Source organism: Tachysurus vachellii, chromosome 14 (assembly GCF_030014155.1).
Source record: "Tachysurus vachellii isolate PV-2020 chromosome 14, HZAU_Pvac_v1, whole genome shotgun sequence".
In the NCBI taxonomy this organism is placed as follows: domain Eukaryota; kingdom Metazoa; phylum Chordata; class Actinopteri; order Siluriformes; family Bagridae; genus Tachysurus; species Tachysurus vachellii.
In genome coordinates this window covers 18,429,328-18,573,506 of record NC_083473.1, presented here as the reverse complement: position 1 = coordinate 18,573,506, position 144,179 = coordinate 18,429,328, and the positions used below count along the sequence as shown (strand labels likewise).

The 144,179-nt window shown below is 39.0% G+C and overlaps 5 protein-coding genes across 8 annotated transcripts; 1 reads left to right on the top strand and 4 right to left on the bottom strand.

Annotated features, from left to right (window-relative positions):
* Positions 1-7,567: 7,567 nt before the first annotated feature.
* Positions 7,568-16,434, bottom strand: LOC132857440 (F-box only protein 7-like). Its single transcript, XM_060887397.1, has 11 exons — positions 16,331-16,434; positions 15,929-16,054; positions 15,147-15,372; positions 14,313-14,573; positions 13,618-13,762; positions 13,439-13,522; positions 12,323-12,418; positions 12,035-12,211; positions 10,813-10,847; positions 9,211-10,713; positions 7,568-9,028 (listed from the first exon to the last, which is right to left on the bottom strand). The coding sequence occupies exons 1-10, from the start codon at positions 16,381-16,383 to the stop codon at positions 10,396-10,398; spliced, it is 1,521 nt and encodes a 506-aa protein (XP_060743380.1). The 5' UTR covers positions 16,384-16,434; the 3' UTR covers positions 7,568-9,028; positions 9,211-10,395.
* A 10,849-nt stretch (positions 16,435-27,283) lies between these two features.
* On the bottom strand, positions 27,284-35,818 carry fbxo7 (F-box protein 7). 2 transcript variants are annotated; one of them, XM_060887398.1, is made up of 10 exons: positions 35,667-35,818; positions 35,095-35,220; positions 34,219-34,444; positions 33,428-33,688; positions 32,574-32,718; positions 32,390-32,473; positions 29,538-29,633; positions 29,237-29,413; positions 28,443-28,477; positions 27,284-28,333 (listed from the first exon to the last, which is right to left on the bottom strand). In XM_060887398.1, the coding sequence occupies exons 2-10, from the start codon at positions 35,214-35,216 to the stop codon at positions 28,016-28,018; spliced, it is 1,464 nt and encodes a 487-aa protein (XP_060743381.1). In that variant the 5' UTR covers positions 35,217-35,220; positions 35,667-35,818; the 3' UTR covers positions 27,284-28,015. The 2 variants fall into 2 exon arrangements, with proteins under 2 accessions (XP_060743381.1, XP_060743382.1); XM_060887399.1 differs by lacking the exon at positions 35,667-35,818 and having other exon boundaries at positions 35,071-35,215.
* Positions 35,819-37,517: 1,699 nt separating this feature from the next.
* rtcb (RNA 2',3'-cyclic phosphate and 5'-OH ligase) lies at positions 37,518-46,174 on the top strand. Its single transcript, XM_060887519.1, has 12 exons — positions 37,518-37,717; positions 39,832-39,910; positions 39,982-40,049; positions 40,445-40,544; positions 41,075-41,231; positions 42,371-42,527; positions 42,616-42,775; positions 44,283-44,458; positions 44,548-44,736; positions 44,975-45,085; positions 45,214-45,333; positions 45,761-46,174. The coding sequence occupies exons 1-12, from the start codon at positions 37,625-37,627 to the stop codon at positions 45,866-45,868; spliced, it is 1,518 nt and encodes a 505-aa protein (XP_060743502.1). The 5' UTR covers positions 37,518-37,624; the 3' UTR covers positions 45,869-46,174.
* A 1,291-nt stretch (positions 46,175-47,465) lies between these two features.
* xpot (exportin, tRNA (nuclear export receptor for tRNAs)) lies at positions 47,466-63,795 on the bottom strand. Of its 3 annotated transcripts, XM_060887517.1 has the most exons (26): positions 63,637-63,793; positions 62,966-63,094; positions 60,184-60,340; positions 58,921-59,003; positions 57,663-57,719; positions 57,471-57,540; positions 56,574-56,792; positions 56,023-56,231; positions 55,699-55,867; positions 55,351-55,587; positions 54,916-54,954; positions 54,770-54,832; positions 54,552-54,676; positions 54,307-54,451; positions 53,603-53,722; positions 53,424-53,518; positions 52,954-53,023; positions 52,550-52,788; positions 51,784-52,069; positions 50,660-50,849; positions 50,439-50,555; positions 50,030-50,145; positions 49,898-49,945; positions 49,725-49,796; positions 49,561-49,617; positions 47,466-48,475 (listed from the first exon to the last, which is right to left on the bottom strand). In XM_060887517.1, exons 3-26 carry the CDS (start codon positions 60,271-60,273, stop codon positions 48,449-48,451), a joined length of 2,943 nt encoding a protein of 980 aa, XP_060743500.1. In that variant the 5' UTR covers positions 60,274-60,340; positions 62,966-63,094; positions 63,637-63,793; the 3' UTR covers positions 47,466-48,448. The 3 variants fall into 3 exon arrangements, with proteins under 3 accessions (XP_060743500.1, XP_060743499.1, XP_060743501.1); XM_060887516.1 differs by lacking the exon at positions 62,966-63,094 and having other exon boundaries at positions 63,637-63,795; XM_060887518.1 differs by lacking the exon at positions 62,966-63,094 and having other exon boundaries at positions 56,023-56,207; positions 63,637-63,795.
* An 8,805-nt stretch (positions 63,796-72,600) lies between these two features.
* On the bottom strand, positions 72,601-80,220 carry pthlha (parathyroid hormone-like hormone a). Its single transcript, XM_060886995.1, has 4 exons — positions 79,828-80,220; positions 79,275-79,390; positions 74,186-74,716; positions 72,601-73,152 (listed from the first exon to the last, which is right to left on the bottom strand). The coding sequence occupies exons 2-3, from the start codon at positions 79,379-79,381 to the stop codon at positions 74,209-74,211; spliced, it is 615 nt and encodes a 204-aa protein (XP_060742978.1). The 5' UTR covers positions 79,382-79,390; positions 79,828-80,220; the 3' UTR covers positions 72,601-73,152; positions 74,186-74,208.
* Between the last annotated feature and the right edge of the window lie 63,959 nt (positions 80,221-144,179).

Sequence of the window (144,179 nt, the reverse complement as noted above, 5' to 3'; positions counted from 1 at the left end):
ACTTTAAATGCATGGACGATGCCGGACTTCTGTGCTGCGTTTGGATGTTCAAACGAATGAAATATAAAAAACAGACAGCAAGGGATTACATTTCACAAGTGAGAATGTGTTTTATGATATTGAATGTTAGGAAATTATATTTCTGGTTACGTTGGTTTGTTTCAGTCCTTGGTTAACAACCGCAGATAATCCCTGCTAGTTACCCATTCGTTTTTTGACAGTTAGGAAACCCAACAATGTTTGTAGATTTCGAAGCTCTTAATAAGGACATTAAAAATTGACCCATGCTTTTTTGGCTTAAAGGTGAAAAGATCCAACTTTATTATGTAATTAAACTATATTTATTTTCTGTAAGATTCCCTTATCTGTCAAACTTTATTAGATTGTCCTGGACTTAACACAAGCAGAATGCTCTTTTATCAAGTTACTTCACTTAAGGACATATTTAATGACATTATGCCTGAAAAAAAAAGCCTGTTTAGATTTTTTTTTATCTTTGGTTAATTACAAAAAATGTATAATATGACTTGCTGTTTATATTTGTTTTGTTTTTATTGTATTTATATGATATTTGTGTTTTTGTAATTTAATTTTTGCCATGAAAATAGCTTTCACATAGCTTTAACTTTCACAACTATCTAACTTTCACATTATGTTCCTCTCAAATTTGTGATTTGCTTCCACCTGCAAATTGCTTTGTGTATCATATTTAATAAACCAATATAGTCACAGTATAGTAAATACTGTAGTATATACAGTATAGTCACACCATTGTAGCAGTATTGCATGCAGTAGGCTAAGGTAAGTAGCGATTGTTCATTTGAAGTTTACTCAAGTGGAAGAATGTAAGTAATAAACTTAGACCTACTAGCACTATGCATTATATTGTGAAAAAGTAGATTACCTTAATATCAAAACCTTAATTTTTCTCTGGACTTAATGATAAATTTATATCTGACCTTTGGAACGACCAAAAAAAACTAGAAAATTGCATTCATGACGATTTAGGGTGATTTTATTTCTTTGCCTACATTGACGCTGATGCATTAAAAGGAGGGGGTCCCCTGTACCAAGATGGCGGCTCAATTGACGCATTCATTCCAATGTACTGTCGTATACAAGGCGACATCTAGTGTATATATCTATGCATTAAAACAAACCGTCCGAAAGAACTGGTTCACGGAAAACAACCGAACTTCCCATCACTACCCGATTAACATAATAATAAATAACTAGAATGTACATTTCCTGAAGAAAATGTGAATGGTGCTTGCACGTGGCAAGTTCCCTCATTGTGCTGAGTGTTTTGATATATGACATGTCCATGTTGTGTACATGTTTTGAGTTCGCTTATTTTGGGGGCGGGGCTACACGTGACATCATGTGAATACCCGGTGGGGTGCCAATACTTTTGGACAAAAGTTGCTACTGAAATAAAACTTTGTCCGGAGTAAGGTCCTAAAGGAGCTGGTCGAGTTTGGTGTAAATCGCTCGAAAACTTGCCGAGTTATAAACCTCCAAAATTTATAATGTAAGTCTATGGGGAAAAAAAGCCACTTTGAGCTTCCGTACCGGGAATTCCGGAATTCCGATCGCTTATAAAAGTCATAGCACACCTCTCCTCAATGAGCCCGTCAATTTGACACCTCATTCATGGGTCTCTAGGACAAAAGCTGCGGGACAAGTTAGGTGCCAAAGTTTTGTCCAGCATAATATCAAGAATGTTGCTTTGCAAGCACCATTAATGACTGCCGTGGTTGCAGCTACGACCGCCACCAGTAGGGCTCCCCAAGAAAGTCTCTCTTCAGCCGCCCAAACTGCACTCATGAACTTTATTATCTCTCGTAATCAAAGTAACGTCAATAAACACAAAGTTCAACGTTCTTTATCACTATTTACTGTTAGATTTGTTCTACTTCTTTAACTTTAACTCTTTAACTCTCTTCATTTGAATATATTGTCTTCTGGTAAAGACTTTTGTATACTATCTGCTTAACTAACTTTGTTCTAGAGTAGTGTGATTTGAATTGTGTTATATTCTATATCATTGTTAATTTTATAGTGTTGGTCTTTGTTGTTCTCTCAGCTGATTAATGAGGAGTAGTTTCAGTCTACCTTAAGGTGTGAATTGTGGGCAGGGCTTACCTATTTAAATTGAAGGTTCTAGCTAGCGTCTGTAGCAATTTGTAAGTATCTCTCTCTCTCACAAAGTAACATTAGTGTCTAGTACTGTTTTGATATATTCTATCATACCTTAATTCTCACTCTTGTTTGACTGCAAATATGTTCCTTAAACCCATCTCTGTACTCAATTCCTACTCTCGCAGATGCTCTCGTCCACAGAGCAGAGGTCACAATCCCAGTAACCTCATCTACCCTCCTCTGTTGTGTAAGTCTCAAACAGTGGTGGTAGGTGGGCTCTGGAATTGCCAGTCTGCTGTGAAAAAAGCTGATTTTATCTCTGCTTTAACTTCCCATTACTCCTTTGATTTTCTTGCGCTACCAGAGACCTGGATATCCCCACAGAACACTGCTACACCAGCTGCTTTATCCTCTGCCTATGCTTTCTCTCACTCACCACGAGAAACAGGCAGGGGTGGTGGTACAGGCTTATTACTGTCAAAGAAATGGTGCTTTACACCTCTCCTCTTGTCACATTTTACCATCTCCTCTTTTGAATTCCATGCCATTTCAGTTACCTCTCCAATCAACCTTGTTATCATTGTTGTTTACCGCCCTCCTGGTCCCCTAGGTGACTTCCCGGAAGAAATGGACACACTGCTTAGTGCTTTCCCTTCTGATAGCTCCCCCCTGACAGTGCTTGTTGACTTCAACCTCCCCTCTGACAAGCTACATTCTTCTTCCCTCCTTTCTCTTCTTGACTCATTCACCCTCACACTCAACAGCTACATCCCCACACACAAAGGAGGCAATGTCTTGGACCTAGTTTTCACCCGTCCTTCTCCAGCTACAGACGTGACTGCTACCCCACTACACGTCTCTGATCATCACCTGGTATCCTTCACCATCACTCTCCCTACCCTACCTAAAACGACCTCTCACCCCCTCGCTTTTACCCGCCGCAACCTTCACTCTGTCTCCCCTTCTTCTGTAGCTTCTGGCACTCTTTCTTCCCTTCCTGATCCTGAGTCTTTTTCCTCACTACCCTTGGACTCGGTCACAGATACTTTCCTCTCATCTCTTTCCTCAACTATGGACTTCCTCTGCCCTATGTTCACTAAACCCAAGAAAACGTCTTGATCTGCTCCTTGGCTTTCAGATGTGCTGCGCAACAATCGAAGAGAGCTACAGTAAGATCATCAGAGAGAAAGTGGAAGAAATCACAACTTGATGCAGATCTTTATTCTTACCAAACACTTCTTGAAAAGTTCTCCTCAGATGTGACTTCTGCCAAGACTTCCTTCTACAAGGAAAAGCTTAAAGCTTCCTCACATGACCCTCGGAAATTCCACAACATCATCTCTTCTCTGCTCAACCCCCTGGCTCCACCCTCTTTATACTCCCTGACTACAGAAGACTTTGCTTCTTTCTACCAGAAGAAGATTGAGGAAATCTGCCGGACCTTCACTTCAGCCCCGACTGCACTTACATCTCAGAGTATGGACTCCCCTACACATTTGTTGTCGCATTTCTCAACTGTAGCAGCAGAAGAGATTTTACAGCTCATCCAGTCTTGCAATCCTACCACCTGCCCATTGGATCCACTCCCTTCCACTATGCTCCAGACCATCTCGCAAGACCTTCTGCCCTTCATTACCACTATCGCCAATAGATCCATAGCATCTGGTCAGGTACCAACTACTTTCAAGGGAGCAAGGGTTATTCCTATCCTAAAGAAACCTGCTCTGGATCCATCAGACATCAGTAACTACAGACCGGTATCACTTCTCTCGTTTCTTTCAAAAATTCTTGAACACATTGTCTTTAATCAACTATCTGTCTATCTCTCACAGAACAACCTCCAAGGCCCCAACCAGTTTGGCTTTAAAGCAGCTCATTCCACAGAGACAGCCCTTTTGGATGTCTCTGAGAAACTACATGCTGCTAGATCACCCAAACTGTCATCCATTCTTATTCTCCTTGACCTTTCAGCAGCGTTTGATACAGTCAACCACAAGACTCTCTTATCCACCCTCAGGAGTCTTGGGATTTGCGGATCAGCTTGGGAATGGTTCGCTTCCTACCTGGAAGGACGCTCATATCAGGTAACATGGAGGGGAGTGACATCTGCTCCACGCAGACTTTCCACTGGCGTCCCACAGGGCTCAGTACTTGGTCCTTTTCTTTTCTCCCTGTATACTCACTCCCTCTTTCCTCACATGGGTTCTCTTACCACTGCTATGCTGATGATACACAACTTATCTTCTCTTTCCCACCCTCAGATGCCACAGCTTCTGACCGGATCTCAGCATGTCTGGCAGAAATTTCATCATGGATGACTGCTCATCAGTTAAAGCTCAATCCTAGCAAAACTGCTGATCCTTGCACAACAACCTGATCTCCCCTTCAGCCACAGCTCGCAACCTTGGGGTAACCATGGACAATCAACTGTCCTTTTCCTCTCATGTTGCTAATGTGACTCGCTCATGTCGGTTTCTTCTCTACAACATTAGAAGGATTCGGACATTTCTGTCCACACAGGCTGCTCAGGTACTTGTTCAGTCTCTTGTCATTTCTAGACTGAATTACTGCAATGCACTGTTGGCAGGTCTACCTATGAACGCAATCCGTCCTCTGCAAATAATCCAAAATGCAGCTGCCCGGCTTGTTTTCAACCTGCCAAAGATCTCGCATACCACCCCGCTGCTGCAATCCCTCCACTGGCTTGCGGTAGCTGCACGCATCAGATTCAAAACACTGATGCTGGCCTACAAAGCCAAAAATAGACCAGCTCCCTCTTACCTCAAAGCCCTCATCACTCCTCGCACTACACCTCGCACCCTCCAATCTACCAGCACTGCTTGACTGGTTCCACCATCTCTCAGGGTAAGAGGCAAGTATACTACAAGACTCTTCTCTGTACTGGCACCAAGGTGGTGGAATGAACTTCCCCTAGGGGTCTGGACAGCTGAGTCACTGGCTATTTTCAAGCGGCGGTTGAAGACCTACTTATTCAGGAAACACTTCAACTAGCACTTCTTTCCTTATCTTTTGCATTTAAAAAAACAAACAAACAAAAAAAAAACACCTTTGACACTTTCTCATTGTAACTTTGAACAAATGTTTTAAACTCATGGTATCTTAAGTATGTAACTTGGTGAGCCAGCATTAATGTATTCAATGTTAGAGATTTAAGCACTTATGTACGTCGCTCTGGATAAGGGCGTCTGCCAAATGCTGTAAATGTAAATGTAAATGTACTGTACTTCTATTGTTCTATGACATCACACGCAAATGGCACCAAAGGGATTTCAAGCTTCATAATTTTATTTGAATTATTTCACATTTTTACATTCACTTGAAATCATTCAGTCCAATTCAGTTTAACTTATATAGCATTTTTAATAATGCTCAAAGCATCTTTAAAAAAAACCATCTCATAAATAATGGACATTTGCATTTTAGAACACTTCCCTACTCCATTTACTGCTCCATTTTATGCTATGAAATCTCCTACTCCATCTGTTCGGGGATTTTGGACTCCATTGCACCTTTCAAGGACAGACCTATGAGAGCCAAGCCTGACCCTTGGTTTAAAGATACTACGCGTACCCTCAGGCAGCGCTGCAGACAAGCTGAGCACAGGTGGAAGGACAAGTTACATGTATCATTGGGTATACTGCATGATTGTCTTTTATACTATCAAAATGTGGTTAAAAAAGCTAAATGTATGTTCTTTTCAAGTGTAATTTCCATTAGCTGTTATCATCCTATGGTGTTATTTAATACTATCCAGTCTGTTACAAATCCATCTTGCAATGTTCTGAAACATGTATGACGGTCAACTTGCGATGGATTTATCAATCATGTTATTGACAAGGTGGCCTCTGTTAGGCAGAACATTTCTTCTAATGGTCTTGATATATGCTCTTCTTCTATGCCCTCTTCTATGTTTAATATGTTTGAGCCAGTGTCCCTTTCTCTCCTCTCTGAGGTGGTCCAGCGTGTATCCCCAACGAACTGTCCTCTGGACATCATTCCATCCAGAGTGCTGAAACAGGTTTTGTGGTCAGGCCTCTTCTTAAGAAACCCAATGTTGATCCTGCACTATTGTCTAACTTTAGACCAGTGTCTCAGTTATCTTTTTTGTCTAAGATTTTAGAAAAAGTTGGTTTTATCCAGTTGCAGTCTTTTTGGGAAGGAATCATATTCTAGCGCAATTCCAATCTGGCTTTAAAACACATCACAGCACTGAATCTGCTCTCCTGAAGGTACAGGCCTGGCACCTTCTTACCTATTATTAATTAATATTAATTTTATATAATTAATACTACTACTAATAATAATAATAATAATTTTTTAATGCTGTGAAACTTTTTGGTTCAACTTAGGTTGCTGTAAGGTGCTATAAATAAATAAATTGATTGATTGAATTGATTGAATATAAAATATTACAACTATACTATGCACTGGAGAATGTGATTATAAATAATGTATTTCTACAGTCATAACAGTCAGTTCGAGTTGTGTAACCAGGAGCTCCTGAGCAACTCATAAATGAACTCATCATCTGAGTTCATTAAAGATTCAACACCAACTCCTCCATGCCGAAGCCTTCGAATACTCAATGATGGAGATCCAGCATATATAGAATGTTATTTTGTGTATTGATTAAGAGATGGTTCTTCTCAAAGTCCTCATAGGGTTGGCAAATTATAAAAGAAGTACATTTAAATGGTGAATGAACTGATGCTATTAAAGACTGATGCTATTAAAGTTTTGTTTTCTTTTTGCTGTTCTACTAATATAAATTATCCTATTTTTGACAAATTGAACAACAGACTTCTTAAATTATACACTAAGCTCAATTAATGGCATTTAATAACCAAAACATATATTTAATATACAATTGACCTATTTTTATATTTTATATTTATTTATAAACTTCTTCAATGCATTAAAAAAGTTTCATACAATTTAAGTCATAAAACATTCTCCCAAACTAACTCTCCAAAGACTATTACCACAACAATAATACTATTAACAATAGCGATAAATAAATGAAAAATATACAATGGTAAATAAATTTTAGAATCATCATTGTAGGAAATGAAAATAAAAATTGATAAGTACATATAAGGTATAAGCAATAACAATTTGATTCTCTGATATATTCGTGGTGTGAACCAAACAGTCATATTTAAACCATTTAGTTTGCACAAAATTAGTTACAATGATCAATTAGATGGGAGAGTCTTCATCTCTTAAAAATATGTGATCATGGGTTGTCACATCTTATAAAAGCTTTGGAGAGATCCTTTCATTAAATACAATTTTAATATATTTAATATAACTATAATACCAGGTCAAACATTTTGAGCCTTTTTGTTTATTTCCACTCAAATAATATTTTTCTTCTTGCTACTAAAGTGTCAAAAGCCATAACTTTTTCTTTTTACATTATTTTCAGTGATATTCCATGTTCTGATGCTCAAAAAATAGATATAAAACCCAGATTTGAAGTTTGCTAAGTTAAAGACCTCACTTAGAGTTTTAAATATGAATGCCCAATAGTCACTCACCTTTAGACAAACCCGAAACTCATGAGGAAACTCTGCTTTGTTGCCTTTACATTGATTACACACATCTTCAACATTAGGGTAGATTTTTGAAAGTCTACACTTTGTGTAGTAGGCTTGCTTGGATGACTTTCTGTTATATAAGACTGAGATGTGCACAAGAGGTTGAAAATACTATTTTTAGTGATGAGATCAAAAGCTCAATCAAAAAACAAAAAAGAAAAATGAAAAGAATCAGCGTTTGCTTGTGAGCCAGATAGATAATGTTACAGGTGCAATGGTTGTTGTATAAGGTACTGTTGTTTGCACTGTCTCACTTTATAATAACAGAACATTTTGCGCTACAGTTTATGTTTATATTGTTATGGATTTGATGGATGCTCATTCCCAATGGCCTACCTGTTTGGGTATTGACCAAACAGGCAGGCTCTAATAGACCCTTGTCCTGAGTATAGCAGTATGCCAACGTGGAAGTGAGACAATGTCTTGTAAATATAGAACCCAAGTTTCAAGCAGTTTCCTTATAGACTCCTAAATCTCCTACTCCATCTGTTCAGGGATTTTGGACTCCATTGCACCTTTCAAGGACAGACCTATGAGAGCCAAGCCTGACCCTTGGTTTAAAGATACTACAGTACGCGTACCCTCAGGCAGCGCTGCAGACAAGCCGAGCACAGGTGGAAGAAGGACAAGTTACATGTATCATTGGGTATACTGCATGATTGTCTTTTATACTATCAAAATGTGGTTAAAAAAGCTAAATGTATGTTCTTTTCAATTGTAATTTCCATTAGCTGTTATCATCCTATGGTGTTATTTATAATTTTGTTATTTATAATTGACTGCGCAGTAGCAAGCGATCAGCAGGAAGCTCTCTTAGCCCACCAGGTGGCTAAGCTTATATCTACAGTCCAGAACTTCCAGTCTTTCTTTAGAGTGTGTGCAGTAGAGTCTCAGCACCTTGAAAACATGGGAGGTTATTCTGATAATGTATCCCACGTTTTGGTTGCCTATCAGACAGCCTCATGGCAGCACGTCCTTATAGACCTTCTCGTCAGATGTTGAGGTGGTGGGTCCCGTTCTTGCCTCTGGTCACCCGCACGTCCTTCTAATACATATCATTGGTCCCCACAAGGATAAAAGCTCCATCCCTCGCTGCCATTAATGACCCAGTGTCTGTGAGGGGACAGCAGTGTCACCGACCAGTTGTTCATCTGTTTCCGTCCTTGTCGGTGAGATGCATCTCTGACTAACAGCAACTATCTCACTGGGTGGTAGACACCATTTCCAGTTCTTAACACTCAGGAGATCGCCCTGATCCAACATCTCTACAATGCCATAAAGCAGATTCCTAAGAACCCCAAAAACAGAATCTCTGATGCTCCAACCCAGAATGCAGACATACTGATGACCTGTTGGTTAGGTATTATAATACAGTTTCCAAGCCGGGTGGGGAGTTCCTTAGCTCTCCCTTAGTATTAGTGTTGATAACGCCATTTCTGATGCTTACCTCCCGATAGGTCACCTGGTTCCAGCATGTTCATTGTGAAGGCATGTAACTGCACTCTATTTGGGGGAGCTCTGTTCTGTTTCCAAATTTGGGGCTTCAGTTAATTCTTTTTCTTCCACCATGTCTTTTCAGTGATCTGCTAGAAAAGGAGCAAATGTTTAAAACTTTTTCAATTTTAATATTGTTTTTATTTGAAAATTGTGAATAAAGCATCTGTTTTTGTAAGGTGGCCAATGTTTCTGACCCTTATTGGTAATTCAAACTTTGCATGCTTTTGTGGCAGGTGTATATAAACGTTTAGGTGAAATTCCTAAGGTAGTGTAGCCGGATAGCGTGAATACTGTTATTCAAGGTAGTAGTGGTAGGATTTAAAGAGTATTGTCTATTTTATTTGCTGATGAATATACTGCAACTGAAATAGCATTACTTCCACCAAATACTTCCATCATTTTTTGAATGATTTGTATGAGTTGCATTTGCCACCCTCCAAAATACTTTTAATTTTTTACAATGCAGTACCATTACACTTTAAATGAAGAGGTTCATTGCCATCTTATTTTAATGCTTTATACAGTGACACATGATTTCACTGATTGATTTCAAATTGTGAAAGGTGCCAATATAAATGACATTAGGCAAATGTCAGATCAACAGTAGCTTTACAGTATGAGAAGCATCGGACTGTCACTTAGCATTTCTGTTCAATAAAATTTGGGAAAAACTGTTGGCTTAAATTAAAAGGCAGATCAGCTTCATCTAGTGCAAAGTAACACTGGACTAAAATTAAGAGAGACGAGACCTCTGAGAGGTACATTAGTTCTATTCACTATCATCTGTAATTGGGTTTTCCTTCATTTCTTCACTGTGCTTTGACATTTATGCTTTGATTTAATTTTTTTGGTTTAGTTAATTTTTTTTATTGAAAATTAGCTTTTTATAATCATATAAATAAAATAGAAGAAATCTGGCCTAACAGCCAAGTCTTTTATTAATTCATGATAAATCATGACTTCTTTCTAGTTATTTAAAATGTACCCAGAAGTATATCTTTTTGCAATATATTTAATTGATTCTGGAATGTTGAATATGGAGATAATAAACCATGTGCCAGTCTTTGGAGCATGCATGCTACTCTGAGAGTTTGCCCGTTTTTAATGTTTGTAAGATTTTTAATTCCTGTGGGTTTCAGATGAAGCCTCTCCTGGTGTCTGGTGCTCGGCTTCCCCCTGGCTTCTGCAAAGGGCGTCCAAATGGAAGTCCAATAGGTGGTTCGTGATCTATAAACGGGGCAATAGGGTCATAACGTGGGCGTGGCAGGATGGCCTGTGGAAAAGCAGGTCTCAAATCGTGCTCTCCTCCAATGATGCCGGGCGGAAAAAGAGGAAGTGGTAGATGAGGGATGGGCACTGGGTGATGACGATAAATTGGGGGAACTTGGAAAGGGTAACGCCTCACTCTGTATGCGTGCCGTGTCTTCTTTTGCTGAAATTTCTTTTTGTAAAGCTGTGAATTTGAGGTAAGAGAGAAGCATCAGAAAAGTTAACACTAAATGATGTTTTAGTTAAAAATTATTTTACAGTTTAGCACTTTCAATTTCTGTACCTCTTTCCAGTCTGTGTCTCTCTGCTCAGTGCCAGCTTGAAAATTCATTGAACACACAAGAAAAACCTTTTCAGACATTAGGAATTTATGAGGTCACAAAAATGCAGACAAAACAAAACAAAAAAGACAAAAACAAAAATGACAGGTATAAGGTCAGTATTGAATTGTTCACGGAGTTAAAATATAGAGAGAGAGTGCACAAAAACAGTTGTGTTGTGGTGTTTTGAAATGCAAAACAATATGCCAGTATAATTAGACATCTGCATAACTGTGTACGCAAAACTTTTATTTACACACACAACAATCAGCTTATGTGGCCATCACAGGAGCTTTTCGAAGATTCTGGACTTTGGACAGTGAATAATAGCCCCCTTCCACCAGAAAGAACAGGGTGCTGGTTCAGGGTGCTGGTTCAGAGTGCTGGTTCGACGTTGGTTCCACTGGCGAGCTTTCTAAGAACTGGTTTGCCTTTCCATGGGCTAGAGAGCCATCACAAAGCCAAGTCTTATGTCACTGTATACAAAGTTATACAGCACAATGGCAGATGTTGCTTTACTGTTAATACTCATGGCTTTGCGGACATACATTGGCATCCAAACACAGCAAATCCTAATTTAATATGATTTAAAAATATCACTAACGACGTTCTCTTTTGTCTTGTTGGTCACAGTAACTCGTGCTTTGGGTGTCGAAAAAGAAAGAACTGATTTTAAACTAGATTTGTAAAGTTCGTCGCGACAAACTTTGATGTTGGCTTTGACGAGGCAAGTATTCACAAAGGCCTGTGCTTCGGAGTGTTTTGATATGTCACATGTCCATGTTGTGCAAATTTTTGATTTTCATGTGACATCACGTGACGTCAGGTGACATCACCAGAATACACATGAGGTAATTCCCCTCATTGGGCTGAGTGTTTTGGTATATGAAATGCCCATGTTGTGCTAATTTTTTATTTTCACGTGACATCAACATAACATAATTAGGCTCTGGCTCTGAACCAGCACTCAAACTGCCTTAATAGAAAAGGAGCATAACATGTTTTATAAGCTACAAATAGAGCTCTAAAATTGGCTAAAATGCCAAAATCTACTTAACAGTTATGACAAGTGCAGAAGATTCCTAGTTTGCTAACGGCTCAGACTCTCCACAAAAAGTGATCACATGACCAGTGCCCTCAATCTGCAGTTTAACTCTATAGACTGCCTGTGTGATGTGCTAATACCTCCGAAGTCACGGTACACAAAGTGTTTCCAGAGTGAGGCATCTTGAGAAACAGAGTGCAGGCGTCTGCATACTTCAGACAGCTTTAGGATTGAAGGAACATCCAGCAGCCGCATTATCCTTAAAAGCAGCTCAGGGGGCAGAACAGGCAGACCAAACAGTGCAGGCAGACCCAGTACTGCAAAGCAAGTAAGGGGCAAACATAAGGGCAAATTGTGTATATGTGGGTACAAATCTACTGTAACTAGTATGCAGTAAAGGAAGAGCTGGCTCTGATTTAAGGATATACCTTCTCTAGCTGTTGTAATAAGTGGGTAAGCCAAGTGGTCCTTAAAAACACGAGACAGTTTCTGCAACTCTCTGTAGGCCAAACCAGCGTTGCCACCTACAAAATCAAAACCTCTTTAATTCACCAGACAAATAATTAAAAGCATAAATATTTTCAGGCTCCATGGTTGTGTACAATGAACACACTTTACATCTTCATATAACTGTACATAACAGACAATCAATACAAAAAAACAAAGTTAAATAAGTATGAACCTATACAGGATTCTGGCTTATGAATGTAACCAGTACTTTTATTTTCCTAATAGTTAAAAATTCTTTACAGTGCTCCACAGTGAAGTTATGCTTGTTTAAATTTAACAGCTCTTCCAACTCCGGTACTTAAGGAACCGGTACACGAGGAAGCGGAAGTGCAGCAAGCGGACGGTTGTCTGTGCTAGGCCAAAAACAAACCCTAGCCAGCTGGCTCTCCTGTCCATTCTACTTTCAAACTTTTGCTCCCTGGACAATAAACTGGACTACATCCGACTTCCAAACACACGATGAGAGTTCAGAGACTGCTGTGTCTGCTGTTATACTGAGAGGTGGCTCAGCGACAGAGTTCAGGATGCCACCATTCAGCTAAAGGGGCTCACCAACGGTTCTGCTTTCAGTGGTGGCAAGTGTGTTTATATCAACACAGAATGGTGCAAAAACTGTGCTTGTTTTTTAGTTACTGCTCATTGCTACAGGACATTGTGATTGTTAGATTACTGGCACATGTTCAGGGAAGCTGCAATCAACTACGATTTACGATTCCATCAACTTGCAGCATCAGTGACCAACTACTTTGGCAAGTGCATCAATGATGTGAACATCTCCAAAACCATTACCACATGCTTCAGTTAGAAGCCGTGGATGACTGCAGAGGTGTGTGCGCTGCTGAATTTTATATTTTTTATAATAATTATTCTGAACAATTCTTTGTATATCTGAGAATGTTAGGAGGTTTGGGTCAGCCACAAATGTAGAGATATTTAAGGGCATTGCTTAAGGCCTGGGGCTAAAACGAATAGAGCTAAAATGATTTTTCATTTAATTTCTTTTCATTTAATAAATATAGTGTCATATTCTGCACCTGCCCACTCCTGAGTCACGTAAGCATCAGGTTTCAGTGCCAGCTTCTGTGAAATCTCCTCTGCACCAGTTGTCTTCAGAGTGGCTGTTAGAGGGTGCACAATGATAACACCATCAGCAGCAGGTACAAAGAATATTCATGCAATAACAACACCTATGTTATTTTAAAAAAATGCATACCGTTTATAACAAGTGTTTGGCCCATCAGCACAGCAACCACCTGAACCAGGCTGTTCTCACAGAGGGGGTGAGAGTACTGCAGCCTGTAGAGACCACCAATTGCACGCCAGCCGCTGGGCATCTCTCCGGCTCTGACGTCACAACCCTGCACTCATCACATAATCAAACCAAATAACACGTTCTGGGTAAATTATACAATCCTCCACATCTGGGTGATTTTCCGTGCTATAAAATACACCAGTTTATAAAATTAATTTAATCAAAGGAATATTTAAATAAAAAAGATAATTTGATCTTGTTTTGCTAGGTGACTTAAAGCTGCTAAGTGTAATAGGTTTGTACAGAAAATAAGGATGTGTTAATATTTACTATGACTACCAATATGTGCTTAGTGTGAAGTGGTAGCTCAGTGGTTAAGGTGTTGGACCACTGATCAGAAGGTCATGAGTTCAAACCCCCAGGCCACTATGCTGCCACTCCTGGGCCCCTGAGCAAGGCCCTTAAACCTCAACGACTGCATTTGTAGTGGGTGTGGTTTAAACACTCAATCACCAAGCTTTCAAAATGCAATGAAGCTATATAATGCACTGTGTAAAAGTCTGACACAATTTTTTTAATACTAATATTATCTTAGAATTAGATTTATGTATGACTTAAGCATTAATGGGTAAGTAGTGTTTTGTGTGACCTCTGACCTGTGGCAGGAAGCCGGTCTCCAGCAGTAACACGTGGGCTGCTAACAGCAGGCAGTCCGAGGCGCTGTTGCACTGTGCAGTCTGGTACAGTGTCTCTAGAGAGTGAGGAACCTTACCTTCTTCAGCCTCACAGCACAGCATGGGCTCAGGGATGAATATCCCCATTGCTTCCTCTTCAGCCTCACCTCTGTCCATATCAGTCTCCTCAGTCTCAGGAGCACATGTTCTCTCTGGGCTCTCGTGGCTGCTGCTGGCACCTGACTGAAGAAATCAACTCAGAGGGTTTATAAAAATGTTAAAAAACTCTTCTCGCATATTCATTATTACATAGAACGTTTCACTGTCTGAAACTTAAAAAAAAAGAAAGCATTAAAAGTTTGGAGACCTTAACTGGCTTCTCAGAAAAAGAAACCCATACAGAAGCCGAAGGTAGATTTGTAATTTCACTTTCATTTCAGGACCTTTCATTTCACATTCCTGGTACTGCATGTTAACTCTTCCTATCAATAACTCTACTGAGGGACGTAGCAAACACTGTGAAAGACTAATCAACAACATAGATTCATAGCTGTGTAACAGGTGTGTTTAATCAAATAATAAAAAACCTAACCTAAAAGATTTCTGATATCCAAAATCCAAAAGCTTTGTAAGGGTTGTACATACATAAATCAATCCTCTACCAACTAGTAGGGATGGGATATATGACCAAAAAAAAATATTCATACAATAAATTTCTACATTGTCCTACAATATGTAGTGAAACAGTAGGAATAAATATAATTTTTTTTATTAATCTTTAAATGGCTTGTTAGCTGCACACATCTCAGCACTCACCTGGTATGTACATAATCCAGAGGCACTCTGCGTTTTGTTCTGTGGAACAGCTAAAATGGTGTGTGTCTGGTGAGAGGAAGGTGATGCAGAGGAATATGAAGAGTAAGAATGAGGCAAAATTACACTAATCATGTCCCCTGATACCACACCACAAGAGGCCAGAGTCTGTCCTGTGTCCACCAGAGGCTCTTTCCCATTCAGAGACAGAGTAAATTCTGTATCAGTGCTAGGGTAATGAAAGAGGAAAACACACACACACACACACACACACACACACACAGCACAAGCAATTTACACCCAGTGCATACCCATGCAATTTACACAGACAAACACTGGCAATAGAAAATAAGTCATGAAAAACTCAGTGACTAAACATTCATAGGATGTCACAAAATTTCTGCCCTACTTAATGTCTTGGACAACTCTAAGTGCTGTTACTTTGAAACGGAAGCGTCTAGGACCAACAACACACAATCTGTAAAGATCATCTATCCTGTGTTTCACTACAGAGTTCTAAACTGCCTCAAAAATCATACCAGCACAAAAAACCTGTTTGCTCGTTAAATAGCTTTTGAAGCTGTGCAGCTGCATATAAACATAATGCAAAGTGTTGGATGGAGTGGGGTAAAGTGTAGAGGGGTTAAAGTGGTATAAAGTAGAAGGTGGTATAAATTGTAGAGAGTGTAGAGAGTTTTAAGTGGTATAAAGTGTAAGGTGGTAATAAGTGTAGTGTAAATTTCAGATGTAAACACACCATTAGATTTATACATATGAGAACTTACCTGAGTCCAGCTGAAGGCAGCACGACCTCTTTGACCTGGGTGCTGAGTTGGGTCAGGGTCGGTTCTGGTCCCTCAAGCTCCACTCGGCTCGTCTGCTCGTTTACTCTCACTCTTAACTTCATGTTACTGCACAGGGGGAAACAGTTATCACACCTCAGTCCAGGAGAACAGACACACTTCTATATGTGACGTGTTTGTTGTGGATTGTTGCTACAACTTTTAACATAAACCTTTAGCATACTGAACACTGGGTCAAACCTCCACTCCCACTTTAACATGACTATTACCGCGACTGTATACTAATATTATCATGATGTGAACCGCTGACAGTTAGTTAGTTAGTTAATAAGCATTTTGATGATTCATGTTGTTTTACTCTCACTGTTGTACAAATAAAATTACCTATTTTCAGCGAACACTACGGGGCCGGTGGTGTCCTCTGTGTTCTCTGTCATTTCCTCCTCATCGTCCCGATTAACATAATAATAAATAATGACTGCCGCGGTTGCAGCTCCTATCGCCACCAGTAGGGGTCCCCAAGAAAGACTCTCTACAGCCGCCCAAACTGCACTCATAACCTTTTTTTTATCTCTCGTAATCAAAGAAACGAATAAACACAAAGTTCAACGCTTCTTTTTCACTATTTACTCTTAGATCCGTTCTACTTCGATTCTATGACGTCACACGTTTGGGGACAGCCAAAAATAAATAAATAAATAAATAAATAAATAAATATAAACACACATTTACATTTGCAGCATTTGACAGACACCATCAGAAAACAAAAGTGCTTAAGTCTCTATCATTGAATGCATTCGCTCTGGTTCACTAGGCTACATGTAATAACCTGATTCTCCAGCAAATCAGGATAATCTCTGTTTGTCTTCTATTCACGAAAATGTATTTTATTTCACTATATTAATGTGTTGTCATTTAATGTATTTTATTACATTATAAATAATTAGATAATTTCATGTTTTTTATTCTATAAAGTTAAGATATACATTTTGCATAGGGTTAAAACTGATTTATATATAAAAGAGAAATTCATAGTTCATTTATAAGATGGAAAAACCCAAGTATATTTCATTTGTTATTATCCCATGATGTGTATCATTTCTATATATTGTGTATATATATATACAAATACACACATACAACAAACATTGAAGAAAGTGCTAGTTGAAGTGTTTCACGAATAAGTAGGTCTTCAACCTTCGTTTAAAACTAGCCAGTGACTCAGCTGTCTGGACCTCTAGGGGAAGTTCATTCCAACACCTTGGTCCCAGAACAGAAAAGACTCTTGTAAAGAACATAAATTATACATATATTGGGCACCACGTGATGACAAGCTTCATGAAGCTAAAATGAATTGACTCATAATTTTCTTTTAATTATTTCACAGACATTTTTACATTCACTTGAAATCATTTAATCCAGTTTTACTTGTATAGCGTTTTTAACAATGCTCAAATCAGCTTTACGCAACATAACATTCATTCATTTTCTACCACTTATCCAAACTATTCTCGGGTCACGGGAAGCTCAGGCGTCCTTGTGAATCAAAGCAGGATACACCCTGGACGGAGTGCCAACCCATCGCAGGGCACACACACACACTTTCATTCACTCATGCAATCACACACTACGGACAATTTTTCCAGAGATGCCAATCAACCTACCATGCATGTCTTTGGACCGGGGAAAGAAACCGGAGTACCCGGAGGAAACCCTCGAGGCACGGGGAGAACATGCAAACACACACAAGGCGGAGGCGGGAATCGAACCCCCAACCCTGGAGGTGTGAGGCAAACATGCTAACCACTAAGCCACCGTGCCCCCATTATATAGATTACTGCACGTTAATATATTGGATAAGTTGTTAAGTTTAAACTAAGCCACCATGCCCCCTGCAACATAACATATTTATGTACATTTAATAATAAATTAAAACTTACAATTAAAACTTATTTTCATATATCTCTAACAACTTAAAACTCACTTATTTATAATGGCTTTTGGTTTATAATAATTGTCTTGGCTTTGTAATTTTACACTGTGTGCACAATTATTAGGCAAGTGATTATTTTGACCATATCATCATTTTATCCGTAATTTCCAACTCCAAGCTGTATAAACTTGAATGCTTATTGGATTTAATGCATATCAGGTGATGTGTATTTGTGTAACGAGGGAGGATGTGGCCTAAGGAGATCAACACCCTATATCATGGTGTGCATAATTATTAGGCAGATTCTTCTCCCCAGGAAAAATGGGCCAAAAAAGAGATTTAACTGAATCTGACAAGTCAAAAATTGTAAAAAGTCTTTCAGAGGGAAGATATCTAAGATTTTGTGGCGTGATCACAGAACCATCAAAAGTTTTGTTGCAAATTGTCAACAGGGTCTCAAGAAACGTGTCGAGAAGAAAAGACGCAAATTAACCGCCAAAAATTTGAGAAGAATCAAACATGACACTACCATGAACCCATTATCCTCCAGTGCTCCCATATTCCACAACTGCAACCTACCTGGAGTGTCAAGAAGTACGAGGTGTTCAGTTCCCACAGACATGGCCAAGGTAAGAAAGGCTGAAACCCGACCACCTCTGAACAAGACACATAAGTTGAAACGTTAAGAACGGGCCAAGAAATATCTGAAGACTGGTTTCAAAGGTTTTGTGGACTGATGAGATGTGAGTGACTCTTGACGGACCAGATGGATGGGCCCGTGGGTTGGATCACTAACGGACACAGAGCTCCACTTCGAGTGCAAGGTGGAGGTGGGGTACTGGTATGGGTATTATTAAAGATGAGCTAGTTTCAGGTTAAAAATGGACTCAAAATCATCTCTCAGACCTACTGTAAATTTTTAGAAGACACTTTCTTCAAGCAGTGGTACAGGAAAAAGTTTGCATCTTTTCAAAAACTTTTGGCCCCTTCTTAAGCAGGAAATTTACAGTGAAGGTAAACAGTACACCTCTCTGAACAGTGTCTGGGAGGTTGTGGTTGCGGCTGCACAAAAAGTTGATTCTGAGCAGATAAAGAAACTGACTGACTCCGTGAATGGAAGGCTTGTGACCGTTAGCGAAAAGAAGGGTGGCTATATTGGTCACTGAGGTTTTTTTAATTTCAGAAATGTTTATTTGTAAATTTTGAGTTTATTATTATCACTTTAACAGGTGAAAATAAAGTCAGATGGGAAAATCTTTGTTTTTCATTTAGTTGCATAATAATTCTGCACACTAATAGTTGCCTAATAACAGTGTACATATAGACAGAGCCGATCGGCCCTATACGCTCACTACGCAAGTTGCGTAGGGCCCCACAAATTACGCAAGGCCCCGCCTCCCCCTGCCTCATTTTACAGCGCGTGTTAATGTTTACTGTGTAGATGACAATATGAAGCGGTGCTATCCATCTGGCCATGAAAAGAGAAAAAAGAAACAAAATGAGAGTAAAAAGCGACAACAGCAATCAGGTAAACTCAGAGCCGATCCTGACCTCCTTGACACTCCACTGCTCCCACTACAAACCTCCCTCCTTTTAAAAAAAGTTTGCTCCATCTCTCGGTCAAAGAGTAAAACAATACAGAATTGAATGAGGTATAAACAAATCTTTATTGATTGGAATATTTTAAATAGAATTTTGAAGAAATAGAACACAGCTTTGGATTTTGGGATTAACTTTGGTTCCTCTATATGGTCAAGAGTCTATCCCCAACTTAGGTGCAGATCAAGTTCTCTCCACTTAATCATGTTGTTTGTGTGTTCAGAACTACCCTTATGATGTTTGACCAGTCATTTACACCTTCCTAGCTCAGTCCTCATTAAGTCTGTTAAGACTGAGGGCCAATCTGCTGGATCATTTGGTGGAGCAGCAACCATTCTAATAGGGTCTGAGCTGCTTGTATCTGATGCTGGCTGTACATCTCTGGTTGTTCTAGTACTGACTGAAGCTGCCTGTACTTCACCAGGGTCTGTGTTTGTACTCGCTGAAGAAGTCTGTCCTGGGCCTGTGTTAATATTTGCTGAAGCTGGCTGTACTGGGTCTAACCTAGTACCGCATGAAGATGGCTGTACTAAGTCTGTGATAGTATTTGGTGAATCTGGCTACACTGGGTCTGTGCAAGTACTCGCTGAGGCTGGAAGTGAATGAAATGAGCCTGTGCTTGTACTGGCTGTTGATCCAGCATCTTCTCTACTAACAAACTTGAGCATAGCACCTGTAAGTTATAGATAACTACTATTATTCATTTTATAAGCTGCGTTAAGCCTTACTTAAACTGCCTCCCTCAGATTCCTCTTTATCCATTTTCAAATATAAAATACTATTTATAATATGACTTGGCTCTTGCAATATTCAACTAGTGAATATGCAATAGCAGATATCAGAAATGACGTTTTTACTAGTGTAAAATGTAATTCCTGATATCAAAAATATGGTTACTACTAGAAATCACACTCTTAATATTCATTCATTCATCTTCTACCGCTTATCCGAACTACCTCGGGTCACGGGGAGCCTGTGCCTATCTCAGGCGTCATCGGGCATCAAGACAGGATACACCCTGGACGGAGTGCCAACCCATCGCAGGGCACACACACTCTCATTCACTCACGCAATCACACACTAGGGACAATTTTCCAGAGATGCCAATCAACCTACCATGCATGTCTTTGGACCGGGGGAGGAAACCGGAGTACCCGGAGGAAACCCCCAAGGCACGGGGAGAACATGCAAACTCCACACACACACAAGGTGGAGGCGGGAATCGAACCCCGACCCTGCAGGTGTGAGGCGAACGTGCTAACCACTAAGCCACCGTGCCCCCCGACTCTTAATATTTACATTTTAATTATTGAAAACTGAATTCTTGATATCAAAAATCCATATCATGTGAATGTATAAAAGCTAAAATGTACGGTGGCCGAGAAGTGCAAAACACATTAACAAATCCGAAAACAAATTAACAAATCCGAAAACAAATTAACAAATCCCAAAACACATTAACAAATCCGAAAACAAATTAACAAATCCAAAAACACATTAACAAATCCGAAAACACATTAACAAATCCGAAAACACATTAACAAATCCCAAAACACATTAACAAATCCCAAAACAAATTAACAAATCCCAAAACACATTAACAAATTCCAAAACAGATTAACAAACCCGAAAACACATTAACAAATCCGAAAACACATTAACAAATCCGAAAACAAATTAACAAATCCGAAAACAGATTACACATAGTTTGTGAATGGAAACTTACTGATCATTGGACAAGACACCTGTCATTAAAGATATACAGGTGAATGAAAGGTGTCTAGTCGATGATGGTAAGTTTCCATTCCATATGCATGAGTATTTTATAGTATGCAAGCAATACTTGATCCCTGATGGTTATTATTTACTGAGGGATGTGCATTCATATAGACCTGGCATTATGCCCATTCCAATGTAAATCCATTGGTTTCCATATTGCATTTACGTTGTTGTAACCTTGATTGAGAGACTATAAACATTGTCATTTAGGATTGCTATCACGTTACTTTTTGTACTGGTCCCCACACAGATGCTGCTGGAAAGCGCACGTGTCATTTCGTGCATGATTGCACGCGCATGTGAACACATGTTCACGCGCGGCGCGGCCATCGAGCTGCCGTTTATAAACACCGTTACCTTTGGGCATTTATTCACGCAAATGTTCACGCAATAAATTGTTGTGTGACAGACAGGCCAAGAGATGCACTGGCAGCACTGCACAGCTAATTTAGCTAGTCAGATAGAGAATAGAGACATCAACTTAACTTTACTGTTATTTGCTCTGACATCAAACTTGAAGAGAACACAAGTTTACCTGATTGCTGTTCTCATATTTCACTCTCATTTTGTTTCTTTTTTCTCTTTTCATGGCCAGATGCTCCGCTTCATATTGTCATCTACACAGTAAACATTAACATGCGCTGTAAAATGAGGCAGGGGGAGGCGGGGCCTTGCGTAATTTGCGGGGCCCTACGCAACTTGCGTAGTGAGCGTATAGGGCCGATCGGCTCTGGGTACATTCTGAGTTCTGTAAAGCCCAACCAATTTTTGAGGACACCCCATACCTCTCCTATTTGGGATTCCCTTCCTATTGTGGAGCAGAATGATTACCAATACTTCCTTTTAGCTTGCTTTATTATCTTCCTTGCCTGAGCCTGTTCCTTCTGATAACTAATTAAAGTTATAGGTATTAAGGTTTTCTTGAGCTCTCTAAAAGCCTTATTTCTATCTTTAACAGCTTTAGTGCATTCATCATTCCACCATGGAACAATTTTCAATCTTACTTTACCTTCTGATTAAGGAATGGATTCTTCAGCTGCATTTATAATAATTGTAATTAATCGATCAGAACACAAATCTATATCATCATCTAAGCTATAATTCACCATTCCTTCAGTCGGCTTTATCAAATCTCCATCTATTTGGCATTGTTTTATTTTGTTGATACATTTCCAATCCCACATTGCATAAAATTGGAAAATGATCAATGTAGATTGCTCTAGTACTTCTCATTTACATTCTAAAGCTATAGTTCCAGAGACTATTGTTAGATCAATACATTACATTGAAGAATCCCTTATATTGAATCTAGTACCCTTCCTAGTGTATTTAAACACACTAAAGCATATTCCTCCATTAATTCTTCTACTTCCCTACCATTATTATCGGCGCAAGTACTACCCCAAAGTGAATTATGTGCATTAAAATCCCCACACCATATCAAATTTTCCCCAGCTTTGATTCTTATCATATTTAGATCATCTAGAGTTAACTGATTACAAGGATTATAAAAGTTTACCACCTTCAATCCCCCTCCCTGAGTCCACACCTCTACAACAACACATTCCCCTAAGACATCTATTATTATTTCTCTATAAGTCACCCCATAATTTCTTTCATAAAGTCCAAATGCATCAGATGGGCCATCAAACCCTGCATTATAAACACACTTCACTAACCTTTCTCTCCAGCTCGTAGCATTTTGCCCTATTGATTATGTCCCTACCCCAGCAGTGCCCAGTACAAATGCTGAGGCGGTAAGTGTCAACAGGGACTCTGTGGGGCATCACCGGCCAGTTGTTCATCTATTTCGGTCCTTGTTGTTGAGACTCCTTTCCCTTTCCCACACCATTTCCAATGCTTACCACTCAGGAGATCGCCCTGTTCCAGCGTCTCTGAAGTGCCATAAAGCAGATTCCTACAGTAAGGGGCCCGAAAACAGAATCTCTGATGCTCCAACCCAGAATGCAGACATACTGATGACCTGTTGGTTAGGTTTCATAATACAGTTTCCGAGCCAGGTGGGGAGTTCCTTATCCCTCCCTTAGTATTAGTGTTGATAACACCATTTCTGATTGTGTTGTCCTTTAAGGACTTTAATGTTCAAATATCTGTTTTAAATATTTTTGATAAATATTCTTAGATAAAAATGTAAAGTTTATAATTACTTAATACTTATTTATAATTACTTAATAACTTATTACTTTTTTATCTACCTCATTTGTAAAAATATATTGTTTGTTTTGTGATAAGTCACTTCCTGTTTCGTCACGTCCTTGCAATGAGACCGGCATGGTGTGCTCTGTATAATAATCCATCGCAGCCATTAAAAAGCATCATAGAGGCAATGCTGTAAATTAATTAATATGACATTGCACATGTTTAAAAACATATATCAGCGATTATTTGTTAAAAAAGGCGATGTTTTATAAGCTGCTAAAAACGGTTGTTTACCATCGTGTTCAAGTTTTAGCGATGCCAATAGCTAATAGTAGTTTGTGTTAGTTGTAGTGTTAAGGGATTTTATGGGACACACGATGTGATGTTACCCCCTTGTGGTTAGGCGGGGGCGTGGAAAAGCGAGCAGAATAATAAAGCCATGCTTAGAGAGCACACGCTGGACATACATCTTTGTGATTATTTGTTATTAGTTAAGTTAGAACCACTCAACTCTACATGGTGTTAGAAGATTTCAGTTTCTCGAGTTGGGTAAACATGAGATATGGTTTTGCCGAGTTAACTGGAGAGAACTCACATTAACTTTAGTCTGAAGTTTAGCTAGCTTGCAAGGCTAACGCGACTCGTAGTTACCGTTCGCGGTGGGCGAGAAAGAAAGAAAATGGAGCGATTCCAGATTCCCCCACTACCAAAGTTTGACTTCACAAAGCCAGAAGAGTGGCCCAAGTGGATTCTGAAGTTTAGCCTTCTGGGACGTCCAGCTATTCAGGCACTAGTGCTAGTGGCTAGAGTAGATAAGGTGGCACTGGATTCAGTCAAGAGAGTCAAGGAGCAGTTTCCCACACTGTTCAAAGGGCTAGGCAAGATGGAGGGTGAATACAAGATAGAGCTTAAAGCAGACGCCAAACCATTCTCCATATCAACCCCACGACGGATCATGCTGCCTCTCATGTCTAAAGTAAAGAAAGAACTCACACACATGGAAGAGATGGGGGTGATCTCAAGGGTTGAACAACCCACAGACTGGTGCACCTGAACACTACCAAAAGAGAATGTCTCAGATACTGGAGGGACTCGATGGCGTCCTGTGCCAAATGGACGACGTGCTCGTGTATGATGACACACAGACCCAGCACGACACACGACTGCTTGCAGTGCTGGGGAGGCTGCAGGAGGCTGGCGTCATGCTGAGAGGTGAGAAATGTGAATTCTCTAAAGGCCATGTCAAATTTCTCGGACAGATCATAGATGCAGCCGGCGTGAGAGCAGATCCTAACAAAGTGAGGGCAGTGACCGACATGGAGGAGCCTGAGGATGCGAGCGGAGTGAGACGACATCCGACTTACCACATCCGGCAGAAAAGACACAGCCACTCCGGGACCTGTTAAAGAAGCAAAGCGTGTTTCTGTGGGGGCATGATCAACAAAGAGCATTCAACAGCATCAAAGAGAATCTGAGCACGCCACCTGGGCTGGCGCTCTACAACGCAAAAGCGGAGACGGTCGTCTCAGCTGACGCGTCATCATATGGACTGGGAGCTGTGCTACTTCAGATACAGGAGGATGGCCACCTCAAGCCGGTCACCTATAGCTCCAGAGCACTCACAGACACTGAGAAAAGGTATGCACAGATTGAGAAAGAGGCTTTGGCAATCACATGGACATGTGAGCGTTTCTCAGACTTCCTGGTGGGCATCACATTCCACGTTGAAATGGACCACAAACCTCTGGTTCCGTTACTAGGTTCCAGGAACCTGGATGAGCTCCCGCCACGCATTCAGAGACTCAGAATGAGACTGATGGCTTTCAGTTTCTCTATCTCCCATGTGGCCGGCAAGAAGTTGGCCATGGCAGACGTGCTATCAAGGGCGCCGTTGCGAGACAGCCGGAGCAGGAAGAGCAAATCAACCTGTATGTAAACATGATCCTGTCAACCCTCCCAGCTACAGAAAAGAGGCTACAAGAAATAAGGGAACATCAAGATCATAATGAAACACTGAGCCAAGTGAAAAAGTACTGTACTGAGGGCTGGCTAGACAGATCCACAATAGACAGAGCTTACCTACCGTACGCACATGTTGCAGAAGAGCTATCAGTGGAAAACGGCTTATTACTGAAAGGATGTAGACTAGTTAGACCACGGGCAAAGTTGGGTGCTGACCTGTTTCAGTGGGACTTGTTTCAGTGGAACGATAACCAGTATCTATTGGTATTAGTTTGCAATGCAATGGGGGTTCACACACACAACGTCCAGCCCCAGATACGCTCAGAGCAATGGAGAGGCAGAGCGAGCTGTGCGGACAGTTAAAGGCCCTCCTCCAGAAAGAAAAAGACCCATATCTGGCACTCATGGCTTACAGAGCCACACTGGTCGCCAAAGGGGACAGTCCAGCAGTTGTCAATGGGCCGGCAGCTCAGAACAACAGTTCCGGTCACTCTGTCATCCCTTGACCCAGGGTGGACTGACATAGGCAAACTCAAAGAGAAGGAACAGAAAAGGAGACTGAGATTGAGCTGGAACTTCAACAAAAGACACAGAGCTCAACATCTCAAGAGAATGACACCAGGCGACCATGTCTGGGTAAGGGACACAAAGGAGAAGGGGACAGTGGTAAGACAGGTGGATGCACCAAGGTCATACGTCATTGACTCTCCCTGTGCGAACCTGCGCCGAAACCGAAATCATCTTGTCTCTATGCCAGTGGCGCCAGCAGCGCAGACCATCCTACCAGAGCCAGAACAATCTACTAGTCAACCAGTGAGCTCAGATCATGCAGAGCAGGGGCCAGTTCAACCATGCAGTCCGGAGCCTCTGGCACGTTACCCAGCAAGAGAGAGACGACCTCCAGGGACTGCAACTTTTGATATAGTCTGTTACAGTACAGAGGGGTAGTTTTATTTTGTGGTATATATCAGTATAACAGATCTTAGAAAGGGGGATGTAGTGTTAAGGGATTTTATGGGACACATGATGTGATGTTACCCCCTTGTGGTTAGGCGGGGGGCGTGGAAAAGTGAGCAGAATAATAAAGCCATGCTTAGAGAGCACACGCTGGACATCTGTGCAGTCTCTGTGATTATTTGTTATTAGTTAAGTTAGAACCACTTAACTCTACATTAGTCATTTATAATGCAATGTTAGTGAAGACACTGAATATTGCTGCATTGTTTTATTAGTTTTCACCGCACAATGTTAGTGAGAAAGAGTGACAGTAAGTGATCAACCTTACTACAACCCTGTCTTCATTGGCTACGGTTTAACTTGGTGTTTAGTCAGAGTTTCAACACACTGCTCAAGAACACTACACTGATGTTTACCTCTCGATAGGTCACCTGGTTCCAGCGTGTTCATTGTGAAGGCATGTAACTGCACTGTAGTTGGGGAAGCTCCGCATTTGCTGTAGACAGCAATACTGTCCTGTTTCCAAATTTGGAGCTTCAGTTAATTCTTTTTTCCCACCATGTCTTTTCAGTGGTCTACTGGAAAAAGAGTAAATGTTTAAAACTTTTTCAATTTTAATATTGGTTTTATTTGAAAATTGTCAATAAAGTATCTATTTTTGTAAGGTGGCCAATGTTTCTGACCTTTATTGTTAATTCAAACTTTGCATGCTTTTGTGGCAGGTGTATATAAACGTTTAGGTGAAATTCCTATAGGGTGGTGTAGCCGGATAGCATGAATACTGTTATTCAATGTAGTGCTGGTAGGATTTAAAGATTGTCCATTTCACTTGCTGATGAATATACTGAAGTGTTTTTTGAATGTTTTGCATGAGTTGCGTTTACCACCCTCCAAAATCCTTTTTTTGTTTATCACAATGCAGTACCATTACACTTTAAACGAAGAGGTTCATTGCCATCTTATTTTAATGCTTTATACAGTGACACATGATTTCACTCAAATTGTGGAAGTTACCAATATAAATGACATTAAGCAAATGTCAGATCAACAGTAGCTTTAAGCATGAGAAGCATCGGACTGTCAATTAGCATTTCTGTTCAATAAAATTTGGGAAAAACTGTTGGCTTAAATTAAAAGGCAGATCAGCTTCATCTAGTGCAAAGTAACACTGGACCAAAATGAATGAAAATTATTAAAGTGATGCAATATGAAGAGATTCTCTGACAATGTCTTGAAGGCCATGAAAGATTTCTACAGAGGCTGATATTAAGAGAGATGAGACCTCTGAGAGGGACATTAATTCTATTCCCTATCATCTGTAATTGGGGTTTCCTTCATTTCTTCACTGTGCTTTGACATTTATGCTTTGATTAAAAAAAATGAGACAATGCATTTTTGGTCAATTTTTTTTTTTTTACTGAAATTTTACTGGTTTTTATAATCATATAAATAAAATAGAAGAAATTGTGTTAACACTTGACAGCAAAGTCATTTATTTATTCATGATAAATCATGACTTCTTTCTAATAAAATGCCCCTGTCTTTTTGAAATATATTTAATTAATTCTGGAATGTTGAATATGGAGATAATAAACTATGTGCCAGTCTTTGGAGCATGCATGCTACTCTGTGAGTTTGCCTGTTTTTAATGTTTGTAAGATTTTTAATTCCTGTGGGTTTCAGATGAAGCCTCTCCTGGTGTCCGGTGCTCGGCTTCCCCCTGGCCTCAGCAAACGGCGTCCAAATGGAAGTCCAATAGGTGGTTCTTGACCTAGAAACGGGGCAATAGGGTCATAACGTGGGCGTGGCAGGATGGCCTGTGGAAAAGCAGGTCTCTGATCGTGCTCTCCTCCAATGATGCCGGGCGGAAAAAGAGGAAGTGGTAGAGGAGGGATGGGCACTGGGTGATGAGGATAAATTGGGGGAACTGGGAAAGGGTAATGCCTCACTCTGTATGCGTGCCGTGTCTTCTTTTGCTGAAATTTCTTTTTGTAAATCTGTGAATTTAAAGTAAGAGAGAAGCATCAGAAAAGTTAATTACACTAAAAATTAGTTACTTTTTTTTTTTTTTTTTTTTTTACAATTTAGCACTTTCAATTTCTGTACCTTGTTCCAGTCTGTGTCTCTCTGCTCAGTATCAGCTTGAAAATTTATTGAACACACAAAAATTTTTTTTCAGACATTAGGAATTTGAGATCACAAAAATGCAGACAAAACAAACAAAAAAGACGAAAACAAAAATAACAGTTATAAGGTCAATATTGAACTGTCCACAGAGTTAAAATATAGAGAGGGTGCATTAAAACAGTTGTCTGCTATACGGTCTGTGGTGTTCTAAAATACAAAACAATATGCCAGTATGCTGCCATCACAATTCAGTTCTTGTGAAAGTCACTTAGATCAACTTTAAGTACTAATACATCGATTGGCTAAAAATAAATGTTATTCACTTCACCTGTCTGTGGTTTTAATATTATAGCTGACCTGTTTACATTTGTTGACAATATGCACTTCAATTCGAGCACTAGTAGCGTTAGCTAAAGCTCATTAATGGTCCATAATAATTTGTTTACAATGAATGTGAGAAAAGAGTGGTCCATGGTCCGGTTCTATAAAAAATCTGATTGAATAAACAACGTCAATGATATCTGGACTTTGGACAGTGAATGAGGTGTTATTTAAGCTACAAATAGAGCTCCAAAGTTGGCTAACATGCCAAAGTCTATTTAACAGTTATGATGTGGAGATAATGTTGTGATCTACGTCTATCAGGTCACTTCACAAGTGCACAAGATTACTAGTATGGTAATAGCTCAGACTCTTCACAAAAAGTGACCACATGACCAGTGTGCTCTATCTGCAGTTTAACTCTATAGACTGTCTGTGTGATGTGCTGATACCTCCGAAGTCACGGCACACAAAGTGTTTCCAGAGTGAGGCATCTTGTGTAGCAGAGTGCAGGCGTCTGCATACTGCAGACAGCCTCAAGATGGAGTGAACATCCAGCAGCCGCATTATCCTTAAAAGCAGCTCAGGAGGAAGCACAGGCAGACCAAACAGTGCAGGCAGACCCAGTGCTGTAGAGCAAGTAAGAGACAAACATAAGGCCAAATTGTGTATAAGTGGGTACAAATTTACTGTAACTAGTGTGCAAAAGGGTATAACAGTAAAGAGAGAGCTGGCTCTGATTTAAGGATATACCTTCTCTAGCTGTTGCAATGAGTGGGTAAGCCAACTGGTCCTTAAAAACACGAGACAGTTTCTGCAACTCTTTGTAGACCAGTCCAGCATTTCCACCTACAAAATCAAAACCTATTTAATTCACCAGACATAATTAAAAGCAAAAATATTTTCAGGCTCCATGGTTATGTGTACAACAAACACACTTCAATGCAGCATGAGGGCGGGTGTCCGTGCTAGGCCAAAAACAAACCCTAGCCAGCCGGCTCTCCTGTCCATTTTACTTTCAAACGTTTGCTCCCTGGACAATAAATTGTACTACATCCAACTTCCAAACACACGATGAGAGTTTAGAGACTGCTGTGTCTTTGTTTTCACTGAGAGGTGGCTCAGCGACAGAGTTCTGGATGTCGCCATTCAGCTAAACCTTGCTTTGTGCCGACTAAAATGCAGCTCTATGCGGTAAGGCTTTCAGTAGCGGCGTGTGTGTTAACATCAACACAGAATGGTGCAAGACCTATGTGCTTGTTTCTACACAACTGTGTAGCAATGCACATCTTGAACCACATCACCAAGTTCACAGACACGACTGTGATTGGTGTCATCAGAAAACAAAGAGTCAGCATACAGAGAGGAGGTGCAACAGCTAACTGCCTGGTGTAGAGCCAACCACCTGTCTTTGAACATTAAAAACAAGAGATTGTTGTTGACTTCAAGAGAGCACAGAGCAACCATTCTTCACTGAACATCAATGGATCCTCCGTGGAGATCGTCTAGAGAACCAAATTAATTGGTGTTCATCTGGCGGAGAACACCTGGTGACTCAACACCAGCTCCATCAGTAAGAAATCCCAACAGTGTCTCTTCTTCCTACTAAGGCTGAGGAAAGCTTATCTCCCACCATCATACTTTTACAGAGGGACCATTGAGAGCAACCTTAGCAGCTGCATCACGGTCTGGTTTTGGAAAATCCCGCAGCAGATTGTGAGGACAGCTGAGATGATCACTGGCGTTTCTCTCCCCTCTATCATAGACTTTTACACCACATGCTGCATCCACAAAGCCAACAGAATTATGGGTGACCCCACACACAATCTGTCCTGTAGCATATTGTATTGTTTGCACCGTATGTCTTGCACATTTTGCGATAGCTAACACATTTTTTTTGTTTTATGTAGCTCTGCGTTGTCTTATGTAGCCCTCTGTTGTAGCACCATGGTCTCACTATGTACTGCATCAGCTTTTATAATAGCTGCTTGACTTGACTGTGTACTGCCGTTACATATAAGAAAGAAATAAGCAAAATTTATCACATACAGTGAGAGAAACAATTATTTGATCCCCTGATGAATTTTATGGTAGGTTTATTTAAACTGAGAGAGACAAAATATCAACAAAAAATCTTTTGATTGAGTGAAATAAGTATTTGATCCTGAAGCAAAATGTGACTTATTACTTGATGGAGAAGAGCTTGTTGGCAAGCTCAGAGGTTTCTTGTAGTTGGTCACCAGGTTTGTGCACATCTCAAGAGACAGATACTCTCCAAACCCTGAAGGTTTTAAGGCTTTTGCTTGGCAACTCGAAGTTTCAGCTGTCTGATTTTCTGGAAGTAAGGTTTGGAGACTGCCCACTCCACTCCAGGATCTTAATATGCTGCTTCTTGAGCCACTCCTTTGCAGACTTTGCCATATGTTTTGGGTCACTGTCATGCTGGAAGACCCATCCATGACCCTTCTTCTGTGTTCTGGCCGAGGCCAAGGGGTTCTCATCCAAGTTTTTATGGTACGTGGCCTTAGCAGAGAAGCAGCCTCAAAGCAGATAATTCAACCTCAATGTTTGCTTTTATTGTGTTCATATTCAACAGTTCTCTGCCTTCAAACACTGCAAGTTGATTTGATGTCAAAGAGCTAAATTTTGGTCTCATCGGACCACATTCACATTCTCTAAATCATTCAGGTGTTCATTGGCAAACTTCAGATGGGCCTGTGCATGTGCCTTCTTGAGCAGGGGGACCTTGCAGGCACTGCAGGATCTTAATTCATTATGATAAAGTGTGCAAACAATGGTTTTCTTGGTGACTGTGGTCCCAGCGCTGATCCCTAACCTTTCTCAGAATCATTCATACACCACGAGGTGAGCTCTTGCAGGGTGCTCCAGAAAAGGGCCGGTTTGAATGTCATCTTGTATTTCTTCCATTTTCTAATTATCAACAGTCGTATCTCACACCAAGCTTTTTGCTGATGGTCTTGTAGCCAATTCCAGCCTTGTGTAAGTCTACAATCTTGTCCCTGATGTCCTTTGACAGCTCTTTGGTCTTGCCTGTAATGGTGGAGAAGTTTAAATAGAAGAGACTGATTCTGTGTCAAGTGTCTGTTATACGCATAAGTTAAGATTAGAAGTACTTTCCTAAAGTGACAGGACTAATTTGTGTGCCTCATGGGAACAAAACCGGTCTTTGGGGGTCAAAAACATGCTGGTTTAAATACTTATTTCACTTGATCAAATTCAAATTAATTTATAACCTTTCTTTAAATTTCTTTTTCTGGATTTTTGGTTGATATTTTGTCTCTCTCTGTTAAAATAAACCTACCATACAGTTCTCAACCGTTAATTTCTTTGTAAAGAGGTAAATTTACAAAATCAGCAAGGGGATCAATTAATTATTTCCCCACTGTATACATTACAGCACAGTGAAATTCTTTTCTTTGTATATCTGAGAATGTTAGGAGGTTGGGGTTAGAACACAGTGTCAGCCACAAATGCGGAGATGGTTAAGGGTATTGCTTAAGGGCTGGGGCTAAAACAAATGGAGCTAAACCCGATTTTTCATTTAATATATTTTCATTTAATGAACATTGTGTCATATTCTGTACCTGCCCACTCCTTAGTCACGTAAGCATCAGGTTTCAGTGCCAGCTTCCATGAAATCTCCTCTGCACCAGTTGTCTTCAGAGTGGCTGTTAGAGGGTGCACAATGACAACACCATTTGCAGCAGGTACAAAGAATATTCATGTAATAACAGCACCTATGTAATGGTAACAACATGCGTACAGTACCATTTATAACAAGTGTTTGGCCCATCAGCACAGCAACCACCTGAACCAGGCTGTTCTCACAAAGAGGGTGAGAGTACTGCAGCCTGTAGAGACCACCCGTTGCACGCCAGCCGCTGGGCATCTCTCTGGCTCTGACGTCACAACCCTGCACTCATCACATAATCCAACCAAATAACACGTTCTGGGTAAATTATACAATCCCCTACATCTAGGTGATTTTCCATGGTATAAAATACACCAGCTTATAAAATGAACTTAATCAAAGGAATATAAAAAAAAATTAAATAAAATGATTTGATCTGGCTTTGCTAGGTGACTTAAAGCTGCTAAGTGTAGTTAGTTTGTACACAAAATTAAGATGTGCTAATATTTACTATGACTACCAATATGTGCTTAGTGTGAAGTGGTAGCTCAGTGGTTAAGGTGTTGGACTACTGATCAGAAGGTCGTGAGTTCAAACCCCCAGGCCACTAAGCTGCCACTCCTGGGCCCCTGATCAAGGCCCTTAAACCTCATTTGCTCAGCTGTATAAATGCAAGTCACTCTGCATAACTACGTCTGCCAAATGCTGAAATTTAATGTAAATGAAGCAGATTTACAGCACTAATCCTCAAATTTAGGAATATGTTGGAGAGGTGATCAGTCAATTAATCAATCAATAACACAATTAAATGCCGACTCCACTTGTAGTGGGTGTGGTTTAAACACTCAATCACCAAGCTTTCAAAATACAATGAAGCTATATAATGCACTGTGTAAAAGTCTAACAATTTTTTAATACTAATATTTTCTTAGAATTAGATTTATGTATGACAAGCATTAATGGGTCAGTAGTGTTTTGTGTGACCTCTGACCTGTGGCAGGAAGCCGGTCTCCAGCAATAAGACGTGGGCCGCTAACAGCACGCAGTCCGAGATGCTGTTGCACTGCGCAGTCTGGTACAGTGTCTCTAGAGAGTGAGGAACCTTACCTTCTTCAGCCTCACAGCACAGCATGGGCTCAGGGATGAATATCCCCATTGCTTCCTCTTCAGCCTCACCTCTGTCCATATCAGTCTCCTCAGTCTCCGGGGCACATGTTCTCTCTGGGCTCTCATGGTTGCTGCTGGCACCTGACTGAAGAAATCAACTCAGAGGGTTTATAAAAATGTTAAAAATATCTTCTCATATTCATTATTACATAGAACGTTTCACTGTCTGAAACTTAAAAAAAGAAAGAATTAAAAGTTTGGAGACCTTAACTGGCTTCTCAGAAAGAGAAACCCATACAGAAGCCGAGGTAGATTTGTGATTTCACTTTCATTTCAGAACCTTTCATTTCACATTCCTGGTACTGCATATTAACTCTTCCTATCAATAACTCTACTGAGGAACGTAGCAAACACTGTGAAAGACTAATCAACAACATAGATTCATAGCTGTGTAACAAGTGTGTGTTTAATCAAATAATAAAAAACCTAACCTAAAAGATTTCTGATATCCAAAATCCAAAAGCTTTGTAAGGATTGTACATACATAAATCAATCCTCTACCGACTAGTAGGGATGGGATATATGACCAAAAAAAAAGTTTTATACAATAAAAATATTCATACAATAAATTTTTACATTGTCCTACAATATGTAGTGAACCAACTCAGCACTCACCTGGTATGTACATGATCCAGAGGCACTCTGTGGTTTGTTCTGTGGAACAGCTAAAATGGTGTGTGTCTGGTGAGAGGAAGGTGATGCAGAGGAATATGAAGAGTAAGAATGAGGCAAAATTACACTAATCATGTCCCCTGATACCACACCACACGAGGCCAGAGTCTGTCCTGTGTCCACCAGAGGCTCTTTCCCATTCAGAGACAGAGTAAATTCTGTATCAGTGCTAGGGTAAGGAAAGAGGAAAACACACACACACACACACACACACACACACACAGCACAAGTGATTTATACTGAGTGCATACCCATGCAATTTACATAGACAAACATTGGCAATAGAAAATAGGTCATACTGAAAAACTCAGTCACTGTAAACATTCATTGGATGCCCACAAAATTTCTGCCCTACTTGAAAAGTCTTAGACAACTTTAAGTGCTGTTACTTTGAAACGGAAGCGTCTAGGACCAACATCAGCTCAAGCTGAAGAGTGCTGAATCACACAATCTGTAAAGATCATCTATCCTGTGTTTCACTACAGAGTTCTAAACTACCTCAAAAATCATACCAGCACAAAAAACCTGTTTGCTCGTTAAATAGCTTTTGAAGCTGAGCAGCTGCATATAAACATAATGCAAAGTGTTGGATGGCGTGGGGTAACGTGTAGTGTAAAGTGGTATAAAGTATAGAGGGGTTAAAGTGGTATAAAGTATAGAGGGGTTAAAGCAGTATAAAGTAGAAGATGGTATAAATTGTAGAGAGTGTAGAGTTTTAAGTGGTATAAAGTGTAAGGTGGTGTAAAGTGTAGTGTAAATTTCAACTAGCTGTGTGATGGTCAGATGTAAACACACCATTAGATTTATATGAGAACTTACTTGAGTCCAGCTGAAGGCAGCACGACCTCTTTGACCTGGGTGCTGAGTTGGGTCAAGGTCAGTTCTGGTCCCTCAAGCTCCACTCGGCTCGTCTGCTTGATTACTCTAACTCTTAACTTCATGTTACTGCACAGGGGGAAACAGTTATCACACCTCAGTCCAGGAGAACAGACACACTTCTATATGTGACGTGTTTGTTATGGATTGTTGCTACAACTTTTAACATAAACCTTTAGTATACTGAACACTGGGTCAAACCTCCACTCCCACTTTAACATATGACTATTACCGCGACTGTATACTAATATTATCATGATGTGAACCGCTGACAGTTAGTTAGTTAGTTAGTTAGTTAGTTAGTTAGTTAGTTAGTTAGTTAACTAATAACCGAGCTGATGATTCATGCTGCTAGCTAGTGCGCATTAGCTTCATGGTATAATCACTTGTTATCAAGCTGCACTAGATTTCCAAAGTCTACTGTTTTGCACTAAATGCTGCATAAATAAAAACACCTGACTTCAGCGAACACTTTAAGATTTCTAAGCAAGCAAATGATAGCAATCTTGACTTACCTGAAGTTTGTTTGTTTGTATGTTTATACCTAAAGTGACGTACTGAATTTTACCCAGTGTGTGAACGCAGAAACGGTAAGAGAGCGTCTAGCGTTTCGTTTCGTTTTGCTTTGGTTGTTGATGTAAAATAAAAGTTTAAGAACAAAGCACAAAAACAAAGTCCCCTACTTTAGAAAATGGCGTTAAATTGGAAATGAGCAAACAAATCACTTCCCACTCTGACTAACAGCAGGGACTACACAGTGTGACTTGTTCTGACAGAAATGCAGCTTTCGAGTTACAAACTCGGAAATATTACAAAAAACCATGGACGAAGTGTTCGGAAAATTGATGTATATTTTACTCCTTAAAACAGCGAACTGTATAGTAGCATATATAAAAAAAATAAAAAAATTAAAAAAATAATAATAAAGCATATGATAAAATACGTTTGTGTGTTTATTAGTATGAAGGAAATACTTATATATAATTAAAACAATTTTGGGTCCAAACTGTACATACAATTTATTTATTTTTGTCCATTTGTAATTACATATGTGTTTATTTATTTATTTATTTATTTATTTATTTATTATTGCCATCTTATTTTTATTTTCTGTGTGTTGTTGTTGTCTCTGTATACTGGAAGCGTATGAAACCAAATCAAATCTAAAACCATAATTTTTCTCGCCACAGGCATTTAATCTGGAATAATCAATACTTGAAATACAAAAATAAATCAACATTTTACAATAACTGGGTTAAAATAATATATTGATTATTTCACAGCTGCTAAATGATAAAGCTTAATTACTTACATATTCTGAGTTTCTTATAAAAATTTAATATCCCAGTTTCTCCACGAGAATATAGCATTGTATTTGATGCAATTCCTGCAGGTTTTCTGAGATTATTGCAGAGTAAAATGGAATCTGATAAGAAACTAACATTTAAAAAAGAAATCATTGTGAATGGTATCAATATTAAAGACAATAAATGTAAATATACACTTTTTAGGGCGTTACTTCACTGTCCTGCAATATTGCGAAGTAAACAATACTGGGACAGACTCTTTGAGAATATTAATTGGAAATTGGTTTAGACTTATAATAACAAATATTGCATTAACAATAAAATTAGTGAAGTATATTTTAAAATTATACACCTAATTTATCCAACAAACCAATTTCTACAAAAAATTAAAAATGATATATCAGATTCTTGTGCATTCTGTAATATAAATACAGAATCTGCTGTATCTTGTTTTTTTTTTTATTGTATGTACACTAGATTTTTTTTGGTTGATGTCGAACATTTGTTTGAATCATTATTTGGGACAAAAAATAATATACAAAAAAAATATGTTTTTTTATGAGGAAAGTAAAATGGTGAAATGTCATATTTTTTATTTTAAATCTGCTTATTTTATTTGGAAAGTTTCATATCCATAAATATAAGTGGTCTGAAAAGAAACCACACATTTTCCATTTTAAGCTGGAAACGAAAACTTAAAAGAAATTCTTCTTTTCTAAATTAATTATATTGCTGATACCCCTTATTTGTAATTTTTATTTGTATTTTTTTCTTCCTCTCCTTTGTTATGTTACTATTCTAAGATTTGAATAATAATGACATTGTATTTTGTTATCTGTTATCATTTGTTATTGAGAAATAATAATAATAATAATAATAATAATAATAATAATAATAATAATAATAATAATAATAATAATAATAAAGGTTTTTCTTTGGCCAGAGGTTAGGAATTACGAGTTACATCTTCTAGTCGAACGCCAACATAGAGCTATCCTCGGTAAGGCGCTGATGCAGCTATGTAACCAGCTGGTTGCAGTATTGAGCTTCAGAAAAAAACACCAAGCAGCTATTAAAGCAGAAGAAGAAGAGTCTGAGCGTTTGACACACGACACACGAATCGACTACATCTTTCCAATAATTGTTTTGAGACGCTACATTTTATAATGAGTCGCTCTTACAACGATGAGTTGCAGTTTTTGGAGAAGATCGACAACACATGTTGGCGAATCAAAAAGGGATTCGTTCCAAACATGCAGGTAATTCAATCTCTAACTCTACAAACGTGTTGTGCCGATTCTGAATCGATCCCGAATCACTTCCAGCTCCATGTGTCAGTCTTTTGGAATAATTGAGTCTAACTGGGAGTCATTCGCCCAGTCCAGTGAATATGTTAGTAAAATAATGTGAAGATGAACCAGCAAGTTAGTAAGAGTGTAATAATCAATTGAGTGCTTTATTATCATCCCTAACCCACGTAGCCACGTCATGAAACTGCAATAAAACAGACGCATGAGTTATTGTTACCAAGTGCTTAGCAAGTCCCTAGTTATGTAAATGTTACATCAGCCATGGAGAGAATGACTAAGGCATGTCAACACACACTGGCAGGTACCTTGTGTACATTGTCCTGACATAGACTGACCAGGTAAACCTGGAAGACAGTTTCCCAGCTTGTAGAAAGCAAACCATTTAATTCCAAACTCCATGAGATGCCTGGTATAAAGATTTGTATGTTATAAAAATAAAAATCCATCGCTTCAGTCAAATGGAAATTAATTTATCAGCTGGCAGAAAATGGTTATATAAATGTACAATCTTGGGAATAAACTTGTTTCTTTGTCCTGACAACTGGGTGCTCTGGATGTCCAAACAGCCGAGTCACTTGTTGTCTTCAAACAATGTGTAAAGACCTACTACTAAGACATAACTGCTAGTCCTGAATTACTTTAACTAGTAAATAAATAAAAAAAAGTGTGTGCACTTCTTACTGTATTTTCTACAAGTTTCTAGACTGAAGGTTTAAACCTGTGACCTAGTCTACTAGTATGGATGCATTTATTGGTAAAGATTTAATAATCACTTCACTCTGGATAAAGTCTCTCTGGATAAAGCCGTCTACCAAATGCTGTAACTGTTTTCATTTTCTCAAGATTATGGCTACTTTCATTCATTCACTCATCTTCTACCGCTTATCCGAACTACTTTGGGTCATGGGGAGCCTGTGCCTATCTCAGGCGTCATTGGGCATCAAGGAAGGATACACCCTGGACGGAGTGCCAACCCATCGCAGGGCACACACACACTAGGGACAATTTTTCCCAGAGATGCCGATCAACCTACCATGCATGTCTTTGGACTGGGGGAGGAAACCGGAGTACCCGGAGGAAACCCCCGAGGCACGGGGAGAACATGCAAACTCCACACACACAAGGTGGAGGCGGGTATCGAACCCCGACCCTGGAGGTGTGAGGCGAACGTACTAACCACTAAGCCACCGTGACTACTTTCAGTAATTTAAAAATATTAAAAATAATTAAGACTGAGACATTCAAGAGTTCCTTTTTTTATGTATTTAAGTTTCACATGTTTCACATTAGGGGGGCACGGTAGCTTAGTGGTTAGCAGGTTTTTGCCTCACACCTCAAGGGTTGGGGGTTTGATTCCTGCCTCCACCTTGTGTGTGTGGAGTTTGCATGTTCTCCCCGTGCCTCGGGGGTTTCCTCCGGGTACTCCGGTTTCCTCCCCCGGTCCAAAGACATGCATGGTAGGTTGATTGGCATCTCTGGAAAATTGTCCGTAGTGTGTGAGTGCATGAGTGAATGAGAGTGTGTGTGTGTGTGCCCTGTGATGGGTTGGCACTACGTCCAGGGTGTATCCTGCCTTGATGCCCGATGACGCCTGAGATAGGCACAGGCTCCCCGTGACCCGAGGTAGTTCAGATAAGTGGTAAAAAAATGAATGAATGAATGTTTCACATTAAAAAATAATCCAACAAAAACTAATAATAAATTTGAAATAATAAATGTTTAAATCGAATAAGAATTGATGATACCTTTTTGTTAGGATTAATGCAAATGATTGTAGTTTTTTTAAAAAAAGGAAATTATGTTGAATAAGTATAAATGTTGGCTGCAATTACACGTCTAATTGATATTCGTAAAGTAGCTTGAGATCCTATTGCATCACATAACACCGCAGATGTTTGTCCACACATCTGTATAACACCAACCATTCATTATTGATATGTTGATGTATGCATACAGAATGTATATATACTGAATAGTGTATATATACAGAATATGGACAAATTAAAGGAAAAAAGCTCTGGTGTCTTCTTTATTAACTGTAACTTGTTGAAATCTGTCTGTAGGTGGAGGGAGTCTTCTACGTCAATGAAGCCCTGGAGAAGCTAATATTTGAAGAGCTGAGAAACGCATGTCGTGGTGGAGGTATGATCAGTTCCTCTAGAAATCATTTGTTTAAAATCATCTGATAATTGACTCCGTATTTGTTCCATCAGGATTTGGTGGATTTCTGCCGGCCATGAAGCAGATCGGCAATGTGGCGGCTTTGCCGGGAATCGTGCATGTGAGTGTGTGAGTTGTTTCTTGTTGTTTTTGATTTTGGAGACCTGAATAGATGGTTAGTTAACTATATGCTGAATGACAGAGAAATGTGAATGTCTGTACATGTAGCAAACAATAGTAGAAGATTTGATGAATACATTCAGAGAAAAAATCCAACCAAAATCACATAATGCAATTAAGATTTTTTTTACCTTTATTGTATTTCACCTGCCATTATATAATAGTACAAATTGAAGATATGGAAAAAATAGAAAATAAATTGATTGATTAGTTTTTATTGAAATATATTCAGCACATGTTAATCAAGTTTGCATGTTTATTCTACAAGCTCCTCCTTCTGAGATTAAAAGATGTGGTGAGGCTCAGTTTTCTTACTCAAGCTTATTTACGTCACAGAGATCTATAGGCCTGCCTGATGTTCACTCTGGATATGGTTTTGCGATTGGAAACATGGCTGCTTTCGACATGAGTGACCCTACGTCAGTCGTCTCCCCAGGTATGCAGGGAAAAGGGCAAGAATTCTCAGGGAGATGAAAACAAAAGAAGCGTGCTGATTAATGTTAGTATCAGTTGTGATGGATGGGATCCTCAGGTGGTTTTTACACTGGACATGTTTGCTGTGGTCTGAATCTGAGGTGGACGGGGGGTTTTCTGTTCATGTGTGGCGTTGGACGGATTTCAAATTCACTTGATTCTGTCAAATCCCTGTGCATTTCTGTTCATCTTACCTCATCACAAACACTTTCTGTGTCCCACAAACGTCCCTTGCCATTCATGCTAGGAAACTAACGATGTCATCATTGGCTAAAACACACATGCAGGTTATTTTACTATATCCTTTTAAAGTAAAGGATACTTTTGCTTTACTACTTAAAGTAAACTCTGCTCTGTTTCATACTAAACTAAAGTGTGAAAGCTTCCTGAAAATCCTATCCTTAGTAATTCATATTAGGTTGCTGTGTGAGTTTGTGAACATAAAAACAATGCATAGGGAAATGAGCTAACAGTGAGGATTTACCTGTGCAGGTGGTGTTGGATTTGATATTAATTGCGGCGTACGTCTGCTGAGAACCAACCTGGATGAAGGAGATGTGCAGCCAGTGAAGGAACAGCTGGCACAGGCTCTCTTTGACCACATCCCTGTAGGAGTGGGGTCCAAGGGAGTCATTCCCATGAGCGCCAAGTAAAAACCAGCAACATCATATACACACTATAAAATAGTGTTTCTCAATCCTGACCCTGGAGTACCACTGATCTGTCTTGTCGAGTTGAATTAATTACCAAACACACCATGTTCAGGCTGGTGGTATGGCATAGCCAGGATTGAGAATCACTGCTATAAAAGTGCATCAGTTTGAATATATTTTTGGGATATTTTGCAGTCTGAGTAAATTTTTGTATGACATAAGAGGACAAAAAGAGCTTAAAACCTTGATGTAAACAGTTCACTTAAAGCATTCAATTGTAGGCCTGTTTAAATAAAACTTTAAATAACCCCTGATTATTCTGGAGAGGATTACATTTAAAGAGTATATTTCCTGCTGTGTTGTGGCTTGGATATTTTTGTATAATAATTGGATGAAATTAAACGATAGTGTGAATATTCTTTACTTAATATGCTTTACTTAGCTTTGAGGAATGAGACCCTGCCATATGTATAACCCAGATGTGTCCAATCTTATCCTGAAAGGGTGCAGGTTTTCACACCAAGCAGAAGCCAGACCTGAGTCTATTAAAAGCCAAGATCAACTGATTTAAACAGGTGGAATCAAGTGTAGCCTGTTGTGTATAAAAACTTTCACCCACACCAGCTCTTTACTGGACACCCCTGGTATAAATTTTTAAGCATTAAAAACAAGGTAGGAGGGGGCACGGTGGCTTAGTGGTTAGCACGTTCGCCTCACACCGCCAGGATCGGGGTTCGATTCCCGCCTCCACCTTGTGTGTGTGGAGTTAGCATGTTCTCCCCGTGCCTCGGGGGTTTCCTCCGGGTACTCTGGTTTCCTCCCCTGGTCCAAAGACATGCATGGTAGGTTGATTGGCATCTCTGGAAAAATTGTCCCTAGTGTGTGATTGTGTGAGTGAATGAGTGTGTGTGTGCCCTGCGATGGGTTGGCACTCCGTCCAGGGTGTATCCTGCTTTGATGCCCGATGACGCCCGAGATAGGCACAGGCTCCCCGTGACCCAAGGTAGTTCGGATAAGCGGTAGAAGATGAATGAATGAATGAATGAATGAATGAACAAGGTAGGAAAAATGTAGGTGTATTTGTGTTAAGGACATAACTGATTAAGTGTGTGTGTGTGTGTCTGTGTGTATGTAGAGACTTGGAGGAGGCACTGGAGATGGGGATGGACTGGTCTTTGCGGGAGGGCTATGCCTGGGCCGAGGACAAGGAGCATTGTGAAGAGTACGGCAGGATGCTGCAGGCTGACCCAAACAAAGTTTCCTCCAAGGCCAAAAAGAGGGGACTGCCACAGGTACACATGTTTACACACACAATGCCTTGGTTCACAGAGTTGTAAATTCACCGAATCCTTGAAACGAGCTTAAACCGTTTTGCTACAGCTTGGGACGCTGGGAGCAGGGAATCACTACGCTGAGATCCAGGTGGTGGATGAGATCTACGATGACTATGCAGCCAAAAAGATGGGCATCGACCACAAGGGCCAGGTGTGTGTGATGATACACAGTGGAAGCCGTGGGCTGGGACATCAGGTGGCCACGGGTAGGTGCTCTCCTCTGTCAATGTTTAAAAATAAATAAATGAAATTGGGATTATGGTCAGGTCATTTCAAAGTTTCTTTCAAAGTGGAAAATATGACCTGTGAATCTGAACAAAACTTTGTGTGAGCATGTGACAGAAGCAAGGTTTTCTCTATTTCACGCCTCCTTACTGCCAGAGGTGGAGAAGTTCTCTTGGATATGCATACTGAGATCACAGATAAATCACATGACCTCATTGTATATTGCTTTCTTTTTTCTTCTCACCTTGTACACATCAGACCTCATGTAACACCTCAAGAAGCTACATGCTGTTATGCTGTAAGCCTGTGGAATTGCATGCAATTTGCCATCATTGTATCATTAACAAGGTTAGGAACGCAAAACTGTAGCCGGGTCTGTAGGTGAACCCAAAGGACTAAGGAAACTAAGAGGTATCGGAGAAAGATATTTTGTTGCACCACAATTTAGGCTAGGATAGAAAAAGTTTAAACGAATCAAACATTACAAGATGGAAAACTACAGAAACTGCATTTTCTGACACTGTCTGACTTGAATAGCCGTCACAATAGTCAGAATGTATTTGGGATTCCTAAAGCCTAGTACAAGGTCTTCCAAATCTGACAAGTATGTCGTGGAGTAAGTATGTGTTATTGAGGCAATGCATAGGAGTGCCTGTTAGAGTGCCGTCTGCACCCAGAGGTGATGTCCCAGAACCAGTTTGTCAAGGCAGAGGTAGACATCATCATCCCAAATTGGTTCATTGGTGACTGGTTCTCTTCATTGGAGACAGCTAGCCCACTAAGACAAAACACACTGGTCCATAACTGGCCTCTTTGTCTCCTATACACATTTCAGCTGTACTTCTGATTCTGATATGGCAGGTCCGAAGGTCCAGAGAGGAAAACTGGCAATAACACGCACTGGCAATAAATTCACATTGAATGCATTTGTGGCCAGATGAGTATGGCATGTCCTATGGCCATGCCTATGGTCATGTTGATATAAAATTAACCAATGCAGCATGTTCCTTCTTATAAACACTACACTACGTAATGCTACTGATGCTTAATGGGATTTACTAAAAAGTATGCACTGCTGCTTCCTAGACATCAACATGACCTTATTACAGGTTTTACACTACTTCTGTGGCATGAAATGTGATGGTCATTAAACCATCTTAGAACTATGGGTGGTAGGTTTCACATGACATTGTAGCATTGTGCCCCCATTTGATATTCACCTCCCCTGGCTCACTTGGAGGGGTGAAAATTAAATTTGGCAAGAACTTGCAGGGTTCCAGGGAAAAATGTATGATCTTCAAGGTCTATACATGCCTATGCACATGCAGTCAAAGAACCACAACTGCATGCATATCATGGCATACATATGACTGATATTTGCGATTTTTTGCTTTACATAGAAAATGGAATGTGAACATAATTGTTTTTATTGAAGTAATGGAGGCTGTCTGAGTTTTTTTTTTCCCCCCACACTTCTGTTTTGAGTAGATGCCTTGGTGGCCATGGAGAAGGCGATGAAGCGTGACAAAATTGTGGTAAATGACCGACAACTCGCTTGTGCCCAAATCAGTTCTCCTGAAGGTCAAGACTACCTGAAGGGCATGGCGGCTGCAGGCAACTATGCCTGGGTCAACCGCTCTTCAATGACCTTCCTTACACGCCAGGTGAGCACGCACACAGTTCATACCAATCACCACAGTCACACCAGTTGGTCTTGCTTGAAAAAGCCCACTAATATTATCTTGCCGTTTAGGCCTTCTCCAAAGTGTTCAACACCACACCTGATGATTTGGACATGCATGTGATCTATGACGTGTCACATAACATTGCTAAAGTGGAGGAGCACATGGTGGATGGTAAACAGAAAACATTGCTGGTGCACCGTAAGGGGTCAACACGGGCTTTTCCGCCACATCACCCCCTAATCGCCGTAGACTACCAGGTAAACACAACCCTGAACATGAGCGCGCGCGCGTGTGTGTGTCAAAACCACATTTTCAAATTTCGCTATTTTGAATGACTGCTGCTTTTTGGTTGAGTCCGAGTTTAGGTGTCACATCCAGTAATAGTTTACATTGATGAAAGATAATACTCATGTAGTATAAAATGCTTGTGTGTAACAGTATGAAACATTTGCCAGTTTGTTTAGTTGGGATTATTGTTCTCTTCTTGTTCTCTAGCTGACTGGTCAGCCTGTACTGATTGGTGGCACAATGGGAACCTGCAGTTATGTGTTAACAGGCACCGAAAAGGGCATGACCGAAACTTTTGGCACCACCTGCCATGGCGCAGTGAGTAGAAGGACGAATTGTCACCTATGGCTTATTTCGTTTGCTAGACTGGACAAGATCATAAACATCAAGTGGGTAATGTTTTATTTAAAATATTTTTAATGTTTGTGTTATGTTTTGCTTTGCAGGGCCGAGCGCTGTCTCGAGCTAAATCCCGCAGGAATCTAGACTTTCAGGACGTTTTGGACAAACTGGCTGACATGGGTATTGCCATCAGAGTTGCTTCACCCAAATTGGTCATGGAGGAGGTGAGGAATGCCATGAAGCAAAAATATTCTTCTTTATTCTTTTATGTGTACAATTTAAAGCTAATGTACTAATTACACACAACTGCTCACAAATGCACTTCATTTAGTTTTTGTAATTTTCCCCATTTTGCTAGAACAGATCATTTTATTTTTATCCAGTTGCAAGTATTTTTATTCTATTTTATTCTACTTCTCATGTCACAGACAGTTGAACTGTCTGTGACATGACTACACGTCACAGATGTGTTGTGCATGTGGCAAATAGAATCTGAAATGAAAGAGGGAACATTCTAGGAAGGCATCATACTAGGAAAGAGTGAAATACTATCAAGATAAACAACAAAAATTCATGATGTCATCTCCACATACCGTTACGTGTAGTTATGTCGGCTTATAAATATGACTGAAGTGTTTGTTTACTTCTCAGGCCCCAGAATCCTACAAAAATGTAACAGATGTGGTGAACACATGCCATGATGCTGGCATCAGCAAGAAGGCCATCAAGCTTAGACCCATCGCCGTGATTAAGGGTTAAATGTGAGCCACCAGTAAATGGTTTAACTGAGAGATCACGCCCTTGGGCAAATAAACAGAACAGATGTTTTGGGAACAGGGATAGAGTGGTTGCTGTGGTAGTGGATGCACATACTTTAGAGGCAAGACGCTTGCATACATGTGCATCAGGTATGGACAGAAACCTTTTGAACGGATTATGAAATGTTGATTTTGTTTTTTTTTTCCTAATATCTTTGTTATAAAAGCATATTTCTAAAATTTATTTTGGATTTTTTTTTGTTTGAGATGAAATGAAAAAAGGAATAAAAGCACTGATGTGACCGTAGCATTGCAAAATTAGTGTATGTTTGTGTCTCACTGTGTGTGTATATGTGTGAGAGATATTTTCCCATATTCATCACTCTAAGAACTCTATCTCTGTTTCTTGTATGTTCACAATACAAGGATATTTTTCTCCTGAAGCAACCAGGATTGCTTGCTTATCTATAGACCTCAGATACTGAATCTGTAGTGTTGTTCTTAATTACATTCAAGACTTCCTTGGAGGTTTCCTTTTGTGACCAGTTTTCACGAGTGGCCTTGTATCAGCAGAGCATTTTTAAATGTGAGAATTAACATGAATGTTGAAGGGACATCGAACACATTTGGCATGTTTTGTCATGTATATCGGAGATTGGTGCTCCTCCAGCAACCATATACTGTATTTATTGAATAAGAAAATATATATTCATCAAAAACACTGGATTACATTATAAGATACAATTTATTGGAGTGACAAATTTAAGGACCATAAAGGGATATCAAAAATAAGTATAGGCAGAAAAATGTCTGAAACATAATGAAATGCATAGCTTTGCATTCATTTGGCATATTTCTAGATTTAGGAGTTGGTAAAATGTCAGTATTTTTTTGAAGTGTTTAGATGACAGATTCTGAAATACTGGAAGATGAAATTCTCACACGGTCTCATGCACGGGGTTATAAAAGCGCTGAGATACATTTGTAATGTTTGAGCAGTAGGTAATTAAAAATAATCAATCACTTCATAATTTACACCATGAAATGAGCAATTAATGATTCCATGCTGTTTTGCAGCACGAAACCGAATTCCAAACCATGAAGTATTTACTAGTAGTTTAAACAGAGCATGTTCTGTGTACAGATGTTAGAGCGCTACGGAGCTACACCTCAAAACTGGAACTCTAACTTCCCCTGGGGATTGTATCCACTTCCTGAAAGAACCAATTAGGGTTTGAGTTTTATTTCTTCCTTCTATTTTATGAACTTATAAATTCATTCTGGATTTGAAAAAAAAGTTAGTAATTACAGTAAACTAATTAAAACACAAACAACCGCGATTATCATTTTGTGAATTGCATGTTTTTTTCCCCTTCAGATTGTTACTCCTATTATTGAAATAAATCGCTATCTATATAAAATGAGGTTAATCCTCTATTATTTCACCTTCTGGCCAAATTATATCCAGCAGCAAGCTACCAAGCAGGGAGGTGCAGGTCAACAAGTGCTTCTTCAGAGACACGTGAGGTTTTCAAACTGCTGTGATGGTGTAACACACTAATGGAAGCACAATTTTTTTTTTTGCAAGAACTCAAACATTAATGATAGGAATTTTTTATATTTTGACTTTGGTTAATTTTAACATGCAATCTACAGTATGCAGACTGTAACTTGTTAGCCACAGACTCTTGGTTATTGAATTTGCAACATAGAAAAATAATACTGGTTATTCCAGCTGCTTTAAAGTAACATCAGACACCAGCTCAGCTGTCGATGGACACTTGCAACACTGAAAATAGACATTGCATAATTCCTCAGAGTGAGAGCAGTAAATGGACAATGTTACAGGAACTGATTAATTAACCTGAACATGCTTTTTTTGTGAGTGTGTCTGCATTCAGTACAGATGACAAAACTGCATTAACACAGGTCAGTGATGCACTGTACAGTTTAAACGGGGTACTCTGCATTTAATATGCCATGAATGGGAAAAAGAAAAACAAAAACAAAATTTAATTGTTCACATCAGATTGTTTCATTTCTAGAAGAGCACTTTCATATTCCCAGTCGCTTCAAAATAAAAACAAAAAACTATTTCATGACAAAAAAAAAAAGAAGCAAATTCTAAGTCATTAAATAAAACCATCATCTTGAACCGGCTTCATTACAGAAACCTCGTTGTATCACTCAAACATCTCTTTAAATTTTTTTTTTAAACACCTACATGAAAGAGCGCTCACAAATACAAAACATTGCTATAATCATAGTTCATATAGTTTTAAGCGCCAAAATATATTTTTCCTTGTTTTGAACAAAATTTGTCTCTTCCAAATCCCATTCTGCTGTGTACTCTTAGCTCCCTGCCTTGTCTGGTTGGCCAATCACAGATGTCCGTCTCCAGGTGGAGAGTGCTAGTGATCGGTCTGGTGGGAGCGCGTCCTCACTAGAGTCCCCGTAATCTGCATCTCATTTCCCCCTTGGAGCGGAGACGGCCACAGTTAAACTTCTCCCTTTAAGTGCAAAAGCAGCTTCTATTCTAAGCTCGGCCCTTTTGTTGTACGGTCTTGAAATTGTCGTGGTGTTACAGCTTGGCTTGCTGAAAAAAGGCCTGAGAGGAAAGACAGAAATTTGCATAAGGTTATTCGGCATAAGTATGTAGCAGCAGTCAATTTCCTAATCTTGTATAATGTTTTACACTGTAGTGAGTGTTATTTATTTATTTTTAAACAACCCCCTTTGGGGGAATCTTCCAAGTTCAGTATGTAGTACAACGCGTAAGCAGAGAGGCAAAAATCTCCTTGAGTGAACCGGTTTCACATAACCACATGATCTGTAGCGTTATTCCACTTATACCACAGTAAGTTACCAATGATTAGTGTTTTATTTACTCATGAATTATACATCACACCGCTTATGTTTAAAGTAAGATTTATTTTCTCTGGTCTCAGTTTCTTACTCTCAAAACACAACCTGTGATTTTACTTATAAACCAGAGAGTGTAAAGTCCTCTGTCCTGAACACTTTCCCATACAAGGAACTTTATTTGAACTCTGAAGCAATTAAGACTCAGTCAATAATCGTTTGGTAAAACTCGTCATCACCTTTTACTTTGTTAAACAGGATTTCAAATATCACTTACGATAGTCTTAGATCACGCAGTCTGTGTATGAGCAGTTACTTTGAAAATAGAGTATTAGAATGGGCGCATTAATCAACCCAACGTTCACACTGCCGCCTGTCTGAGCGGTACTGTTATGCAAAATGTTTGCACACCTACCAATCAATCAGATTTGAGATTTAATGGCCCTGTTGGCAGAATAAGAAAAGTGTGATCCCTGTGTTCAACTCGGTGGCAGTGAATAACCTCTGTGTGCATTTTTGGAGTGAGGGAGTTAGACTGGGACAATTGACATTAAGACTTGGGACAGTATGGAACAAAGTCCATTGTCCATTTCAGGCCCCAGTGGTAATTCAGAAGTTATTGGCACAATGCAAAATCTATCATGAACAATGTGTTAAGTCCATTAACCCTGAATTAAATGTCAATAATCAGGGGTTAAAGGTTTGTACACACGTCATGCATGTATACATGTCAAGTATCAATATACAATACATTTATGTGACTCAACCAACTAACCAAGTGACTAAATTAATTAGCTTGTAAAGAGGAAGAAATTAGTGTGCATGAGATACCTTCATGTAATTTTTCAGAACCTTGGTATCAGGCTGTTGAAGCACTTGACAGGCCTCCTGTTATATATTAAAAAAATAAAAAAAGTCAAGATTGCAATAAACCAAAGTTTCTGAGCAATAAAATTAAGCCATACACAAATGACAACACTCGAGTGGCAGGATACCTGTGTGATCTCAGGTGAGACTTGCAGAGAGGGCAGGTATTCCTGCTGCAGAAATTGAATAAACTCTGGCCCCTGGAGCGAAACACAAACGGTTAAGTACAGAAGCGAGAAGAATCGCCCAATTTCTACCATGAGTGAGATAAAAAGTTTTCATAAATAGCTCCATGACTCACCCTCTTGAGATGAATCATTTTCAGTGTCAGTGTACACTCGGACATGGTCTGAAAAGCACAGGTTTGCAACGATCACTCAAAGTTTCATACGATTCTGTATCTCATCGGCTTTTATCGATCGCCGAGACTTACCAGGACAGTCTGTGCATCGGACAGGTCGAAGGTTGGTTTGAGAGGAGCCAGGAAGCACGCTGGGACAATGTGCTTGTAAATGAAGTCTGGAAACCCTACTAAACCGTCTTTACCTCCTGTGAATAATAATAAACAACAGACATCAATCGTGATGGTTTAAAGCGCCATAAGCTTAAAATACTTACTGAGCACTTTATTAGGAACACCTGTAGGCCTACACGGTCATGCAATTATTTAAACAGCCAATCACATGGCGGCAGTGCATCATCTGTTACTTTAAGAATAAACAAATATGACCAACTGCCTGCATGTTTGTAGTAAAAAGGCCACACGTGTGTAGAAATACAGCACATAATACAAAAGATGGTTTAGGTGCCCCAGCCTGCAGCACCTCTCGGGTTCAGCTTACCCCAGAGCTCCACCAGTCTGGACAGTATTATGAAACAGGTCTTCTGGGCAACAGGGTCAGGGAAGTCCACTGCTCCCTGAATAATGGTGAATAGAACACGCTCTATATTTTCAGCACCTGGGAAAGAACAAACAAACAAAAAAAAAATCATTCAAGTGTGATTTGAAAGCTTTGCTTATGTTATGAATTGTATGTGAGTTTGGGGTATTCTAAAGACTCACCCTGGTTTGCCATGACCTCGTTCATACCACTGCTGGCAATGGTCTGGATGAAGCTGAAGTAGCTCCTCCTCAACATCTGCTTTTCCAGCGCTGCAGTCTGGTCGTTCTCTTCTGCTGGTCGAGATAATACTTCAAAAATGGCCAGAACCAATGGCATGAAGACCTGCTGCAAGAACGGAGACACTTGGCTCTGCAAATGCAAACACATATTAAACTGGACGTCAGATTTATGATTCAAAAGGTTACGAGATTTTGTTTTTTTTTTATTTAAGATGGCTTGATCTACTTTTAGTCTTCAAACACAAATCTACTGACTCAAACCTTTTGGGGTATCTATAAAAAAAAAAGTCCTCTAAATAAATTCATGTGTTATAAATGATTATAAAAATGATACTGGACTTTTTCCACACCTTATTTTGTTAGGAAGCCTACTTGCCATTATTCTACCATAAACAAGCAAGTGCTTTGGGCGACCGACACTCGACTCTGATGTTTTCTTCCTGTTAAATTTTCATAAGCTTTATTTTAAAAGAAATAAGTTTAGTGCTGTGGGGGCACGGTGGCTTAGTGGTTAGCACGTTCGCGTCACACCTCCAGGGTTGGGGGTTCGATTCCCGCCTCCACCTTGTGTGTGTGGAGTCTGCATGTTCTCCCCGTGCCTCTGGGGTTTCCTCCGGGTACTCCGGTTTCCTCCCCAGGTCCAAAGACATGCATGGTACGTTGATTGGCATCTCTGGAAAATTGTCCGTAGTGTGTGAATGAGAGCGTGTGTGTGTGCCCTGTGATGGGTTGGCACTCCGTCTAGGGTGTATCCTGCCTTGATGCCCGATAACGCCTGAGATAGGCACAGGCTCCCCGTGACCCGAGGTAGTTCGGATAAGCGGTAGAAGATGAATGAATGAATGAAAGTTTAGTGCTACTGTTATTCCCACAAATCAATCATAACTTAGCTGTGCTTTCTTCCATCAGCCCTAAACTCAAGTGTCCTGCTCTGGATTATGCTAAGATTTTAATATTTTTCAATATGCTGTTGTTTAAATTCTGGTCTATTCAGGAACACTGCATAACAATTTGAGCCCAAAATGATAAAACATCCAACAAAAAGAGTTCTGTAAACAGCACACCTTGAACTTGGCTGTGATCTGGCTGATCAGGGGGATGAACTCCTGCAGGTCCTTGGGCTCACAATCCTTCAGCATGTGCTCGCTGGCACTGGGGATGAAAGGCAGGACCTCCTCCTCAAGGCAGATGATCATGCGGTGGAGGAAGGAGCGCACGGCACTGCGTAACGTGCCCCGCTGGACAGGACAGCTCAGTGCAGGCAGGAATGTCTGCAGGCAGTCCAGATAGACCTCAGAGCAGCCACACAGCTTCACCGTCTGCTTATTATTGAACGCCTTGCTGGTGCGGCTGAGAGTGAGAGAGTGAGAGAGAGAGAGAGAGAGACTCTTTATGGGTTGAAGAATTGTGGTCGGGTTTGTTAGATTTGTTAAGATTTTTTTTTAAATATTTTTTTAAACACCACACACTGGATTTATCACACACACTTGGACAGGGGTTTTGTCTAAGCACATTAATGAGACAACTCTTCCAACTTTGGAACTTTTTTGTTGTCTGATTTGGGCTTGGAAGTGATTGAAGACAATGATGAATTTTCTTTAGCCACAAACAATGAATCAAAGTGCCAACAGTAATTTGTCTTATCATATATGAATCATGAGTAACTGATGTGTTTGGGTTTTTTTTAACTCGTGAGGTTACAATACTAAATGTTTGAATTCTAAAAAATACATATTGTATAATTAATTTGATTTCAGGGTTTAATTCAGCATCATGTGTGATGTCTGACGTGTGTGGGATGTAATTTAGAGTAGATGGTGTGGGATATACCTGGCAAAGCCCACAGCGTGACCGAGGCAGTCACCCAGTGCAGTCTGTCTCTCCTCATCGCTCTCCTGTGTGAGTTTGGCCAGCAACAGGCGGAAGGCCTCCATGAGCGGTGCGAGCAGACTTCGCATGAGAACCTGTTTGCTGTCAGCCGAGCTATCGCTGTTTACGATCAGAACGCCGGCTGTCTCGAACATGAACAGCTGATCGTCGCTGGTCAGGAGCGCAGGGAATCCGTTTTCCTGGAAGAGTGCAAGAGATAGGCATATAATTTTTGCTTCTGTGCATGTGTGCGTGAGAGAGAGAGAGAGCGAGAGAGAGAGCGAGAGAGAGAGAGCGAGAGAGAGAGAGCGAGAGAGCGAGAGAGAGAGAGCGAGAGAGAGAGAGAGAGAGAGAGAGAGACTTACAGGAGGAGTTAATGCCAGAAGGTCCTGTATTCGGCTTAGAATATCTTCGATATAGGAATTCATGTGTTTACTGTTGAGAAAAAAATAAAGGAATAAACAAAAGAAACAAAAAAGTAACAAAAAACAATGCATACATTTGTTCACTCAAGTGATGCTTCTGAAATTAGTTTTTTCACTTTAGATGGCAACATGAAACTTTCCTCATGCCCTAGAGACTGTGGTTGCCTGGAGACTACAACCTTTTCAAGATTCATTCCCCAATTCAGATGAAAATGTAGGTTAGAAAATAAAAAATTCCACTTCCCTTTTATTTAGCAACAAAAATAACAATGACAACAGTGTGTGTTTACAGGCATGTATAAATAACTAGAACAGTCTACAGCTTAGTCTTTTACTGATGTGAACTCCAACACTTCAGAGGATTATGGCAGTGCTAATAGCATGTGTGTGTGTCCAGCTAAGAGACTTACTGTAATGTTTTTATGAACCTGGAGAAAAGGTAAGCCACTCTGCTGCGCACCTTCGGACTGCTGTGCCTCAGGCCACGATGATCCAAAAACGCCATCTGCACAAAACACCCACACAAATGCATACAACCTTCATTTAAACTTTATTAGGTAGATAAAGGGCAAGTGGAATTAAAGCTTACCAGGACAATTGGAATGTGCTGAGGCTCCACGATAAAGAACTTGTCATAACGAACAACAGTCTCGAAGAACTCCAGGGTGACCGACGTGTGCTGGTACTCGCTTACGCCACTAGAGAGAAGCTACAGAGACACAGAAATGGGCAGAGATTTTAAAATCACCCAAATGGACATAAATTTCTTCCGACCCCAAACCTTTACTGCATCTTTTGACTTCCAGATTGGCAGAAGATTCTAGACTTATAATGAAACATTATAACATTTTCACTCACCACAACGGCGGAACTTTTCAGTGTCATTGCAACTGTCGCTATGAGCTTTAGCTCAAATTAAGGCCTTAAATTCGTAATTATTACAGAAACGACAGGAGATTAACACAAAACAGAAAAGAAAACATTTGGTAGGTTTGCTTGTATCAAGCTTATTATTGAGATGTTAATTAGTTTCATCCACATAACTAGTTAATAGTTTCATCCAGCTTATAAATAAATGACAATAATTAGGCCTGGGTTCTGATATTGTGTAATTTGAAATCATTTGTATGGGAACAGTGAGGAAATAAAATCAGTTTAGAGGGTCTGCAAAGTTTATTTTGCAGGTAAAGGGCTCGAAAAAGTTTGAGAACGACTAGAGTAGAGCTTCATTACATCAGAGCTCTTTAAAATCATCAGTTCTCATATAGCTGGAGAAATGAGCCTTCATCTTACCGTCCTCATCATATCCTGTAGAGTGCTGGCTTTCGTGGCATCGCCACTGAAATGAGCTCCGTGAGATGCAGGTAAAGCTTCACCCAACATGAAGAACAAGCGAATCGCCACCTCCACCTCCATGAACCGGGCCGTTTGCCAGCTCCTACAAACACACACACACACACACGTCACATATGCAGCAATGAGCTGGCATGGCTTTTAGGATAGCTGGACGAGGGTGTGGGGTTGAATTCAGGTCTTACTGCATGGTGCTGGTGAAAATTCTATGCACAGATTCCAGTAAGAGCTCAGGTGAGACCTGAGCCAGGCGGTCCAGCAGCATCTTCATCTGCTTCCTGTACTCCACAAACATCGCCTCATCTTCACCCTTGAAGACAAAATTTCAGTTTAAAATAAAAGAGGTTCATAAACCTTCCTGATAATGTTTTATGTTGATTCTTAGGCATGACGAGAACGGTACCTCATTTTCAAAGTTGTACTCGTCGTCATAGGTCAGTTTTTTCATAACAGCCATCATGATGGCCTGTGCCAAAGCAAAGAGAAAGGTTAACGGCACCAGGTTGTACAACAGGAGCTGAGACAAGTGACTGAACTGTGATTTCTTACCTCAATATTACTCTTCTGCTGATCAGTGAGGAGAGGAAGCTGTGATAGAGACAGGAAACAGCACTTAAATGCATGAGGTATAAGACGTGACTGTAACTCTGATCGACTATGTGTATAGGGAATTGTATATCATTGTTGTACCTTTTTTTAAACTTTCGACATCTACTGAATCTAATGTGACAGAAGTATGTACACCACCATAAATATAAACATATCCCAATTTAATTTCACTTAAAATAAACTACAATATACTATAACGATGTATTTAAATAAAATACAGTATCCAAAAAAAAAAAAAATAAAACACCCAGCAACCCACAATACTATAATTTATCTTTCTTATATGCTTTTCAAATATATCTAGTATAAACAGACTCCATTTAGTGCAGGTAGTCAGAACAAAGGTTCTGTATCTGTGTGTGTGTGAGCACATACCTGTTTGAGTACATGTAAGTAGTCGTAACAGAAGCCCACTGTATTTGCTGAAATGTCATCATCCTCATGCATAAGGAGCTGCAGCATCAGAGGGATTTTGACCTCCAGAGCCTGCAGGGTTTCTGCTGCAACCTTCATATCTCCAGTTTTAGTTAGCTTGGTCCAGCTTAACACCAGAGCCTGACCCATTCCGTTTATAAGGCGTGAGAACTTTGCCAGGAAGTCTACGTCCTCCTCCTGAGACACATGGCACCACAATTCGTTTACACACCATTACTCTCAGCTACTTGTGTCTTTTTCCACTATAAAAGGTGTTGTATTTTTTTGTTCCTATTATACAGTACACACCTGCTTCACGTTGAAGAAGCCGGCATTTTGCAGGACTTGTGAGAGAGACTCCACTAGTTTTGTTTTGTCCACCGGGTCCATGCCCTTGTTAACGATCTCAAACAGACAATCACATGCCTCTTCTCTCAGCTCCTCCACTGACATATGACTGAGCAATAGATTCACAAACCTGCATTTAACGCAGTTAAATACAATTAAATTTAGTGCTGAGATCTCAAAGAGACACAAACACTGAGAAACATGCCCCATGAAATGAAAGGTATTGAATACACAATCAGAGGCGAGCACAAAAGCAGTCAGAGGGAAATGTGTACGAGTTCTGACCTGTCGTTGGCGATGAGGTTGAGATCGATCCAGGACACATACGCGCCCACTACCTCCAGGCACTGGCATGTGAGTTCACAGTGACTTCGCTGATATGTCTGTAGGATCTGGTACCACGACTCTACCAAAGCTGGGATACATGACTCTCTCATGCTGTCCTTAATCAGTGTGTTCCTGCGGGTCTCCTGCAGAAATAAACCACTGATGATCTATGGAGGTTAAAGATTCACACTTGAGTTTCAGAAAATTTCGCATTTTCACATATATGAAGAGAAGAACCACAAATTTCATATCTTTAATTAACAAAAAAAGCAAAAAGCTTCTACCACTTATTTATTGTTTACTAGTCATTTTAGACTTTAGTGCTTTATGGAGTTTTGTGGGCATCACCAAATGCAAATTCATCCACGCATGTACGCACGCAGAAAATCAGTGCTTCTGAAATTTCTGCACGTGGTTGTTAAATGAGACGTAGCGTAATATCCATAAGCAGAGTACTGTAATTTAAGAAAGCGGACGGCACGCAGCAGAGTGCTGATAATGAGCTGTACCTCTGGGGTGTGCAGGATGTCCCTGTCCACCACCTCGGCGTCAATGGCCATGAGTGTGCGCAGATAGATGTCCAGACCGTGTGGGTTCAGGCCCACCAGTGACAGCACATCAAAGAAGAACTTGGGCCACAGCGTCAGGTACTCCATTACAAAGGTGAGCGCAAACACCTGCGCAGCCTTGTTCTTGATGAACGGTTTCTCGGGCTGTGTGCTCATCAACTGTGTTCAAAAACAAGATTATAAACCACTGAAACACTGGTATTCTGCTCAGCTACCAATTTCTTCTCTACTTACAAAGTGACATCAGATATACATGGCTTTAACATAGTTGTTTAGCAGTATTGGCATTAGCACTGTTAGACACAGATGCAGTACTGTTTCGAGTCATCAACATTGGTTTGTCAGCCACAATAGTAGCCAACTATAAAAGTGCATTAAAAGTAGCTCTTGTGCTTGATGTGCTCTGACTGAGCAAACAAAACAACCATTTGTAGACAAGCTTATTTTTTTCTCCCCACTTTGCACCATGACGCCACATGGTAATAGGAAATGACGTCAATGTGACGTGCAAATAATCACTGTACCAGCAACTAGCTGCGTAACATTAACAACTTCTCAAATGTCAAATATTCATCTGATTAGGAAAATAAACTCCAGACTCGGGATCTCAGGACAATATTATCAATGGCAATGAAGCCAATGTTCAGCAAATTAGGTCAATCCACCATGGACACGCCAAGCATGAACAGTAACACACAGCAGCACTTTTTATAGTTAAATACATAAAAAAAAAAAAAAAATCTCACCACTCAATACATCTTTATCTAAAAGATGTGCCACTATTAATTTTAATGCATTTTTCGCTTGGAAGAACGCAATATGAAAAGACTTTCACACCTGCAACTGGAGCCATTTCATCAAAGTCTCTCTAATAAGCTGCTGCTGAGCGCCGGTGAGTCTTGAATGCCTGTAACACACACACACACACAAATAAGAGCTTATTCGTGCCGCTCCTAGGCTATACCAGCACACATAAGCACTTGTTTGAGCACTTGAGCTGCGACACATTAAAAACAGCTGCAGCTTTACCTGTATTTGATCTGATGCTCCAGCACTTGAAAACAGAAGAACTTCACATGGTCATCACTGATGGAATAAAAAACAAAAACATCTTTAATTTTACACCATTCTGACAAATCAAAGACAGTGATGTGAAAAAGGGTTCAGCCATCAAACCTGGATTTCTCGCAGAAACATTACATCTTATGTCTGAAAGCTACAGAAAACAAAGAAGACCTGATAAGTCAATCATCTTTAATGCTATAACGAGAAGAAGGACTCAGCATTGTTAACTGCTGCATACACAAATCAGTACTAGAAATCAATTGTTGCAGCCAACAATGCTTGAAGCTGCTGCAGCTTTTTTTTCTCTCCAAAAATTGCATTAAACTTGAATGGTTAAAATTCAAGCACAGGACCTTCTTTTAACTTCCTACAAGTGAAGAGACATATAGAAGGTCTTACTATAATTACTGTACTCATGCTCTTCACATGTGAATTGTAGTTATGTCATGACATTTCCTTGTCCAAATCTGCAGAAAATCTGCAGTAATTTAAAAAAAATATATATCATGGAGTTTCCTTAATTTTGTGTTCATTTCTGTGATCACAAAAACTGCAAAATCCTGGAGGGTTAATGAGAGGAAAATCCTGATTAATGAGAGGAAAGTGCTGAGATTCCTTAAAAGCAAAAGCTTAAAAGAAAAAGCTTTTCAGAAAAGAATCTGAGAGAGACACACAGTTATTTTATAGTCATTAACTTTGTGATTTCAAATATTAACAAAATAGTCAGTCAGTCTGATGCACCTCAGGATGAAGCAGTCTAGAAATTCTTATCCACTAATTTCAGACAGAGAGATAGCCTCTATAGTGTTTTGACTTTTCTTTTACCTCTCCCCACCCTCCACTCTACCCTACCCTCTCCCCACCCTCCCCTGTACCTCTCCCCACCAAGCACTCTACCCTTCCCTTATCCCACACTCCCTCTTCTCTCCTTGACCCCACCTTCAACTCTCCCTCCTTTACCCTCTCACTTTCCCTCCTTTACTCACCACCTCTCTCCTTTCTGACCCACCCACTCCCTTTCCCTTCTCAAAACTATTTTGAGACCAAGAAACGGACGACGAACAGCTGAATCAATTCCTCCATAGCAAAACATGGGACAGACTGAGGACAGACATGGGACAGATCATGTTTAAAGCTGAAACCAAATCAATCATTAAATCTTATTATACAGTGCTGTTAGGAGAGGGTTATCATGTGATAAAAGAAATTCAGTGGGTCTCACCTGTAGATGCCTTTAGCCAAAGCTCCGGCACAAACCTCCCATCCATCCTGAGATTCTTTCAGCTGCTCAAAATACGCCAGTGCCTGAAGAAAGAGAAACAAGATTAGTGTGTCGTTTTAATGTTGCTAATTACTAGGTGTGATATGAACTGCAAAAGAAAAATATCGCAGTGGAACGTGTTTTCATGGCAAAGTTACTAGTGGGAAAATTATCTGACAGGAGTTTGTGCCTTAGTTAAAATTAGTGTCATCACTGTTCATGCTGCTGTCCATCATCAAACAATGTTTTTCCAGTAGGTCGAATGAAACCTAATAATGATGCTTCCTTCATGTTTTTGGACTATTTAGTAAGTGTGCATCGAGCCAGTTAAGATCCCACTTGCAAACTGTGCTCTGTAAGCTCCGCCCTCTGAGTGTATAAAAGCTTATACTGAATATTAAACAAATATTACAGGTGATACCCCTATGCAGCAAATCTTGTCTTGTCTTATCTTGTGATTTGAGACACTGATTTTATACATATTTATAAATTCTCCCTCTGCCTTGTATTTAATCGTATTTAATTATTAGTATTATGTTTTTTTTTAAGATTTACTAAGCTACTTTGCCACCAGGAAATGTTGACGGAACTCGACAATCAGGAAGGATGTTGCAGATTAACTGGATTCTCTTATTTCCACTGCAAACAGAAGCAAGGGAGCCCTGCATTGTTATGCCGGCACAGAAACACAACCAACACACAACAATCACACAGAAGCACCGCTCTTTGTATTGGTGATCATTAAAGACATTGTTTTATGAATCAATTTCCCATTTTAATTCATCTTTAAAATCTAGCATCCTCATCTTTTCAGCTTGTTATTGATAACAATTGAGTTCTTGAAACACAACAAACATTCACTTGTAGAGAATAAAGCCACAACAATTTGATTATCTCCAAGTCGCCAACAGTTTGGTGACAAAAGGCTTACTGAATACTTACTTCTTGGATTGTATCGTTTGATATAAAGCACAGTAATCGTAACATTTACACACAAACTTGCTAAGACTCAAAACCGTACATTTTTTGTTAGTTGTTATATTATGGATCCTAACTGACAAAAGGTAGTTTAGTAAAACATTTTAGCTAGAAGGAGATAATCCCTGACAACAAATTATCCAGTTATATGCTACTGCTGTGAGCATTACATTAAAATGTATACCAGCACAGGAAAACAAGCCAGCATCCCACTTCAGGGGCTAAAATTCTTGATAGATGTCTTACTCTCTGCCGGTAGCAGGCATCAGCGTTGGGGTTCAGTCCCATGAGGGCCTGCTCGTCCATGATGGCGGGGAAAGCCGACTCGCAGGCCATGTGTGGGTTAGCTTGCTTCCACTAGAGGATCTCTCCAGTCTTCCAGGCAAACACAGGCTTCACACATCTGCCAAACACACACAGAAGAACAGAGGTTTAGAATAATGTGGCCAAGATGATCAGCGATGTATTGTTTTATTTTGTTACAGTGGTAGATGTACCCGAAGAACCTAAGATTATAATTATTCAATGGATTATGACTCCATAATGACTATGGATATTTGGATTATGTTCATTTACATTTTAAGGCATTTGGCAGACGCCCTTATCCAGAGCGACTTACATTTTTATTCACCTGAGCAATTGAAGGTCCTTGCTCAGGGGCCCAGCAGTGGCAGCTTGGCAGACCTGCATTTTAAACTCAAGCTTCAGATTGGTAGTCCAAAACCTTAACCACTAGGCCACCACATCCCCTCAGAATGTTCAAAATTCTGCACTCGCAGGTAGAGGAAGGTTTTTACATTTATCTTACATTGCTAGAGGAACTTGGATGCATGAAGATTGAGAACATTTGCTTTTCTAGAAATGAAGGTGTCTGTGTGATCAAAAACCATCCACATTTTAAAACAACCACTATATTAGCAACATGTGCACTTTTTAAAGTAAATTGATGTTCACATGAAAATGATCACATGAACTCTGTAATTAACTATGGAGTGCTTGTTGGTGCCAGATTCTGAGTATTTCAGAAACTGCTGATCTCCTGAACATTTTACACACAGTCTCTTCAGTTTACAAAGAATGGTGCAAAGAAAAACAAAAAACATCCTGTGAGCAGAGGAACTGCAGGCTGAAACACCTTGTTGTTGAAAGAACAGAGGTAAAAGAAGAAATCTATCTGAGCTGACAGGAGGTCTAAATCACTCGGTACGACTGCGGTGAGCAGAAAAGCATCACTGCAATAGCAGAAGAACAAAAATCTGAGGTGATCATGAGCATCGCCACCTTCAGGCAAAAGAGCTGGCCTAAGGTTCAGCTATCATTCTCTCCAAGAGAGAAAATGCAGGACAGCTGACATGTATGGGGTCTGGACAGCCTGATTATGTGTTGTATGATAAATCAGTTTTTCCCTGTATTTTCCTCACAGTAAATAAAGTCAAACTGGTTTCTTAAAAAATGGTGGATAAAAAGTCGAAACACACTTGTGGGATATTGCATCATCAGCGCCATCTTGTCCTGATTACAGAGACTTAACCACAGCGAGTTTACCTGTGGAACAGGTGAAGCTGTTTAAGCTGCAGATGTAAATGTGAAATGAGATACGGGATCAATCCTGTCCCTAACAATGAATACAAGACATAAAGGTTGAGTGTTTTCATACACACATGATGGACTATCTGATCTAAAACCCCAGGCAGCTTCCAGTGGAGGACACTCAAATTCTTCCAGTTCAACTGTAACCGCCACACCATGTCTTCACTGAGCTCTGTGCTTTGTGCACAGGGTCATTGTCATGCTGGAACAGGGTTTGAGTCTCTTAATTCCAGTGAAGAGAACTCTACAGCATACAGAATCATTTGATACAACTGTGTGCTGAAAACTTCTAGTGGCCATTTGAGGGAAGAAACACACATGGGTGTAATAAGGATATATTTAAAAAGGCGCTGAAAAATCTGTAGCTTTCGATATTTCCATACAACGTCAAATTATTATTATTTATTTTGAATGCTGGAACCAACCCAATGTAAATCACAGGTATACTACAATTCTCCAACTACCACAGAATGGGTTTATTTGAAATTTGGTCCAGTCCATCAAGTCACAAATGTGCTGACGACATAATTAAAGGAAATTTGTGACTCAACTTTGACAGCGATAACCTGTGACTTCACTTTGGACTTAAGCCCTTTGACTTGAAAAGAAACATTTTCAAAAACCAAAGTTTGAAGAAAAAAAAAAAAGTAAGTGTGCAATGAATGAGCTACTCAAATGTTTTTTTAAATAGAAATATTTGAGCAACTCTGCATTAATCTGTATTTCTAAGGTCAAGCAGGCCAAGAGCCAATCAACTTGCAGTAGTATCTTTCTCTTAGAAAAACTAAATGTCAAGCCAGGGGTCAAAGAATATCAAGCACAAAAGAGACAACTTCAGGTTTGCTCGGTGTTGGAGGCTGCACAAAGCAAACCTCAAATCAGTGCCAAGCTGGACAGAGCTAAATGAACAAAAAAAAAAAACTACTTTCTTGTAGAATCCATGCCTCGTATTTTGTGTGAATTGAACTGAAATGTGAAAATTGTTATAGCTGTCTTTCAAATAACTATAACATCTGTATTAAATGAAAATTTTGCTCTTATTCAAAATGACTAACATTTCCTTCTCTTTCTCTCATACATACATTATACATATACACACTAATATATTATATTATATATATATACACACACACATATATACACATATACATACATATACACACATACATCTCTGCGTGTGCGTATATAATGTGTCATGTGTGTGTATATACACACACACACACACACACACACACACACACACACGATGGGAGATTTGTATTAAAATTAAAATTCTAATAATGACAGCACATTATGGACTTGTTTAAGTCTCCAAACCAGAAGTTAGTGTCTTGACTAACAGAACTTAGTCTTGACTTAGAACTTACTTGTGACCTACAAAATAATGACTTGCTCCAACGAACAGAGTAAAATGCGAGAAATTCCTCTGAATAAATACCTGAATAAACACCTCTGATCCCTCACGGTCCCGGAGAAAGCAAGCTCAGCTGGTTCTGTACGTTCTGTAGCATGATGCAACACCGCTACAACATAACCGACCGGTCTCGTGTTTACTAGCTGCAGATATCTAACCAGGGGAGAAAAAGTTCTAAAACGTCGGTTGTCAAAATGGCAGCTCGCTTTGACAACATTCACCAAGTTAGTAGTTAGTCATCTAGCTACTGCTAGCAGGTCACAAACAATAGTTTATCAAGCCTACATCGTGTCTAAACGTTACAGCACTACAGGGAGCGGTACCTTACCGTTATATAAGTGTGTATTGTTATTGTGTTATATTGTGGTAGCTCGAGGCCACGGTTTTAGCCGATTAGCACATCACATCACACGCGACTCATCTATCACTAACGTGGCGTCTCAGAGCGCTCCATATCCGCCGACACAGCCACACTCACTACTATTGTTTATATTTACACCTAATGTAAAATGTATAAGTTACATAATAGTTAGTAAAACGTTACGTCAACGGACACACACTTACGCACGCACGCGCGCGGGCTGTGGCTCTATACAAAAAAAAAAAAACAACAAAAGCCACAAAGTTCTGAATGGATTTCAGAGGATATACATTTCACAAACTCCGATATAATAAACAAAAAGTCTCGACCTTACCCTCGACTTCAGGGCTCCATTGTGTTTTGGTAACTGCCGATATAGAATGAATTGGCAATAGTGACAAACGCGACGTCTACAGCTCGTGCGGCAACAGCGTGTCGAAACAGCAGAAGCGGAATTGCTGCTTGCGTCATCACTATGCACTCGGGTCAACAGGAAGTAGTCTCGAGCGCCACGTGACGGTTCGTTTCAAACAGACTACGTGACTCCAACGCTTTAACGTGAACTCGGGTCTTTTTTTTTTTTTTTTTTTTTTTTAGAAATGCTGCATACAACAACAAATACGAACAAATTGATTCATGGCCTGATTGTTATTATTATTTTTTTTTATCTGAAGAGCCCAACAAACGTTTTTTGAGATATCTTTGTTTATTTTTTTTTGTAATAACTAAAGATCACACTTATTTCATGATGTTCGGATGCATCATTAATCAATCAATCATATATACAGAGAGCATCTGTTTTGATTTTAATCAGGAATTGATTTAATGGTTAAAAAAATTGTTTAAAACAATACCGCAGCCAGCCACTAGAGGGCACAAGAGACATTTTGGCTTTTTAATGTCCATCCATATAAATGATCAATTATAAATAGATGGACATCTAAATTAATTTAATTTGTAAACCAGCCTGTCTGAAAAACGTGCTGTTCACATTAACTGATTTGTAATGACATTTGACTATTGCCTGTAGGATCTTAGTGAAACACTGTGAGGTTAAACAAACTTCACCAACAGAAAGAGCAAAGCATAGAAGAGCATTTCTCTATTCAGGTGTGTAACTTACTGCAGAATGCAGAGCTAGAGAAATTCATTACTAAAAATTTGTTGAGTGAAATGTGGACTGTCTTTCACAAGTACGTATTCAGTCTGTATGATGGATTAGCTACTTATAGGTATTAATTAACACAGGGCTAAAGTGATGGATTAGGGATTGTTATGACACAAATCAATAAAGTCTACTCCTGACTGGTACAATTAAGTTAACCGCACAATGTGAGTAAATCGATCCATGTTGTCCACTCATATGACATCGTCATCTAATATCTCTAGGACTATGAAATTCAACACAATTGTATTGCACAGAGAGTTTAAACCGTTGTGTCTGTTTGTACCGGGACCTTTTCCCTATATGTGCTGGATCACATCTCAGTTGGTGTCCTAGTACTTTATGTTTTTGCAGGTTAAGTACTGTTTGATGCCCTGCAATAGATTAGGGGCCAGGTCCAAGTCCTGCCCTATGACTAAAGCTACTGGCTTAGTGGGACAAATGGGGAAAAAAAGGAAGGCAGAGCAATTAAAATCTGTTATCAAATGTGAAAATAATTTAAATCAAGGAAATATAATTATTTTCTTCATTTTGATTATTTCATTTTCACTTTTTTGACCATGTAGTACAGTTATAGAAAGGAAATGATGTAGGAAATGTGTTACCCAGATGAAGATGAGGTTCCCTTTTGAGTCTGGATCCTTTCACGGTTTCTTCCTCACATGCTCTTAGCGAGATTTTCTCACCACTGTCACCACTAGCTTGCTCAATAGGGATAATTTGATACATTTATGTATTAGAAATGTGTACCTGTACTATGCAATGACAATAAAGTTCTATCTATCTATCTATCTATCTATCTATCTATCTATCTATCTATCTATCTAAAAAATTTACATACTGAATTTACATATTTTTTAAAGCTCCATTATCTGCATTGTTAAAAGTGTTATATACATACAATTGAATTGAATTTGAACAGTAAACTTAAATACTTGTGTTATTTTACACTGTTTCGACCTGGATCAGTTAATAGATTAATGACAATTAGCTGAAACGAGGAGCTGAATTATAGACAATTATGTATTATGTAACAAAGCACGTGCCAGACTTTTAGTAGTGTATTTGCTCTTGTGTGCCCTCTACTGGACCAAGACAGAAGTTTTCATCATCTCATTACCAAAATTCCTTAACACTTATTTTTAGGAGGAACACTGAGTGAGCATTTGTGCCTCAGGCATATGTTTGGCATACTCAGTGCCTCAGGCAAACAACCCTGTGTGTGTGTGTGTGTGTGTGTGTGTGTGTGAACTCACATCATATTCATTTAGACATGTATCAGTATTCTTGTTTTTCTTTTTTAAGTTTAAATGTGGCACCATTGTTCTAGGTCAGATTGGAAGACACCCAGGCAGGTTGCTTTGTAATTATTGATTTTCATTAAGTACTCATCTAGGCATCACCTATATTATTTGGCTGATAAAAGGTCCCAGACGTTCCATTAGGTACTATTAGTACAGATGCAGAATTTTAGTATCATTTTCTTTAATCGTTATAGAAAGTAAAAAAAAATTCTGTAGAAGTTTCCACAGCAGTATTCCATAATTGTATGCCTCGAGACAGAATTGCTTCACATTCCCACTGGTAAATTCCAAAAAAACAAACACGACAGGGTGTTATTTATTTAGTGTTATTTATATCTATACTTTTGAGAGTCACAAACAGCTGGAACCAAATTTCTTGTGTGTGTCAACACACTTGGCCAATAAACCTGATTCTGATTCTGAAGGTATCACTGACATTAATGATCCCTATGTCAGACGCACATTTTATTAGCTTCAACCCAATACATTAGTCTCAACCCAATTCTTTTTCTAACTCTTAGAACCTTAGCCTAACTTTCGTTACTTTCCCTAATAATACTATGAGCATATATTATTCAACACTGAAATTATTAAAGGATCTCATACACGTGATATCAGCAAACAAATAAAAGTCAAGTAACATCAAATAAAAACCTATATGTTGTATTGAAATAGTAGGGGGGCACGGTGGCTTAGTGGTTAGCACGTTCGCCTCACACCTCCAGGGTCGGGGTTCGATTCCCGCCTCCACCTTGTGTGTGTGGAGTTTGCATGTTCTGTGTGTGTGCCCTGCGATGGGTTGGCACTCCGTCCAGGGTGTATCCTGCCTTGATGCCCGATGATGCCTGAGATAGGCACAGGCTCCCCGTGACCCGAGGTAGTTCGGATAAGCGGTAGAAGATGAATGAATGTATTGAAATATTTTATGGTTGATTTTATGAAAGAGCCTCCCAGACTTCTCGCTGAATGAATCTGTGGCTCAACATGCTCCTCAGCTCAGCATAGAGAGGATGAGAAGTATCCATATCCACAAGCTTCCTTATCATTTTCATCTCAAATACTGTCCAGTCCAATGCAACCATTTCAGCACACTTTAGCCAAAGCCTAGTACACATATTAAAGGCCCAGAACCTTCTCAGTAAGAACTTCCTGCTCCGTCCTTTTCTTTAGTATTGTTGACCATTCCAGTTTGTTGTTAGGTTGAAATTCTCTGTGATCTGGAAACAAGTAAAAACATGGAATGATGAGACATTATTAGTAATGTGACAGAATGTGTGAATCGTATGAATCGTATGAAAGTTTTTCCTCAGTAATTGTTAAATTTTTTGCAGGATTTGGGGATTTAATAATCACCTGTTTAGAAAACGTGACATAAGATAAAATTAAATGATGAAACTGAGTATTAAAACATAGAAAATGATAGTATAATTCCAGTATATAAAGAAAAACTTGAACATCTGCTTACATACATCAGTCTTCTTCGGCGCTTTGCATGTTTCTTCTGCTTAGGCATTTAGCAGATGCCCTTATCCAGAGCAACTTACATTTTTAAGGGTGTAACACTGTAAATCACGTCGTGAACCAAAACTGTAACACTGAATCACGTCGAAACACGCTCTCTATTTTCTGTTGTTTGTGAAGAAAAGCTGAAACATATAATGAAGTAATACAAAGAGTCATATAAAGACACAATGCTGAACGAGTATGATTTTCCAATGCCAGCTTACTCACCGATACTTTATCATGTACTGTAGAGCAGGTCTATGATTGGAAAGTGTGAGTCCTCCTGTTTCTAATGATGTGCGCCTTATTCCTGAGCAATAAATGGTTCCTGTGTTATGAAACCGAGAAGCCTGGGTGCAGAAATGCCTGCAAATTACGTTCATCGGGTTCTAAGGGTTAATCGTAATTAGAGTAATCATCAGACTGAGGTGAGCTGTGTGCCTGCTCTGTTTGGAGTGATTTTAACCAGGCTGAAAATCAAACTCAGCCCCTCTTTGTTTGTAAAGGATTTGAAGCTGGACTTGAAAATGTTGCCCTGAAAGCCAGAGCCTCATGTGTTTTTTTTTTCTTTCTTTTTCTTTCCTGCCTCTGTGGGTATAAGCTTGTTAGTGTTTATTTAAATGGCTGGCTTTTTCATCACAATCCATGGAACCTTGTTGAAAACCAAACTGCCCACACGGCCTCATATTTTTTTGTCCAAACCGCTGCACTTCCCACAGAGCAGGCGAGTGCTGCTTCACAGGGTGTTAAAGAGATCAGGGGGCCAGGTAGAAGCGAGCGGAGTAGCTGCCTTGGCAGAATATCCAATGAATCAATAATAATCCCAGTAATTTTCATGGCTCGGGGGGTAGCCGCCCATCGAAATCGAGCAGAGGTTTCCCACGCCTGTGGCCTGATCGATTTCCCTGCTGAGAAGGTAATTGTCTGCTCCAGCTCTCCTGTACAGATCTCTCTCAGTAGATTTCTCTTTAATGCTGTGAGTCATGAATCAGTCCCTCTGCAGAGAAACTACAGCAGCACTTATGAGATTAGTCACTAGTGCTGCTTTATCTTCTTTATTCATTGCTACAGTAAATCTACAGATTTAGGTTTCAATTCAGCTAGACATTTGATTTGTATACACTTAATGGCTTTTCACACTAAACCCTGAGGAACCTTTCACACTTCCAGTGTTGTGATGCCAAGACTGTGGTATACAGTGTAAAACGGCGTTGTGTTACAACGTTACGGCTGGATGCATAACAACAAACAGTCAGTAGTTGATGTCTGTTGTTAAGCATGCAGCCGTAACACATGCAACACAAGCAGCGAGTGCTTCCTATCACTTGAAAACCAGAACGTAGCAATACTTAGCAATAAAAAACGTAGCAATAAAAAAAACGGCTCGGTCGTGAACATGATGGAAATATCGTAATGTGGATATCAACGAACGGCTGGTCAAAATGTAAAAAGGCCAAAAGTAAATTGAGAAAGATGTACAATACCTGCTCGAGTGCAGAACGACAGATCTGTCAATATTTTCTCACAGATGCAAAAGCGAGAGATCGTTATTTAAGAGATCTCACGCTGGATTCATCCAATCCAATAATTACTTCATAACTTCATATCTGTTATCACTTTCTTAATAAATAGATACAGATTACACTCTTTATATTCTTTCTCTTCCTCCCAAGGTTTTGTCTGTTACAATTTCTATATATTATGATTAATAGAATTAGTATACTAAATACAACAACTACCATTGTTGTATTGAGTCCCTTTGTGTTGTGATTCACATGTTTATATATAAAATACCTGTGATCCTCCTGTGTGATTTGATGTTTTGTGTGTTACAGAAGTGTCAGTCACTCAATGTTTTTTGTTTTTCACACCATTCAAGATGTTTCTGTGTGTAAGGAGGTCATCAGGAGATCTCCTGAAAATACATGGCAACCATGGCACAGTTACAGTCACAGAGATCAGACTTTTTCTTTGTTCTGATGATCGATGGGAACGTTATATGAAGTGCTTGATCTTTTATTTTGACATGACTGTATTCATGCTGCAGCTACGTGACTGGCTGATTAGATAAATGAGCAGGTGTTCCTATTGAATTGACAGTGTGTGCAAGAAGTGTAATGTCTGTTTAGACATGCTGAGTGTCAATGTCAAGTGGCATGAATTTTATTTAATCATATTTCCATTATCTCTGTCTGATTTCAGTTATATGTAGCTCCTAAAAATTTACTGGTAGATATTAATTTTATCTCTGTTCTACAAGGAAGAGAAGTGGGCTTACTGAATGTCTACAATGGATCTCTTTGCTTACTGTTTTCTGCCTTTCTGTCTGCCTATTTTCTCTCTCACTCTCTCTCTCTCACTCTTTTTCTACCGCTTATCCGAACTACCTCGGGTCACGGGGAGCCTGTGCCTATCTCAGGCGTCATCGGGCATCAAGGCAGGATACACCCTGGACGGAGTTGCCTATTTTCTATTGGAAAAAATCTGGTCTGTAAAAGCACTTATCCTCTCAGTTACCAGCAGCATGAGTTATTTAAACGTGTTAGAGATGTAGCAGGATCTGTACGGTTCTTCTCCCAGAGATGGTGATCATGTGATGAAAGATCAAAGAGGACGTCTGTTTAGTGTGTGTGTGTGTGTGTGTGTGTGTTTGTGTGTGTGCGTGCGTTTGTGTGTGTCTGTTTTGTTTGCTGTAGTCAGGTCGCTTGAAGCTGATATGACGTCTACCCAAACCACTGACTCACTGTGGTGACTGTTTCAGATCCCTGATTAAATGCAGAAAACATGGGTAAAAATATACCAGACACACTGCAAGTTTTTTTAGGTTAATTTTCATTTTATTTATTTATTTTTTTGTCCTCTAGATTCTATTCTCAGTGCAGCATGTCTCTATATATTTAGCAATTTTCTAAACAAAAATCTGAAATAAACAAACAAACAAACAAACAAACAAACAAATAAATAAATAATCTAAATTTATCTAAAAGTTATCCAAATTCTAAATCTATCTACTTTAAATTTGGATATAATTCTTGTTTCACATCAGGAGGTGTCTGCTCATACAGACGTAATAATAATAATAATAATAATAATAATAATAATAATAATAATAATAATAATAATAATAATAACTCAACATGCAGGTCAACTTTATCCTCATAGGCCAATAAAATACTCCATTTTTTTAAAAATACAGCCAGCTAATGTGTAATCCTGTGTAAAGCACTAGCAGGAGATTTATTTACAATTTACATGATTTTTGACATCTTTGACACAACTTGTTCTATCTTTTGTGTGTACACTATATTTCCCACGCCTCACAGATCTCCCTCGATCTCCACAGCCCCTCCGACGGAGATGACGTCTCACGCCACAGACACCTCTGGTATACAGTACACAATGAAATCACATTTGGTTTTGATGTGAAACTAAATATGTATACGTTAACCACATATAACATTTTCTCTTCAATCTGTGGTCAGAGGAAACAGTCAGCTTTGTTGCATCACCCAAGTGCAGACCATATGTGTCGAGAGCCTTGTTTTGCAGGTTTTCCCAGAACGCCAGCATTGGGAAATGGAATTATGGAATTATGTGCTTTTAATGGAATTATGAAATTTGTATTATTTACAATCAATTTAAACAAATGAATTATTTTCTGTCCACAAGCCTGATATAAAATTAGTCATGATCGTTGGTTTTCAGTGCTTCACATTTTGTTTTGTTTTGTTGCAGACCTTAAAATGCTTGATTTTCCAGTGGGTTCTTTCCAAATACTGTACGTGATGCACTTTACTAGTAAAAACACGTAATACGTAATGACTTTCTATTACACTGTTTCTTTACTCGTATTCCACACACATGAACAGAAGAGGCTGAATATGTGTTGTGATGACATCATATGATGCGTCTTGGTCTGTATCTCTCAAAAATCTTCTGTAAATGTAAAAAATTTCAAGCTTCTTTGGATATCGCAGATAACAAAAAAGTCAAAGTTCTAACAAAAGCCAATAATAATCCATTGAAGGTCAAAGGAATAAAGTTGTTGCATTTACACTACACTTTATGGCCACTTTATGCTTCACTGGAACTAAGAGGCTCAACCCCTGTTCTAACATGACAATGCCTCTGTTAACAAAGCCTTGAACATGAACTGGAACACCAACTGAACCCCAAGCTTCCTAACACTTACATCAGAGTCTGATATCACTAATGCTCTTGTAGCTGAATAATCACAGCTACAAGTAATCCTCACAGCCACACTCCAACATCTAGCGGAAAGAGGGAATTCATGTGTAACGAGACATTCAACAAGCACATATGGTTAAGTGTGATAATCAGGGGTGCACATACTTTTGGCCTTATTATTGTAAATATATTTATAGTTTGTCCAATCCTGCAGGAATATGTGTGTGTGTGTGTGTGTGGGTGTGTGTGTGTATGAGTGAGCACTGCCAGAAAAAAAACAGTATAACGCTGCTCTGTGTTGATCGTACATGGTACTTAATACACCTCCGCTGTTTTTATCAGGTCGTGGGGTCCATTCACCTCACACAAACTTTTCTTTCCACTTCACTTCTCACACACACCCACTTTGCTTCCTCAAGCGCATATTTTCATGCGGCTCGAGACAGCGGTAGAGACATGCAGTCTGGAGGTAGGGTGGATGGAAGGAGATCTGTAACCCAAGCTCGGGTCTTCAATTCGGGTCACTTTATCTCTTATCTCTGTTTAATTCTTACTCCATAATCTTTGTGTTTTGTAGGATAACAGATCTTTATGTTCATTAAATTATGTAAACTAGGCATTTTTAGTTTTGGCACTAAATGTTAATTAACCACATGTGTACATTTATTAACTACTTGTATACACTTCAAGTTCTCTTACATAAACAGATCTTTGGTTCCAAGCGTTATGTGGATAAATGATCACCTTTGAAGGCGAGAATTGTAAATTGCCCTCTAACTTTTATGGTTTTACACACACACACACACACACACACACACACACACACACACACACACACACACACACACACACACACACACACACACACACACACACACACACACACACACACACACACACACAGAGGACAGGACTCAGAGCAATGCGTGGTGACTGTCAGATGTTTAATCCATTCAATACAGGATTGTTTAGTCAGTGCAAGTGCCAAGGAACATGAGTTCAGTGAAGAGCATGTGTGCTGTTTATGTACAACTTTTACATGTTCTGTGTAAATGAAAATAAATCATATACATTAGTGTTCTTTATGACTGAATCTGTGGATGACATGTTGGGACATCCAGGTCAGCAGCAAAGAAAATGAAACAGTAACCAAAAAAAACAAAAAAACAACAGAATGCCAAAGCAAGAAGAAAAACAACTAAAAAAAGAGAATTGTTTAAAAAATGTAAAAAAAAAAAAAAAAGAGGAAGGCCGTTGTTTTCTTCATTCAAATAACCACAAAATAAGTCAATTAATGGCATTACTTGTATCTAGATTTATAATTATATATCTAAAGTGCAATATGGTACAAAAATATAAAAGGTCAGCAGCACCTTGATACCTTTACAAAATAAATACACCATTCAAACAAAATAAATTACTGCAAATCTGACATTGATAATTGGTATAGTCATAGAAAAAAGAATAAAGCAAAGTATTCACAAAGATGAAAATCTATAGCCCCACAGAGCAATGGGATAATGTTCTTCATTATCTTTATTACTCGATTATCACTAATTGAAAATATTTACATACAATAAATATATATATATATTTTTTGCTAGCCACTCTTCTGACTCTCACCGTTACAGTGAATACTGCAACATGAGCATTTTGGTGTCCATGTATAATGTACAATGTCCTTAGGAATCTGAAAGACAGAACAGAAAGAGAATGAGGTCAGTGTCAGGGCTTCAGAGTTTCAGAGACACTGAAGTCTTCAGCTAGATACAGATCACAAACACAGTTTCGAGCAGGTTTTCGAGCTTTTGTTGTTTTATGTCTATACTGTATGTGATTGCTATATTGACAAGTTTTCTAAGCAGCCTGAGGAGATTTCTCAGGGTGTCAACATCTGTACAGGTGTTTGCAATTATGCAAAGGAGGCGTGAAAAATCTGAGTGATCCCGAACCCTCTAGTCAACATCAAACTGTGTGCAGTTCCTCCATGCGGAAGCATAGAAATGTAAGTGTAGAACTATTGCCAAACTTTGTGTGTGTGTGTGTGTGTGTGTGTGTGTGTGTGTGTGGATAGACTTGGAAGCCAAAGCTGTAGACCTCAACTAAACACCAGTAAGTATTCATACTCAAATGACCCATTTTCAGTTTATACTATAATTATCACCATTAATGAATTCAATTAACTAAATAAAATTAAATGTATGCATTTACATCCTTGGCATCGAAACAAAACATTTGTCATTGTCTTTTTATATGAATGGTTTTGGGAAACTGAAGCAAAATGATGAATTTAGTCCATATGATCCTCATCTCTTATTTGATCCCTGAGTGTGGTCAAACATGTTGAATATTGTGCCATTTAATTAAAACATCACAATATATTTTACATTTACAGTATTTATAGAGTTAGTTAACTTAGTTCTAGCCACGTGCACTCATTTCAAGCTTGAAATAGAATTCAAGGTTTCAGATCATTTTGGCAGAACATTTTGCTCACTTTAAGCATTTATTATTAAGTGAGAAGCAAAATGATCTGTGAAAAGAATAAGAAAATTCTAGAAATAAATATTAATATATTCAGTTGACTGTAATCTAGTAATAGGAAGTACTAGACACTGTTGACTTTATTCAAGAGGTTTTGACTTACTATGATGCTATTTCTTGTATGTTCTATCACCCACACACACACACACACACAGGCCGCTATATGCACTCTGTCTTACCGTTGTCAGAGACTGACAGTGTTCTAGTGCACCGATGCTCGCTGGACCATGTGTATTCGCTGCTCAAGGTGGAAGCCATTGTCTGGTTCGATAGCCATTGGCCTTTTCAGTGAACGGGTTCTCCGTTTCCTCTTCTCTCCTTCTCTTCGCTTGCCTGCTTTTCCTTTCTTCTTCTTCTTCATCCCGACTTTGGGAGCTCCATCTTTGTATATCTGTGACTTGTTGGTCTCCTGTGGTAGGTTTGTGCCCTCCTCATCTTCTGGGCTGAAGCTGATTGGCAGGTTCTTGGTGCCACCAGCAGGCTTAGGGTTAGCTGTGCCTGGGCTCAGACTGATGCCCATGCCCACTCCTATGGGAACTCCGACACTGATCGTTCCACCTCCACCGCTGACTCCGCCACGCTGCTGCACTTCGCGGAGCTCCGCTGTGTGCACTTCATGCAGTAACTCCTGCAGCCATATGCGCCGCTTAAAGTCCTGCAGCGTTCGGCCTTTGTCATGCATCAGCTGGGCATGTGTCACTGAGCGCTTCCTGAGAGAGAGAGGGAGAAAAAAGAGAGAGAAAAGAGAGAAAATGAAATAACTTATTACTTTCACCTCAAGTAATAACTATATAAACATCCTCTTGAGTGCATTTTAAATGAAAGGATGGAAATACCATGCCACCTTGTTACACTCAGCTCTGTAGAATATGCAATATATTATATATAAAACATGTTACAATCCTGTTCACTAAAGAAACTGAGCCAAGCGCTTCATAACGTCATTTCGTTGAAGAATCATTTTACTATCCAGCTTTAAAAAGAGTCATTTTGACTCGACGTGGTTTTGTTTGCAATTCTACATGGATTTATTTTGCAGTGATCCATGACATGTAAGCAAATGAAATGTGTGTGTCTGTGTGTGTGTGTCTGGTTTTAATCATTATAATCATAATCCAAACCCCAAATCCAACCCACAACATGGTGCATTTTAACTCGAATCCCACACTGAGTACTAACACTGTGCCAAATCGGCTCTCTCTTCGTTCCGGCCCTTGTGAAACTCGGTCCTTGGCCTTGGGCCTTGTTCGGTCTTTCCCCAAAAGACTCAACAGTTCCAGATCCCTTCATCTAACCATAATAAATCACTAAGTGATGATGTGAAACACCTTCAAATAACGCGCTGTGCCGTGGAAGGACCTGCTGGGGGTTTGGAGGTTTTTAACTGTTTTGAGGCACCATGAACATAGTAAACTCTGAATTTTAAACATAGTACATCAGAGCTGTCTCGAGCTGCACATTCCTGCACAATGGCAAAAGCCAATAATCACACTGAAATTTCTTGTTTAGCATTAATTCTAATTTACGCTCTAATTGCGTCTCACTTAAAACACTTCCCAAGTCCAGGTGCCTGTACCTTTGACATTTGCTTTTGCAGTTGAAAAAGATCTCTGCTATCGTCTGCACTTTTGGATACTAGGCACACGGTCCAAATGTCTTGAAACAATTACACATATCACAGAGCTGGTGCTTTCAATGTGCCAAAGTAAAGCATAATTCGGGGCTATTTCAAAATATTCACTCTTTCGTTTGAGAGAGAGAGCAGCGGTGGGTCTGACACCCGCAGCTCTCCTGCAGCTGTAGGCGGCAGGCATGGAGCAGAGTCACCAGCAGGTGGCGGTAAAGTAACAACTCAACTATTACACGGAAAAACGGACTGGTCATATCAGGACAATTTCAGTCATGTCTTAGCACAGTCCAAAAGAAACAAACACTGTAGGAACATTCCTCTTTTATACCTGTTCAACCTTTTTTATTTAGTCTTATCCCATAAACATCTAACACTCCGGACCATCAGTTGGCTAATGAATCCTAAGTGGCTCCTTATTCCATCACAGGGTCACACTACATAGTGTATTCAACACACCCGCTGTGAAATGATGGCTTGTCACATACATACAGTACACAACCATACACAATGCTTTTTCATAAAAAATAAAATAAAACAGATTAAGCTATTTAAAATAGCTATTTAACTATACAGGCAGAAAAGGGAAAATATATAGAACATATAGAGAAAAATATAATATATGAATGCATATCGGTGGTAGAAACAGTATGAATATTTTGAATAGAAATTACAGAGGCGTAAATATGGCTTATTTCCACACTAATCTGTTAAACGGATCTTGTAGCGAATTATTCGGCAGGCGTCTTTTAGCTGAGTTTCCCCTTCTTCGGAAAAAAACAGTTTATCATCCTCAACACGTGTCCTAAATAGTTTATGAGAGAGAACTTTCCTGAAATCATTAAGCACTGCACAACACACACACACACCACACACACACACACACACAGACACACGAAGATACACGAATGAAATGACACGTATTCTTCTCTAAAATAAAATATCCATCACCATTTTGGATACTCGATATTGAACAGGGACGAGAGCAGACAAGACTGAAGGCTGCACTAAAAACCACGCTGAGAGAAAGTGTGTGTGGATGTAATGTATAAAAGCAGAGAGTCAGCTCTCCATGCACTGTTATCATGCCATCCCATAGCCCATGGGATTAGATATTGAGAATCTGCATCTCAGTGAGCTCAGAGGAGAAAACAAATAAATGAGCTCCACTTATTTCTCAATTATTTCTCATGTTGTAAACTTCAGAACTTTAGTGCATTAGAAATGTGCTTTTAAACAAACAATCTGTTCTAACACCATTTTACACTCACATTTACATTTTCAGCATTTGGCAGACAAACCTTACTCTGAGACATTCTGAGTGACTGAAAGTCAAAAGTCAAAAGTCATTGCTCAGAGCTTCGCTTTGTTCAGATTTGTGAAGTCTACAGAAATGGCTTTAGACTCGGGTAGCTGTGCTAATTGAAATAAACAGACTTTGTTACAATAAATATTCTAAGCACAACATATTTTTCTACTTAATCTACAATTTTTTAAAAACTTGAACAGGAGTCTCACGTCATGTGCCTCAGCAAAATCAGTTGGGTAAAAAGTCTTCACTTGTAAGCTATCAAATAGTTTTTGTTTTTTTTTGCTCCACATTAAGATATGAAGATGTTTATCTGTGTGTGTGTGTGTTTTTTTTTTTTTAATTTGTGGGAGTGCCCTGTACCGAAAATCTTTCTGCCGCATGTGTGTTTGATCTTCTTTGGCTGACTTGACTTGGGACGAGGCCAGTTTAAACTCCAGTAGGAGGCATTGTGCTCAATGGCAGATTGTCAACTCTGCCGGCTTGTCAGCATAAGCTTGTTATATACAGTAAACGCCCTTTTGGATGTTTTTTTGAGCCCCTACAATGATAAAAGATCTTGAGTGGATCCTGATGAAAGACCTTCTCTGTTCTCATCCAGCTGCCTCTACATGATACTTTAATATCCTCCACTCTGGCCAGAGTTTAGTCTATTAGAGATTGTTATCAGGACTAAAATTGGATAAGTCTGCATTGGTACAAGTTCTGACATTTTGCTAAAAAAAGATTTTAATTGTCCTGGCTGTGATTATTGCAGATTAATGGATCAGAGCAGGAACTGTTTATGGTGTGTTTTCAGTCAGTGTAGGTGGCGGAGTAACGAGAATAGTCTGACTATTAGTCTACAAGGTCAAAGGTGAAATGACGCATCGTAGTCTTTGGCAACGAGACATGCATCATTAAAGAGAGCCGTGAATGGCCAAGCCCATCTCATCCAACAAGCAGTCACCACCTTCCACCAGTAACAAACAAACACACTTGGAACTTGCTTGTATGAGAGTAGAGACCACACACACACACACAGACATATGAATCAGCCCAGAGCTCGATCCTGCATCAACACGACAGCTCCAACAGATCCTCCCTGTAATGCTAAAACTATGAAAACGAGCTCAGTCAGTACGCAAAGCGGATTTTAGACAGCAGCAGTTTCATAGTTTGCTTGAGAGTCTATGCTCCTTCATGCAGAAACTCGACTGTACCATCCCAACAAAAACACTCCGTATCAAAAAGGAAATTTGTCTGTGTATTTGTTTTGTAACATCATTTATAAAATGAGTTAGTTACATTAACATTGAAATACTCTCGGTATAAGCAAAACTCAAGAAAACAGGATGAGTGATGAACTCACGCAAAGACAAACATCTCTCTCTCTCTCTCTCTCTCTCTCGCTCTCTCTCTCTTGCTCTCTCACTCGCTAAGCACACACATTTGATTTTCGACCAAATACATGAATCATGACCTATACACACTGTCTCTCACACACACACACCCTCATTCTGTTTCTCTCAAACGCTTCATTAAAAGCTGATTGGAAGGTTAAGCCACCATAGGCAGGGCCAAGGAGTGCACAAGCATTATGGGAGATTAGCCTTCCAAAGCAAATGGCTCTCCAGAACTATGTTTTGCATCCTGGGCCCTGGTCAGGGTTGCGCCGGACATGAAAGCACATTTCTTCGGCTCGGTATAATGTACTCCAGCAGGAGAGTGCGTTTAGCTTGGGTCGCAGCCTAGTCCAGCATCAGCACTCTCAACAACTCTCTCTCTCTCTCTCTCTCTCTCTCTCTTTTACTCCTCACCTCTGCTGCTCCTTCCTCTCTGTAAGCCCCCTCTCTATCAGACAGCGGGCCCCTTGTGGCGCAGGCTCGAGGAGGGTAGGCCTGCCGGAGAAACGGATGGCAGCAGGCGACTGACATGGTAAGAAATTAAGTCATGGCCCAACAAGCTGAGAAGGGAGTGATCTGAGAAGGCGGGAAAGGTGGAGAGGTGGAGGGTGTCAGAGCGCTCCATCGGAGCGAGTGTTCACCCCCCTCTAAGTAAACACACAGGTGGGCGCTAGCAATGAAAACAACTCCTAGCACGATCTCCAAATGAACACATTTTCCATCCTTGTACAGCCACCCACCTCACTCTCCTACTGTTTGACAGGTGATATAAGTAAAAGTAGCACAAGTTGCATTAACAACTTTTTTTAATAATTTATTATTTATAAATGCTTTCACATGGACACCTAAAGATGGATGGAAGATTCTCTCTCTCGCGCTCTCTTTTTTTTTTGCTCTTATACACACATACACACACCGCATCGAGTTTTAAAAGTGCATTGACTTACATTCTGTTGCTGAGGGCGTCCATGGGCCTGCCGTAGTGCGGCACAGGAGAGCACAATAAAAACACCGCCAAACACCACTGCTGCAGTATCCTCCGTGAACACAACATTGTTGTAATCTACAAAAAAAACCCACAAAACAAACACACACACACACAAACACATGAGATAAAGTTTGGAGTCCACGTGCTGGAAGACACATCATTTCTCAGTATCTGAATCATCTGTAAACTTGGCACGGTAAACGGAAATGTAAGTTCTGGCGATGGTTGTTCATTGTGTAGCTATATTGGGTGTATAAATGCAAACAGACAATGGAAGAATTTATTTTAAACCACAAAATAAATGTCTGTCCTCTTTTCCTGAGAATGAGTTGAGTAGAGAATGCTGAAAGGCTACAGGACGTGTTTTAACTCAAACCAGTTCATCATGCTTCAGAAAAAAAAAATTCCAGCAAGTCCTCTAGGCCACAACAAAACAGTAAAACCCTCAGCTTAGAGACAATACACACACATACACACACACACACACATATACACATACACATAGAACTTACTCTCCAACAACGATGTCTTTTTCTCAGACTGGCTTCTGTCCTCTCAGTACTTATAGACTGACAAAGTTTTAGTGTCCAAACTGCTATGAAACAAAACCAAACAACAACCAAGCACCAAACAATCAGTGCCCCCAAGATGCAGATGTTTTCTTTTCCTTTCGTTTAAATCTTTCACCAAATCAGCTCTTCAACATGTTTCTCTTCCCTACAAAAAAAAAATCCTCGTCTTCTCTCTTCTGATCTCCACCGAACTCATTTAAAGTTTCTGAATCAATCAGAACTGAGGCAAAAGCAATCCAGAAAATTCTACTTGATGTGAGTTGTGAGTGTGTGTTCTCCAGGTGATCTGAGCAAGGCAGCGTCTCTTCTTCTTATGCTGCCTGAGGCTGTGCTTCAGCCTGTTATAGAGGAGGCTGTGGACCAGCGCAGTGATGGGAAAGTTTAAGCAAAACTGTCTGAGTGCAGGTTGAGGGAGTGAAGGAGGGGAGAGAGAGAGAGAGAGAGAGAGAGAGAGAGAGAGAGAGAGAGAGAGAGAAAGAGTGAGGGAGGGAGGAAAGACAGAGAGAAAAGGGGGGTGGAAAGGAAGAGAGGAGGAGTGGGAGGGGAGGTTATGACTCGGGGAGCCCTCACAAAGAGTCAATCCTTGTGTAGTAGTGAGTATGAATATGTGTGTGTGTGTTTTAGGAAGAAGAAGACGCAGAACAAGAAGAAAGAGAGGCCAGATGTGGCAAGAAGGTGGCGCCCAAGGAACGTTTCAGCTAGATGAAGAGCCCTATCTGTACATGAGTGTGTGTGTGAATAATGATTAAATAGGAAGGCGTGAGACGCTGACATATCAGCCAGACGTGCTCACTGGATTTCTGAAGACACACTTTAAAGGAAATTCACAGCATTCTTTACACCCCAAAGAGCCAATTAAGAGCATGTGATATACGGTGGAAGCAGCCCAGAGACATGGCAGAGCTCATTAGAAACCAGTGTGTTGGGCTTGTTGGGTTGTATTTCTTTATGCAAGCCAGTGACTTATACGACGGACCAGAGAGCTATTAACCATGTGATATTTCTTTGGCACGTATGTTCACGCTGTTTTTGTGCCTCATTTCAGGATGAGGTATGAATTAGCGACCTGGAGGAGGAACTGTTACAGTGTACAGTGGATCCCAGAGACACACAGATGAACATTTTATACCATTATTTATAGTTTAAAATCTTCGACTGGGACACGGAGGCTGCTTGAATGTTAAACATCTATCTATCTATCTATCTATCTATCTATCTATCTATCTATCTATCTATCTATCTATCTATCTATCTATCTATCTATCTATCTATCTATCTATCTATCTATCACACACAATGAACCCAAACTAGCTTGAAATGAGTAAAGACTTAAACTAGAAATTAGTTTAATAATCTCATATTGCGTTTATTTCAATCATGTAATACGGACTACATTTAACATCATTTCATTTGCTAAGATTCCATTTTTTCCTTTTTCTTGATCTTTTTTCTCGGTTTCGGTAGCAGAAAAGTCTTGTACATGTGTGCTTCCTTCCCAGCAGTTAGAGATATCTTCGAACCAGTATGTCATTCCACTAGCATTAGCAGCGAGTATTAGCCTGCTCAATTATACAGACTTTAATCTCAAACCTCTTTTTGCCTTTTGTAACTAATTCTGGTAACATTTTCTGCTACCAGGATGCTGAAGTCCAAACAGTGAACATGTGAAAAGTCAGTGTTAGAGATGTTAAACAAGCAAACATGAGTTTTGCTTTTTAGTCAGAGGTCAGAAATGACAACCCAAAATCCATAATCTCTTCCTACAGGACTGTGATGTAAAAATCATCAGAGACAAAAAATGTGTCATCAGAGCAGTCATCCGTGGATAGCTTCAGTTATAGCGACCCACACGACTTCATACATTTGGCTTGAACCCCCACGTAGTAAATTGTTACAGTGAGCTGGACACGCAACTTTGAATTTGGAGCCTGTTTATAGGAAACATTCCTGCCTCTCACTGTAACTCTGCTGGAGAGATACCTAAGTGCTCTCTTGAGGAAATCTGGCTCTTGAACTGTCTTTAATACAAAAAGGGACATTTCAAAGCCCTTAAATGCTGCTATGCAGGAGGGAAATGTTTCTGTACTTCACGGTACCAACAATCATTCTTCCCATGATCGCACCCATTTCCTGCATTTTGTAGAAAAACTCCCCAAAAGAAATGAAAACTGGGGCTATACCCAGCATCCTTCTATTTCATTCTATTCCCTCTTTTCCCTCTTCTGCTTTAATCAGAAGGGTAGAAATAACCGATCATGATCACGAAATAACATGATCACCCATCATCCAGCAGTGCTGAACGCTCATCCAGGATTAGAGCATTGCCTCCTTATGAATGTTTGACGCATGTTCTGGAGCGCATCCAGGACTCTGCAAAAGCAAAATATTCCTCAAAACATCTCTTATGTGCCATGAAAAAAGTCCATGAGTGCAGTGTAAAAGCCTTTGCTCAGGGATTTTCATGATTGTTGGGTAGCACCAATACCCTTGTGCCAATGCAAACCTTTTTTACATCTAAAAAAAAAAATGATTTAATTTAAAAGACTTTCCAGTTCATTACACTTCTCGAGATGTAAACTTGGTTATAATGCTATCATAATCATTGAATTCCATGATAATTGCATGTCGCTGAGTTAAGCCCATCTAACTGTTATTCAGTCCTGTCCTATTTTTTCCAGAAACGTGAGACACTGTTTGATGATCTACAGATTGTTAAACCCGTGTCCATTGATTTTTCATGGCGCACATTTGTGTTAGCATCCCACCCACAGACACATCAAGGGAATTCTAGGAATTCCTCTAAGCTGGACTTGCCAGCGCACACAGCAGACATGCTCATTCAGCACTGCCATAGGCGCCTTTAAACCATTAGAGAGGCTTCAGTCACACACTTACAGTGCTGGGAGAAGTGATGTTTGTTTTTTAGCAAAGATCTGATGCTACGTTCATACATACAGTGATTTTAGTCACTGTACTATAACTGGTTGCCATAGTAACATTGTTTACCATTGGGTTATGTCACTAAAATAAAACTTTCGGGATGGAAATTTGGTGTTTGTGTATAAAATCCAGCAGTGTTCTCCTGCACCCCTTGTCACCGAGCAGTGCTCTCTTTTGTCTTCACTCTCATCGGTAGTTGCTGCACCAAGTTGCTCCGTACAGTATTTGTATACAACTTTGTCACATTGTTGGACACGTCCACATCTACTTCCCAACAGTCAATCTTAGCTTTGTCACTGGATTTTTTAAGTAATACCAAAAAACAAATATTTAACAAATAATTTCTCTTCTCTGTGGTATTTGGTGAGCTTATTGTACACTTATGTCTTGTGCTGCTCTTTACAGATTTACAAAGTACTCTAATCAATCTCATGTACAATATTATATTCCACTCTAATCTTATCTACTGTACCTCACTTTAATCTACCGTAATCTGATTCACTCTATCTACTTTAATCTGCTTTACTGTAATCTAATGTAATCTAATACTTTACCTCACCGTACTCTACTATAATTGACTCTAAACAACTCTACTCGAATCTATTTTCCTCTACTCAAATGAAATCTACGCTAATACTTTACCTGACTCTACTCAACTACTCTCTAAGATACTCTAATCTAATTTCCTTTAATGTACTCTACAATAATATACTCTAATCTTTTTTAGTCTAATTTTTACACTATACTCTAATCTGCTCTACTTTTAATTTACACTTCTTTACTCTAAAATATTCTAATCTTCTCTATTTTCATCTAATCTACTTTAATGTGCTCTACTCAATTCTAATGTACTCTATAATACTTTAAGATACTCTGTTGTAATTTAATTGAACTCTACTCTACACTTTGTTTGTTTACTGCTGTAAGAGATATATTTGTAATTGCGCACTCCCTAAAAAAGTCCTTACTATGCTTGATTCAGGCGTTAAAATATGTCGTAAGCTCCAGCTTTTAAGATTATGATTCACATGCACTGGTCCACGTGGAGCCACATTTTAGCTCCTTACAAATGCATTTTAGGAAATTACAGACACTAGCTTCTGGACAACATGTGCACTGTTTATTTATTTGTTTATTTATTTATTTAGTTTTCATTGCACAAACCTAATTTTTTTTACACACTCACTCATTAGTGCTTAATAGCAAACAGACTGCCTTCCTCACCGAGAAGCTCTTTTAATTAAAGACTCTTGTTTTCTTGATAAACTATTTGCCCCTAAGGAAAGCAGCAGAGTGCAAATTAGTGCGTCTCTGGCATTTTATGACCTCTTTCCTCCTGTAGCAGGTTTCCTTTATGATATTTTTGTGTTGACCTACTTGATCTTCTTAAACTCATCGTGTTACAGCCAACCTGTTCCGGTCCTCTTATGTGGTCCTCTCACCACTTGCTGTATAGAAACACTTTTCACATTTGCTAGAGGGAAAAAATACTAACTCGAGGTCACTCAAAAGTCTCCATTACCTTCAAATAAACAGATTTTAAAAAAGGAAAAAAAAACAACAACATGGAACAAACCAGAACAAAGCCAGGAAATCTGTTTTTAAAGGTCTGCTTCTAATCCACAAACTTTTTAATCCACATCAACATTTTCTACTATTTTTAATCCATTTCTAAGAAAAAGAAACGAGCAAAAACAAAAACATCATGGCTAGTGGAAAATCTCTTAAATATAGTGAAGTTTATTTGTTATTTCTTTGTAAGATTTATAGTAATCAAAACTTAAGCATAAAAAGATTATTAAGCATATTTTTAGTATTTATATATATTTTTTTATTATTTATAGTATTTAATTTGTAATATCTTTAATGCTTGAAATGGTCACATTCAGACAATTTTGCATTTTTATTTCTAGAAAGAAGAAAAAAAAACTGGCCTGGAAAAAATAGGTAGATTTGATTATAGTCAACATATTTTCTCTTGAAAACATTGTTACTGTGCTGCACTGTGACCTGCTAACGAAGGGAAGATTTTAATTATTTAGTTTATGTTTAATATTTAAAATGTGCTTTTTATCAAGATATTTTTTAATTTTGCTGTTGTCTTTATTGTTGCTGTTGTTATTGTTATTACCGCTGTTGTAATTGTTGTTTCTGTTGTTATTTTTGTTATTGCTGTTAGTGTTATTAATGCTGTTGTAGCTGTTCTTTTTGCTGTTGTAGTGGTTACTGTTGTTATTGTTATTACCGCTATTATTATTGTTGTTTTTATGTTGCTTTTATTATTGTTCTAGTTGCTGTTGTAGTTGTTAATGTTGATGTTGTAATTATTATTGTTGCTGTTGTTATTGTTTTTATTGTACCCGTTGCTGTTGTTATTGTTATTGTGGTAGTTGTCATTATTGATGTTGTTATTTTTGCTGTTGTAGTTGTTATTTTTGATGTTGATATTGTTACCGTTGCTGTTGTTTTTGCTGCTGTTGTAGTTGTTATTGTTGATGTTGCCAGTGCTTTTGCTATTGTTATTGTTTTTTTGTGGCTATTTTATTCTCACTGAATTTTTATACACCTGAAGTATAAGCAGGTTTATCATGTCTATCAGTCCATCTAGTATATCTGTCTATTCTTGCACATATGTCTACCTCAGTATGTTTGTCCCACTCTGCACTTTTTATTACTCTGTTTTCTGTTTATTATCTTATTATTCATTATTCTTTTTGTATCCCTGGTGTATGTTTTGTATCCCTGCTGTATTATTCTATTCTAGTCAGTGCAAGGAGACACGGGGCACAAGGTGGTGAACAATTTAGAGATGCCCATCAGCCCACAATGCATGCACTAAATAATCGAACCCCCAACCCCAGAAGCATGAGACAACATTGCAACACCACAGAAAGATATTTTCTCATCCAGAATTTAAATGATATGAAATCCAGCCATCAATCTGAATCTCAACCCTGTAGATCACCTGTGAGACACCTTCAGGGACCTTGAGGCTACTTCAGTAGATGATACATGACCGCATGATACATCATGCGATCATTTATGTGGTTGCATTTGTTTATCTTAACAACAATGCTAAGATTTCACCCCAACAAAGAACGAAAGAAAAAAAACTTTTGAGAAAGCCTTAAGTCATAAAATCTCATATTGAACTAGTCTAAAATAGCCATATGTGACAGAGAAAGAAAGGGGGAAAGAGTAGAAAAGAAATTGAGAAATATCTACATTCAATTTCTAATGTCTCGCTGAGTGTGGTTTGAGTAACAGACTAGAACAGCACATAGGATCTGAAGCGAGTAGACACACTCTGCACTCAATTAGAGAGGACCAGAGCTGCCTTTCAGCACACTCTATATAAGAGAGGAATTCAGTCTGGACTGGAGCATGAATAATGACTTTTTGCTGCTCACTGACATGATATGAAGCCCCTGCTTGGCCTCATCACTGACAGATCAGACATGGAAACCTGTTGATTTAAGATCATCACTATCGCAACTGCGTTCAAACACTGAACAACAAAAATCTTCTGAAACAATTGAAATTGGAGAGAGAGAGAGAGAGAGAGAGAGAGAGAGAGGAGTTTTTCATCAGCTCACTGATTAACAAGATTCTCTTAAACAAAATCACAGATGGAATCATTGTAAAGTTCAAATTATTTAGCATTAACACTTTCAGAGAAAAAGGAAAAACAAATACATCTAACATCCCAAACTTCTGTTTGCTTCCCAAACAAACAGAAGTTTGGGATGTTAGATGTATTTGTTTGACTGCACACACCTTAAACACCTCCAGTCACAAACACAGGTATCTCCTATTGTATCTAATATTAAAGATTCACAGCCTCAAGGAAGATTCCTAGAATATAGGAAGATTCTTATACTCACTGTAGTGATGAAGAACAGATGCTTCTTTCCCTGAAAAATGTCTTAGCAATCCAGACGGATAGTTTCTGTGTTCGTTAGAGGGGAAAAAGCCCCAATGCAGTTTTTTTATTTTCTTGTTTCTCGCAGTTGTCGTCTCAAAGATGTGTCGTGGTAACGTCTTGCCAGATGAGGAAGATGTGGCAGTTTTAACTTCTATAGAGGATTCTTCCTCTGAGAACTTCCAATTGAATTTTCGATATAGGAATATATATACAGGGTTAAGCCCCAGTGCTGACATCATTATGAAATCAATGAGTCACAGGAATACTAAAAAAAAAGCCATGCTGCAATTAGAGGATGCTCTTACTCACGCACACTACTTTGCCTCAAGACACACACACACACACACACACACACACACACACACATATATATATATATATATATATATATATATATATATATATATATATATATATATATATATATATATATATATATATATATATATGTATATATATATATATGTATATATATATATGTATATATACGTGTATATATATATATACATATATATATATACATATATATATATATATGTATATATATATATATATATATATACATATATATATATATATATGTATATATATATATATATATATATATATATATATATATATATATACATATAATTTTTTTTTTTTTACATTTTTTGTTGCTTTTTTTACAGTTTGTAATATTATAGTAATAAGCATATAAAAAACCACACACACACACACACACACACACACACACATATATATATATATTGGTATATTTTAAAGTGTTTCATACCACACACATACACACACGCACACTCAAAAACAAAAATGCACTTTTCCAGTGTAAGTTGCATCTAATGATGTGTCAAATACATCGTGAAAATTCTGAATAATAAATGTTTTTGTTGCTGTTCCTCATTTCAAACATCACAATTTCTTTTTGGATTTTAATCATGTTTGCTTTTTTTGCTTTCTGGACATATATGATTACTCAGTAACAATATTAGAAAATTCTATATCCATATGATTAAATGACAGATGTTTTGCAAATGTCTCTTTTCTATTTTTAAACAGACAGACAGACACACACACACATACACACACACATTTTTTCACACATGCCAACTCCACCACATCACCTCCAGTGCTATAGTGTGAACCCCTGCGGCTCAGACTTGATATTCTACACGACAAATGACTGTTATTATGCGGGCTTGAATACTAGACACAACTATTTCAGGGACATTAATATCATCATTTAAAAGCCAAATATGAAAACAGGCCTATGAGACAGCGCTGAGTTCTTCTGTTTTGTCTGTCAGAGACGAGAAACAGTTGTGCTGCCTTGCTGGTAATTAAGAGACAAGCCCACATGGGAGAGATTCATTTTTTTTTTTTTTTTTTACATTTGCCAGGCTGAAGTAAAAGGGCTGGGGGACTGTGTTACATTCGTAGAAAGAGTACACTCTGGTTCCTAGTTGAAATTGGCTTCTTATTTTTCTGGCCTGGAGTTTGCTCTATGTTTAGCTGTGGACGATACAAGTGGTTTGGGCTCTACGCTCAGCTGCAGCACTGGTGCACAGAAGCGCCACCTCAGTGTGTACCAAGACCTTTACCGTGACCGTTCTGTCCTTCTGCATGTGCATCTCCTGGATTAACCATTGTTTTGGCCAATTATAAACAAAGAAAAAAAAAAGAAAGAGACTGAGACTAAAAATATAACTGTCAAAAACAAATCAGTAGTTCAGAAAATATTTTTTTTACTCCATAAAAAAAAGTAAATGATTACAATCCCAGACTTCATGGCAGTATTAACATATTAACCTTAACGTTCGTATTTGCTCCGTCAACAATTATGATATGTTAAATCAAAAGGTTCTATTCCTGAACTTTCCACAGGTCTGAGTTGATATTTGTGCTTGGAACTCTACAGATATAATCATCTGCTGATGTGGATTGTGATTTCCACCAATATCACAATAATGTTTTTAGATTTATAATAAAAGAAAATACATCTCAGACCTCCTGGATACACTGAATAGAAGGGAGAAAGAAATGTGGCTTTATTTAGTTATGAGAACATATTTTGTGTAGTTTACATAAAATATTCAATTTCTCCTCAAAACATGATTTAATCTCTTCAAAGAAGTTTCTAATTAATATTAATCCATTTCCATTATGAAACGTCGCTGACTCACTATGCCAGCTCCCTACCTGGGGCTTTAATCCTCAATGTGAAGGGTTTAATTTATGTTGGATGTAGAGAAACCAGTTCAATTCAATTTTATTCGATTTGTACAGTGCTTTTAACAATATCCCAAAGCAGCTTTATTGATTTTTTAAAAATCCAAAAGACTGTAATTTATATTTATCCCTAATGAGCAGAGGTGAAGATTACGAGAAAAAACTCCCTGAGACGACATGAAGATGTAACCTTGAGAGGATCCGGATTCAAAAGGGAACCTCGTTCTAATCTGGGTGACACCAGAGAGAGTAATTATAAAGATTGTCCTTTCTGCAGTTGTGTAGTCAAGCGGAGTTGTGTAACCAGGACAACACAAAACAAACAGCGTTACTGTAACTCTTTCAACTCTGAATGAAATACACTGAATGAGAGCCATTGGGTTCAGTACTGTAGTTTTGATGTTATTGCCATGAAGTGATCATAAATAATGATATTAAATGATTTGCGGAATGAGACATGGGAACGAGAAAGGACACTTTTTACAGTCTTCATAACAGTATTGTAATAAACAACTTAAAAGATGCAAGCAAACCTATGCTTGATTTGTAATTACTAACTATTTAAATCAAGCAGATTGAACTAGACATTAAATTACATGTTACATTTACATAAAAAACAAGTAAATGCAAACTGTCGCCAGACGTTTTTCAATAAGTTTCTGATTAGCTCTGATTCAAAGGGGAAAACTGAACCTAATAAACAATATAAAAAGGGTAATTGGTGTCCTTAGGTTAGACTGAGGGCCTTCCTCTCAGACAGAAAACAACAGAAGTAAGGATCATTCCTTCTTTATAGCAGTTAATTTTCTAGAAAAATAGTTTGTTCCAAACACCATCAAAGCTTTCTTACATATAGGACTTTCTTACTTTCCGTCAGATAATATATTGTGCTTCCATGCTGAGTTTTATACACGCCGTTCTGCCACCTTAAGATTTAGAAAGAACCTGAATGTGGCATGTTGTGTGCAGGCTGATGGAGAACAGGAGCAGGAGGAGCTTAAAGAATATTCAAATTAGCTTCCAGAATTCCTTGAAATGGTTGTGAGTTCAAATCCCAGGATCATTACAGTTTTTTTTCAGTTGCTAACAAGCATTGTTCAATACTGAAACCACATTTTCAAAACTCTTCACACAGTCAGCGAAACAGAAGTCAATGCAGACCAAACTGTGAACCATTTTTCATTGCTTTCAGACAAAATGCATTCAGAAAATTCAGGAACTCTTTTCCCATTCGTACTCCACAACATGCAGAATACTGTGTACTTTCAGCACATTTTTCTAATGCTAACACACTGCATTCAAAATGATTAAAAACACATTCAAAACAGAATGATGGTAAATTCCAAGCATTTATGCAGTAATTATTTTAAAATATTCTGAATTTTATAACCAAAAATTAAAAAAATAATCATTACAAGCTAATTGCAATTTAAAAATAAAAAACAATACAGTAATAGTTGTGATTTACTGTAGGATCCAAAGGTTGCCCACAAAATTGCCATTGTGGATATGGTCAGAGGTGGGAGTAAGTCACACATGTGCAAGTCACAAGTAAGTCTCAAGTCTTAACCTTCAAGTCTCAAGCAAGTCCGAGTCATTTTTTGTGAGAGTCAAGTAAAGTCAAGTCAAGTCACTGCTTTATGTCAAGCAAGTCAAGTCAAGTTGTAGCTTGAGTCAAGCAAGTCACTAGCAAGTCATACAGATGTTTGATGATTTAACTAAATGTATATATTAAACAAAGTTAAATCTACAGTATTTATGGACTATGAGAGTTTTATTTGCAACAAAAATGATTATATGCATTTATTTTTAAAAGGTGTCCACATACAGGTGAGTTGTAAATACAATAAAAATCTAAAATTGAATAAAAATCAAAACTACAAAGAATAAGATGTAAATGTAACTGAAATAAGGCCAACATACAGTAAAAGCATGAAAAGTTTCAATATGCCTCAAACATTTTTTATTTTTGGGTGAACTATCCCTTTAAATAGAATGTGTGTGCGTGTGCATGCGAGACAAGAATATGGCTGTGCTTGCAACTCTGAAGTTTTTTATATTTATATTTGTTTTTTATATATATATGTGCATCCCCATAAACGATCCATACGCTTTTCACTCAAAGCCTAACACTGAAGACCAATTATAAGCGCTATTGCAAAAAAGCTGACATTTCCACATAAACAGTGACCAACCATTTACACTACATTGCGCTTGAAAAAATTTAATTTGATATAACTTTGTCATTCAATTGTGAGCGATGTGGTCGCATTCTGCTGTTCTTCTCTTCTCATCTTGCACAAAATCCCGGTACCTGAACTTAATTATTTTTAGTGTAGCGCCTTTCATATTTCGTCATGACTGTTAAGGTTTATTAGTTAGTGCGCTCGCTCCCGCTGCTTGCCTGCTGCGTCACGTGGTTAGATTACGCTCTTGCGTGCGTTTAAAAACAGATTTAGAAACAAAATAGACAAAAAAGATAAAACAAAAACAAAAAACAAGTTATTTCGAGTCATTTAACTCAAGTCCGAGTCAAGTCTCAAGTCATGAATGTCAAGTCAAAGTCAAGTCGAGTCTTTTTTTAATATTTGTCAAGCAAGTCTCAACTGTACGACTTAAGTCTGACTCGAGTCAAGTCATATGACTCGAGTCCCCCATCTCTGGATATGGTAATTGCCAACAATGCAATAAAACTCCGGGAAATTCGGGATAGCGTGCTGGTAGACAATGGCACTTTTGAAAATGTGAATATGGTCAGCACAACAACAATTGCCAGAGTCCTAGAGAAACATAAAATAAGGACGAAGCAACTGTACACTGTACCCTTTGAGAGAAACAGTGAATGTGTGTAAGAACTCAGGTATCAATATGTCCAGGTAAGATGTCTGTTCAGTAACCAAACAGGGTACATACACATTGATGCATAATGTCAATTACTGTGAAACTGTCTGCAATTTAGAGGGTAATGGAGATGGAAGCCAGACGAACTCCACATACTTTTATCTTTGTGGATGAAGCTGGATTCAACCTGGCACAAACACGACGCAAGGGAAGAAATGTAATGGGACAGAGAGCGACTCTGGAGGTCCCAGGCCAAAGGGGAGCTAACATCATGATGTGTGCAGCAATGTCCAATGAAGGTTTGAACAAAGGGCATTAAACTCCCCTTCCTTCATTGTTGTGTGGGATAATGTGGCATTCCACCACTCTGCTGCAGTCACAGAGCGGTTTGCGGCACATCCCAGGATGTCAATATTATACCTGCCTCCATACTCCCCTTTCTTAAACCCCATAGAGGGGTTTTTATCTGCGTGGAGGTGGAAGATGATGTTGATTAGAACTTGTGGCCAAATCAGACTAGAACCATCACTATAATTTAATATAATGAACAACTACACAATTACAGTAATATATAGAATGTATTTTATTTATTCTTTTTTTATTATCCCTGGAGTTTTTTCCCTCTTTTTTTTCACCTTTTGGTTATAATTTTCAAGTACTATATTCATATAAAAAAAATGAAATTTTGATTAATTTCTGATTAATTCGTGTTACAAATGCTTTCAGTAAAGTGAAATTGTGTTACAGTATTCTATATGAATAACTGATTTATGGGGAAAATCATTGAAACTTTAAAAAAGTTCATCAGTTATGTAATGCTTCCTGTTGTTAGTGTTTTTTAGGTCAGTGTGTTGTGAATGAAATGTGTGTTTTCTGAATGAGAATTGTTGCAGTGTTATGTTGGTCTGAGTGAGTTTTGTAGGTGAGATTAACTGTTTGGTCAACATGCTGCATGTTGGTAATGCAGACTGTGTGAACAGTTTTGAAAATGTGGTTTCGGTATTGAACGATGCTTGTTAGCACCTGAAAAAAACTGTAAGATGCCTCCACTGGGCAATTGAGCAAGTGTGTTGCTCTGAAGGCAAATGTATTAAACGTAAATAGACTTTCATCTCTCCTGTCCTAAGTCTCTTGCTAATCTTCTTCTTCTTCTTCTTCTTCTTCTTCTTCTTCTTCTTCTTCTTCTTCTTCTTCTTCTTCTTTTTCTTCCTCTTCTTCAAGCACATTTAAATCTGCAGCTCCATCACCTGCATATAGCCACCAATAAACCTCTATTGTACTGTAGGTTGATCTTTCGTTCCATTCATTTTCTGTAGTGCTTCTCTAGCTATCCAATTTCAACACGAAGTTCGATTTGTTATCATGTATTCATGGGTGAAGACTCGGTGTAACAGAACTGTTGCAGTTACAGTCCTAAGGCTATTCAAGGAAGAGCTTAAATGCAAATGGTTCTCTCAGTATTTGGAATTTGTTAAAATATTTGATGCATTTCCAAGATTTGAGTAGAGAGCTCCAAGAGGGAAATGTTTCTCTAACATTTGTATCTTAAGTCTGAAAGCAAATCAGTTGGCAAGCAATAATTCGCATATTTCTGGTTTTCTATTAGTCAGTACCGAAAACTGGAATGGATATAAGATAATAAGTTTCTTGTGCCCATGAGCCAGCGACTCTCTCAGTGTGAGCTCAGAGCTGCTTGAGCTCAGTGCTGTGTGGTCCTCATGCTGTGCCAAGCATTCTCCACCTCTGCTTTCCCATCAGCTTTCCCTTTAGCTTGGAGCTGCCCATCTCTAAAAACTTCCTACTTTGATCTGAAGTTTTGACGACTTCTTTCACTTCCTGGCATCCGTTTCCTACTATAAAAAAAGAGATGATTTTGCAGTCTTGCTTCATGATGATTTTGCAGTCTTGCTGTAAATAAATTCACCTGGCAAAAGTGCATGGATTTCGCAGCCAAGGCATATACAGTGCTCTACACTCACCTGTTTGTGTTAAAGATGAAGACCTGAGAGCGATTTTGACCTGCAGGTCATTTGAATGGCTGAGAACTTTTTTCCTACTCGGTGGTAAATGACTGCGGTTTCTCTAGTGCGCAGGTATTTTTCTACTCATACCAGTCGTCGTACCTCAAACACGTTGTGCCTCTTTGAAGGGCTTAAAAAAGAAGATGGATGGCATGAGGTCAGCCTGGTGCCTGGCCTCACATATTCCGCTTCTTGGCTGTCCAACAGAAACGCTGGACACTCTGCACTCGTCCCTATAAATCATCCAGTAACAGGAAAAGTGTGTGTGTTGTGGGATTGCTTGGCTGCCAACATACGAAACCCAATTTAAGCTTTCTTTAGGGATTATCTGGCACTATTCGCACCCTCTTGTTTTTTTTCTTTTTTTTCGTTTTAACACTTGTATTAATTTAACACCATCACTCAAACACAACATCGCAAATGTGTGCAGGTTACCATGGAGACCTGTAAGTCTAAGGAGTTTTAGTCGGTGGCATTCAGCAGTGTTGTAACCTATTCCGTCAGACACAAAGCAGACCCGTTACGTTACATAATCATGTTGAAAGACTAAGTGAGTGACAGAATATATGAAGAGATCGTTAATCAGAGACGTGAGAGATGTTTGCTGTGCCGTGAGCTGAGTAACCTCGAGTTGTTTACAAAAGACTGTATAGAAAAAAGTAATGAAGATATCTGAGTAGAAGCTTCTTTCACGTATGTGTGTGTAGCAGGGAGGGGTCGCAGAGACCACCTGGTGTGGGCCGATTGGATGTGACTCCCCTCAGGCTGGCCAGCAGCTGTGTGTTGTTCCAGTTTCCTTTTCTCCAGATTAATGTTAGACTCCATGTTACTGAGGTTCCCTTGTTCAGTCGACGCTGAGGCGCTGGGTGGGTCTACTCCCTCTGCCAATCTATGAGTATGACAGGGAAACTACAGCAATAATAAAAACATATTGACCTAGTTCTGGAGAGGAAGCCCAGAAACAACTCTCTTGGACGCTGCATCCAAAATCATGCTTCTTGCAAGCGTACTCAATGGACTCCATATTGTGTCTTCACGTGCATTTTATCTAGCCATGATTTTTTTTTTGTTTTAATTGTTATGAATCATTTCCTGCTGCAGAGAATTGTTCCATATCATATTTAATAAAAGAACTACACGTGTAACTCTATCCACACTCCAAGGAAATCGTGAGAGATAAAGAGCGTCCATGTCCAAGCGAACAAGGACAGACACGAAACGTCGGAGGTTGTTAGCTAGCGCCGGTGCCGCTCATCAAAGCCGTACAAACGACTGAGCGAAGATGCAATCTGTTCTTTATTTAAAGGATCCTGCATTTATTAAGGAATCATAAAAGCAGAATTGTACTGTAAAAAGCGCTTCCACATGTGTGCATAGTTTGTTGGGAAGACTTAGAGTTGAACTTGACAGATATGGAAAAGATTTGAGCGAATATACAATAAGGGTCTTTTAAACAGACTGTTTGAAGGCAAGAATTAATTCTGGTTTTGCTAATCGAATTAAAATCCAAGATGTTCCTAATTATTCCTGCCCACTTCAAACAGGAAGTTGTCACTTCATGTGTGTTTAAATCCCTGTGAAATGCAAATTACAGTGTAGTAGGAAAAAAAACCTTTTTGAACTAGTTACTGCTCGGTGTGTGGCACAAAGAGCGATGCTTTGGCGCTTAATTCCTTAAAGATACATTTATTTTACAATCTGTTCAAAATTACTTTGTATTTATGTATTGTGTTTTTATTTATGAGATTATTCTTAATTTCTCCTCAATTTCCCCTACAGGGCATGCTTTAGGATGTTCTTTATCCTCTAAGCAGGTAAATTTACTTACTGACTGCTACAAAGAGCTGACCCTGGAGACTCCTTCAATAAATGTTCAAAAAAAATCTCCAGTCACCATTTTAATGAGTAATAAACAAAATTTTTATTATCACTCTTTTTAGATAACGTGGAAAAATTGCCGTACATGTCCCTGGATGTGGGCTGTTACTACAGAAAGAAACACTATCGTATTTTACTGTAACAAGAGCATTAATATTAATTCGTGTTAATATTATGTTCATGTCTTCCATGTTACAGCTGAGATTACTGTCCGAGCTGCAGTTATACACAAACTGTGCACGCCTTCTGACCAATCAGATTCAAGAATGCCATCATCTGGTACTTTCAGATTCAAACTAATTTTATACATTTAAACTTGTCAGGTTCCAACTGTTGTGATTCATTAAGTAAACAGTGTACGTTTACTCTTTTTCTGGTGAGTTCGAACACGTCTATATTCCATTTCATGAATACCTCAGTAATCCCTCAGACTAATTTGAATAACTTGTGTGTGTGTGTTTGTGTGTGTGGGTGTGTGTGTGTGTGTGTGTGTGTGTGTGTGTGTGTGTGTGTGTGCTTATTTTTATGTTTTTTTTAATAAATATTCCTAGTTTTTTGCTGATTCCTGGTATCGTATATCCCTTCTGAGCCAGTGGAATTAAGAGAAACCTTACAGTTGATCCTTCTCTGTCAAGTCTCATAGCAATTTTGGAAAAGTGTGTAATGCTGGACACAGTGTGTGAATTCCGCTCTATATTTAGTGTATTCTTCAAGTTTGGAGACTGTTGAAATGCCAGATTCAGTTTTAAAGATTTGACTTAATTTGAAAATGACTAAAATGATCACCGCACAAATGTCACAACCTACAGACACGGTATAAATCACTGATTTATTATTATTATTAATATTATTATTATTATTATTATTATTATTATTATTATTATTATATATGGATCCTACCAAAATGTCCTGGCAAAACCTTGAAAAAAAACACACATATCACATATCTCTATTCAGTTACATCTCTATTCAGTTAAATAAAGATAAAGGGAAATTAATCTTAAATTAAGTTGTGGTTTAATTTCTGCTATTAGTAGTTATGCTTTGGAGCTGAAGTCCAAAAGAAGCTTTTTCATGTTAAACCAGACTTTAAATTAGACATTTTATTGGGTTCTCGCTCTCTCTCTCTCTCTCTCTCTCTCTCTCTCTGTCTCTCTCTCTCTCTGCCTTTCTCTTTCTGTCTGTCTGCAAATTGCTTTACTCATATAGCAATCTCAAGAACATAAAACAACAGCTGCTTTACATGCAACTTGACATGCTGTTGTTTTGGAAAAAGCATTAGAAACAGATGCTGTTCGTGCCGCTCTTGTCTTTTCTCCCTCTCTTTATTTAAATGTGATTTCCCTGGTAAAAATGATGCGTCCCTTGGCCCACTTTGTGTTGTGCCCGCTGTTGTATGGTGCTGTGTACTTTGACACTCTCCTTGTTCACTTTTCAGAGCAGCACAGCTTTCTTAGTGGCCCCTTAAGTTTTGACTGGAAAACTCAGTGTGTGCCTGGCGCCTTCCTCTGTGGCCCAGCTCCTGCTTGGCTGTCCCCCGAAGAGTGGAACAAAGAGGCTGGAATTACAGCACGCTGCCGGAGCCTAATCTCCTAGGACACCTCCATGCATGGAAACTACTGTAAACTAGTGCAAGAAAAACAGCACCTTACACTGTAAAGCATGACAAACTTTAATAATGAGGCTTGTGTATGGACCCTAATCCCATTGAGTTTGGCTTCGTTTTTAATCCTAAACAGTTTGTGACGACTTCTCAAGCTTTAAAGCAAGTTGAGCAGTGACGTTTTTATATTGCATGTCATTGTGCATGAGTTATGTTTTATTACTTCTATATTATTTCAGTTTCAACCTGATAAAAGGTTTCGATCCTGAGCTTGGGTTAGTGTCTGTTTTAACATACATTTAAATCTACACAAATCTGCTGCCATTGTTGTGCAGAATTATCATTTTTGCACATTAAACATCATCCCCCCAACATGCCACATGAACATGGCCCTCATTTGTGTCTTGGTATTTTAGTGTTTCTTTGTCTAGCTTCTGTTGTTGTTGTGTTTTGTTAGTTGCTTCATTCCCATAGCCTCGTTCACCGTCTGTAGTTTGTGCCTCACTCTGGTGTTAGTTGTAAATAAAAGTCTGCTCTTGGTTGTGTTTGGTTGTGTGTTTGGCCGTGTGTTTGAGTATATGTGTGTGTTTGGGTGTTTGTTTGAATATATGTGTGTGTTTGGGTGTTTGTTTGAGTATATGTGTGTGTTTGAGTGTTTGTTTGAGTATATGTGTGTGTTTGGGTTTGAGCATATGTGTGTGTTTGGGTGTTTGTTTGAGTATATGTGTGTGTTTGGTTGCGTGTTTGAGTATATGTGTGTGTTTGGTTGCGTGTTTGAGTATATGTGTGTGTTTTGGTTTGTGTTTGAGTATATGTGTGTTTGGTTGCATGTTTGAGTATATGTGTGTGTTTGGTTGCATGCTTGAGTATATGTGAGTGTTTGGGTATGTGTTTAAGTATATGTCTGTGTTTGGGTGTGTGTTTGAGTATGTGTTTGTGTTTGGGTGTATGTTTGAGTGTATGTGAGTGAGTGAGTGAGTGAGTGTGTGTGTTTGAGTATATGTCTGTTTGTGTGTGTTTGGTTGCATGTTTGAGAATATGTGTATGTTTGGGTGTTTTTGAGTATATGTCTGTGTGTGTTTGGGTGTGTGTTTGAGTATATGTTTTTTTGGTGTGTGTTTGAGTGTATGTGAGTGTTTGGGTATGTGTTTGAGTGTATGTCTGTGTTTGAGTGTGTGTTTGAGTGTTTGGCTGTGTGTTTGATTATGTGTGTGTTTGGGTGTGTGTTTGAGTATGTGTGTGTGTTTGGGTGTGTGTTTGCGTGTGAGTGAGTGAGTGAGTGAGTGTGTGTTTGAGCATATGTCTGCTTGTGTGTGTTTGGTTGCATGTTTGAGAATATGTGTGTGTTTGAGTATATGTGTGTGTTTGAGTGTATGTTCAAGTATGTGTTTGGGTGTGTGTTTGAGAATATGTGAGTGTTTGGGTGTGTGTTTAAGTATATGTGAGTGTTTGGGTGTGTACTTGAGTATATGTGAGTGTTTGGGTGTGTTTGAGTATATGTGAGTGTTTGGGTGTATGTTCAAGTATGTGTTTTGGTGTGTGTTTGAGTATATGTGAGTATTTGGGTGTGTGTTTGAGTATATGTGAGTGTTTGGGTGTGTATTTGAGTATATGTGAGTGTTTGGGTGTGTGTTTGAGTATATGTGAGTGTTTGGGTGTATGTTCAAGTATGTGTTTTGGTGTGTGTTTGAGTATATGTGTGTGTTTGGGTGTGTACTTGAGTATATTTGAGTGTTTGGGTGTGTACTTGAGTATATGTGAGTGTTTGGGTGCGTGTTTGAGTATATGTGAGTGTTTTGGTGTGTGTTTGAGTATATGTGAGTGTTTGGGTGTGTACTTGAGTATATGGGAGTGTTTGGGTGTGTGTTTGAGTATATGTGAGTGTTTGGGTGTGTACTTGAGTATATGTGAGTGTTTGGGTGTGTACTGTACTTGAGTATATGTGAGTGTTTTGGTGTGTGTTTGAGTATATGTGAGTGTTTGGGTGTGTACTTGAGTATATGTGAGTGTTTGGGTGTGTACTTGAGTATATGTGAGTGTTTGGGTGTGTACTGTACTTGAGTATATGTGAGTGTTTTGGTGTGTGTTTGAGTATATGTGAGTGTTTGGGTGTGTACTTGAGTATATGTGAGTGTTTGGGTGTGTACTGTACTTGAGTATATGTGAGTGTTTTGGTGTGTGTTTGAGTATATGTGAGTGTTTGGGTGTGTACTTGAGTATATGTGAGTGTTTTGGTGTGTGTTTGAGTATATGTATACTAGAAATAAAACAGTGTACATGTAATTACAGAGTTAATAAGCCATGTGCGGAACGATGTAGGTTTAAGCGTATGCGATAGAAGGATGTTTACACAGTTTTGCACGTTCTTCTTGTGTCCGTACTGTCTATGCTGTATTACCCCTAGTTATGAATGAGGTGTTTTGCTTTCATACGTGTGTGTGTCTGTGTCTGTGTGTGTACGCTCTTGCCTTATGCCCAGTTTTCCCAGGATGTCACACAACATCAACATATTTTCCTGTCACAAGCTTTACTTTCTGCTCCCAAAAAATTCCCTGCATTGAAATCATGCATAGAATGTAAGGCTTTCAGACTAATAGATTTATTTAATTTCAATTCAATTCAAATTTATTTGTATAGAGCTTTTAACAGTGGATATTGTCTCAAAGCAACTTTACAGAACATTCATTCATTCATTCATCTTCTACTGCTTATCCGAACTACCTCGGGTCACGGGGAGCCTGTGCCTATCTCAGGCGTCATTGGGCATCAAGGCAGGATAGGGCATCATTGGGCAGCATTGGGCATTGGGCATGTCTTTGGACCGGGGAGGAAACCGGAGTACCCGGAGGAAACCCCCGAGGCACGGGGAGAACATGCAAACTCCACACACACAAGGCGGAGGCGGGAATCGAACCCCCAACCCTGGAGGTGTGAGGCAAACGTGCTAACCACTAAGCCACCGTGCCCCCCCTTTACAGAACATAAGAAACATAATACAAAAAAGTACATTATACAAAAATTCAAGATTAATATTATTCATTCATTCATTCATCTTCTACCTCTTATCCGAACTACCTGGGGTCACGGGGAGCCTGTGCCTATCTCAGGCGTCATCGGGCATCAAGGCAGGATACACCCTGGACGGAGTGCCAACCCATCGCAGGGCACACACACACACTCTCATTCACTCACACAATCACACACTACGGACAATTTTCCAGAGATGCCAATCAACCTACCATGCATGTCTTTGGACCGGGGGAGGAAACCAGAGTTCCCGGAGGAAACCCCCGAGGCACGGGGAGAACATGCAAACTCCACACACACAAGGTGGAGGCGGGAATCGAACCCCCAACCCTGGAGGTGTGAGGCGAACGTGCTAACCACTAAGCCACCGTGCCCCCCAGATTAATGTTAGATATATTTAAATGTGTTTGTATGTATCCCTAATGAACAAGCCTGAGGTGACTGAGGTGACTGTGGCAAGGAAAAACTCCCCTAGATGGTAAAGGAAGAAACCTTGAGAGGAACCAGACTCAAAAGTGAACCTCATCCTCATTTGAGTGACACTGGAGGGTGTGATTATAAATATTCAGTCTGGCAATTGTGTATTGATTAGGAGGCTGTTGTCCTCATCTAAACACCACAAGTGTTGCACTTTCTATCAACAGCACAGGAAATGCATGTTATGTTATATATTTAACTAACAGATCACCATTGCTAACCTTAATCTTAAAATCTAATATAAGCACAATACAGCATGTCTCTACAGCAAACTAAGTATGTGGAGTTAAAAAAAACAATACAAAACTAAACTCAGAAATCAGGAACTCAATGTAAGAATAATCAACATCGTATTGCTATGCAGGACAACCGCCGTTGTCTGATTTGCACCGATAGTGACGTGGATGAAATGCTAATGGCAATTTGTGCAGATGTTATTTGTGTGGAAGGGAGCAGTGTAGTTGGGGCGTGCAGACAGTGGTAAGGGTGTGGTTATCAGTGTGTGTAGAAGAAGTTATTAATGCTGGCTCTGTGTGTGTGTGTGTGTGTGTGTGTGTGTGTGTGTGTGTGAGCAAGAATGAGTGAGAGAGAATCTTTTCACTGTATCTGGTGCATGTCTGATGAGATTTAGATGATGCGTGTAAGAAAAGAGGGGATTCCCTGAGGGCCAGACAGACTGTATTGGATAATACCATAATGACAGAGTAAAATCTCCATGAAGCCAAGAGAACACCACAAATGCCAAGCCCAGACCAGCCACTATCTGTACGTATGTGTTTGTGTGTGTTGTGGCTGATGTTTCGCAGCTCGTCGTGTTTTTCACTGCTATGTGTTTCCACAGTAAGGCAGCGTGCCCCCTCACTGACGCACTAACTCCTTCCTCCTGGCTCAAGCACTCCGATTGCTCCTTAACTGCAGTGCTGTAGGAGGACTTTCTCTACTGTAAATGTCAACCCTGCTGAAATTCTGGAGTAGATGATTCACACACCCAAATTTAACTGGCAACTCCTAAAACGGACTGTTAGATATGTTTAAATTTAGTTCTACAGTTTGGATTTTTTTGCAAACCCCACTCTAGCTTGTTTGACAAGGCCAAAAGGTAGACATTAAGGTTTCTCAGTGTCCAGATGAATGCAGATTAGAGAGAAGGAACTAGATGTACCGAGTCAGGAAATCGCCCTGGTTCCTTTAATGGTGAAACAGAATAACATCACAACAAAATAATTTTTAGCATAATTTTAATTTTTATATTAAAAGACATGTCATAAATTTTAAGACAAAGCTCTAAATCTTGCCCCTCAATCAAAATGCATACATTTCTATGAATTTACATTAAAGGATAGATACTTAGATAAAATAACATATATAACCTATGTATAACTAACATCATTTTTTCTTTTTATATAACTTTTTATATCCTTTTTGCTGTACTTCACAGTATTGTGCATTCACCTTGTATATTTTTTCCCCAGAAAGGAAGCAATTAGTTGGCTGTTTAACTGGGTACCAAAATACAATACAAATAATCCGCACTAAGATGTTTGTTAACGGGTGGTGTGTTTATCTGCTGAAAATGAGACCTTGAATTGATAAGAATAAAGTGATCGATTTGACTTTTCCTTTGGAGATTATAACGTGCTTTAACGAAGGCGGAAACATGCTGTGATACCTCAGAGTCTCATCACTCTGGGATCATGAGGGTACATTCATGAAAATTCTCACCATCCAACTTCAATCTGAAGTTAAATGATCTTAGTGCCATTTTGTCCCCATTAATCGAAAACGATTTTTAATAAGAAAAAAAGCATATCGGGTCGACGTTTATACATGCAATTCTCCAAACCTGTCTCATAAGTCTCTAATAGTAGTTATGTGTGGCTTTGGGGCTGGAGTCTCTCTCTCTCTCTCTCTCTCTCTCTCTCTCTTATAATGTTCTTATGAATAACAACTTTGCAGTAAAGGAAGAGAAATCTCTTTTACCCACCCAATCTCTTTTAACCCCCCCTCTCTCTTATCCAAGTGAACATATGTGCTTCAACAGACAATAGCTGTAGTCTCTATCACATCTGCACTGCAGAAGGTTCCTGACCATCTAGAGCAGAGCTATATTACAGATCAATCCCCAGCATGACTCGTGATCACTGTCTAACATATGCACTCTTACAACAACAACCTGCAGTCATTTAAATCTGAAATTCCAGGTCAGGGACTGGAGCAACAGCCACCTTGCTCTCTGATATAAACAAACATGATCTCACAACAATATGGCGGTGTGCAGTAACCTGAACATGTAACCGGTATAGAAATTATATTGATAAATATGTATATAAGCCACACAAAATTAACTAAACCTGTGAACTAAACTGGTGTCTGAATGATTGCTTTCCTTTTATTTGTCATGGCTCTATGTAATTTCCTGTTTCGGCTCCACCTTTTCCCTTTCCGTCGTGTGATTGTATGGGAGAGGTAAGTTTAATTTTCTGCTCTTAATCGTATTTCATCTTTAAATTATTTATCACTTATGTATTTATTTTTTATTAACATATGTATTAAATGTGATTTTTACTAAATATTTTTTTTGTCATTTTATTCCATTTTATTTTTATGTCTTTACTCTTTAAACAAGCCTGGAAGTTGGAGCACATTGCTTATCTGTGTGTTTGTTAGCCTCAGAATAAAAGGTCCAGATGACCGGATTCCTTCGGTGCAGTGTCTGTTCGTGCAAAGTTCTTCAACACAATGCAGAAGAAGAAATAGCTTTTAACTGGTGGCCTAAAGCTGTCTACACGTGTGTAAACCTCTAGCTAACTTTTCTGTTGTGTAAGAAACCCCATCCACATTAAACATCATTTATTTATAAGAAGATCAGATTCAGACACACTGATATCATCTCCATCCAGGCTTCCAGAAGATGGAAGTTCTAAATAAGATAAAGCATTAAAGCTGTCAAATACCTCAAAGAATTAAACAGCGTTTTGTGTCTCAGAACAACTTCTGTTCTTCTACCTATATGTGCTTTAGTTTTCCTTTTTTTTATGTCTGTTTAGAATCATCTTTACATGTTTGTGCAGTAAATATGGCAATAAATACGCAGAGCATTAACAGCTCTTGTTCAGACTTTCACCCATTAGGTTTGTTTTGATGAATTGGTCCATCCTAACCTGCATCGTGTGCTTTTTTGGATACACAGGGCACCTGGAATCTAGTTCCACTTGCTGTTTAAATGAATGAATCATTGCTATGCTGCTCCTCCACAGGCGAGACAGTAAGATCAAATCTAAACAAAACATTCTGGTGCATTGTAATTTGAAAACTTGGTAACATCCATTACGTCTATATCCACACACAAAAGTGAGGCGAAGTTGTTGTTTAAAGACGCCACAGGAAGGACTGATGTATGTGACCCTGTGTGTGTGTTTTTTTTTTTTTGTGGATGCCACTATATATTAGTGAGTCTGGAGGCTGCTGGGGTCAACAGTCTACTGCCCTAACCACACACACACACTCTCTCTCTCTCTCTCTCCCTTTCTCTCCCTCTCTCTCTCTCTCTCTCTCTCTCTGACTCTCCAGTGCTCTAAACCTCAGCCATCACCACAAATAGTCTCCGCTGTGCCAACACACACAGGGCATAACTCACAGTCTGCTCCTTATTTTTGCCATGCTGCAAACTCTGTGGGGGTGACACTCCGCCCGACGAGGGCGGGATTCCACGTGCTGCTAAAACTGGTTACACTTGTGGTGTTATTGAGGTGATGCTGATGTCACAACCATTCTGTCATCCTGGGATAAAGCCTCCAATAGGACAGTGGGAGGAAGCGGAGGCTTATGACAGGTCTGTGTTCAAAAAACGGACATTTTAGACACAACGCTGTGGCGGCCTGTGATTCACTCTCTGCACGACAAACATGCAGTGTGCTGTAGGGACTGCACTTTTTTATTTTTGTGTGTGTGTGTGTGTGTGTGTATGTGTGTGTGTGTGTGTGTGTGTGTGTGAGAGAGAGAGAGAGAGAGAGAGAGAGAGACTATACAATTGTCTGCTCTATTATTAGCAGTAGTGGGCACTCTTGTTCCTCAGCCTGTGTGTATGTTTGGTATCTGTGGTGGCGGTCTGAAACCAGTAGTTTTCACTTGTTACTAGACCAAAGAGAGATGAAAAAAAAATCACATATGACTCATTAGTCTTGGCACTCGCTTTTCTTAGTGCTGCCTTTTTCTCTCGTTTTTTTTATTTTTATTTTTTTATGGCAGTGTAGCATCTGATAGTGGAATTAATAGTAATAAATTCTGATGACTCCTATTTACAAACATGTTGGTTAATATTTCTAAAGTATATTGACTGAACTAATGGAGAGCTACTTCACTGCAAGGTTATATACATGGACTATATGAAAACGCTATATGCTTGGATTTATGAATTCAGTGAATGAGTTTGAATGAGAGAGAGTTTGCATTTTCATGCTGCAGTTTGGTGTAACTCTTTACAGATACACATTTATTCTATTTTACTTCATTGTTGTAAGTCTCATAACTAAAGCTGACTAAAAGGAGTTACTTCATATTTATTAATAACATGTTACACCTTGTAACCATGCTGGCTTTATGGTTAACACATTTGCCTCGCATCTCCAGAGTTGGGGGTTCGCTCCAGGTTCTGTGATCCTGTTTAGGATAAACAACATAGAAAACGTGAATCAAACTTTTCTTTTCTGTATTGGGAATACATCTGATATAAATTGATATAAAACTCAGAACTCACTTTGTGTTATTATCCGAATTAGAATCCAAGGCTGCCTTATGAGAGAGTGTCATTTTTTTCCCTGCTCTTTTAGAGACCCCCCGAGACAGCAGCATAAATGCAGCTGGCTTCAATTGCAGCTCAGAGAAGGAAAAAAAATGACAAAACAAGACCCCACAAAGTTTAAAGGAAAAAATGTTCATGCTGTTGAACTCAAGAGTATAGTATCAAGAGTTTGAGAGCCTTTTCTACAGAGACACCAGACAACACAAAGTAAATAGAAAAACTCCCCAGTCATCATGTTTTGGTTATTGGGATTTTAGACACAATAAAGAACTACAGAAACAGTTTTATCACTTTTCCTAAACAATAACAAAAAGATACTGATTCCATATTGACTAAAAAGTTAATTTTTCAAGGCTGTTACTTTAAGTGGTTGTCACTTGTTCCGTAGGAATATATAATCATTATATGTAAACATAACATCTATTCAATTAAATATTCTATACAAGCTTTGTGCTTGGGTCTTCATCAGCGAACATTTGAAGACTTCAGCAAGAATGGAATTAGAGTTGGGTCTGTGGTGAACTCGGAAATGACCCTGACTTATTAGTTCCTCAGGAGCTCGTGGTTGCCCAATTCCACTCGACTATAAACCATTGTAGAAAGGACATTATTTACATTTACATTATTTACAGTCCACTGTCACAAGGCGCCCATGTGGTCCAGTGGCAGAATCCTGCGCTCTCACTGACATGGCCTGGGTTCGATTCCTGGGCAGGGTGATAACCCTGCCACTGACGAGTTATCTAACCCAGCCACTGAAGAGTTACCCTAATGGGATGGTTCTGTCAGGATGGGCATCCCGCATAAAACCTGTGTCAAATCTAATATGTAGACCGTGTGATTTGTTGTGGTGACCAAAAAAAAAACCAGTCCAGTGTCACAAACAATGATGGGTTTGCTTCTGAACCTGTTTCCTCTCAAGGTTTTCTTGCCGCAGCATAGATTTTAGTAATAAATAGTAATTTCATTTTCTATGCTTCTGTAATGTTGCTTTGAGACAATGCCCATTGTTAAAAGCGCCATACAAATAAATTGAACTGAAGTACTTAACACAAGACAAGTAACAGAGATCAGTGTTTCTTCTTTAATTTCATGAATGTACAGTCTTTAACAAAACCATGGTTCCTCTTCCACATTCTCCACCAAAATCTTTAGGTCTGGTTTCAGGAATGGCTCCTCCACCAGAACTGACCTGTTGTGGAGGTCAACAACACAAGTTCTCATAATGCTGGGATAATCTGCAGCATTTCATTTAGCTCTTTGTCTTCAACATTAATGAAACATGGTTTTTGCCATACAGAAGTTTCTCTCATGTAGGTGCAAGAAGTTGAAGCAATACTAGTTGACACCAGGTACTATCTCCCTTCTCTGACTTGTCCTTTTCGTGAGTCTTAGCAAACGTTTCAGCATGCCATACTGATATCTCAATCTGGATGAAGCTCTGATCTTTTTGTCATTCAAGGAAGTGATCCAACAAGCATCAAGTAGGGTTCATTGTCTTTTGCTACAATCAAGGTATATTCGAGGGGTTGAATCAATGGCCAGATGTGCCAGTGTGCTTCTTTCACCTCAGGGCTTTTCACCCTGGGGTAAGTAAACCCTGCTTATAACCCTGGGTAGAGGAACATTTCATGCTTGTTATTTAGAAGCGGAGTTAACACAGATTTTTCGAACCCTTGCTCTGAAGGGTTATGATTTTGACCCCACATTGTGATGCCAAATGTTTAGGCTGCATTTACAGCTTCATGTGTACAGACTCATTACCCAAAATGAATTTTTCAGGCAGTTGACCAATGCAATGTTAGAAAAATAACAGAAATAAAATCACATCTGTATTGTTTTGGTCCAATGGTTTTATGCTTTTGGAAAGTAGAGTCAAAGTATCAACATCTGACAGGTTTTCACAGATTGTCAAATGTGTGATTTTATTCTTAAGGGTCTCCTTATCTTTGATCTTTCTGTTTTTCCTTTTGAATATTTTCATTTTTTCTTTCCTTTCTATTTCAAATGGTGAAACAGAAGGGATACTGAGTTCATTCTTTTTTTTAATTCAGTGCCAAATTTTATTTTTTTTTTTTTGTATTTGGAAAAAAAATCTAGTAATGGCTCCTTCATCTTAATCAGCTTGTTAAAAATACAGACTACAGGGCTAGCATTTTGACGTCAATCTTATTCATGTGGAGCATTCAGCCCAGTAAAGGATTTCCTCTGCAGGCTTTAATAGAGGAAATCAAACTCCTCTTTGCTTGAGCCACATTTCTCCACAGAGCTTAATTAACCTAATTGTGTTCATTTTCCCCCTTCAATGTTAAACTGTCATTGTGGAGTTGTACTCATTATCTGCCACCTCCGTTCGAGCTACTGCTCTGCAAAGTCCTGTGCAAAAGAAAAAACACCCCCACACCTAATAAAACAGAAAGTAATGCAATTAAACCTCAATTAAACTTCACTGTCATTTTATTTGTACAGTTTTGTTATGATGTTGTCAGACACTTAACCACTCTCTAGACACTTTGGTTTTTAATGTGATTACCACAGAGTCCAAAGCTTAATTTCCAGTTCCTGTAAACACCACATACAGAAGCACACATTCAGTACAAACTCACATTTATACACACAAATCGCAAACTATAGTGTAGCGTCAAGGCACATGGGTTAAATTGCTACCCCAGTGTCATTTACTAATAGACACTGTGAAAAGTGAACAATAATACCATCGGAGGGCAGGTATAAAAATACGAAAATGTATTTTCTTTCTTTCTTTCTTTCTTTCTTTCTTTCTTTTTCTTTCTTTCTTTTTAAAAACTACAGCGTTCTTAATAAATTAATCTTTTTATTAGCTACACCTATGCTGGTCTGTTTTGACTTTCCATTTAATTCCTTTTTTCCTTTATTTGTCACTGACATGATAGCGGTGTTAGCGGTGTGTGTACTGTAGCACCTATAATTTATTGCATGTCACATGTTCACTCCACATGCCATGTCACATAAGCTCCTGAATCACACTGTTGTTTCATTACCACCAGTAATTGTCATTTATTGTTTAGCACCTTCTGTTAGTCTTTAGTCATTATCGATATTCTCTTGTCATTTGATGATTACCATTCTCTTTTCTCATCTGTCATGTGACATTACTATTATTAACCATCTGCACAGATATAATTTTTCTGTGAAGGCGCATCAACAGCAAAGAACACTTTCATCCTGGTCACTGTGATTAATGGTTGAAATGTTTGAGTTGCGATCATACAAATCTTTTCCCACTTTCTGTGACACAGTGGTTGGTTCCAAAAACCTGCAAGAGTATGCTTTTTCACATGACATTACAATTTATAACTCCTAGACGCCTAGAGGTAGATGCAATATTACACTATTTAATGGCCCATTTGTATTGGTCAAGTCTTTACAGTTCCCACTTACAAGCTGAGATCCACTTTGAAAAGGTTAGTATGCATCTTCTCTGACCTTTGGGTGAAATGGTTGCAAGTTTGTGATCCAGGAGGTGCCCAGGCTTCCAGGTCTCACTCAAATGATTATATATGTAGAAGCCAGTGGCTGTGCTAGGCACAGTTGAAATGTTTTTAGCAGTCCAGCATCCTAATCTAAAGCCGCGTTCACACTGCAAGTCTTAATGCTCAATTCGGATATTTTGTTCAGATCTGATTTTTTTTTTGGCTGTTCACATTACCTTTTAAAATGTGGCCTATATCAGATACCATTGTGAACTGTTTGCTGTTTTGAACTGACCCGCATGCGCAAACGAACAATAACAATGAAGTCAGACGCAGCACGCCGTTGCGCTAAAGTTAGCGAGGTTATGGAGGAAGTAAGCATTTTCGCTTTTCTTTCTAAATGTTTGTGTTATGGCAGCGCAGTGTTTTGAAAATTTTCGGATGTCGAGGGCAACTTTTGATTATTTGATCCATTTTGTAGGCGTAGTCACGTTTGTGTGCGTACTCGCCGGCGCATAATTGTGACGAATGTCGATGTAGATTGACGTAAAAGTCGCATCAAATCCGCCTTGGTTGTTCACACTGTGGCCACATTGGAAAAAATCAGATTTGGGTCTGATTCAGGACCACATATGGAAGTGGTCTGAATCTGATTTGAAAAAATCAGATCTGGGCTAGATTTGAGTGTTCACACTACTCCTGAAGAAGTCTGACCTGGTCACTTGACCCCAGAAAAATCAGATTTGGGCCACTTTTACCTGCAGTGTGAACGTGGCCTAAATCTGTCAAAACACTGATCACTTACGGGAGAAGAATTTTGCCCCAGTCTCAGGAAAGTTAACAACGGATCAATGATAGACACATCCTGAGACAATTTGTACTGAGATACTGATAAAGTCACAATAATCTCCATTCTCATAACTTCTAGCATTAAATTACTCAGCAACTATCTAGGCTAGCTAGCTATGCTTGTTGCTCTGGTGAACAGTTATATTGCTTTTAAATGGTTTTCTCAGTAGAGTCTCAGTACTGAAACCTTGGAGGCAATACCTTTGGGTAGGATGTACCAAATCTGAACTTGAGCTGTGAAATGTTATTAGGCTTTTGTGCAAGCTTGGATTGTTAACAACAAACACAAGGTTGCTTAGAAGTGTATTTGGTACAAGAACACCTTTGGTCAAAGCTCAACAACAGATCAACTTGAAACCATGCGTTTTAGGCAATTGAATAAAGAGTGAGACACAGCTAATCTATTCAAGATGAGTTGATTTTGTTCCACAGTATTTCAGGTAGATTTACCTGGTAAACCCAGAAGAACCTTCCAGGTTGAATGAAGCATTTGGCACCTTAGTGAAAGAGGAATTTAACTCCCATTTCTAAAAGAGCTTCTCTTTTCTACAAAATGCATTTGGGTTCATCAGGTTTGAATGGACCATGTCCACTTCCTCAATCATAAAGGCAGCTATAAGGAGGCAGGAAAGGAATCAGTTGCAGAAGTGAAATTTCAGGCACTGGAGGAGTTCATGGAAAAGACTTGGAGACTGGCCTCTCCTGTGCATATTGTTGAGTAATTGAAGGAGCACTTTGAGCAATTTATTAACATTCATGGTACAGTGCCAGAAATCTTTGGTGTTTTGGAGTGACTGAGCTTACTATGTAGGGTAGAAACCTTCAAAGCGGCAAGACCGCAGGGGGTGATGAGATGTGGTTTGAGAGGTTAAAGGCACTGGGCAAGTTTTGGGTTATGTGGTTAACACATCTCCAGGGTTGCATGGTGATCTGGGAAATAGACTGGAAATATGGGATGTTGGCCCCTGTTTTTAAAAAGGAGACCATACGTCAGCATCTTTTTCAGTAAATGAATAAATGAAGTGTATATGAATAATATGTAATATAATTTATATTCAGAATTTACATTATTCAGTGGATAATAGGAAGTCATTACTGTTTATGTTGAATCCATTTTAATGAGTTTTTAATAAAATTCAAGTTAATTAAATAAACGTTTCTTATTTAATAATTTTTTATTATCTTAGATTAGATAGCTCACTGTGTGTATAGTTAGGACAGATTTTGTGTATTATTTTGGACTTTTTGGCTTTAAAAGCTTAAACCACTATTAAAAAAAGAGAGAAAACTCAAACGTTATCTTTGTCTCTGCACACTGATTCTTTTAAATGTGCTGCCTGCCCTAGAAGCAACAATACTCATAAGTTTCTGTCATTTTCAGTGTTATTTCATTGTTTGCAAAATGTTTGTGGTTAGCCAAATGTAAAAGCATCATATGTTGTGATCAAAGGGCTTGAAGTAATTTATTCATCTTGGTGATAGCTTGCTTCTTGGGGTTTCTGTTAACTAACAGCTTGGTAAAAAGTCACGTTCTATTAAAGCCACCTTGATCCTATCCAACCTGATAATGCTTTCCAGAGTTCTGGAAGGAAGCTCAAGGTTACCGTTTGGCTTGAAAGTAAGCTTTGATTGAGTGCTCACAACAGTCCGTGCAAGATTTGCTGTTTCACACCGTCAACATTCCTGAACTGACACTGTAATGACTCCGTAGCCTTATTGTCGAGGTTGAAAATGCTTATGAAAAGCAGCAGCCCAAAAAAGGTCTTATTTCCAAATTTCAACACTTCATGCATCTTAAATAATATTACTTAGTTGTCTGCTACAACAATCTTCTCTTTTGTGTAATTATACTGTAATTATCAATCTTAGATGAGGACTATTACATTAGTATCCTGTAAGAGGTAAATAATAATAATAATAATAATAATAATAATAATAATAATAATAATAATAATAATAACAAACTGTTATACATATTCATTTTTCTTGCTACTTAGGCGCCACAGTTGACAGGTTTCTGAATGTCCCAGATGTTAAATACATTTAAGACCTTTACAGAATTCTAACACTTCATAAAACAGGATACAAACTCTTTTTCAGGAAAGATTTGTCCATTAGACAGAACAAAATTCCAACTTTCCGTGAAAATCCCCAAATGAACATTTTGGTTCACATCAGAAGGAGAAATTACTTACTTCTTCTCAATCAGTCACCATGTGATAGACTGATTCCAACACATACCAAGTCTGTCTATTTTACTTTAATCATCCATCACTTTTGAAGGAGCAGTTTGATTGTTTTGTTTCCCTCTGGTTTGTGTATATACATTGAATTTTCGGAGAAAGTGTTGACATTGCAAAATTTTGTGGTTTTAAATAGAACCTTTAAAAACACCGACTTTAATGCAGCTCCGCCCATGATTACTTTCAAGGAAATTTAAATATTGGTGCACAAGGAAGTAATTGGATGCAGCTTTTTGGGACTCAAGATGAAAGGTCTGCAAAAGCTGTCAGAAGGGAATATCACACACAAGCTGACATGATATTCTTTGGAAAGCGACATTCTGCGATATTCTGCAACGTATCCCACTTTGGCAAATGTATGAGTTGAAGTCATAGGTTCATCATCTGGGATTAGACCCCAGATTAGTATAAATACTTAACTGGTAGCCAGGTCCAAGCCAGGCACAAATGACAATCAAGTATCTATAGATCAAAATTATATACACACACATACTCCCTACATACTGTATACACACACAGACATGTACATTTACAGTATGTTAAGCTGTCACGAAATGCTGTTCTAAATTTCTAACATGCACTTTTAACATTCAAATTATTTGTAGACATCATCAGTAGCATGTTGCATTATAAATGGCAAGTTGCATAGGGCCTTCATGGATCAGACTTGTTGTGCAGCAGATTATGATAATGAAATTGCTGTTGCCATGTTTCTCAAACCATTCCTGAACAAAGCTTAGCAATATTGCAGGATGCATTATACTGCTGAAAGAGGAATATATATACTGCCATTAGGGAATACTGTTAGTCTGAAGTGGTATACTTCATGTGTCTGCAACCATGTTTCGGTGTTATGTGTCACAGTAACATTCATAGGACTGAAGGTTTCCCAATAGAACACTGTCAAGAGCATCACACTTCTTCTGCCAACTTGCCTTCTTTCCATAGTGCATACTGGTGCAATCTATTCTTCCACACAACTCACAGGTGTGACGCACACACACCTGTCCGTCCACATGACGTAAAAGAAAACACGATTCATCAGACCAGGTGACCTTAGTTCATTGCTCCTTGGTGGCGTTCTGATGTTAACCTGCCCATTGTAGGTGCTTTTGGTGGTGGACAGGAGTCAGCATGGACACTCTGATTGGTCTATGTCTACACATCTACATACACGGCAAGCTATGATGCTCTGTGTTTTACTGCTTTTGAGCAATTTGTGCTAGAGAAGCTTGAACCAGATGGGCTAGCCCGCGTACTGTACACACATTAATGATTGATGCACTCATGACCCTGGTGCTGGTTCTCCAATTGTCCTTCTTTGGGTCACTTTTGGTAGGTATTATCCACTGCATAACATTATCACCCACAAGGCCTGCTTTCTTGGAGATATTCTGACCCAGTTGTCTAGCATCACAATTTGGTCCTTGTCAAAGTCGCTCAGGTCCTTATGCCTGCCCATGTCCTGTAGCCCAGTATAGGCAAGCTCTGTTTGTCCTGTTGGCAAATATGGTGCTGCTGCAATTAGCTAAATGAGTGCAGGCAATGTGAGCTTTGCCTCACACACTCCAGACACAACTGTTTACCCAAATCAGCCTGCCAGGGATTTCATCAAGAAGTCATTACAGGAGTTCCTCTCTCACTCCCCCTCTCCTTTTTGCTCCACTGTAATCCTCTGTGCCTTGTTGGTGAATCTTTTTTGTAGACTGCACATGCTACATGTGGCTTCGAGTGAACTCCAGTGTCAAGCCATGAAAGATGAAAACACTTATTTTGCTATAAATCCAACAGAAAAATATTAAAATGAAAATGCACTGCTTGCAAAAGTTTCATTTTTACCTGGATTTTCTGAAACTACAGTACTTGCCACAATTGGCGAGAATCTGCATATTTTTATAGGAGCCCTGTTTCATGGGCAAACTTAATTAGCACTTTTAAAAATGTCTGTTAGAAGCAATTCAATCTTTTATCCAAGGACTCTTTCTTCACTGAGCACCCATAGTGCTGAACTCACCTAAATTGATATCTGACACTAGGAAATCTGCCGAAACAGATTTCCATCTATGCCCTTGACAAACCATTGACATTTGTGTGATATGGTTTTGAGGTCAAAGATCACATGTAGGAAACACAGATCATACGTATGCATCTAAAGGCACTGAGTACATTAGCAAGTATGAGACAGATCTTTTGCACTGGCTCTGAAGTCCATTTGACGGCTGAAGTGTTTATTGATACAGCATTTGCATGTGATTCCAATTCACGCTTCAAACTCCAAACCTTGGTGTATTGCCTCGGCTTGCATGTGAATGCTGAAACCACAGACCGTGTGCTGGTTTATTTTGTCCAGCACAAACCATAGCTGTGCGGCTGCACTAAAGCACTCATACTCCTTCTCTGACTACATAATTGGATTGGCCAGAAGTAGTTGATTGGATACAGTTAGACTATTTCCTCTCCCTCTTCTTTTTGTGGCAGCAGGTTGAGCCTTGGAGAGTTCTTCTGCTGCTGTGGCCTCAAGTGGAAAGGCAAATGTTAGTGAAAACAATGCTATTAGATTTGATTGACCCTCAGCTTTTAAAAGTCCCTGCTTGCAAGTTTCACCCTGGGTTGTGGTTCTTCTCTGAACACGTGTGTGTGTGTGTGTGTGTGTGTGAGGAGTTGCTACTAAGAAGCTGGATAGTAGAGTGGCTCAGCCTGCACCTACAAATTAAAACCGAAGGATGGTCCTTACAACTGAGGGAATGGTATTCTAAATAGGATCTGCAGTTTTGGAGTTTTCTGATTATTATAATTTACATAATGGATTGTTTTAGTGAGGAAAGCAGTGGCTTAGTGGTTTGTCTCACACTTCCAGAGTTGGGGGATTGATTCCTACCTCCATTCTGTGTGTGTGGAGTTTGTATGTTCTTCCAAAGCTTCAAGGTTTCGTTCCAGGTAGTCCAGTCTAAAGACATGCGTTGATTGACTTCTCTAACTTCTCTTGTACGTGACTGTGTGCAGTTGTTCCCTACAATGGTTTGGCACCTTATCAAGGGTGTCAACCTACCTGTGCCCCTGAGTCCCCTGGGATAGACTGTGACCTTGTGTAGGAAAGGAAAAAAGGAAATGATAGATGGATGGATTGTTTTAGTATTTATAGTATTTTGTAGCAAACTGTATTATGTGCTGTATTTAGAGGTCCATAATGATGAGTGCTTTGTGTATAATTAGGTAGGTAGTTGTTTGTTTATACTTTTTTCCACAGAATCTTTGGACCTCGCTTATATCTACAGCGATGATGAAGTGTGTAACCTTCTGTATATATATATATATATATATATATATATATATATATATATATATATATATATATATATATATATATAGACTGTGTGTGGTATGTACAGTACAAAGAGGGTGCTAATAAATTTTGTGTAGGTGGATGAGGTGAGTATTAGTGAGCATGCCTGTCTACTTCTCATGCAAGAAGTTCTCACTCATGGTAGGTTAAACACGACTCACTCTTTCTGTGTGTGTGTTAGAGTTTGTTTGCAGTGGACTGTAGTGTACCCTACATGTGCACCTGTGAGTTTGCTTATGTAAATGTTTGTATGCTGGTGTGTGTTTATATGCGTGAGGTCTAAGTGGTAGACCAGCAATTACAGCTGAGTTGTTTACTCATAACTGAAGGAGACAGAGATACCCTACAAGGCTGGAAAGCCCGCTAAGGTCTCCCTCTCTCTCGCTCTCCCTCTCTTTCTCTCTCTCATATATATATGTGTATATATATATATATATATATATATATATATATATATATATACACATATATATATATATATACATAATTTTTTATTTTAATTAAAATGTTTTATTTTTTTTTTCATCATCCTCTTTGTCATGTTCTTCCTTCTTTCTCTTGCTCTCTAACAGCCGGTCCGTCTACCTTCTCTGAATACCTTCTCTGAGTGTGCAGGGTATGATGTTTGATGGATGGCTGCAGTGTAAATGAAGCATGTCCTGCTATAGGAATCTTATGATGGAAATAGTCTTAGTGCCCCTTTCACACTGTCTCTGACATCATAGTGAGAACACCCACACATTTTGACAAACTCTTCCACACATAACTCGTACATTAATGTTAATGCTAATATGTTTACATATTTGATCCCAACCTTTACTTTAACCACTGTAATCAAATGGCTGCACTATGAACACAGCTTTGTATCCATTCATTATTTTATATCTTTGCTATACATACATACACACTCACTATCCACTTTATTAGGTACACCTTACTAGTACCGGTGTGGTCTTTTGCTGCTGTAGCCCATCCGCCTCAAGATTCGGCGTGTTGTGCGTTCAGAGATGCTCTTCTGCATACCTCGGTTGTAACGAGTGGTTATTTGAGTTACTGTTGCCTTTCTATCAGCTCGAACCAGTCTGGCCATTCTCCTCTGACCTCTGGCATCATCAAGGCATTTGCGCCCACAGAACTGCCGCTCACTGGATATTTTCTTTTTCGGACCATTCTCTGTAAACCCTAGAGATATGCGTGATGTGTGAAAATCCCAGTTTCTGAAATACTCAAACCAGCCCGTCTGGCACCAACAACCATGCCACAATCAAAGTCACTTAAATCACCTTTCTTCCTCATTCTGACGCTCGGTTTGAACTGCAGATCGTCTTGACCATGTCTACATGCCTAAATGCATTGAGTTGCTGCCATGTGATTGGCTGATTAAAAATTTGCGTTAACAAGCAGTTGGACAGGTGTACCTAATAAAGTGGATAGTGAGTGTATACTGTAATACTTTATATATATATATATATATATATATATATATATATATATATATATATATATATATATATATATATATACACAGTATACAGTATACAGTATATATATATATATATATATATATATATATATATATATATATATATATATATATATATATATATATATATATATATATATATATATACAGTATTACAGTATACAGTATATATATATATATATATAGTGATGTGTGTGTGTGAGAGAGAGAGAGAGAGAGAGAGTGTGTGTGTGTGTGTACTTCATAGGCTTGAACAGCGATTGATTAAGATATCAGTGAAGTCACTGTCAAAGTTAAAAGATTCACCCATAATAGTCTTAATTACTTTTTCACTTTTTCCTACCACAATCCTAACTCTAACCTTAAAGCTGTGTACCTGTATAGTTTTGATAAATTCTTAGCCAGTATAGAAGGCATTTATTCATTCATTCATTCATTCATTCATTCATTCAATTAATTATTTAATTATATAATTTTACTTGCAAGTGAGCATCACTAAACCAACAAACTAAGGAGGTCATTCCATACTTCTTTATCACCAGCCACAGCACAACCGCTACCCGTGGAGATTCACACACATTCCCAAATGTGAGATATAACCTGTCCAGTGGGTCCTGGAATCTATTCCATGGGACATGCCTTAGACAGGTCTAGTGGGCATCCTTGGAGGTGCCCAAACACATTAACTTCTAATTACAATACACAGGAAAGGTGGTTTTACTATAAGGCTTTCCTGGATTGTCATTCTCTCCATTCTGGTTTTTTTTTAGAGTAAGCCCAGCAACCTCATTATTGCCACCTGTACTCATAATTCCTTTTTTATTTTAGATGCTGCATGACATATTGTACTGTACATGCAACAAATGCATTTATTGAACATATTTAAATTAAGCAATGGGCTTCCTTAAACAATTCAACCTGTACAAGTCCTTTAAAAAAACATTTTTAAAAAGGATATCAGTTACTCCCTTGTTTTTCTTGGCTTTGTTATTCCAAATTACTGTCATCGTAAATAGCAGACTCAAGCTCTTAGCAAATGAGGTGTTAAGATAGTGGTCAAAATAAGGGCCTGGCTTTATTGCTCAAAGTGTCAGTCTAGACGCCATCCTAATTTTCTTATGCCATTAAATTCTGCTTTTACAGGGACGGTTTGCAGCACAAATCCCGACTGTAACATTTATTTTGACTGTAGTTCTGTGGAGGCTGTGGTGAGACTGCAGCTCATTGACTAGTGAAGTGATTTTTAATTGCTCATGAATGAGGCAGTTGGCCTTCACTGTGGCTGGCTGATCGCTCTGTGTGGGTTTTGGGGTTGAGGTTTGGGGCCAGTGTGGGGCTGCGAGAACAACCAAAGTAGTATACCGTAATACTCAAAAGGACAATCATTGGTTTTGATTATCACTACCTTAAATGTTCTTTCTGTCAATGCAACAGTAATATGAGGGCAAATGGCTGTTAAGGAGAGACATACAGCCGTGCCAGTAACCCGACACTGGGAATTCAAATGTCTTTACAGTGAATGGAAATAAGTATTTGGACACATTTGTTTTGTTATTTAATATACAGGGGACAATAAAACCAAAACACCTGGTTTTAGACGACAATCATTTATTTGTATGGTATAGGGCTTCCTTTTGCAGCCAAAACAGCATCGATTTCTCTTGGGAATGACATATACACAGATGCAAAGTGGCCAAAGGGATTTTGAGCCATTCCTTATGCAGACTACATGAGGCTTGTGGAGGAAGACGTTTCCTGACTAATTACTCTAAAACACCCCAAAGTACAGATCTGGTGACTGTGCAGGCCATACCGTACAGTAGGAGATGTTCTACTTCGCTTTCATTTTTATCACCCACTCTGTCACCCACTCTGTCACTCTGTCAACAGCTGTGTGTATTGGTGCATTATCACCCTGATACACTGCTCCATGATCATGGAAGAATGTTTGAACCACTGGGTGAACCATTCCGCCAGATTGGTTCAGAAGTCATTAGCAATGACGTGCCCATCAAGCACAAGAAGTGGGCCCAACCTATTAGTGGCGTATAAGCTTTCAGGTTGTCTTGCAACTCTACTTGAGTGACTGCTAGATTCTCTCTTACAACCCCTTATTAGTCTGATTGCACACTATGAAATCATGTCTTCATAAGTTTCATACAATTTCCACCTGCATATGATTAAACTAATCATATGCCTGATATTTAGGAGCGTGAGAGCATGTTGGGAAATCTTGCTTTGAAGAAGATTAGTTGCAGTTCCATGAACCTTCCACCTGCATATAGCACCATCAAACTCATTGTAGTAAAAGAGACTTCAAGTGAATTCACATTTATGGCATTTGGAAGACACTCTTAATACATTATTTAATACACCTGAGCAATTGAGGGTAAAGTTGATGACATCATCATAATACACAGCCTTTTTTTTATCCCAGACTTTGCTGTAAAAAAATAACAATTTGTTTGTTCTGTGTTTGTCAGAAGCTTTGGCAAATTTTATCAGAGGGATTTCAGGAGATTGAAGTAAGATAAGGTCGATGGTGAGATGTCATCTATCAGCATTAAAACACTGGAGTTACTTTAATTCTTCTACAGTGCCTTACAAAATATTCATACCCACTGAACTTTTCCACATTTTGACATGTTACAACCACAAAGAAAAATTTATTTTATTGGGATTTTATGAAATAGACCGAAAGAAAGTGGCACATAATTGTGAAGTGGAATGAAAATTATAAATGGTGTCCAAATTTTTTATACAAAAAATGCATTTGTATTCAGCGCCTTTACTCTGATACCCCTAACTAAAATCCAGTGAAACCAACTGCCTTCAGAAGTCACCTAATTAGTAAATAGAGTGCACCTGTGTAATTTAATCTCAGTATAAATACAGCTGTTCTGTGAAGCCCTCAGAAGTGTGTTAGAGAACATTAGTGAACAAACAGCATCATGAAGACCAAAGAACACACCAGACAGGTCAGGGATAAAGTTGTGGAGAAGTTTAAAGTAGGGTTAGGTTATAAATTAATATCCCAAGTCTTGAACATCTCACAGAGCACTGTACAATCCATCATCCTGAAATGGAAAGAGTATGGCACAACTGCAAGCCTACCAAAACATGGCCGTCCACCTAAACTGACAGGCCGTGCAAGAAGAGCATTAATCAGAGATGCAGTCAAGAGGCCCATGGCAACTTTGGAACAGCTGCAGAGATCCACAGCTCAGGTGGGAGAATCTGTCCACAGGACAACTATTAGTCGTGCACTCCACAAATCTGGTCTTTATGGAAGAGTGGCAAGAAGAAAGCCATTGTTGAAAGAAAACCATAAGAAATCCCGTTTGCAGTTTGTGACAAGCCATGTGGGGGACACAGCAAGCACGTGGAAGAAGGTGCTCTGGTCAGATGAAACCAAAATTGAACTTTTTGGCCAAAATTCAAAACTTTATATGTGGCGAAAACCTAACACTGCACATCACCCTGAACACACCATCCCCACCGTGAAACATGGTGGTGGCAGCATCATGTTGTGGGGATGCTTTTCTTCAGCAGAGACAGTGAAGCTGGTCAGAGTTGTTAGGAAGATGGATGGAGCCAAATACAGGGCAATCTTAGATGAAAACCTGTTAGAGTCTTGAGATTGGGGCGGAGGTTCAACTTCCAGCAAGACAATGACCCTAAACATACATATTCATGTGTTAGAATGGCCCAGTCAAAGTACAAAGCTAAATCCAACTGAGAATCTGTGGTGAGACGTGAAAATCACTGTTCACAGACGCTCGCCCAAGAAGAATGGGCAAAAATTTCACTCTAGATGTGCAAAGCTGATTGAGACATACCCCAAAAGACTTGCAGCTGTAATTGCAGTGAAAGGTAGTTCTACAAAGTATTGACTCAGTGGGGCTGAATACAAATGCACGGCACACTTTTCAGATATTTATTTGTAAAAAAAAATGTAGACACCATTTATCATTTTCATTCCACTTCACAATTGTATGCCACTTTGTGTTTGTCTATTTCATAAAATCCCAACAAAATACATTTTTTGTTTGTGGTTGTAACGTGTCAAAATGTGAAAAAGTTCAGTGGGTATGAATACTTTTGCAAGGCACTGTACACCCTACATCATAATCATGTCTCAGAAAGGACAAATGTAGTCATTTTTGATTTCTATTTTTAATTCTAATATCGTTCGGTTAATGGAATTAGACAAACTCACACTCTGGCCTTGTTTACCTGAGAGAAGCTCATCGTCCACATGCTCATACCCAGAATGCTATCCTTTAGAGAGAAGGAGAGCTCAGGGGCCCAGCAGTGGCAACTTGGGGACCTGGGATTCCAACTCACAACTCTCAACCTTCCTTGGATTGGTAGTCCAACGCCGAAACCACTAGTCCACTATACATCAGGTTATATTGGCTTCTACTGAATACAGTACAGTTCTGACTCCATAAAGAGAATACATTGAATTTAATGAAAGGGTTGGTATTGCTGACAAAATGATTGATGCAATTTTAATTTCCAAGCACACATTTACACCTTAAGCAAAGGACCGGCGGTACTTAATTCCACCAATTATTTAGTTTTCTATCAGCTACAATTAGTCTAACGTGACATAGAAAGATATTCATGTCTTCTGAATGTATTCATAACAAGGTACATTAAGAAATACAAAGAAAGCTATTAATTTGCCCATGGCTCAGCAGCTCCAACCTCTCTGTGGTTCTCTGAGTGATGTAAACATCATCCAACACCACCCTTGGTTAACCAAACTTTCCACTGGCCACACACACTCAACCACAGTCACTACAGTGCCCATCTCCATGTACCCTCAGGGTCTAACAGTGAGGAGTGCTTAACTGACCTTTTGTACATTTCTTCCCATGTGCATACTCCTACACCCCACAGCACTCTAATGAAATCCCTAATTTTGTTTACTTTAGCAGGGTGATTATAAAAGTCTTGAATGTGTTTTTTTTTTCACCAAGCGACTGTGTAGTTGTGGCTTTTCAGTGTGCTGCTGCTAGTCCTGTTCAAGCCAGTGGTCCAGACAAAACCAGCCAACGATTTGGACTAAAATCCTATAACCACATGACTGAACTACATCAAGTGACTTTAGAAAGAAAGTGATGACATCAATAATTACAAATAAGATTTAGAGCTATGTTGCTGAGATGTATAAAAATGTACTTTACTTCTAAAAATGTACATTTTCTTCCATTAATAGGTTTAGCCAAGACCTGATCTGCTGTTCTTATGGATCCTACTGTTCTTATTTGCTTTCAGTCAGCATCCACTGTCAGTCGGAATGATTTCATAGCTGTCTGGCTCCCTAAACTCGCTTTTAAGGGCCCACACACTTACTGTGTATAACACTTGTACCTTTTTAATGGCCAAAAAGCACAAGACAGAGTACAGCACTAAGCTTTCCTGAGCTGAGAGAGAGAGAGAGAGAGAGAGAGAGAGAGAAAGAGAGAGGGAGACATACTTAATTGAAAAGTACATTTTTGTAAGGTGGACGAAGTTCTATGTAGACATTTATTTGACATGTCACGTCATGCCGATCCATGCCAAGGCGGCTAGCCACCCTCTCCAGAAAGCTATGTTTGAACTCGGTGCAATGCCTACACTGCTCTTATTCATTTGTGGAATAATTACCCCAACCTTTGCAGGTTTTCTTTGGCCTAACTCAAAATATAGATTTTTTTTCTCAACCTTAGTGCTAATAATCTTGCATATTAAACAATATACTTCTAAACAAAAAAAAACTCCATAATATTACTTTTTTGGTTTTGTAAGTTTCTCTGTTTTCATCCTCTGCATGATGAGTTAAGAGATTCACTGTTTGTAAGTATACGTGCATGTGTATAATGCTGAAATTTCAACAACTCTCAATTTCAGAGTTAATTCTCACTCACTCACTCATTTTCTACCGCTTATCCGAACTACCTCGGGTCACGGGGAGCCTGTGCCTATCTCAGGCGTCATTGGGCATCAAGGCAGGATACACCCTGGACAGAGTGCCAACCCCTCACAGGGCACACACACACACTCTCATTCACTCACGCAATCACGCACTACGGACAATTTTCCAGAGATGCCAATCAACCTACCATGCATGTCTTTGGACCGGGGGAGGAAACCAGAGTACCTGGAGGAAACCCCCGAGGCACGGGGAGAACATGCAAACTCCACACACACAAGGCGGAGGCGGGAATCGAATCCCCAACCCTGGAGGTGTGAGGTGAATGTGCTAACCACTAAGCCACTGTGCCCCCTTCAGAGTTAATTATTTTATGTTTTATGAATTGAAGCTCTGTAGAGATCTGTATCCATTCTATCACCTTAACCTAAATGTAAATTTAAATTTGAATGTAAATTGCATCTGCTGATGCAGAGAATTCTTCTATGTTTTAACATTCCAGGAAATCCTGAATGAATATATTTATCTGTAGCTGTATGAAGTTTGCAGTTGCAGTGATCAAGGAATCGGTCGTACTGTTCAAGCTATTAATGGATATAGAACTGGGTTGAAATGGATAGTCATTAAACGAATGAGCAAATAGTCCATTAAAAATTTTTAAGTGTTAGTATCATAGAAATGTTTGCATTTGTTTATTTCTTTCATAGAAAATTGAAAGAAAATATTCTTTGAGCAAGATTTCAGTGAAGTGACATAATATAAATAATGAATGAAAACAACTGGATTCCACGAAGAACATACGGTATATTTAGTTATTTTTGTTCTTTTTCTAGACACACTGGGAACCAGAACCCTGTCATTCTATTTTTATCTTTGAAAAAATAATCCCACAACCAGTCAATCTAATCCAAGTGTGCAGCAGAATTTAGATTCTAGTCTCTCTCAGTCAAAACATGGTCTCCTCTCTGGCAGAAGAAGGTTCCAGAGAGGCCAACTTCACATGTGTATCCTGACCAATTTCTTTTAACTCAGACTTTATTTATTTAGCATTTCATCTATTTTTACCTTTCATTGTGGATATTATATGAACGCATTGTCCCTCCTGCCTTTGCTTCTTGCACCTAGAGCCAGACAGAGAGAGAGAGAGAGAGAGAGAGAGAGAGAGAGAGTGAGAGAGAGAGAGAGAGAGAAAGAGAGATGTACGATTTCTGTACTACACAAGTGCTTCAGAGCCATTTCCATTTGCCCCTCATTGATTTAAAGTTCACTAATAAAAGCAGATGAACCATCAACGTCTGCTCGACCATCCAAGCTGGACACAGCACTCTTCAAAAATGATGTGAGGCACTAGTCAGAAACAGCTGTCTGCAACATTGGCCTTCAGTATAAAAGTAGTTAGAAACCACAGCCAAACCAAAGAATATAAAAATGGCTAAATTGGTGGTCATATAAATATGTGCCTTACCCCATAAATACTCCCATGTCCACACCTTGTGAAAAACAGTCTAGTTTAAAGATAATGTGCAGCAAAATAAACTGGTTCATTCTGCTGAACTGCTCTCAACTTTACATTATCAACAGCAATACTTACTCTATATTTCAACTGTAAATTTCACAGATTATGTCAGGGATGTTTATAGCGTCCATACTCTTCCAAACCAATAATACGGCACTTCGTGTTGCATAGCATGTGGCCATAGTGGTAGAGATCCAGACATCAGAACGGGTGGCAGTAAATGTTCATTCAGTGTTACTGTATAGCCTTACCCTATTAAGTTTAGTCTAGTTCCTAAGGAATGGCTTGAATTACTCTACCACACAGTAAAAAATCAAGGGGCCAGAAATTTGCAAGGTGGTTGTTGCTGCAAAAGCCCCCAAGGAGACACGTGTCTTGTGGCGACCTCTTGACTGCATTGTGGGGGAGAGCGTGGCTGGAATGAAGACATTAAACTGTTTTCAAGGGAGTGGCAGTGTTTTTGATGATGAGTCTCGCTCACTATGCACAGGATCGAAGATACAGCTAGAGTACCCAGTGTGGAAAATATGAATCATTATTCTGACTGTCTTCTCATAATGCCCTTGTTTGTTAAAAGAGCAGTCTAACTATTCCACACACACACACACACACACACATACACACACACAAGTGCGTGCACAGAGCCTTAAATGAGAGTTAGCTAGTTGACTGACCTAACATTAGCTCTCTTTGAAGGGAAAAATATTGCTATGAGATTTTCTAATCTCATAACATTTGATTATTCTCTGATTGGGGCCAGACTGGGTGGATGAATATTCAGGCTACAACCTAAAAAAGCCATATTGCATCAAGATATGCAAAAGGTTGCCTTAAGGGTTTCCTCTTTACACCCCGGTTTCGTCGCCCAGTCCAAAGACATGTACATGCAGGCTGATTTGCATCTCTAAATTGTCTCTAGTGTGTGAGTACATGTGTGATTATAGATTGATAAGATAAGATAATAAGCTTGATAGTCAATAGTCAACACACATGTGTTGTTCACAGGCCTTCTTCCTGACAAATACGATCCTGAAACAGGTTGATAACCTGTTAAATCCTCGCTTTAGTGCTTTCTTGATGTATCTCTATTTGTGACAGGCTAGACCTCAGAGCATGAAGTCGTAGTTCCAGACCACCATTTAATGACAGAGTGCTGCGGTCAATGTGGGGATAACTTGGTGGATTCGGTTTTGTGAAACATCTCTGTTAGGTGTCAGTACCATTATAGAATGTTTTGGAGTGAGGGGACCAAACAAGATCTCAAAAGATGTAGACCTAGAGGGGATTTAGTATAGCGTAAAGGGGATTAATCCATCATCTCTGTCTGGTTCAGGGGTCATGATGTTTAGGAATCAAAGTACTACAACAGAAAAGGAATACGCACGTGTTTGTATATGGAAAGCAAGAGAGCAGATATCTACGCTTTTCTTTTCCAATATTTGTTTCTTCACTAAAATGGAAAAAACAGTGACATCTTTTTATTCTTCAAAATTGTGCAGCATACCATCACAATGTTCAGGCTTAGATACTTCTTTATGCTGAACTACTGGCTTGCCCAAGCTTTGTCTGCATACTGGATGCATATGACGGAGTGTTTATCTGCTAGATTTATCTGCACAATGCTCTACATTTGTGAGGATGTGCACATTACACTACCCCAATGACCTTATTACCCACTGAGGCACCAGCTCATTTGAAGAAAATTATACAAGCAAGTAAGTGATGAACAATTCAAATAGAAAACACAATGCCAAAAAACTCAAGAATCATGCCTATTTATTATTTGGTATCCTGGGTCTGGTGGCTCAAATGTTATGGTGTTGAGCTACTGGTTTGAATGTTTTGAGTTCAAATCCCATGACCACCAAGTCCATACGTGGCCCTAGAGCAATGCCCTTAACCCTTAGTTGTATAAATAAGATAAATATTAGTTTCTCTCTGTAATGGTGAGTATATGTGTGATCACAAAATAAAATGTAACCTTTTAAATGAACTTTTAATAATTGAGTGCATTTAAAAGTGATATCTTTTTGACTTTCACTTAAGAACACACACTTTTAGCTGAATTTTAACTGTGTGAGTGGAAAAGGTTCTTAGAAATGTTATGAGAAAAGCTAGTTTTAAATGAAATCAGCATGTCTTTTCCTCCAAGGTTGTAGCTAATCCCAGGGGCATCTCACTAATGTAAATGGGTTATACTCGTTCTATCTAACATTTACATAAGCTTCCTTTAAAAAATCTAATTACCAGAGCCATTTTTTTTTTTTTTTTTACCAGAAATCAACTCCACATGTTTTTCCTTTCAATGGATCAGAGTTTCACCAAATGCTTATGTAGAGCCAAGTTTGGTTGTTTATACAAATCAGTGGCATGTACCAGACACAGGTTGTCAATAATTCTATTAGGACTATCACCTCTCCCTTCAAGACTCTATTAAAGCCAGATTTTATTCTCTCTGTAGCTACTGATCAATTCATCCATCTTTGCATTTGCATGATATCGTTTTCCACTGTTAGTATAGTGTGCATCAAATTAAAAAGTTTTAAATTTAATTACTATTAATCCTAATGAGCAAGCCTGGGGCAGCATGGCAAGGAAAAACTCCCTGAGTTGATATGTTATTATAAGATAAGAAACCTTAACAGGGAACCAGACTCAAAAGGGAACTCATCATTATTTGGGTGTCACCAGAGAGCATTGTTATAAATAATTTCCTTTCTACAACTAGTAATATTCAAATAAAATTGAGCAACCAAGAGCTCTTGAGCAGTTTATAGGTCAATGTAATGTCTGAGTTCATTATAGACTTAACACTAATTCCTTCCATGCCGAAGCCTTCATACAGTACAGTATGCTCACTGATGAAGACAAAAGGAGCAAAACCGATTCCCACAACAGCAGTTCAAGGACCAGGCCAAGTGGTCTCCAAGTAAAGAGAAATCCCTATCCAGCTTCAGTAGATGCATTAGGTGAGTTCAGCTAGTGTAAAGTTTGCAGAAGTGACAGTAAAAACAACAAGAAAGCTCAAATCACCCCATCAATGTAAGCAGCCAAGTTCACAGGCACGCTAGCTGGCTAGGAGATGCAAGATATGAAATGATCTACAGTTGAGTACTTAAGTAGTAGAAGTATATTTGTGTATCCATGAACTAGCATATGAGAGTTTACAAGCCTTATTCGCCATGACTAACAAACGCTGTGAGCCTCAGCATTTTCATAAAGGCATTTTACCGCTTTCTCTGTTTGTTGTTGTAGGATTTAATAGATGTAGCAGTACTGAATTAGTTATGTGTCTGTGGAGTCATGGAATAGGAGAAGTTGTGCTTCTACTCAGGAAATAACTACTTTCATTTCCTCCTGTACTGGTGAATCTGGCAGCTGCTCAGGTGGTAATGGAAGATCTGTGTCACCAGAAGTGGATGAACAAGAACAGCCACATTATGGCCATCTTACACTATTACCACCAGGTTCAGGTGTTTCATGTGGGATTTTACAATATTTTCCTTCGATCATTTTTTAGTGAACATATTTTAATTTTATTTACAGAGAAGTATAACTACTTACATGGCAGCAGAGAGTAGATTGTTGCTCAATTATGGTTGACTGTATAGATCAAATTATATCATGTGGTCTTAATAATAATAATAACAATAAGAAGAAGAAGAAGAAGAAGAAGAAGAAGAAGAAGAAGAAAGACAAAGAAGAAGAAAAATAAGTGTTGCTGGATAATGGCATTTGTTCAGTGCTGTAACTGTATATAATATTTAGACACGCACACACGCACGCATGCCCAAACACACACACACACACACACACACACACACACACACACACACACACACACACACACACACACACACACACGCAGCCTTAATCCTTACCGCTTAAAAAACACTACATCCATAACACTCAGTTACATCACCTCCACAAGTTCCATAAGGTCATATTCAAATTGAGTTCACTAGCCACACCCCCCAGATGAGCATGATGTAACCTGTATTCATTTAAAGTCTATACCAGACACAGTCCACTTAACCAAGAGTTATAGTTATTTTAATCCCTAGTTTTAACCCAGAGTAGAAGAACACTTTAACATAGAAGTGAGAGGCTATTTTAGTTTTTTAGGGTCTTGGGTTCATGCTGCTTTCCCTTTTCAGTAGCCAAACTAATAGGATTGACTATATAGATTATATTCTGTGTGTGCATGCGTGCGTGTGTGTGTGTGTGTGTGTGTGTGTGTATGTGTGTTGAGTTAGCACATTTCTGTTTTGTGAATCACAAAGATATGGACGTAATGATTCTGTGTTTCTCTCTCTCTCTCTCTCTCTCTCTCTCTCTCTCTCTCTCTCGCTCAACTGAGGCCTTTTCCTCAGGCTGTTCTTGCTCCTTCCTCATTGCTGCAGTTTGAATGTACCTCACAGCTAACAGGAACGATGACCTGGAGGACTGAGTTTAGTCCACTCACTATTATTTGGATCATATTATAGTTCAGTGGAAATTCTACAACTGGTCAATCTGCACAGGTAATCTTCTGTTTCCTGCAAACTCCGATTTGATGATATTTGGGTAGTAGTTGAGTATTAAATCTTTTTAATGTCCAGGTATTAGTTTTCCTGATGTTTCCTAATATCAATTCTCTCCTGTGAGTCAGATGCCATATTTATGGTAACTGGGAGGAGATGATTTATGAATATCCACTTTTCTGCCATTTTTCTTTATTTTACTTGGGATAGAAAATTCCATGCAATTTCCATCTCATGTCAATTTACTGGGATTATGGTATATCTATCAAACTACTGGAAGAGGTACAGTAACTTCTTGGACTTGTATTTAAGGACTAGTGTGGAAAAATGTAACGCTCGAATGCCTTCGAAAGCCATTCGCATTTACAGGTCCGCTTAAGCTGCAAACATTTGCGATGCGAACTGAGATGCTTGCTGAGTATCTGTCTAGTAATAGGAGTGATATGGACATGACAGGCATTTGGACGGTGTAAAGCTGGATGTCTGTGATTATTTCAGTTGAACAAATCCGGCTGCAGTGATGGGATCTGCGTTTTTAAATGACAATACCATGTCTTGTGTGGTGAAATAGATCCTTCAAGTGCAGCTACAAGCTTCCTTCATTGTGACTCATTGTGGTTGTAGATTGTTTTAAAACGTCTTGCAGAGAGTGAGAGACCTGAGATGCTTTAGAAAAGACTGAGAGGTAGCACTGCTTTCAAGTAGAAAGCCTTTCAGTGGAATGAGGAGAGAAGGAGCCATTGTGAATGTTTCAGATCTTTAGCCAAGTGGAATTATTCGGCTAATTCAAATAGCACACACAAAACACTCCTTTCCTGTACTCAGGGCCAAACTGGGTGTCTCTCTCTCTCTCTCTCTCTCTCTCTCTCTCTCTCTCTCTTTCTCTCTCTCTCTCTCTCTCACCTGTCTTTAAAACCACCCAATACACTTCTCCTATTCCTGATCCATTACACACCAAATAGCCGTGTGGTCCCTCTCGGCAGTCAGACACTTGTTGCCCCTTTCTGTCCAAACGGTGTAATTTACTGCATCCTGCCACTAATAATCTTATAATCCTTTCCTCTCTGAGCCCTAAGGAGGAAAAAGACCCAGTAACCTGTGCCAGGTATTAAGAATATATGGGCGCTGCTGCTTTATGTCTGCCCCATTTTCTTTTCTGCACAGCAAATCCTAACTCTCTCTCTCCCTCTCTCTCTCTCTCTCTCTCTCTCAACCATCTCTCCGAGGTCACACCAAATACACATAAAGGTAGAGCTGGGTCTTATATTCTCTACATATACAGCTTTGTTAAGTATTAATGTAAGTATTAAAGCATTAGTTCACTTATTAATATATGCAGGAAAAGAGACAGAGAGAAGAATTATTCAGACAGTTATCAGTCAGTATGAGCTTAAGCAAACTGAGTGTATATGTAGGGTTTTTTGTTCATTTTTGTTTCTTCCTCTCACGTTGTTTGTTAGGGATAAATATAAACTTAATTTTGACAATGTCAAAAGTCCACGACTCTGATTAGAATGTACTAGATCTATTTATATTAAAATGGATATATTAAACAGAACGTGTACATGGATCATGCTTTGAGCACACCGGTTAAAGGCTGAGCCTTTAACAAGACGAGATAAACATGGTAACGTTTCAGTGCCGTGTTTCATGTCATTAATTTGTCTGGCTTTCATAAGCGCGAGAAAGTTACAGTGGGATTTAGAGCATTTTACCAAATTAGTGTTACAGACTGCAAATGTGTCTCAAATCTACAAGCTCTCCTTCCTAAAAGGGTGTCTGAGCCTTCATGATTGAAAGTCTCAACTTTTATAGGTGCAGTTTGAGCTGGAGCAGCGCTGTGGAGGGTTTCTGGGACGTTTCACTCCAGTCTGCATTTAAAGCCACCGTCCCATTTTTTTCCCCCCTTGAACAGAGACATTCTAAAAATAAGCAGGGGTTTTAAAGAGTGCGGCTTTTAATGACATCGTGTAAAATGTGTTGTGTGTTAACAGTCCTGCTGAGGCCAACCAGAAGACATGGCAGAGCAGCCCAAAACAAATTGGGACAGCAAATAAACCAGTGAACCCTTTCTGGAGCCAGCTTTATAGAGCACTGCCACCCTTTAGTGTGTTTGATCAAGGCGGTGACGTCTGCAGTAACCATGACTTACTTATTTTATATCACATCACAGCCCGAAATGCACCCAAAAACCCCTGAGCTCCTTTTTTTCTAATGAGTGTATATCTCCATTCTCTTTCTGCATACTGCATACAAACAAATGTCAGTTACTTAGTTGTATCTCTTAACAGAGTTTAGTTTTGTATAGACAATATATTTCTGATGTGAAGATCTCAGTAAGAGTCTCAGTGCACACTCTTTACACATTGCAGCTTTAGAGGACAATTAATACATAAAGGGAGAAGAAGGGTGCAAAAGGGATCTGTAACAGGTCTAATCCATTTTGGGAATGAACATTTGTAAAAGGAAATAGTAGTGATAAGTACTAAACCGCTACTTATTTAAAATAGCTATTGTTCAGCTAGACTGTTGTATTTTAACCAGACAGATACAATTACAAGGAAGTATGCAAAAAGCAAAAAAAAGGCTGGATGGATGTGAAGCTTCTCGGGTTGTAGTATCATTGAAACGTTATTGACGTTATGAGGATCCTCATCCATATCCTAGGAACATTTGGTGAAAAATAGGAAGAGTCTGCAACACTATTTCCTTCTCCAATGTGCTACAAAATTTCCAACAGTACTACAATAAGAACCATAAAATGTTACATGCATGGGGCTTGGTTATGATCAGAAGGTTGTGAGTTCAAAACCTAGGACCACCAAGATACTACTGCTGGGCCCTTGAGCAAGCTCCTAACCCTGGATAAGGATAAAGATGTCTGCCAAAGGTTTTAGTCATGCTACATAGACTGTCTGCTTGGCGTTGATAGGACCATATGGAAGAACATGGAATGGGAATGTCTATGAAGTAACATCTCTCTCTCTCTCTCTCTCTCTCTCTCTCTCTCTCTCTCTCTCTCTCTCTCTCTCTCTCTCTCTCTCGCTCTTGCTCTCCTTCTCATTTTGTCTCTCTTGATGTTTTAACAGCAGTATGCTCTGAACCGTATGCTGTTTGGCACTGTGCACTGCTGTATTATATTGTATTGTTATGCACTGTCTCTTGTTTGCACAAGTTCACACTTTTACATAGAACAGAGTGATTGTACTGTGTTGTTTTATGTAGCTCTGTGTCTTTACAGACTATCACCATGGTCCAGGTGGAACGTTGTTACACTGCACCAGCTAAATTTGGTTGAAATGACAATAAAAGCTTCTCTTATCTCTTGAATCTCTTGACTTGACTCTTGAGATCTTTCCTAGATTATCATATCAAGATGCCGGTGCTGAAAAATGACTCCTGTGAAGTACATACTCTAATACAGAGGAGGTCTTGCAAAATCATTGTGTATACAAATGTTAATCATTTAGACATATTTTCTTTTAAATGCAAGGAAAAAAAAGTAAAAATAAATAGCATTAACTTTATTGTGTTGGTGGCCAAGGTAAACTGCTTTGAAAATGCCCCATGTTTCAAATTTGTGAAAACCTTTTTTTTTTTTCATCTCGTAAAGCTAAATGAGAAGCAGCTTGAACTGAATTAAGAACTGTTAAAAACAAGAACACAAGAGAGTGTCTTGGCATTATTCTGTAGACATTTTAAACTTAGCAAAACAGACAAACAAGTCAAATCAAAGACTCTTAGAAAAATGGAAACTATGACATGTCTACTTCAGCAATGCTGTTGAAAAAAATTAAGAACAATATACTGCTACATAGGAGGCACGGTGGCTTAGTGGTTAGCACGTTTGCCTCACACCTCCAGGGTTGGGGGTTCGATTCCCGCCTCCACCTTGTGTGTGTGTGGAGTTTGCATGTTCTCCCCGTGCCTCGGGGGTTTCCTCAGGGTACTCCGGTTTCCTCCCCTGGTCCAAAGACATGCATGGTAGGTTGATTGGCATCTCTGGAAAATTGTCCATAGTGTGTGATTGTGTGAGTGAATGAGAGTGTGTGTGTGCCCTGCGATGGGTTGGCACTCCGTCCAGGGTGTATCCTGCCTTGATGCCCGATGACGCCTGAGATAGGCACAGGCTCCCTGTGACCCGAGGTAGTTTGGATAAGCGGTAGAAGATGAATGAATGAATGATGATACTGCTACATTTTTGAGTTGTTAGTACGTTTAATTTTCTACCATCCTGGATGGCATGTAAAGTCTGATTTTCACTTTGTTTGATTCTCATATCAGTTTGATTCTCATTTCTCATAATGGTTCTATCATAAGAAATTCTATCAAAAGCAATTTTTTCCTAGGAAGATTTCTTCCAAATTTTCCCATTGCTGCTTGCTTTGATTCACTAACACATATAAAATAATAGAACATATTTATATATATATGACAGCTGTTGTTTGATTTCCATTTAAGAATAAATGCTTGAATCCTTTTGAGCTTTTATGAGTGTATTCACCTGCAGGCATCTTTTAAACAGCACCTGTATTTCAGGATGTCATTTCAACTGTTCCTGTCCATCGCTTCTTCCGAAGCAGCAGGAGGAAGGAAAGACAGAGGTTGTTAAAGATTCCATATAAAAAAGGGGCCACTGCTTCAGAAGAGCTGTGTAAACCTTAGAATTTGCATGGCACTCTGCCAATCAGAGAGGGAGTGTCTGAAGGCGATTCGATAACCATTTAAGTTTTAATGGCCTCAGAAAATACTCTGCAAATTTCCTGTACCTGTTTGTTGTGGCTGTACAAGTATTGTGTAAATACTGTAGCTAGATCCATACATAGATAGATAGAGAGAGAGAGAGAGAGAGAGAGAGAGAGAGAGAGAGAGAATGTGTGTGTGGTGTGCACTATTGATACCCTCTCTATTTAGACGGAAACCCCACTCCTTATTGATTTATTCATTGCTATGAGTGCAAATCCATGTGCTCCAAGTTCCAAGCAGCCAAGTTCCCTTCAACCATTGGCTCGACGGTAGGCGTTTCGCAGTGGCTTAAGTTTCTCAAACCTTGCAAAAGAAGATGGCTCATGGAGAAAAGAAAAATATCCACACCCACTAAATTGAAAAAAAGAAAAACTGGGAAAAGAGGGAATAAATAACACATTCATACTAAATTTGGAACTGAACATAGCGCCACTTCATGGTGGCAGAGAAGTAGGCATCCGTTAAAGCAGAAACCCAAGTGGAATCATTTTGACAGATAACTGTGTGCCGGCAGCAAGACAGACTCAGCTCCCACAGATTCTGCAAACACATATCCATGCCAGTTGCTCAGAGTTGTTGGACTTTCTGATGCAGAGTGAAAACACAGGAAAAGTACTCCTAGCCAGAAGTGCTTTTTCACTCACAAATGTCTTGTTATCCACACATAAGTATTCAGTCAGAAGTCAGAAGTATTGTGGGGTGTAGACCCTTTTTATTGTCTGCCTTTTTTTATTTAGTCTTCATCCAAAAGCCTTTTCCTATTGCAGAAAAAAATCCTGAGAGTTCCTTTATAACTTTTTGTTTAATTGCATACCTTTGCATACATTTATTGCATTTGGCAGACACCCTTACCCAGTGTAATTTATATTTAACCTCATTTATCATACGGAGCGGTTGAGGATTAAGTGCTTTGTTGATGCAACAGTGATGCAAAGCTCCCAGTGTAAAACAGTACAGGTGACAGATCATTAAACAAAAGTTTACTACAATAATAATGAAAATAATTATAATAAACAAGAAACACATTACAATATGGGTCCTTAATTAATGCTTAACTACTTAGTAAGTTAGCAGTAATAATGAAGTGTATTAAGTCTTACGATAGTAGTTCTTTAGTAGCAAATATTCACTATAATAAACTATAAATTGTAAAGAATTAATAACATATATTAGATTAGTATGTTGACAAAACTATACTGACTTATTATCCAAACCTCTGTGCTATCTATATGTATCAGATTCATATATACAGTATATATAATTGATACTAGATGATCGACTTACAAAATTAGTAAAAAGGTTGACCATTCTCTGTCTGTTAATTACTCATGAATTTTAAAACCAACAATGCTAATAATATTATAATCATTTCGTAAAATTCTTAAAATGCTCATTTTAAGCACTGGAGGAATATGCAAACTCTGTGCTCACAGGGAGGTGGGACTCAAACCCTCAACCCTGGAGGTGCAAGGCAAGCATACTAACCAACCATGTCCCTGTTACCATAATACAAAGGGCAAACATTTCAATATGAATGCAGAGAAAATTAAGGGTCATCCTAGATAATGTCTAAAGAAAAATAGTCTTTGCAGAAGATCATAAAGTCAGGAAGGAATTAGAAATAATGAGTTTCACACAGTAACACTGAAGCAGCAGGGACTTGACCTTAAAGGAGGACAATCCAGTTGCCCTGAGTTGGCATGCAGCTGTATACTGTAGATTTGAATAAGTCTGTTTGATCATTTGCCTTGCTGCAGTGTTTCAGGCAGAACAGTTTTATCCCTGCTAAACAATGTGCACGGGTTTTAAGTACGATTGATGTTGCAACATAAAGCCAGTCGAGTTCATTTCATTTGAATGAGGGTTGGGGATCTGTCACTTGAGAGAACATTAGGAGGCTACGAACCATGTTGACACTATCATTCTGAGACATGCATCAAAGAACCTTATTGTATGGACTGAGAACTGTGAGACAGCCCTCGATACACTGAAAGAGATAATGTGCTTCAGCGCTGTCTTACTTACAGAGTCTTAATTTCTGACACAGGTTCCTGGTGCAAATGGATGCTTCTGAGAAGGGATCTGGACCTCTACTGGCCCAGTACATTCATCTTCCTTGTAGGAAGCTGTTGTGCAGAGTGACAAGGTACAACACTATCAAAAAGTTGTAGCAAAAGTGGTCCCTAGAAGCCCTTCAGTAGACAGGCAATATGGCAAATTCCAAAAAGATTACCATCGGTCAATGTCTAGATATAAGTAGGGTTTGTATAAGGAGATGAGCAGATTCTATATTATGTTATACTATCTTATAGTTATGTCTAAAGGATTTCACTAAGGAAATATGCTCAGAGTTATTCCAGCCATGTAAAATCATTTCAGGATTCTTTTGGAGGGATTGTGCTGATGTCAGTGGTGATTGATGGCTCCAGCAGAAGGGAGATCTTCACCTGAAGGTCTATCAGTTCTGATTTGAGTATTGAAATAATAAATCTTTGTCATGGAAGAGATACAAGAAAGATGATCTACAAGGAAAGAATCTGTTGGAGAAGGGGGAGTGTGTCATCAGCATAGCAGATAAGATTAAGTGTTGAACAAGAACTGATTCCAGATGGACACCAGCAGGCGGGCTGTGAGGTGATTAAACTGAACTTTGCCGTTCTGCATTGTCAAAAATGTAGGTAACAGGTTTGCTTGAATAGCCACCAGCTGGGAGCTGATTAACTGTTGATTGAGAAGTTTCAAGGTGCTAAAAATACTACCAGCATCTGCCCTGGTATGGAAAATCACCATAAACTGGATTCTAATCTGGAGAAACTGAGGCCTAAATTGCTCCTTCTTCATAACAAGAATAGATATAAAGAAAAATAGTTTTCATTCAAAAACAAGTGCATTGATGATGTCACTCTGATATGTAATAAGTCAGAATAGGGCTAGAGCTGACCTCTGAAATAATTTTTGCAATGTTAATGTCAATGTCTGCACTGAGATTTCAATTGGGATTTGTCCCTGTTCAGCTACAAGAGCATGACTGAGATCAGGCACTGATGTTGGGTGTGGAGGTCTGGGGTGCTGTCACTATTTCCAGTTCACTTCAAAGAAGTCTTGAGGTCAGGGCTCTGTTCAGGAACCTTAATCTCCACAGCATGTCTTAATGGATGTCTGTGCTTTGTGCACAGGGGCGTTGTCATGCTTAAACAGTATCTGAGTCTGTGTGCGCCAAAAATTGTTAGAACAGTGTGATGGTCAGTCAGATGTCTACATAATTTTGACCGTATAAGTGTATTTCTTTCAGCCATGTGCATAGATATAGTAATAAACACTGTTTCAAACCTCTGTTGCATTATATCTGTAAAACCGTGGGGTTATTTAACATTAACAACAAGCCAAAGAAAATTAAAGCCAACCATCATTTCTTCTAAAATGAATAGTTTATTCTACATCATCAAGCATCTTAATGAGCATGGCAGCGAGCTAACTGCTTAGCTCTGAAGGATGTGACCCAGAGGACACTTTATTTTCCTATTGCATTGCATAAAATCAGAAAGAAAGGTGGCATTACTCAGTGCAAGCGGTAAAACCCAGTAAAACCATGCTTATGCTGAAATCTTTCTTCAATGGGTTTTAATTAAGTTCGATTTCCCAGGTGACAGAAAGGCGTCTGTCAAAATCCCCATAAAAATTGTGATTCTGATTTGTATTCACTGATGTTTTGCTTGCTGAGTACAGCTTACAGAACAGTAAAGGCAGGATACATTCATGAGAAAAAGAAAGTACACCCTCCTCTTTGGCTCACCAGTAAATCAACATATGAATAGCTTAAGAAGAAAGAAAAAAGGTGTTGGAATGGTCAAGTGAAAGTCCAGACCTCAACACCATTGTGGTGGGATTATAAGAGAACTGGGTTCTATCATTTAATACATTAACTCTGGTTCACTAGGTTACAGACTTAAGATGCCATGAGCCTAAAACACTGTTTTTTTGCTTTTTTTTAGTTTTTTAAAATATACGCATAAAACAAACAGGGGAGAAAATGCTTGTTCAATTATTTTACGAAGAAATAGGTCTTCGACCGCCATTTGAAGATAGCCAATGACTTAGGTGTCCGGACCCCTAGGGGAGGTTCATTCCACCACCTCGGTGTCAGAACAGAAAAGAGTCTTGTTGTATACTTACCTCTTACCCTGAGAAATGGTGGGACCAGTCGAGCAGTGCTGGTAGCTCTGAGGGTGTGAGGTGCAGTGCGAGGAGTGATAGCTTTTTGTCTTTGTAATTAATAATAACATATACCTACTTCAAATAGGCTTGACAATTTTCTATTTGGTTTATATAATAAGAAATAATATTAAATCAGACTAGATTCAAGATATTATCCCTGGCTGTCATCTTGTCACAGGATGTCATTTATTTGCAGAAATCTTATTTGTTTCTTTATAGAAGTCGTTGAGTCAAGGAATCCAGTGCTAATCCCAACTATGCTGGATACTAGGCAGGAAAATGTACAGGAGTTTCATTGGATCATACGTTCACATGCGCACGTTCATTCACTTCAGGACAATTTAAAAAAGCCAGTCCACCTACCTGCATTTGGACAGTAGGAGGAAAGAGAAGAACCTGCCAGAAAACCCACATGGGCATGCTGCGAACCTGCAAAACTCCATTCGGCTCTAGAACTATCCCGTGTCCCTATTTCTTCTGTTCCAAATCCAAACTTGTCTTGTTTTAATTATTTCTTTTCAAGTATTATTTCCATATGTTGACAGACTCCTTTTTGGCATATTTTGTTCTAAGTAATATTGATTTTTTTTCTTCCATAATTGAATTAATGTCAAGAAGAATCAAAAAACCTGCTAATGCCACCTTATGGTGAAACCTAATCAGACAGCATGTATGTACAGTAATGTTGTGTGTTTTCTGGCTTTGGATTCATTTGGATGTTGATAGCTTGACATTTCAAACCGGGTCACCACCCAAACAATCGCGACTGTATTCTAATGCAAAAGTTTGTTGCTACGTTGCTATGTAGATAGTTAATAAGGCCCTAAAATAAGACACACTGTAGTTGTGTTGTAGTGGGAAAGTGTAATGGGGAATTCCAGAGCTGATCACTGCCACAACTTGGGCTGGGTTTTTTTCCTGCAACATCCCACAATTTAGATTGTAAACACATGGCAGAAGATCGTTTGGCTCTTTGTCTGTCCAAACATTCGATGCTGTAAGGGCAAAAAATCACTGCTTATTGGAATGATAGAGTTACCCAGCCTCTCCCTGGATGAGTTACTCTACAGCCATTTCAAGATCAAAATAAACGTTTTTATTATATATACAGTATTAGCCTGATTTTGATCCTATTTAATAGATTTCTCTTTCGATGATGATTACACACCAGTGTATAAAATATTCAAAATTAGGCTAAATATAGCTGAAACTCTGTGTGTATGTGCATGTGTGATGTTGATTTTTGGCATGAGCCTCTCACACTGAGAGGCGCTTACTAGTAATCTCATTTGCCTTGCTGCAGTGTTTAGATGTTGAATCTTATCTCAAGCCTCACGCTTGACAGTTTTGGTACAAGCCTCAAGCTTTTGGCAGTTTTTGAATCAGTGGAGTCTATCTTAGTCAATCTAAGTGAAAATATCTTGAATTTAATCAGATCTATTTTGTATTATCTATTACAAGATTACAGCAAACCAAATATAAGTGTATCTCTAGAATGAAGCAAAGTAGAATAAACTGAATAAGAGTCAAGCTTGCAATGAGAAAAAAGTCTGTAAATAGGTTTAACCCTTTTTGTCAGGACACTGGAGTTCAGTCTGCTGGCAGAATGGGAATGGATGTACTGTATAGGATGTTATGTTCTGGCTGTGAATCTGATCTAAAATGAGTCAGGACTCTTAGTGGTTGATGAAGAAATACTTGGAGAATCTTATAGATTTCTTCTTTTACTGGAACTTTTCGATGAATATATTGCCCCCAGTATTCTAGGGAAAAACAGAAATACTTATAAAACATTCCAAATTCCTGAGTGTCTACTTTTTATACGAGCTTCATATTAACCGCCACTGTGGAGTGAGACATGACAAAGACATTCAATGATCAATATGGACACAATAAAAACAGGAGCAAACTCCATTTTTTAATTATATATATAATATATACATAGTACTTAACAGATATTTAGTGCAGAAATCTAGTGTGAGAAATTCATATGTGGTTTGGAGATAATGTCAATTTAGAGATTAAGATGGTTTGGACATGTTCAGAGGAGGGAGAGTGAGTATATTGGAAGGAGAATGTTGGACATGGAGCTGCCAGACAGGAGGCAAAAAGAAAGGCCAAAGAGGAGGTATATGGATGTAATTAATGAGGATATGAAGCTAGTGGGTGCAAGTGTTGAGAATGCAGAAGATAGGGATAGGTGGAGAGAGATGATTCGCTGTGGCGACCCCTGAAGGGAAAAGCCGAAAGAAGAAGAAGAAGATGGAGAAAGAGGGAACACTGGGCAAGAAGGCAGATAAAATAATTCAGTTCATGTGACATTTTTCATCCTCCTGTAAGATTAAATTGGTAGCCGTTTAGTGACGCTCACTAAGTTGTGAAGCCGTTTAGTTTATTAATTTTCCTGATGTAAGTAGCTTGGCTGCATTCTTATCACTGGGTTTAACTTAATTAATTATCTGTCATATTTATCCTAAGGGTTACACACAGCATGGCATTTATGGCTTTGTTGGTTGGCATTAAATAATAATGTGAAAAAAGTTTCTTTTTTTTTAGCTTGAGTGTTTCCTGATGACATTAACAAAAAATTGGTTCCCATTTTTAATAAAATATTTTTCCACATTATTTTTATATCATTTGTGGTTATTTATGGGTGAGTTTGTATTCGAACCATACAGTGGCATGGTGGCTTCAAACAGTTGGTATTTATAATGCTAAGAGAATTCGGGTTTTATGCACAAGAAAAAAAAAAGTAGAACACTCTCTGTGCAGTGATGATAGATGAGGTCCCTGGACCTCTGTTAAAGTCCACATTTTTTGGCTCATAAATTCTTTGATGTATGATATCATCCATCTGTGCCAATAGTTATGCTTCTTGTGACATTGGACTGACATTTTCAAGCTTTAGTTTGGAACTATAAATGTTATTATGTTTCATTTATTTCTTACAGAGCTGGCTAAAAGACTGGAATATGATATTTTCAGGTTCTATTTGGCACGTAAGTGATCTGGATATCTTTTCATGGCTCACGGTTGATGCGTTGCAATTCATTCAGCTATATTAGTTTGTTATAGCAGTAAAAATTCATTGAAAATTCCAGACTGTGGAGACCATGGATTTAGATGAAGCATGCACTGATATTTTCTAAATGATTATTATCTTATAGATTATCAGCTTAGACATCATTAAAAACTATTAATACTCCTAAGACTGATGGAACGGCGAAACTAGTAAGCAGTTTGCCGCAGATGCTTACCTTACATTGTGGAGAACTTCTAAGTGAAGTATGAATTTCTATTTAGCAATATATTATATGCTAATTATTGTTGAAATATTAATGCGTCCATTATGACCCTTGTGAGCAATCACAATCAATTTTATAAGATGACATCTGGGATTTTAACCTCATGTACACGTTCCTCTTGAAACCGCTCCAAAGCTGAGGTTCTTATTATGGTCGCTGAGGGTACCTAACCAGATATTTCCGGAGAGCGTGAAGTCTGAGCTTGCCGACCAAACCAAAGTGATGACGGCTTCAAAATTGACGTAGCCGTGTACAGTACAACATCTCAGCTGATAAATGTATTTCTGTGTGTATATTTCAAATTTGCCCTGACTCTAAAAAATATGCCTTCATAAACGTGGGGTATAAATGAGTGATGTTTATGTGCATTGCTTAATAAGACATAATTATGGTTAAATAAGTAACATTTCTGTACTGAAGGTTTGGGTAGTTTGCGTATAACAGCACAACTCAGACGGTAGTTACTCTAATGACAGCTCATATACGGGGTCTTGTATGGCATACACTCCATATAATCTAATACAAACATTTTTGTTATTTAACAAAGAAAATCATTGATGTGGTGATGGTATTGGTTTAAAGATATTTCTTTAACCTTTTTTAGATATAGTCACTTCCAAAGCTCCAGGAAGGAAAAAAGAGAGGATATTGAATATTTCTTTGTTTTCACTATAAATTCACTATAAATTTTAGAACTATAAAACATTTACTAAAGAAACTTTTTTTAGCTTTCAGTATTTGCTCATGCATTCGGTTCTCTCTGACCTCTCGAATAAAGTGTTACTGCATCCGACATACCGTATATAAACACCTCTGTGCACATCTTATCCATTAAATCAAGTACTGGTACTCAGTGGTGTTAACATTTAAATGATTAAAATAGAACACTTCTATAAAAACTTAGGGGATTTTTACACCTGGTCACTTCATTCGTTTTCTGTGATCCGATAGCTATCCGATGGTAAAAAGACCAGGTGTAAATGCCCTCCGAAACGGTTTCGAGACGGATATAAATCCGATCGCTCAAACCACTTCAGGAGGTGGTCTGGGACGCATTTCAGATGAAACTTGGACAGGTGTAAATGCATGTGGTTTTTCAAGCCACATACGTAAGTGCTATACTCCTCCCAAACGGAAGTACGTCACTCGCAGGTGACTCGCGAGTCGTGCATCGCAAACATGTTTTCCCACCAGCGCTGGCTCCAATCATTCACCCAGGTGTCTCGTTGGGTCTTAAAATGCACTGCTGCTGCCAGCGAAAATGCAGCAAACAGTAAATGCTGTTTTTTGTAGCAACCGCATACACCAAAGTGTGTTCCATTTCAATTACCCCGGAAATGAGGTAAAAATTTTTTGCATTTTAGGCAGGAGTAGAAAGATCGGATCGATATCCGATTCGCCAAGACGCATTTATGTGGCCTAATGTAAATGGAACAGTTTTAACAAATCAGATAGCTATAGGATCAGAGAAAACACATGAAATGACCAGGTGTAAAAAGGCCCTTATTTAAAAGGGGAAAGAAGCCAATTTAAACTTTTGAAATTTTAAATGAACTAAATAACAATATATCTATTTGCATGTGTATTATTACATTTCCACTGTTTGTAAAACTGAGTGATGAAATGAGTTGGGTTTGTTCTCAATGTCACAGCATAAAAATCGATGAGGAAAATATTTGTGATATTAATATTCAGATACGAGTCTGTATGAGGTATGAGATCTTTGGATTCAAATCATCCAACATTGAAGTCAGTATAAAAACAGAAGCAAATTCTGATGCCAAAAGCTAAAAAGAACTTGTTAAAAGGTTTGTATTCTCAGGGTCCTAACAATTTGTAATTAAAATACTGTTTACTTTTTCAATAGTGGAACTGAAACAAACCTCTTCTCTAAACAGTACTATTTGTATAGTATACAGTATATTCTCATAGATGGCATTGGATTACACACATACAGTATCTCACAGAAGTAAGTTCACCCTTCACATTTTTGTAAATATTTTATTATATCTTTTCATGTGACAACACTGAAGAAATGACACAATGTAAAATAATGAGTGTACAGCTTGTATAACAGTGTAAATTTGCTGTCCCCTCAATATAACTCAACACACAACCACAACCAATGTCTGAACCTCTGGCCACAAAAGTGAGTACACCCCTAAGTGAAAATGTCCAAATTGGGCCACCATTATTTGTGTGGCCACCATTATTTTCCAGCACTGCTATAACCCTCTTGGGCATGGAGTGCACCAGAGCATCACAGGTTGCCACTGGAGTCTTCTTCCACGCCTCTTCCAAGGATGCCCAACAGATGCTCAATAGGGATTAGGTCTGGAGACATGCTTAGCCAGTCCATCACCTTTATCCTCAGCTTCTTTAGCAAGGCAGTGGTCATCTTGGCGGTGTGTTTGGGGTTGTTATCATGTTGGAATACTGCCCTGCAGCCCGGTCTCTGAAGGGAGGGGATCATGCTCTGCTTCAGTATGTCACAGTACATGTTGGCATTCATGGTTCCTTCAATGAACTGTAGCTTCCCAGTGCCAGCAGCACTCATGCAGCCCCAGACCATGACACTTCCACCTCCATGCTTGACTGTAGGCAAGACACACTTGTCTTTTTACTCCTCACCTGGTTGCTGCCCCACACGCTTGACACCATCTGAACCAAATACGTTTATCTTGGTATCATCAGACCACAGGACATGGTTCCGGTAGGTAATCCATTTCCTTAGTCTGCTTGTCTTCAGCAAACTGTTTGTGTGCTTTCTTGTGCATCATCTTTAAACAAGGCTTCCTTCTGGGACAACAGCAATGCAGACCAATTTGATGCAGTGAGCGGCGTTTGATCTGAGCACTGACAGGCTGAACACCCAACCCTTCAACCTCTGGCAGCATTCATACGTCTGTTTCCCAAACACAACCTCTGGATACGCTGACCACATGCACTCAACTT

Coding starts and splice junctions, on each gene's coding strand:
- LOC132857440 (XM_060887397.1), bottom strand. CDS start 16,383: ATGACAGAGAACACAGAGGACACCACCGGCCCCGTAGTGTTCGCTGAA. Junction 12,419..13,438: donor CGTGACTCAGGAGTGGGCAG/GTGCAGAATATG, acceptor TTGATTTTGTAG/GTGGCAACGCTGGTTTGGCC. Junction 12,212..12,322: donor TATTACAACAGCTAGAGAAG/GTATATCCTTAA, acceptor CTTGCTTTGCAG/TACTGGGTCTGCCTGCACTG.
- fbxo7 (XM_060887398.1), bottom strand. CDS start 35,216: ATGAAGTTAAGAGTTAGAGTAATCAAGCAGACGAGCCGAGTGGAGCTT. Junction 33,689..34,218: donor CTGGATCATGTACATACCAG/GTGAGTGCTGAG, acceptor TGATTTCTTCAG/TCAGGTGCCAGCAGCAACCA. Junction 32,719..33,427: donor AGACCGGCTTCCTGCCACAG/GTCAGAGGTCAC, acceptor TGATGAGTGCAG/GGTTGTGACGTCAGAGCCAG.
- rtcb (XM_060887519.1), top strand. CDS start 37,625: ATGAGTCGCTCTTACAACGATGAGTTGCAGTTTTTGGAGAAGATCGAC. Junction 44,459..44,547: donor TGACCTTCCTTACACGCCAG/GTGAGCACGCAC, acceptor CTTGCCGTTTAG/GCCTTCTCCAAAGTGTTCAA. Junction 44,737..44,974: donor TAATCGCCGTAGACTACCAG/GTAAACACAACC, acceptor CTTGTTCTCTAG/CTGACTGGTCAGCCTGTACT.
- xpot (XM_060887516.1), bottom strand. CDS start 60,273: ATGGCCTGCGAGTCGGCTTTCCCCGCCATCATGGACGAGCAGGCCCTC. Junction 53,519..53,602: donor AGCACATTCCAATTGTCCTG/GTAAGCTTTAAT, acceptor TGTTTTGTGCAG/ATGGCGTTTTTGGATCATCG. Junction 49,946..50,029: donor CCGATGCACAGACTGTCCTG/GTAAGTCTCGGC, acceptor TGTGCTTTTCAG/ACCATGTCCGAGTGTACACT.
- pthlha (XM_060886995.1), bottom strand. CDS start 79,381: ATGTTGTGTTCACGGAGGATACTGCAGCAGTGGTGTTTGGCGGTGTTT. Junction 74,717..79,274: donor GACGCCCTCAGCAACAGAAT/GTAAGTCAATGC, acceptor TCTCTCTCTCAG/GAAGCGCTCAGTGACACATG.